This window comes from Uloborus diversus, unplaced genomic scaffold (assembly GCF_026930045.1).
Source record: "Uloborus diversus isolate 005 unplaced genomic scaffold, Udiv.v.3.1 scaffold_12, whole genome shotgun sequence".
NCBI classification, from domain to species: domain Eukaryota; kingdom Metazoa; phylum Arthropoda; class Arachnida; order Araneae; family Uloboridae; genus Uloborus; species Uloborus diversus.
The window spans coordinates 10,978,413-11,122,591 of NW_026557876.1; the positions used below are offsets into that span (position 1 = coordinate 10,978,413).

Here is a 144,179-nt window from a genome sequence, read left to right on the forward strand (position 1 = left end):
GTCCACTTTACCTTCAATCTCGATTTTGTCACCTGTCACAGTCTGGAGACTTACGCGTGGCGATGTCCGCAACAGTTTCAACCCAAATTCACGAACCATAACTGTCCTAATGATTGTCACATTGGCTCCAGTGTCGACAATTAGTTTGCAGGGATTCCTATTTACATGTGCGTAAATGAAAAGTCCATTGCTGCCACTACTAGTACAGGAAATCTGCAGAGCTCTGGTGGTGGTGATTTCCTTCCCTCGCGTAGTTTGTCGAGCCGGACAACTCCTTCGCAGGTGCCCGTCACTACCGCATTTCCAGCACTTCTGCTCGTTTCTTTTGGACTTTTATGCTGTTCAGATGTCTTGCCAAGTCACCGAGTTGTCTCTCAAGTTCAGCGAGGTGGGACGACCTGGAATCAGACTCATCAGCTTCCAGAGTCCTGATTAGATGGCGATCCACACGGGTTGCTTTTTGGGCGACCTCGTATGTCATCGCATACCCCAAAGCAGATTTCAGGTCGTTTACATTCGCCATCCGGAGGGCCTTCTGTATTTCCGGATCCCGAACTCCGTCGATGAAGTAGTTAAGTGGCAGGTTGTCTCGAACATCTGCAGGACAGTCGCAAAAAGCCAGATGAGACAATCTCTCGACGTCCGCCGCCAGCTCTTGCAGGGATTCTCCTGTTTTCTGGAAATGGTATTTCAACTGGAGTCGACTGAATCTTTCTGGCACTTAAATGAAGTAAATTTCTTGTCTTCTTCTTCCAACTTATTTTCCACATTGGCGATGCGCTCTTCCACAGTATCAAATTTTTCTTCCACTTTATCTCCCATGGCGGTTAGTTAATTCTCCATCATGCTTTTCGTGGACGTTAGGTCACTTTTCATTTCATCTTGACTTGTAGTAATTTTAGCAGTTAAATCACTATTTAACTGTTCTTGGTTAGTCGCTAATTCATTTTTTAATTGTTCTTTATTTGCAGTAAAACTTGTAGTCAAATCACTTTTTAATTGGTCTTGATTAGCCGCCATATCACTCTTCACAGAGTTGATTGCGTCAAGAAGTTGTTTTAGTTGATTATCCATTGCGCGAGTAATCACCATAAAAATAAAGTCCAAATTCAAAGTCTTAATGAAAAAATGTCCAAGGTCACACTTACTCCAAGAAAGTCCTAAAGAAGCCCTACGTTGGGCACCAACTGTTAAGGGTTCGTGATACAACTTCAAATTTTCTTCAAATGACGACACAGTTCTTGAAAAAAAAAAACACTGGAGATTTAAGATAAATAAATACCTTTGTGCTGAATAGTAAAGTCAGATCAAACAACGTAAGTAGAAGCACAAATTTGTAAATTACAGCAGACACGTGTTTCGGCGTTACAGGGAACGCCTTTTTCAATGCAAAAATAATGAGCTATGGATGAAAAGACATCCGACAATTTGCATTGAAAAAGGCGTTCCCTGTAACGCCGAAACACGTGTCTGCTGTAATTTACAAATTTGTGCTTCTACTTACGTTGTTTGATCTGACTTTACTGGAGATTTATTTACAACTATTTATAAGAAATATCGTTAACAACTGCTAAATTAACCATAGCAATTAGGCAAACATCGATTAACACCGTAAACTCAACGGTAACACACGTCTTCCCATCAAAATGCACAAAAACACAGCCCAAACGGCTTCACAAAACAGAGCTGATCCAGTCGCAGCACAACTGCTCAATCGAGACCGACTTTTTATCATGCGGCACGGCTATTTATAAACATCGAAAGAGAGCTTCTCGAATATTCCAGAAAATCCTACACCGTTCTACACTTTCTCATTTCTTTCCATTCACAAATTTTATCATTCAGAAATGAGGGGACCGTATACTTCAGCCTAATGTTATGGGGTTGTATGTACATTACATGAAACTATTTACAGGTTACGTTACTAAGACAATTTTAGATCAACGATAACGCCAAATTTAGCTAGATTACAACAAATTAATCACAAAAATAATTACTATTTACAGAATTTGTAACATTAATTTTAGAGGTGGCAAATTACGTGATTTGAAAGACTTTTGAAAATATTAATGCCTTTTTCCGTGTCATAAGATGCACTACTTTAATGTTAAAAAAGATAATTTAAAGTGTACCAGTGCTTGGATATGCAAAGCCCCGTTTGGCATTTCACTAGAAACTCACTTAAATTTTAAGCACTTTACTTTTTTTTTATTTTATTAATATATTATTATTTTATATTATTTTTATTATTCAACGGGAGGGAGGGGCACTTGTCAATATCGCCTAGGGCAGCAGAGCTACTATAGAGCCGCATTACATGATATAAAAATAGTTGTGCACAGTTCTTTAATCTTTTTGCTATTTACATAAGATTGATTCGAAAGAAGCTGTAAAATGAATGGTCACTCACTAGCCAGTCACTGGTCACTAGCCTCAAATTCCATGTTGGGAATGATAATATGACTAAAAACCAAGTGTTCTAGAAGAGGGATGAGCTTTAATGCCCCTAGTTGTAACCATTAAAATATATCCGATTTTTGCCCCCCCCCCCCCCCGACATGCTGCAAAACTTTGAAATTTGATAGTGAGCAGAGTTATTATAGTGGCACATGTGAACAATTTATTTTTTTTTTTAAATACCTTAAAGAAATACTTTTTTTTTAATCTTAAAAAATTCCATGACATAAAGAAAATACTTAATGGGGACGTTTCTGCTCTGAGAAATTCATAATAATTCTTGAAATTTCAAGAAAAGGGAAAAAAAAATTTCACATGTGACGCCCTTTTCCCTACTTTCTCTTTTTTTTTTTTTTTTTTTTTGAAACTTATTTTACTTTTACTTTTTATGAGTCTGAAATGTTATACTTTATTTAATGATTTTTCTTTGAAATTTTAATGTAAAAAATTATCGCCCAGCAATATCAGATAGACATAAATATCGATCTTTCTAATTAAATCCTCATTAATAATTTTTCAATATATATTAGAAGCTCATCATAGTTCATAGACTAATGTACATCCTACCTTATTAAATGGATGTTTTAAGGAAATTCTTAATTCCAAATTCGATTATTTTGACTTAAATTACCTTTCATCTTCATTTCAAGTTTTAGCGTCTACCCATTTTTTCTTTCTTTTAAATTTTCTACAAAATACCTTCTGTTTCCACTAGTACAAGCGCTGTACCTATATAGACAAACCATGTCATTATGCTTCCCACCATAGTACAGTCTAGTGATGGGCATAATCGAGATCTTTTGATAATCGAGATCTCGGGAATCGAGTACTTCTGATAATCGAGTGATTGATAATCGAGATCTTTTCAAGTCGATCACTCGAGTGATTGATAATCGAGATCTTTTGAATTCGAGAACTCGAGCGATTGTCTTCTCGAGATCTTTGGAATCGAGTACCCGAGCGATTGACTCCTCGAGATCTTTGGAATCGAGTACTCGAGCGATTGACTTCTCGAGATCTTTGGAATCGAGTACTCGAGCGATTGACTTCTCGAGATCTTAGGAATCGAGTACTCGAGCGATTGACTTCTCGAGATCTTTGGAATCGAGTACTCGAGCGATTGACTTCTCGAGATCTTTTGAATCGAGTACTCGAGCAATGAACTTCTCGAGAACTTTTAAATCGAGATCTCGAGATGTTTTTAATCGAGATCTCGAGATGTTTCAAATCGAGATCTCGAGACGTTTGAATCGAGTACTCAAGTAGTTCATTTTCTGAGCTTTTCCAGAATTGAGTAGACTGCTACAGGGGCGCCCCACTATAAGGAGGAGGGGGCATGATGCGGCCTGCGCCATTGGCCGGTTTTTTTCAGAGTGTTTTTTATCTCATTTTCGGGTGGGGTGGGGGCATGGCGCAGCCTGTGCCATTAAAATTTTTAGGGCTGGGTTTTTGAGAGGGTTCTTTAAATCTCATTTTCGGGAGGGGGTGGGGGGTCCATGGCGCTGCCTGCGAAACCGAAATTTCTATAAAAGTGGTTTTTTAAGAGGGTTTTTTAAATCGCATTTTGGGAGGGGGGGGGAGCTCTTTCTAGACGGATGCTCCGTAACATTTGAGAGGGTGCACCATCGCCCTGCAAAGGGGAGGGGGTGGATACCTTTGACTTTTGGAACAGTTGAATTCCCGAGTTGTATTGGCAGGGGTGCGCTCGAAATAGGAATGTGCCATCAAGCCTATCATTTAGGGGTATAATAAGGGGCGAACCCTCCTGGCTTTTAGAAGTTATTGTACTCATATAAATGAAATTCTTACTCTTATTCGGCATAATATGCAACTCGTAGGATACTCTTTAATCCCTCCTCCTCTCTTGTAAAGTTCGAAATAACGGCCTGCCCCCCTCCCCCAATTCCTTGAAAAAATCTAGTTTTTACGTTTCAGTGGGTCTAGTTTTTTTGTTGTTTTCCGATAAAATGAGCAGATACACCCTTGCCCCCCTACCCTCCAGAAAAGTTCGAAACGCAAGACTGTTTCAGGGGGTCAATTTGATAGATTTTAGTCTTCATTTAGGGATCGCAATCTTTGGGGGATGCTGGTTCGACGAGATTCCCTGTTAGCTTGTCAGAAACTAGGAGTTCGGCATTTGGGCGACCCGGCTCGGACTAGTATAAACTTTTATAGGTTTATTGGTAGCGGCTAGAAAACTGGCAATGTGCCCTTGACTGTTGGTAGCCCTCAGGGGACGCCCCGTAGCGATTGAAATGGTATCACCCCCCTCCCCCTTTCATTTCAATTTCTGTAACGGATTGATTTCTCAATTTTTTTTTTTTTTTTTACATTCATTTTGAGTGATTTATTCGAACGGTCATGTATTTAAACTAATGATTCTCAGATATCACGTGGTTATTTCAAATGGTTTCGGGCACTCAAACACAAAGTTAATATTGTAAACAAGTAGGGGAATCGTTGCTCTCTCTGCGCAAAAGGACTCATTTATTCTTATTTATTGCTTTGCTTTTTTTTTATGTTCTTGTTATTAGTGGAATTATATTTATCTGACTGATACATGTGGAGGGCGGGTAAAATATTTCTGGCTGCGTTTTCCAGCAGATTGGGATTCCCGGCGCATTGAAAGTTATAAGTGTGGCTTGAATTGCATTGAAGTTCATGATTATTTTTTTTCTTTCTTGATTCGCTCTTTGTTATTTTTCTTTTTCATTCGCTGACTTGGGAAATATGTAATAACAGTATAAAAGTGTAGGGAGTAAAGTTGAAATATTTCTGAATGCATTAAAAAGAAATATGGAAGTTAGTCGTGTGGAATTAATATTAGCTTCCACTCTTTGGCCCATTTTTTAAAAAATAAAAATAACATTTTATACAGATTTTTTTTTCTTTCAAATTCCATACGTAAGATATTTATGACTTTTGTGCGTAGCATTTATTTTCGCGTGCGTAGTTGAATTTAAATGTTTTTTTTGTTTTACTCGCTTCTGTTTAAGTCATATTCCTTATATTTTCAATGTGATATTCCTTATATTTTCATAAATGTTGATTAGTATATTATTCACTCAACTTAACAATTTGGAGTCAATTGATGTGCTGATTTTATGAGATTTATTTATTTATTTATTTATTGTAAAGTTGATGCTGAAAATGCTTTGGCTCGCGACGGTCCATTTCGGAACTTAGTTTCATAGCTGCGCTTGATTTTCCGTGCGTTGGTCCTCAAAAAGGTTTAAATTGATTACAAACTTTCTCTAAAAAGCAGATTACGTATCCGGTTTTCAAATCATCTGAGACGCTCGATAACCGAACATTCGACAACAAGCAATATATTAAACAAGGATCCCCCACGATTGAGAGGGCAGAGGGGGGGGGGGGGTTCATGGCGCAGACCATGCCATTGAAGTTTTGAAGAGGAGAGGGTAACTTATAAGAGGGCATTTAGTCTTATTTTATGGGGCTCTCGTTCTGGGGGTTCTCCGTCGCGTTTGAGAGATGAATGTCATCGCCAGGGGGGGGGGGGATGGGCACCACTGCATTTTAAACACATTGCGTTTAAACGTTTCACAAACGTTTTAACATGACTGTCACAGCGTTAACAATCGTTTTAAAACCTTTATCTCAACAAAGTGTGCTCTCTGAGTAACCCCATTCGAAAAAAAGCACTTGAGAAGCTATTATTTGATTCTGAAACTTTAGAGAATGACAGGGGTGTCCGTCTGTCCCTGTGAGCAATGGCACGCATTTTATGAAAATTTCTCCCTCCCCCCTCCCCCTAAGAAACAATAATCCGAAAAAGACCTAAGACCACCTTAAATTTTCAATTACACGACTGGTTACTAACTGGTTCAATATATTTTTAAGTTTGACAATTCTCAAGTTTAAACCTGCTAGTGTCGCCCAAAGACCCGCCCATATTATCGTTATCCCTCACTTTTTAATAAAAATTGTACATATTTGATCTTAATAATTGTCAAGTTCAAAACAGTATGGAAAGCGTTTCTCTACCCTTTGTTTCAAGATTTCACTACCGGATCACTAAAGGGCCGGATACAGAAAACCATTTTTTGGGGGGAGAGGGGCTCATGTTGAAGAAAGCCCCCACCCCCACGCCCATGAACGAAATTCCCGTTTTTGGTACGAAAAATGCCTGAATCTGTTTGGGAGTCAATAAAAAGCACCAAATCGGTCAGTAATAAGGCACCTGATTGGGAATAAACGCTGCGAATTAATTTCATGAGCAATGAAACGAAGTAGTAGTTCAAATATTTACTTTGAAAAATAATTAATGAGATGAAAAGATACTGTCACCGTTGACATTTTATGCATGAAGTGTTTGAACACAATGTGTACGGATACTGTTGTCGACGGTTTAGGGTGGGGGGACATGACCCCCATGATTTTCCCGTTGTATCCGCCACTCACACAACACATACCTTTCCATAAATCCGCTCATATGATAATAAACAATTTTCGTTCGAAAAATATCGTTTGATTATTAAGGAATCTCTCAATTATCGAAAATTCGACGCCAAACATTCAACTATAACCCCATTCGAATAAAGCAAGCGAAAAGCAGTCATTGTATTTTAAAATCATTCCAAATCTATCCATCCCAAGAGCGAAGGCGCACCACCTATGAAGCTCTTCCCCAAGAGCAATACCCCCAAATGAGACAAAATCCCCTAAAAATTACAATCCCGCAGTTTGCGTCAAAACTCCCCCCCCCCTCCCCTCTTATTTGCACCCATAGGAAGGAAATACACAAGAAGTAAACCACTTGTTTTATTAAGGAATAAGTAAATACCTTAGTGCCGAGAAGTAACATGAAATAACAAACGTTTTGTATCCTAAATATACAGAGTACTGCTGAAACGTGCTTTGGAGTTTTTAAGGTACCCTTTTTTGAACAAAATAGTAAGCTTTTGCGTGCAAGGACCCATTCATTAGTTACGTAAGGATGATTTTGGCATTTTTTTGACCCCCCTCCCACCATGCAAAAGTATGTAAGATTTTTCAAACCGCTCCCCCTATTCTTAGGTAAGATTGATTCCATTCCGTTTTTCAAAACAATAAAATAACGAATCTAACATCACTGGGAATCGAAATTAAATTCACTATTATTAAATTAATCCTTTTTGTGTAATGAAATATTTACTAAAAAATTGGAATCTAGACTGAATGTTTTTTCGACATTTTTTTTTTTTTTTTTTTGTGTATGATGCGATAATTATTAAAAATAAAACATGCTATGCATAGTGCGATTCTTTGATCATGTTTTACACGATTCATTCTTCATAAAACAAATAAAAAACAGCTCATCCTAATAAGTTTTTTATTTTCCAAACGCAAATAAAATATATAATTCCCGTCAAACCACTTGACTGCACAATTTCAAATGTAAAACATCAACTTGGAAAATATTGCGTGAAAATGGGTTTGAAGTCCCCCTCCCTCTCGGGACCCTTACGTAATTAATGAATGGTCCCTAAAGACATCCAGTAATGTCCTTACATCCACAATCTCACTATTTTGTGTTGAAAAAAGGGTTCCTTGAAACCCCGAAACACGTGTCTGCAGTAATCTGTATAGTTGGGCTCTAAAACGTTTGTTGTTGCCTGTTACACCTGTATCAATACCTAATGGTATAGTCGAAGGTGGACGTAAGGGGAAAGACTTCCCTCAAGTTTTCAACTTAAGTATTCCACCTTTTTACCTGAAATATAATTTTAATTTTAATGCCTCTCAAGTTGGAACCTTATTAGCGCGCACACTTCCACCAAACATATCATTAGACTACCAAAGCATCCCAAATAATCATTTGATAATCAAGCATTCGACAGCATACATTCAATTATAACACTATTCGAATGAAACATCATTAACTTTTCAAAGCTAGCCCTCTGACCCCCCCTAAATGACGGATCCGCCCCTGCAACTGAAACTCTTCAGAAGCAGAGGTGCCCACCCGCCCTGAAGACAAGGGCACCCCCCCCCCTCAATATCGCATAGACAACCCCACCGCCAAAAAAAAAGCGAAAAATATCCCTCAAAACACTCCCCCCCCCCCTCAAAAAGGACATTCCCTAAAAAAGATTAACGTCCATTGAGAATTTCAATGGCGCAGTCTGCGCTATGACCCACCTCCCCAGTGGGCACCTCAGCTCAACCCGTCACTCCAAATTTTTCTGGGGGAAGGGTTAAAGAGTCTCAATGCATATCTTTTCGGAAGGCAACAAAAACCATGACCATTCATAAATAAAATCATTAACTTTTCAAAGCCAGCCCTCTGACCCACTAAATGACGGATCCACCCCTGCAATTGAATCACTTCAGAAGCAGGGGTGCCCCCTGACGTCAAGGGCGCACCCCCTCAATATCACAGAGCCCCCCGAAAAATAAGAAAAATACCCCTTAAAACACCCTTTCTCCCTAAAAATGTCAATGGCGCAGTCTGTGCCACGATCCCCACCTTCCAAGGTGGGCACCCCTGTCAGAAGTCAACTATATTGAGAGGTTCATTCGATTCTCAAATCGATCAAAAATTACACTGCTCGAGTGATTGAGATCTCGAGAACTCAACATCTCGAGAACTCAACATCTCGAGAAGTGGGAAGCACTCGGAAAGGACAAACGAGAACTCGAGCAGTTGATCGCTCGAGTACTCGGAAAGTGATAATCGAGAACTCGAGCAGTCCATCGCTCGAGAACTCGGAAAGTGATAATCGAGAACTCGAGAAGTTCATCGCTCGAGAACTCGAAAAGTGATAATCGAGAACTCGAGATACGATAATCGAGAACTCATGTTAATCGAGTTCTCGAATGATTTTGAATAATCGAGTGATTCGATTATGAGTACTCGATTATGCCCATCACTAGTACAGTCCAAGTGGTGTATACCAGCTAAAAAAATGTAAATCTGAAAAACATAGAGCGGATCAAATCCATCTGAAGTCAAACCCAGCGGTTGATTTACCATATGTCGCAACTGTAAAGGGGCCCCGAAGGACTCACAAAAATGCACATGATTAATGCTTTACATAGATCTGTTTTAAACAGGGCCTCCAACTTTGAATTGTGACGGGCCCTAAATCTAATTCCGCATTTGGTCAAACCATCTATTTTTCCCCAAAATCAGGCCCCGATTAAGCCATTGGGGAGCCCTGTGTAGTCAACTCAGCCCCACGGCCTAGTTGTCTTATTCAGTAATCAGGCCCTGCCTGATATTAAATGAAAAGTTAGTTATGAAAGCAATAATTACCACTTTTACACGCTATAAAATCAGCCAACCTCTAACTTGTGAAGTCTATGGAAAAATTTCGGATTTCACAAAGAACTTCTTTCGAATTCCGAACACAAGGTATTAAAAATGTTTAGATTTTCTAACATTTTCTCTATTATTCAACAATCGAATTAAAAAAAAAACCTTTGCTGAAAAATAAAACTATAAACAAGGTTCAAATACCCAAATTTGGGAGGGGAAAATGCAGTTCGTCTTTTGGAAGTTTTTTTTTTTTTTTCCATCATTCAATTTACTTATTTTTGAAAATTTCCTTTGTGTTTTTGGGTTGTTTTCACAATAGATAAAATCTTTATTCATTTCATTAATTTTCACAAAGAAAAATAAAACTTTTACGGGGAAGATAGGCTAAAAATAGTTTGAAATACATTACCATTTAAAACTTTTAACATCATTTTCACAAATTTAATATTTTATTCATTTCCAGTAGGCATGAAACAGTGAATGAATTAGTGAAAAAAAACTATCTTGCACTATAAAAGGAAAGAGAAAAAGAATAAAGAAATATCCATTCACTGTAAAGAATTCTACTTTGCTGCTATTTACTTTGTTACGAAAACGTGTCTGAAATACTAACTCTATTTATCAATGAGCGGAACATTTAGAGTCATTTTTAAATCGGCATAACTCAAAAACTGAGTGTAGAAATATAACAAAAAAAAACTTATCCATGAAGCGGTAAACTAGGCGCTTGCGGATGACAGAAAAAAAAATGTGCCAAAACATTTAAGGCAGAAAGTAAAAAATTAAAATTGACGACTATTCAAGTCCCTACGAGGATTAGTGAAGCTCTGGCGAAACGTCTCCCCTCACTTTTCCCCGCGAAGATTCCTGCCTCCACAACCACTCCCACTTGCTTTATCTATGTCTCAATGATCTAAGGTTCCAATGGGAAGTTACCGGAGGTCACTGACCTCCCCAAAAAAAAAATTTTGGGGAAACATTTGACTAATTGATTCGACAAATTATAGGAGACACTATTGTAATCTTTATATTGTTATTTACTACTAGCATTTCCGTACCCGGTATTGCTCGGGTAATGGAATTAGCAGGGGTTAACAGTGCTTGGTGCACAATCCCCTATAATAATTACTTATAACCTATAATTTTTTCTAATTTTGGGAGGATCCTGGGGCCCCTGAACTCATATATATGCTCTTGTCCTTAACCGATCTTTAACTGTTATTAACGATCCTTTTAAAGTATTGATTATCTTTGCAAACACAGGCCATCCACATTTTATTGTTATACCTATGTTTAAGCAAGAACTTCTTTGCATACAACATTTTTAGTTTCTTTCTGGTGCTAAAATTATTAAGCTGCTTGATGAACTGACTTTGGAGCAAGCTACATAAAATTGGCCGTGTGAAAATAAGTCTTCTCTTAAATCGATCCCTGCTACTTTTAATCTCTGCCTTTGTGACTTATTAACGGTTATTGCAAAGCAAACTTTTACAGGAAACTGACTCTTCTGAATTCAAAAGGATAGTGCGCCTGTGATGATGTTCTTAAAAACTTCGTTTCTAGTTTTGAAAAAATGAAAGCAAAAGACAGAAACATTATTATTTGACTTGAGAGAAGCCTCGAAGAATCACGTGAGAAACAAAAACAATATCAAATTTAAAATTCGAGATGAAGTACTGAATAATGATTTAAATGGAGGAAAGCCTCCTAAAATAAGGGATTTAAATTTCAACGACAGGTTTTAATTTCACAGAAATTCGCAACTCCAACGAACTATAGGGGGCACTGAAGTCAATGTCTAATGGCGAACTTAAAAACTAAAACAAACGCACACGGTAACGAAGAAAATGCTAAAAATGTTGTGATTTTTGTTCGTACGTATGATTTTTTCGCTTTATTCTTTTTAAATTAATTTTCAAAGTCTTGTGGATATTCTGGCCCACGTAGAAAGAAATGAGAATTCAAGAAGCATTACTAAACGTCAAAGATTAATGCAAACTACGTAGTTCGTAGTTCTAAGCAGCTATTTCCACGATGTTGAATTCGATATTTATCAATTCTTGATAAAACTAAATAATAATTGTGGCCTGACAAAAATAACAATTAATGCCAGAAAATTCAACATGACATTACAAATTGTTATCGAAAGAAGATGATACTTTTTTGCCTTGCTTGGCTAGCGCTTATTGTTTTCCATTTGTAGCTGAGGTATTTCTCTCGAATTCCCGAATCGGTTAATTTAAAAATTTTCTGTTTCGATTTTTCTAATTTCTGAGTTACGATTTAATTGTGTCATGTTATGCAAATCATCAACAAAATTCTCACGGATATTGGTGGTAGTTTTCTTTTCAGTTGATTGACCATTATTTCTTTTCACTTATCGAATTCTGTAATCTTACTACCATTTTATTCCACTCATGATAAAAATTAAAAATGGTTTAACTAAAAACACGAAATCTCGCCAAGGCTACTTTGCTCGCACTATACTAAAACTATAACCCTAAACAAATTTGGCGAAACCTTTCAGCTGAGAATAAAAGGAATAAAGTACATTCTTTCTCGGTTTTGTTCTACGATAATATATTCAAGAAAATATTTTGCATACTGTCCATTCCAACTAAATGCTGCTGTAAAATATGGTAAGTTTAATTAATTTAAGATTAAAAAAACCCCCATATTCTTACAAATTCATACAAAACAATAAAAAATTTTACCTTGTATAACGTTATCCAAGTTTGTTAATCCAGAATTTTCGCTTTCACCAATTATTAAGGAAATAATGCAAACTAACATTATTTTGAGAAGCTCGAGAATACTACTAAGGGACGAATTAATTTCTGTAGCTGAAAGCAAACTAAGACACATCGATTGCGTTAATTAATACTCAGAACAAACTGCCTGTGTTTACGTCAACAGACACACGTGGAACGCAACGTGGCAATGTTTTAGTTTCATTTGCAGTTTTGTAAATCACCGCATGGTAGCGTATTCGAGCGCTGGAGTTCCGAATTAAGGGGTGTTAATTAATTTCTCCTAAACTAATTGATATTTCGAAAAATCCTTTCTTAGTGAATACTTTCGTAATCATGTGGACATGCCTGCCAAATTTCAAGTCTGAGGTTTCAGCAGTATTGGCTCTGCATTGATATATATATATATATATATATATATATATATATATATATATATATATATATATATATATATATATATATATATATATATATATATATATATATATATATATATATTATCTCAGGACATTGATTTTTATATATTAAGATATTAGAAGTGTTTTCAATGATGCCCAATTTTAGTAGATGTTATGTATATTTTTGTGTGCATACTCGAATTTTATCATCCAGTTAAAACCGGGATTTAATACAGCATATTCAGAACTCTTCCCTTCCCAAAAGTTTTAGTTCTCCCCCCACCATTTCACATAAATTCAATAAAATCAATAATATTTGCAATACGTTAATAAATATAAATGTACGTTCTTGAACTAAATGAGAATAAACATTTTTCAGACCCGTTTACAGCAATGTATTTTCCCCTCTAGCTCCTTTCTTGCAAGACTTTTTAAAATTTTTATTTATAAAAGCATTTCTCTACTCATATGATCATTTTTTTAATTTTTAAAAATCGATCAAAATGCTCCCCCCCCCCCTTTGCTGCTGTGCCCTTCGCAAGAGTCACTCCTGCCAGCCCCTAGTAATGCTACTGCAGAGGCCGTAGGCGGGTTTCTGCCCTTGCGGCCGTTTCGACTCGCACTTGGGGGATCATTTTCGTGTCGAATAAAAATAATTTAGCCAAATTTTCAGCTCTTTATCTCAAACCACATTCGAGTTTTTCAAAAAAAAACCTGTTTTTTCGATTTTCTTTACTTTTTTCATAGTAAAATTCAAAATTGATGAATGGTAATTTTTTTTCCTTATTCTTAGGAATAAAACGCATAAAAAATTCTTATAGTCATAATTTTTAAAAGAAAAGCCGATTTTTGGCGCCGGAAATAAAACTTAAATATTTTTTTTCAATGCTTTTCTGAAAAGTGTCACTCACCAAATTTTATCAGAAAATGTCTTTCATACTCCTCTACACCCAGAAATATTTTCGAATTTTTTAAAGTGGCGGAATAATACGAAAAAAATTAAAAAGTGATTTTTTTTTTATAATGGGGTTGTTTCCTTCAGTCAAAAGTAGTACTTTTTGTCACTGAAACTGATAGAATAAGCAAAAAAAAAAATAATAATAATAATAACATGGACTCAGAAAATACTTCATTTTCCAACCAGTTATTTTTAATTATTTTTTTTTAAATGTCCGACTTTTGAAACAAGGCGTAGGCTTGATGACGTCACAAATGATGCACTTTGCGCATCTTTCTACCGCGATTCCACGTTATGATAATCAAGAAGCGAATTAAAATTGCGCTCTACGCTTGCTATCAATCCTATCGTTGCCAATACACGTGAGTAAAGATGCGAATTAAATATTTTGCTCTGTGAATGGCAACATAGAATGGCATTTCATCATTTGTGATGTCATCGGGCAGAAGCATAAACATTGAAAGCGCGTCGATTTAAGTAATTTTTTTAAAAAATTAAACTTAAATTATTTAAAAAATGGTCAAATCCTATGTTTTTATGCATGCTCTTTCAGAAAAAAAATACTTTTAAAATTTTGGAAACGACCCCATTTTCTGTTTAAACAAGTTTAAATGCTTTTTATTGCCAAAAAAAAAAAAAATCATTTGAACTAAGTCAATAAAAAATCGTCTGCTCAGTAAAAAAGAAATTAAAAGATTTTTTTTTTTTGGAAAATACTATCTTACCAAAGAAAAAACAAAGAAAACCATAAAAAAAACCAAGACATATCCTTCATGAAGTTATTAGAAAAAAAAAATGACTAAAGAGCTTTTAAATAAATATTATTCAATGCTAAATTGTACATAAGACGGTTATACAATTTGTCCTTACTATTGGGAATAATTCTTCAGTCTTGATTCAATAAGGACAAACATTTCGAGCATTAAAGTAACATTATGATTTAGACACAGTTTAACATAATTATCTCAAATAACTGACCGTTGATATAATAATTTATGATGATTTTTTAAGCAAGGTTAGTCTTCGTCAGTCTTCCTCCACAACGACATTGACTTTTTCATCAATGAACAGACGACTCAACATTTCGGCAGGTTCTCCATTTTTGCCAAATATCGGGCATGAGACAAAAATTATATGATCGCAACAATTGTGTGACCAATATGTGACAGTGCGCCTACTATTAGCTCAGTCACAACAATGTCGAGTAATCCCAGTGAGGTCATTCTTATCTGACTGATAATCAAAAAAGTAACGATATGTTTTTTGACTTAACATGTCGCGATCTCACTTCAAGTTTTATAATATTAGGCGTGATTTTGACATAATGGAGTTCAATCGTTCCATTATCATCTCATAATCTCTATGATACAGTTGAGACATTTGATTCCGAGATATATTTTCAGTCTCATGCCCTATATTTGGCAAAAAAAGTAAAGCCTGCCGAAATATTGAGTCATCTGTTCATTGATAAAAAATTCAACCTCCTTGTTAATGAGGACAGCGTCGAAGACTTAAAAAATGACCTTACTTAAAAAATCATCATAAATTATTATATCAACTTTGTTATTTTAACATAGTTATGTTAAACGGTATCTGAACTATAATCAAGTTACTTTAATGCTCGAAATTTTTGTTCTTATAAGATCAAGACTGAAGAATTATTCCCAATAGCATGAACAAATTATATAACCGTCTTATGTACAATTCGCAACTCCAGAGCTCGAATACGCTACCTAGCGGTTATTGACAATACTGCCGAGTGCCGAAAAAGGTAAAATATTCCATTCCACCTGTTTTCTTTGGGGTAAATTACAGGCTTCAGACAGTTTATGGTGTAATTTAATTTCAGAAGAATAGAGAAAAAAAAGCTTCCCACAAATACGTTGAAAAATTACTGTCATTCACTAAGCGTCAAAGCAAGTTATGAGTTACGGCATGCGTTTGTTTTACCTTTTTCATCCGCTATTTGACTGGCTGGAGCGGCCCCTATAGTTTTTTGGAGTTGCAAATTTAGTCTTAAAGAATATTTATTTAAAAACTCTCTAATCATTTTTTTCACATTCCTAATAACTTCATGCAGGATATGTCTTAGTTTTTTTTTTATGGTTTTCTTAATGTTTTTTCTCTGGTAAGATAATAGTTTTGAAATTAAAAAAAAAATCTTTTCATTTTTTTTTTTTTTTTACTGAGCAGACGATTTTTACTAAGTTCAAATGATTTTTTCTTCGGCAATAAAAAATATTTGAACTTATTTAAACGCAAAATTATGAAAAAAAAATCACTTTTTTTTTCGTATTGTTCCACCACTTCAAAAGTTTGAAAAAATTCCTGAGTGTAGAGGAGTATAAAAGACATTTTCGGACAAAATTTGGTGAGTGACTTTTAAGAAAAGCATCGAAAAAAAATTTAAGTTTTATTTTCGTCTTCAAAAATCGGCTTTTCATTTGAAAATTATGACTATAATGATTTATGTATTTTATTCTTAAGAATAAAGAAAAAAATTACCATTCATTAATTTTAAATTTTTACTTTGAAAAAAAATTGAAATAAACAGGTTTTTTGAAAAAAAAAAAACAAAAAAACTCATGTGGTTTGAGATAAAGAGCTGAAAATTTGGCTAAATAATTTTTATTCGACACCAAAATGATTCTCCAAGGGCGAGTCGAAACGGTCGCAAGGGCACAGATTTAACATAGAAATCTGGCTACGGCCTTTATTAGGTTGTCGATTTTAGACTTACTTTTTAGCACAAAGGTAGTACTTATTTCTTAAATAACGTAGATTTAAGAGTCCAAAATTAATAGAAATTCTGAAATGAGGTCGGAAGAGAAAATAAGTGATGAATAATTATTCCGAGGCAAAGTCTGCAATGTTGAAAAAAAACCTCTTTAGAGTTTATACGTAAACAATTTAGCATGATTAGCTTGTGAAAATTTAGACACACATTATACAAATGAATAAGATGAAATTTGCAAATGGAGGCCCTATGTGAAGCAGATTTGAGAGAAATAAATGCATAAAAAATTTTCTGTAAAGGCTATTCAAATTTTTTATGAAGTCACTGTATTTCTTAATATTAAAGTGTTATCTCGTTAAATGTTATTCCTTCACTTTCAGAGAAATATGACCTGTAATCATGTAATAAAATGTTTTGATAAAGGAATTCACATTGTTAAAAAATTTATTCTTTTTTTTACATGGACGCATCAAGAAGTTGTAATATATCAAAAACAAATTTCAATTTCAATGTTACTGAACACCAAAAATGGTTGCAACTATTCTACACGTTACACCAAAAGAAGAATATAGGAACATTCTTGGTGCTTGATTACAGCATTATACTTTGCAATTTCAAATCAAGATTTATCTTTGGTGTTTCAGCTTCACTAAACTAAACAAGTAGTGTGGTTTTTAGTGTATTACTTCTGGTGAAAAGTAGCTGTCACCACTTTTGGTGTTCATTTACATTTTTTTTTTTTTTTTTTCAAATTTAAATTGTAATTGCAAAAGTATACAACGGTAGATTGTCGTTCAGGCAGACAAGCTGCTTGTTCAAGATGGTTTATCTTTAAGTACATAATCTTTGCATGGATTTAGTTTTAAGACGAAACAGTTCAATTCTCTTGTAGAAAAAAAAGTCTCATGGTCAGTTGTGGTACCTAAAGCTTCGTGTCTTATCTAAGAAAGATTAAATATTCTGGAAAAACGTTTCTTGACGCAGTCAGGTAGATAGGACTTTTGCCACAAGTTAGTATTTTCTTGCTCTTAAAATTACTTCGGCCGCTTTTTTGGGGAATCGGATTTTTCTTCTACTGCTACAGATCTTTTCCCCTCTTTATCTTTCACAGAAACGTCTCCTTCGTTCGTCACAACCTGAACTTTTTTAATACCCTCAAGGAGTTGGCTCAATAGCTCATCCAAATGCTCTGCTTTCCACAAAAAGCCATAATATCTTTTGACTTCTTTTTTGAAATTGATCATCATTTCATCATCGGTTAAACACCAACGCAAAGGAGTTGATAATGAACCTTTACTACTGCGTAACTCGTCTTCTATAGCATTAAGAGCCGTAGATGTAAACAGCGTGTCCCATTTGAGCTGTTTAATTTCTTCGGAGGTTAAATCAAACCATTGATAAAAACGTTCCGTCTTCTCCCGGATTCTTATGTCAAATACAAGTGTGTAATGGGTTTCCACCCCAGCATGAGAAATTAAATCCTTTTTAAATTGTTTCATTTTTTCCTCCGCATCAACACTCCAAGCTATAACTGTATCCATCTGCTCCCACACATCATCTTCTAACCAAGAATCATTAGTATAATTGCCTAACAAAGTACCACAAGCTTTTAGAGCAAAGCGCACCTTGAATTGCTCCTTTTCTTCAACTGAAGAACAGAAATTGACCACACGTTCCACTTCAGCAAATTTTCCTTCCCGCAAAAGAGTTTCGCATGCATGCAAACAATCTCGTCCACTGATGAACTTGCGTTTGCACTTTGCTTTTTGCGCATCTGACTCCACGCACCAATCGAAGAGATCTTCCACTAGCTTTTCACGGTTCTTTTCGAATAAATCCATACATAGCCTGAAGCCGAAAAAGGATGGGATCACACGCTTCTTAAAGCTAACGATTTCTTCTTGCGACAAGCATTCTGTCAGTAACCAATTTAAAAAGGTCCACTTTTCCTCTTGTATCAACCGCGAACACATAAATTCTCCTTCTTCGTTATCAGTGAGCATCATCTCTCTCCTTTTCTCTTGTGGCTGATCACGAAAGATCTGCTTGAATAACATTTGGTCTTTCTCCTGGAAAGGAGATCTACTTAACAACACAGACAGCACTGTTCCAGTCTCACCTATCCTCAATAGATGCTCCGATTTTCGGTGAAACACGTATTTCTTATACTCTTCAGGGGTTTCTTCCCATAAAGTACCCAACAGACTTCCATAATCGTAATCACAATTTGCTTTTCCAGCACTTCTACCGTACTTCTTTGCTAATGCCATTAGACATTGTTTATAATCATCTTTGGATAGCATTCCCCACAACCGATTCAATGTGGGCAAAAAATAATCTTGGTACGGCCAATCTAAAAGAAATTTTATGATTTCAGCCTTTGAATGCCATTCAAATGCTCTTTTAAATAGGGCTACTATCTGTTCTTGATCCATCTGCAACAGAAGAAAAACTGTCAACCCGCTATAATAAGAGGATAAAGTACAATCTTCAACGAACCTGAGACCACCAGGCACCAGAGGTGATACTAGTTCCTCTTCCACACGGCCATAACTTTCCAATTTTTCCCATTGTTCTAGGGATCCCAATGCGCTGTCAATCACTATCTTTTGTTGTACAGGTTCACTCAATTTTCTCCAAGACGCCATCAGCGCTGAGCGATTTCCACAACGGATTGCTTCGTATACCGCCTCAGACCATAGTTCTTGCTCCTCTATGTCTCCATTCATGAAACGCGACCACACATGAACCGAACTATGGCTATCTCCAATATGTTTCTGTCCCCGACCTCGAACGAAGAACCGCTTGGCTTTCTGGGTCAATCTGTTCCACAATTGTTCAATGTGTACCTCCAGGCAATATACACACGCAATCAGATACTTTTGCAAAACCGTCAGCCGCTCATCTTCAAGTAAGCGTCTGGCTACCTTCTCCTCATCTACTCGACCGTCTAACTTCCAATCTCCTGTGGTTAAGACATTCATCAAAAAGTAGCGTGACACGTCAAACAACACTTCTTGCCTCCGGCAGTAAGTCAAATACTCCAAGGCGATGCGTTTGATCCAGGGACGGATCCGTTGCTTCAATGGATTGGGTAGGGGCATCCCTTCGGTCAGTTTTAGGCATTGCTCGTCGACAGCTGCATGCCATCGCGCTAGATGCTCCCCCTCTACGAAGCGGCGAGATTCTTGAAAAGCCTTGCGCAATCGCTTGTCGCCTTTCACTTTGGCCCAAGTGGCCAATGTCGCTGGATCACTGACGAAGAATGTAGGCTCAGGAAAAGGAACGTCATAAGTAAAACTGCCGTATGTTGGCTTTTCTAAATTTAAAGCGACTTCTTTAAAACTATCTAACTGACATAAGTTGATGGCCACTTGAGCCAAAGCTTTCTCCTCCAAAGAAAAGACTTTATTCATATAATTTGTCATGATGTGTTCTTTCAACAGTTCGCTTTTTACTACAATGGTATCAGCTGCAGTATCTATATATTGGATGCTGCAGTATCTATTATAGATGGAGACGTAAATGTGAAATTCCGGTAACTCTTGATTGGCAGTGTACGCTCCTTAAAATTTCAGTTTGGTGGAATGGACTAGAGCAAATGTCAGTTTTACATATCATTGTGTTAATCACATGTCACCGTTCTTGCACGCTAAAAGTGTGAAGACATGAAACACCAACAAAAAAAAAAAAAAAAACTTTGGTTACCATATCAACCTTTGTACGTAAAGCCAATAAATACAGGATTCAGTTTCAATATAGCTGAAAAGAAGTAAAGGTTACTGTAAGTTAAAAACTTAAACAATACAAATCATTAATCACAAAATTTAACATTACTTTTTACTACTTACATCCATAAACTCATTGTTGCATTTCGTATCTAATTTTCTTTTAAAAAATCAGAATTTATAGTTCCCCCCAGCCATTTTTGGGGAATGTGCTTGGCCCTGACCTTTCTAAGGAAACCTTTAAATCACCCTACCCTCTTCTTTGCAGGTCCGTCATTTCGGTTTTTCGGGGGGGGGGGGGAGCAAGCAATGCAAATTTTATTAGAAAACAGCAAAAGCCACGTCCCCTGACTAGTAAAAACATTATTTTCAAAGCCTATCTTAAAGCACATTTCTTGCCCTTCGGGAGAAGGTGCCCGTAAGCTTCACCCTTTTCCCTAAGGTTACAGTAAAAAATTGCGTCCTTATGTTTTGTATCCCCTCTTTTTAGCCTACTTTCCCAGTAAAAGTCACAGAAAGAAGAAAAGTTCATGAAAGAAGTCTTAATGCATCTTAAAAATAACGCGAAAAACAAGTCAAAAATAAATTAAGTAATAAATAAATATCGAAAAATTAAAAATTTAAATTGAAAGTAGGACATTTAAAAGGGGGGAAAATGTCTGTTGTTCTGTCTTTCTGCACCCCTCCCAATCCCCCCCCCCCCAACTCTTTAGTGCATAGTCAGATTTGAACAATTTTGTTTGAAAGACCTCAGGAAGGACACCTAATTTCCATATTCCATTTTTCGATTTGAACAAAATTTCGTTCAATTTTGAACAGCTCATTAGCGCTCCTGAACTTAGAGGCTAATTTGCTTCAAACAAACATTGTAGGAAATAGCTTTTGATGAAGAACACGTATAGAAAGTTTATTTTTGATTTGAACCGTTAAATTTTAAGCACTTCAAATACTTTTGCATGAGCGCCCAAGGGGAAACTAAAATTTAATATATGTAGATTCTGAACTTAAAGGCACATTTACTCCAAACAAATTCTGTTAGAAATACCACTAGATGACTAACTCCCGACTTCGACTCCTAGAACTTTACGGCTCCTGTATCTGAAAATTGGTCGGACTCCGAATTCCCAACTTCTGACAATGACTCTGCAGCTTTGACAAAGATTTAGACACGGAGGGAAAATGACTGACTCCGGTTCTTGGAGATTTAAAGTCATCAACTACGACCTCAACTCCGCAAAAGTTGACATATTCGTGGACTGTAAGGGAAAATGACTGATTACGACCCTGAGTCTTCGAATTAAAAATCGACTCTCGAATCCGACTCTTCCCCCCCAAAATGAGACCGACCCGCATGTTTTTTACTAGAAATCAAGTTAAAATGTTAAAAGTTATGTTTAAAATAATTCGCGATTTTAGCTAATTCGCAATACACTATAGGGGGAGCTGCAGCCAGTCTAATGGCGGATGAAAAAGGTAAAACAAACAAATGCCACAAATTATAACTTGCTTTGACGCTTAGTAAATGACAGTAATTTTTCATGGTGTTTGCGGGAAGTTTTCTTTTCTATTCTTCTGAACATACATTACACCACAAACTGTCTGAAGCCTGTAATTTACCCCAAAGAAAACACGTGAAATGGAATGCTTTACTTTTTTCTTTAGTATTAATCACCGCAAGGTAGCGTAAAAAGTCTATATTAGTATCGGGGCTCAATTTCTCAATAGGCAGAGTAGGCAGCTGCCTAGGGCGGCAAAATTTTCAGGGGCGGCAAGTTTTGCCTCAACTATTTTTAAATGATTTTTTTATTCTTGAAAGTAAAATGTTAGCGTTCTTTCATTTTTCAGAGACATTTTCTTGTAATTTAATAATGATTATTTTCACATATCTTTTGAAAATCAGATGTTTTTCAATCATGGTAATTGATCAGCGTAAAATAGAAGTGAAGACGAAAGGGGGGTCTCGATTTCAGAAAGTGTTGTTGCGTTTAGTCAGAAGTCGCAACAAGATTGGAATTTGACTAAGATGTTTAAAGTGCTATACTAAGTTTACTCAGTACTGATTTCTTGAGCGATTGACATTTCTTTTAGTTTTTACATTATTTTATTTAGAATTTGTTTTCTGTTAGTATGAAGTCTCGGAGGCAAACGAAAATGAGTGACGAGCAAAAAAGAATGAATGATTTTAAATAAAAGAAACAAGCTAAATTAAAAACCGAAGAACCAAAAGTCTTCAAAAAAATTTTTTAACGTGATGTATTTTTTTTTCAAATGTAGTTTTCAAGAGCGGAAACTTTGGACTCTTATCATACGTATGGAATGAAAAAAATTAAACAATAATAATCTGCATATAATGTAATTTTAGTTAAAAAATTGGGCCAAAGAATGTTAGCTAAAATTAATTCTACATGGCAAGCATCAAAACTTCTGAAAGACTGAGAAACATCTTAATTTCACTCCCTGCACCCACTGTTATTAGATTTTCCCCCAAGTCAATAAGTGAAAAATAAAAATTAAAAAGAGCGAATCATGGAAGAAGCAAAATAACCGATTCAACTTGAAGTTGCACTATTAATGCACCGGGAATCCCAATCCTCTAATAACAAGAAATATTTTACCCTCCCTTCCTTCTCATATATTAGTCAGACACTAACACTCTCAACAGCAACAGCAAAAAAAAAAAAAAAAACAAGAACAAACGAGTAATTTTGTGCAGAGCTGCGATTCCTCGACTTGTTTACAATATCAACTTCTTGATTAATAAGCGTCCAGAATCATTCGAAACAATTACGTGGCAGCTGAGAATCATACATTCCCTGAAGGCCGCCGAAATCAAGTTCTCGTTGAATCTGCATCCCACAAGAATTGAGACCCACAATGAAGACTATTAAATTTATCTATTAAATTTACCCTCTCAAATGTTTCGTAGCATCTGTCTAGGAAAAGAGCCCGCGAATCCTCCCCCCCCCCCCCGCCAAAAATTGAGATAACGAAAGTCTCGAAAACCACCCCTAAAACTTTCAGTGGCGCAGGCAGCGCAAAAATTCAGCCATACATCCCTCCCCTCTAAGGATTGAAACCCTTCCCTTGAAAAAGAAACTAAAACCTACCAAACTGACCCCCCATAAACAGGTCCATCCAGGGTGAAGCTTGGGGGAAGGAGGTGAAGGGTATGATACTAGGCCACCAAAATTTCATTCTAGGCAAAATTTCATGTTCGAATTCATGTCTAGGCTACCATGGCTTGCTACCAAAATTTCGAAGGTGAAAATTTTTTGAGTCCTACCCTCCCATTTTGTTCCAATGTATTAAAAAATAAATCAGACAAAATTTGAAAACATTTCGACAATATTTAGAGGTTGCTCAATGCAGATAAAGTTTTCATCATTGCTGAATAGAACGCCTACGACACACGACCATTGACCTCACTAAGATAAAATATAATTGCTATTTTTATTAACAAGAAAACAATTGCTTTATAAAATTGCTATTTTATAAAGAGAACAATAGCCATTATGAAAATACTTTTATAAATACAAGTAAATACATAAAATCTATTCCATTAACAGTCATGATCGAATAAATTTTCAACTTGTGTTTGCTTATGTATGTATTCTTAATTGTTTTGGTTTTGATTTCACCATTGTTGGAATAGCAGTTTGCACTTATTTTTGAAATGCATATGTCTCTTTACTTTAAAATAACTGAGCATGGCAAATACATCAATATTGAATTAAAGAAAACTGTAAAAGAATCTTCAAGAAATACAATAGAAGAAATAACAAAATTCTGGCAGAAAGCCAGAATACCCGTACAAAGACCCCAAAACTGTCAGCCCAAGTTAGAAAAACTTTACTAACAATGCAAGTTATTGGGAGAAAAAAAAACAGAAGTACAATGACAAAAAAATTAAGAAGGTGAGCTTTGCAGGACTGGGGCCTAACTGACAAAGTTTCTGCAATGTGCTTTGACAAAACGAGTGTCAATGCCGGGGAAAGTAAGGGTACCCATGTTTTACTAGAGCAAAAACTAAAGAAAAGGTTACTATTTTTCTATGTTGACATCACATTATGGAATAAATTATTGGTGCAGTGTTAAATAAATGTTTGGGTTTTTCTTCCGCACCAGACGTACCTCTTTTTAAACGATTCCAGGCCTACTGGGAATTCATAGAGAAAGACAAATATATCATAGGCATCAACAATAAGGACATTTTAGCACAAGTGACAGATGTAAAGCATGATACAATAGTATTTGCTGAAAGATTACTACATGACACGCAAGCGAGAGATGATTATCGAGAATGTCTTGAACTATGCTTAATATTTCTCGGTAAAGCTCCTCCACATAGTATCAAATTTGTAGCACCTGGGGCTATGCATCATGCTAGATGGATATCCGAAATTTTGTATTGTTTCAAAAAAAAGATTTAGCTGTCAATTTACCATCACGTCAATAGAAGAAAAGGGATTGCAAAAAATATGCATATTTGTTGTACGTGTATATTTAAAGGCTTGGATGACTGCTTCTATGCCTCAAAATGCACTGTATAACGATTTTAATGAAATCTTTATTGAAGTATAAAAAGATTGATGAAGACATAAGCAAAACTGCAATGCAGAAATTTGCCAATACCTGTGGTATTTGCCAGAAGAGCTCGTGGCATTAGCCCTTTTTGCCAATAAAGTGCCACACTGCATTAAAAGACAGATGGTGAAGGTGATGAATGAAGTAAATGGGGGAAAAAAATGTGGTGAAGCGCCCTAAGATTTTACTAAAACATTTTATGGATATGAAATTTGAAAAACTTGTGACAAAGGGGTCCATTTCATTTTTTCAAAGCATGGGTTTACATGGTACCTTCATTTCCAGAAATCTGGGAGCTTCAGGAGGATTTTAAGAAAGCAAAAAGGATTATTCAAAGAATTTCAGTGGTTAATGATAATGCTGAAATGGGTATAGCCCTAATAAAAGTTTAATGGATAAATGACATGCAATGAAAAACAATTCCAATTCTTGTTGCAAGTTGTCACAGAACATTGATGAGCTTATCCCGGATGTAAAAAGCAGAGTTTGTAATGTGTACTAAGGAAAGCCAAATACATAACTGTTGAAATATTATTATTATGTAACTATTTTTAACTTACAAAATGCTGGCAATTTTAATTAAATAAACTATATATACTTTTCCTAACGTCAATTTTATTTCTATCTGCATTTATGGCATAAAATGGAAGAACACGGAACTTTGAGGCTGTTGAGCTACCTCTAAATGCTAAAATTATGAGCTTAAACTTCACAATAATTATTTTTTACTTAGATGAAACCAAATGAGAGGGTAGGACCAATAAAAGTCAGGATTTTTATAAAAAGGGCCTTTTTTGGATCACCCTGGTATGTACCCCAGTGCAAAATTAAACAAAAAACTACAAAAAGCACGTTCCTTTACATTAAAAATCATCAATTTTCAAAGCCGGGGAGGCGATTGACCCCTCTGGTTAATCGTCTCCCCAGCGGGCCTGCCCTCAAAGTTGCAGTGACAGAAGTATGTGTCATGACACTCAGGCCCGTTATTTTAAATTTTCCAGGAGAGGGGGGGGGGGCGGGGTAGATAAAAGAAAGTATGTACTCAGTGCCTATTATACAAATTAATTGCCTCTTCTTGACCTCCTAAATTATGAGCTTGATGCTACCCCTTCCCCTCGTGCGCAACCCTACAGAAACAATTATTCGAGAAGTCGACTGTTCTAGAAGTCAAAGTTGCCCACTCCCCAGACCCATGAAGAGCCATGGCGCACCCTCTCAAATATTATGGAGGAACTCCTAGGACAAGAGCTCCCCCCTCCCAATGAGATGTAAAAGACGCTCTCAGCCCCCTCCCCCCTTAAAAGTTTAGTGGCGTTGTGAGCACCATGGACACCCTTAGGGGGCACCCCTGTAAAAGTAAATCTCCTGGAACTCAGGAAGTCTAGATACTGGTCAAGAATTCAATTCAAACATCTCGAGATCTCGATTCCAAAGATCTCGAGAAGTCAATCGCTCGAGTACTCGATTTGAAAGATCTCGATTATCAATCACTCGATTATCAGAAGTACTCGATTCCCGAGATCTCGATAATCAAAAGATCTCGATTATGCCCATTACTCCAAATACATGATTTTCCATCGTAAATAGAGTTAATTCTCTGTAAAGATGCTCTATTTAATGATCGTCCCTATTGAAAGACCACTTTTCACGGTAACGGATGCTCCACTGCAGTTTTAGAAGCATTCTATTTAAAGGACACATTCTACTTAAAGACGATTTTTTTGTGGTCCCTTGAAAGTCGTTCAACAGAGAATTAACTGTTTCTAGTTTTGCATTACCATTAACTATAGGGAGAGTTTAAAATGGCCTGTGTCAAAAAATATTGGCTTCCAGTTGCATATAATTTCGGAGTTAGATGTTTTCATTGGATTTAAGTGTGGACTAAGCAATGGCCATTAGGGTGGAGCTTATTTTTCAACTATGAAAATATTAACCTCTTACCCTCTCATTTTGTTCCTTTGTATGAAAAAAAAAATTCAGGCCATATATTAGCACATTTAAAGATTATTTAGAGGTAGCTCAACAACTGTGAAAATTTTAACATTGCGGGATCTTTTTTTTTTTTTCGAAAAGCAAAGATTGCTTACTTTTCCATTATGTGTATTTGTTTTCAGTATTTTATTTTTGCTTCAGTTTTGAAAGCAAAATGACTGTAAAAGCCACAAGATCTAAAAATGACTTGTATCTTCTTGGTGGGTCAGTTCCAGAATTAAAAGATGGAAAATTGCCATCCTTGCGTATGGCTCTGGGACATTTTTTGCATCATCATCTTGAATTGAAGAAAACCGTAAGACAAGCTTCAACTCTGACCATCACAGAAATTGCCAAGTTTTGGCAAAAAGCTAGAATTCCTATGTGAGACAACCAAAATTGTCAAATGAAGCTTGAAAAGCTGTATAAAGAATGGCAGCTTTTGAGGAAAAATAAAGCTTGATGTTCATCAACACAGCAAGGTAAGGAATCAACTATTCTCTCTAAACTAGAAGATCTTTTTGATGTTGCCTCATGCTGATGTTTTACGGTAAAGCAGTCTTACAAGAAGACAAAGACTTTTTAATAGCCCAAAGGAAGAAAGGTAGGTGTGGATCAATGTTAGGAGTTGATAAAAAGCTTGATATAAAAGAGAAAAAAGCTCTTGAACGAGAAACAAAAGCAAATGTCCGAATACAGCAACAGAAAATTAAAGAATTAAAAGATTCTATAGTGGAACTTAAATCATCTACTGATACTGAAACTGATAGCAAATTAAGCTCAACGGAAGAAGGTAAGAAAATGGATATCACAGAACAAGCATCAAAAAGACAGAAAAGGAAGAGAGGGAGAAAAACTATAGTTACTCCCCAACTTGCTGCAGCTTTGGACAGAACAAAAGTGTCAGACCGAAAGGCTTTCTATATCATAGCAGAAACTGCAAAAAACTTAGGATTCAATATCAATGAATTTTCTTTAAATAAGGACTCAATTCTCTGTCAAAGAAGGAAGGAAAAAGCTCAGAAATATGCAGACATAAAGGCTAAGTTTCAACCTAACGCCCCTCTAGTTATCCATTGGGACAGCAAATTCCTGATTCGTTGCAAAAGATAAAGTGGATCGCCTGCCTGTACTAGTAACTGGGAAAAGAATTCACCAGCTACTTGCAGTTCCCAAGCTTCCATCTGGGACAGGTGAGGCAAAGGCTACAGCAGTATTTAAAGCTATTGAAAGCTGGGGAATATCAAACAACATACATGCTATGTGTTTTGACACAACCAGTTCAAACACTGGCAGTAACTCGGGTGCATGTGTTCCTTTTGCGTGCAGGCATCATGTGTTGGGACTGATTATAGGTTCAGTGTTTCAAGTGTGCAAGGGAGCCACATCTTCTCCTGAAATTCCATTATTCAAACGTTTCAAGGAATTTTGGAGCTTCATTGACACCGACCAGTACGAAACTGGAATTTCAATTGACGTAGTTGATGAACTGATAAAGGATATAAAAGATACAATTGCTTATGCAAAAAAATGCATGGAAGAGTCTTATAACCAACTAAGAGGTGATTATAAAGAATTAGTTGAACTTGTGCTTATTTTCCTCGGAACTGCCCCTGTTAGAGGTGTTAAATTTATGCCACTTGGAGCCATGCATCACGACCGTTGGATGTCGAAATGTATTTATAAAAGTCTCAAAATCTGGATGTTTAGATCCCAATTCAAGCTTACATCTAAAGAAGAGAAGGGATTAACAGCTGTATGCATTTTCATTGCATGTGTATACATGAAAGCATGGATATCAGCACCAGAAGCTGCAAGTGCTCCATATAATGACCTGTTACTAATGAAGTCTTTGATTGAATATTCGGCTATTCATACAAATATCTCGAAAGCAGCTGCAAATAAGTTTTCCAACCATTTATGGTATTTAACAGAGGAACTAGTTTCGTTGGCTTTTCTTGATAGTCATGTCAGTGCATATACCAAGATAAAAATGGTCAGTGCTGTGATATAACCAAAGAAAATTCTAAACAGAGGAAGATTGATCTTCAAACATTTGAGAACAAAAATTTGGATGATTTTGTAACAGCAAAGTCTATGTCACTGTTCCAGGCATTAAACCTGCCCGTAGATTATTTTTCTGTTGATCCAGCATCGTGGGAAACAAGAGATGACTACAAAGAAGCCAAAAAAATTATTCAAGCTTTAAATGTAGTGAATGATCATGCTGAACGTGTAGTGGCACTCATTCAGGAGTTCAGTGGACTGATAACATATGATGAAACGCAGTTGCTGTTTCTGCTGCAAGTCATCGAGAAACACTGCAGAATATACCCTGACAGCAGGAAAGTGACTTTATCTGGGACTGTTTCAAAACAATAACTTGTTTCCAGAACAATGCCAGGTGCATTTTATAACCCAGAAACCACCTTCTTTCATGTCTCAATTGATTTACAAGTGCTACGTAAATAAATGTGTAACTATCACTTTTTGTCGAAATTTTCTCTATGTAACAAACTTCAAGTTCATTGAGCTACCTCTAAATATCAAAATTTTTCATTCAAACTTCATATTTAGCGGTTTTTCATCAAAAGGAACAAATTAAGAGGGTAAGACCTACAAAAATTAAAACTTTATTTTTTCAGTGCAAATAAGCTCCACCCTAATGGCCATTCCATGACATTCATGTTGAACTCTGAGATTAGTTGAGTAAGACGCATAGTAGGTGATTTGCCTTGCTGAAATCAGGATTGTAGTTTTGGCCGGACGAATCCCATTTTGGCCATGCTACTGGCAAAAACTGGTAAAAACTGGCCAACACTGGACCACCATAGAGCTTTCCAAAACTGTATTGTATAAAAGCACACTAATATGTGTATACATACAGTTTGTATGCATAGTATTGCACATTTTAATGCATAATTAAAAGAAATTGGATGTACAGTTATCATAATTGAAATAATTTTTAAAACTGATTTATTGATTAAATGAAACTTTTTTTTAACATTAAAAATTATTCACAGTGAAGATAAAACTTGTAATATGTATTCAACGTATTAAAAAATAAGTACTTTACTTTGATTACATCTGAAATTCATTTTGTGCACATAAAACTTTGAAACAAGTATGCATTGTGTTATTTACACTGCTTGAAACATTATGATATGACTAACCGTTAGTATATAACAGTCATTTATTATTTGCATAGGATGCAAAATGAACTGTTTACTTAAATAATGAATAGTGACTGATTATAGGATTGATGTTTTATATCTCTTTTAATTATGTATGCATTTATTTTGATTTTAAATTTTATTGTTTCCATTATCTACATCAAAGGCCAAAACTGATTTTATCCAAGCCGGTTTTATCCATAGTTAAAACCACCATTGGCCGAAACTAACAACCCTGGCTGAAATACAGTTTGTACATGAAATACACCGCCAGCCCAGTCAAGGACTGCAGTTTCGTGCTTATTAGCACTCATCAGCCCTGCATAGGAGTGACTGAGCTGGAGGTGGAAAACCTCTTAAGGAAGTCAAGAGTGCCAAACAAACTGGTAGCTAATGCAGAATTAGCACATAACCAGACGAGTGACCGAAACAATGGTTCGGTTCAACTCGAATATTGAAGGCAAGGCAGGTATATTCAGTAAGGTACAGCCCTATAGCCAGGGCTAAGGCAGAAATACATGAAATACATGACTGGGCTGGCGGTGTATTTCATGTATTTCTGCCTTAGCCCTGGCTGTAGGGCGGTACCTTACTGAAATAGTTTGATCCTCCCTGCATTAGAATAAATGGTACTCCAGGGGGAGTGAAGAAACATAAAAGTGGTCAACAATGAATGCTAGCCACTGGAGTTTAGGGTTCAACCACTGCTGTTAAGGAGTTACAATTTCAAGTATCAAAAAAATTTTGAAAACAAAAATAGAACCAACTTCAAAATTGCTCTAAAAAGTGAAAAATAATTTTATTCTTTAAACACCATCGATAACCATCTATTCTTTAAACACCATCGTTTTAAACATAATTTTTGAAGTTAGCGCAAAAACAAAACGTAAAATCCAGTGTAACTATGCTTCGTTCATATATTTTCAGAAACGCAACCAAAGTTACAAACGAAACATTTATATCGGTATTCAAAAATAATGTCATCAATGCATAAGTTATGTGATAGTGAAGAAACTGGGACTGGTTAAATTTATAGTTGTAGTTGAGTTATGGCTGGGAATGATTTTATCTATCATTTTTGCGCCAACTTCAAAAATTATGTTTAAAAGCATTACCGATGTAGTTTAAAGAATAAAATTATTTTTCACTTTTTAGAGCAATTTTGAAGTCGGTTCTGTTTTTTTTCAAAATTTTTTTATTTCATTCCTTTTAGTGTAAATGTAGGTATTTCAGAAATAGTAAGAAGTTACCATCGCAAAACTTCACCTTATTTTTTTCATAAAAATGCTCCATACTAAAAAAAACTATAAACAAGCGTTAAACTTTAAGCGATTGGCACTAAAAACTTATCTTTCTTCCTCTTTGGAATTCATGTGCAGTTAATTTAATTATAACTATTTAAGTATTACGTTTTTTCTAACTAATTTTCATTTCACAGCATTTAAGTTGCTCATGATGCAATCCTGTATTTTCTTACTTAGCCCCGATCATCTGTTATCGGCATAGATGATAACGAAAAAAATACTACTGTAGTTGAGGCAAACCTAATGGTAGCATTGTGAAGGCTAAGCAGATCCTAATCACTGCATCACCTCGCTTCCAGGTTAGGTTTACCCCCACTATGGAGCAATAGCACTGAAGAAGGGAAGATTTCGATAATTCACATAGGGTTAGTATAAATCAGCAAGGTTACCAAAATAAAATCATTTACGCCCAAAAATGAGACGACAGCGCCAGATTTCGGATTATTATCGAAATATCCACCTGAAGAAACTTGATGCTCGCTTCAGAGAAGCCTTCATTCAAAATTATCATTACAGTTACTATTAATGTTACTGTCGTACGGCACCAAACTTTCATAACAATGGGTTTTAAATTTAATCATTTAATAGGGAAATTGCATGAAATTTATTGTTTTTTGCCCATAACTTTTTTCTAAAAGACAAATATGGTCAAACAAAGTAATGGGACCTAAGTTGAGCCATCCCCTATCCATTAAAAAAATAATCATCAAAATCGGTTCACTAGGTGACAGTGGCGTACTGGGCCGCCGGGATACCGGGAAAATTCCCGGTGCGCCGGTGCCTTAGTGCGCCGGCGCCTCAGTCTTTTTTTTTAATGAATTTTGTACCGGATAATTGCGGCGCCTGGTACTATAAGAGTTATCGTACGAGATGAACAAATAAGACATCATAAAACTACGTATCATCCCTTTTTAAAATCAAAGTTACCTCCATCCATCGGTTTAATCAGAATCGTTAATGTAAAATGCTTTTTTCATTCCCATCCAAATCTACCCCCCTTCACCCAAGGAATAAAATGGAATTAAAAAAAAAGTAACATCAAAGGATTTTTTTTCTTTTTTTGTAAATTTGAAGTATCAATTCGCGAATCTAACAATAAGCAACCATTCAGCGCCGACTTGAACTCAGTTGAAACTATAAAACTTTCACCTAAAAGTTGTGAACAATGCCGTTGTTTCCAGATTTTTTTTGAACCAAGGCGCCTATTTCGGACATCTAACTTTCGTACGGCGTCCATCTCTCTATAACTCAGTAACAAAGCCAGGGTTTTTCGTCCTGGGGGGAGGGGGGCTAAGGTCAAAAATTACGTTGTCTTGACGACGCTTCCAACGAAGCAAAAGAAAGGCAAAAACTTGAGTTTCACTAAGTGCGGACGGGGAGTGAGGCTGCAGCCTCATACACATATAGCTCCTTTCCTAGATTCGTCACTGATAAAACTAATCATAACTAACAGAGAAAAATTAATAAAACTGGTATGCCTTCATTGCACAGCCCTTTATTTTTATTTATGATTCAGAAGCGCTGCGAAATTTTTCAACAATTCATAATTCTCTAATGGTGAAGATGAAAATTTCGTGGCACCGGCGCCCCCATGAAGACTTTAAGGCACTCTAATTTACTCCCCCCCCCCAGCAGATTGGGAAACAAAATTAGAGGTAGGAGCCATTCATTTTCAATAAGAGATTTTTTTCGTTAAAAATATTTTCTTTTAAATCATTATTAAATGTAGCGCATGATTACACAAAATTGTTGTACGCGTGTATTCTACTTCTCATTTTCAACTTATCACATTTAATAGAGTTAAATTTGAGCTTTTTCATAGGATGAGATTGTCCTTTTAGTCATTTCATTTGATACTTTTCACACTTCCACATACCTTTTCCCTTCCAGGTGCTACTTTTTTTTAAAGGCGGCAAATATCACTACTACTCGATAAACTTTATTTTAAATTCAAAACATGATCAGGGGCGTAACTAGGAGAAGCAGAGGGACACCTACCCCCCTCCCTCCGAGCGCGAAATTGAAGATATGACTAAAAATATTTTTCCCAACTTTAAATGAAAAAGAAAACAAAATCAATTGAAAATTAATTTTGTCGACTAAAATCAGCGGCAACCACCGTTGGGGTACGAGAGATAACTCGCCACCTTACCCCATCATTAATAAAGATCGCCAAAATTTCCATTTAAAGTACTTCAATTTCGAAAACTTTCAGTGGATAGCACCTAGACGACCCACATCATAAAAGATCGTTTAAAATTTAGCATGTTGGACTTCAATTTCGAAAACTTACTAGAGGAGTCACCCTAACTTCAGCGAAATTATGATTCACGAAATTATAATAAATTGTCTATACAATTTCGTTTTAGCTCTTCAATTTCGAAAACTTTCCAGAAGAGAGTCCCCAAACACCACCCCGTCCTCTAAAGTTATCAAAGACAGAATACAGTTATGCCATTTAAGACTTCAAATGCGAAAAATTTCCACAGAAAAGTTTTGAAACTCATGCCTTTCTCTAAGAGTCAGCAAAAATGGCCTACAAATATGATATTTGAACTTCAAATTTCGAAAGCTTAAAGGGACGAACCATCGTATTCACTTTATTAAAGTTTATCTAATGTTTTGTAAAGACCTCAATTTCAAAACTTTTTCGAAGAAGCGCTCAGGGCCGTCGCCAACATCCACCAGTTTTTCAGAAATGGAGCCGCCAATTTCTAAAAGTGATTAAAAACAGAAAAAGAAAAAAGAAGGAAACCTTCGCAATCTTTAAGAATTGAAACAGTAATAATCAATGAACTAAAGGAATAAAAGTGACAAAAAGTATTTTTTCTGCCAAATTTAAAAAGAAAAGGAAATCTTCGCATATTATTGAGAAACATCCAAGATCCTGCATTATAATTTACCTAACTGAACACTGCCGAAATGTACGTTTCAAACATTTTTGATCGAAAAAAAAATAGCGTATTGTTACAAACCTATTACGAGATTTAGTTCAATAAAAAATGAATAGATTAATAACATAATAGCATTATGTAGGCCGCTGTAATATGTTTTAAAAAGAAAACAAGTTAAAATAAAATAAAAAAGTAGGGAACGAGATTTAAATAATGTAATGAATAAATAATAAGTTCTCAGTGTTTGAATGTTTTAAAGTGAAGGTAAACCAAAACTTTATCCCGAGATTTAGGAGGCATGATGTTTAAATTAAAATAAAGTGGGGGGGGGGGAGACTCTAGGGACATCAATCCAATATGTGAAAAGTTTTCTCTTTGGAGCCGCAAGCTCTTGTATTTCAAATAAATAAAAATATCAGGCAGAAAATTTAAAATTTCATTTTTGAAAAACTAAAGCACTCAAATAGGTTTAGAAATGAAAACTGGCGGAGCGTTTTCCACTACATTTTTACCAATAATAAAAACAAATACGTAAAAGGAGAAAAGAAAGCGGAAGTGTGGGAAGTCCCTGAACCTTATATCTCTTTGTTTTTGATCGCCAAAGGTAGTTGAGAAGCGTGTTTTCTAAATTTTGATTTTAAAAGAATTCCGAGGAAGAGTTCCCTAACCACATCGCCTACAGTCTCCAAAGATGGCCTTCAACTTCAAAAAGCTTCCAGGAGAGCATTCCACTCAAATATTCGAGAACCGCAACCACCCCATCATCAAAAATCGTTTAAAATTTCGGTTTTAGGACAAAATTCTAAAAATTCCAGAAGTCCCTGCACCTCCCTTCCCCCTATTATCACCAAAAATAGTCGTTTTTAGGGCTTAAATTTCTAAAAATTCCAGAGGTTTGCGAACCTCCCTTCCCTTCTAACATCATCAAAGATGGTCTAAAAATATGGTCGTTTTTTGGGCTTCAATTCTGAAATGGTTTCCGAGAGGAGCTCCCGAACTGCCTAATAAATCGTCGAAGATAGACTGCAATTTTTTTTCTGGAATTTCAATTTTTGAAAATTTCAGACGTAAAGCCTCCGAACCTCTCTGCCCACTAATATTACCAATGATCGTCCAAAAACTGTTTTAGGAGATAATCTTGAAACCTTTCTTGGGGAACGATCCTATCACTCGCTCTAAATTGTCTTAAATTTTGTTTAAGGGTTTGAATTTCCAAAGGGTTTGGAGGAGAGCTTCCGGGAACTCCTCTCCCTTACATCATCATTGAAAGTCACCTGAAATAAAGTTTTTAGAACTTTAAATTCGGAAAAAAATTCCCGTCCTCTTAACATTACCAAAGATGGCCTACAATCGTGCTTTTAAGATTTACCTTGTGGAAAATTGCCGGTCCTTTTAACGTTACTAAAGCGAAAAACGCGTTACGTTCGAAAAATTCAGGAGAGTGGGCCCTCGAAACTATCCTCCCCTAATATCACCGCAAATAGTCTAATTGCCTTTTTACTGCTTCAATTTCGGGGAAGAGCCAACCACCCTTTCTAGAATAATTGGATATAATCCACAATTGCGTTTTTAAAGTTTCAATATCGAAAAAGGTCTGGGAGCATCATCGAACCTCTTTAGCCCCTAACATTACCAAAGATAATTTAGAGATAATCCTTAGATATCGAAGTTTTAGAATAATCTTTAGAGATCATCTAAAACTGCGTTTTAGGGGCTACAATCTCGAAAAATTTAGCGGGGAAGGCCCCCTCTTTATTAAGATGGTTGTAGATAATAATTGAACTTTAACTTTTCGATCCCAAAAAAATGGACGAGGGAGCACTCTCTATCCTCTTCTCCTTCAAACTCCTCTTTTTACTCGTTTCTTATTCATAAAAAACTTGTCCAAAATTTTAATTTTTAGAAGTTCTAACTTCGAAACCTCTCCTCCCCCTAAAACCCCCCTCCTTCTAACATTACCGAAGGAAGTAAAAAACTTTCTCTCATTTCCACAAAAGGGGGGGGCGCAAAAGTTTTAATTGTCTTGAGGCGCTAAAGATTATCTACTCCTCGGATAGGAAGTTCATCAAGTTTAATTTTTTAGTTCAACTTGGTGAATGGGAGGGGGGCGGGCGTGCGAAAATAGAACAAGGCGCCGGTCAAGTGTTTTTCCCGGTACACATTTTTGACCCAGTACGCCACTGCTAGGTGAGACGCTGTGAGTGGACAAACAAAAAAAAAACATACATACGGTAAGAACTGATAAGCGCATCCTTTTTGAAGTCGGTTAAAAATAGCATCAAACAGGCAATGGCTTCGTTCAAATCAAGAAGCAATTTTCACCCGTCATGAATTGACAGGAAACTTTCTAGCCAGCTAGAAAGGTATTAGATGGCTAAGCTAGAGATTCAAGTTCAAAACACAACCTTGATATAAAAAGGACTAATACTCGTAGCAAGATAATATAGAATGCACGCGTACATTTCATGCTGAGCACTCTGTAGATATGAACATTGGCTGAAAATTGTTCACAATATCCATATTAAACTGATTATCTACAAAACTTGAAAATACATTTATGAAAAATGTTTATTATTGCTTTCCCAAACACATGACTGAAAGCAAAAGACATTTTCTTACTAAAAATTTCACCCATCCACAGCATGTTGATTTTCATTCCTGCAGATAGTTTTGAGCCACGTGCACAGATACTATATTACATTTTTATCTTACTGTGCTAATAATACATTTTTTACTTCCTTTTACAAAAAAGGAAGTATTGTATTCGCGAAAAAATTTCACTCAAAATTCGGCCTTAATTTCCATTTTGCTCACCCCTGAATGAATGTTGAGTTTTTTTTTTTTTTTTTCCGACTCGACCACAAGCGGATAAGTGCCTAAGAACGTATAGACATGCGAAATATCCATTTTGATGATTTCCAAGTTAATTATGAGTTTTCTCATGACGTATGAATGTCGCATAGCTCAAGAAGTCGATAGCTCGGTGTGTCCCAGAAAGTCGAAATTTGGTATGTAGACTCCTAGTGGGATCTAGTTGTGCATCTCCCTTTTTGGTTGCATTCGAATGTTATGAAGGAGGTTTTTTTTACACCTTTTTGGGGGGAAATCATAGTTAATTTTAATGCAAACTCAAGTGATGTCATAATTTGGCAAACACTTGGCAATATATCGCCAAGCTTTTGGTCGCCAACTTGGCGTATTCTCTTTTTAATCTGGTTTTAATTATTCCACTATTGGCGATGTTTAGAGAGTGAACCATTAAATCAAATTAAAATTGCTAAAGATTGGGAAAATTAATCTGAATGAAAAGTTTTTAATTTTGAGGTTTGCAACAAACTTGGGGTGAAAAAATGTCAAGTGTTTCTTTGCTTACTCCAAGTCCAAGGCATTACAGTAGAATACCTGTATAACGCAATTCTCTATAAACCGCACAACTTTTCAGAAGTAAACAATAAGTTTTGAAGTTTAAATAATTCCTCTGTCTTGCCTTGCAAACATAAAAGTTCATAGGAAAATTAAATTTTTAATCATCTTTTCATCTTAATTCAAAGCTTTTAAATGAAAATTAGCAGTCACAGTAAAATGAAAATACCAGATGGTTCTTAAAAATGCAGCTGTTATGCAAACCATGAAGCTAGCAGAAGTGCAGGACATTTCACTTTCTTGTAATAAAGAAACAAAATTATTTGTGAATGACTCATTGTATAATTAGTGCTTTAATACTCACTACAGATAAAACTCTAGACATATTTTGAATATTAGTTTAAAAATTTGTGAAATGACCTATATAATGCCAAAACCTGTATAACGCAAAAACTCTGGTCCCAAGGTGTGCGTTAGAATTAGAGACGTACCGAGTAATCGGTAACTACTCGGTACTCGACCAATTTGCCGAGTACTCGGTACTCGGCCAAATTCTGATCAGATACTCGGCCAATACCGAGTAGTTGCAAAAAATTGAATATTGTCCAAGGCAGATACTAAAATTTATAGAAAAAAGAGCAAGCATTATATTCTGCAAACATTTACAATTAAAATTTATAAGTCAAATTTTAAATTTTGAGAATAATTAAGTTTGTAATGCTTCAATGGAATAAATCTTTATTTTAATGTCCCCAAAGTTGATAAAAATTATTTATGTAAAATTATGCAAAAAAAGTATAGAAAATATGGAATTTTTATGTTAAAAATGGATTTTTGTTACAAACAAAAATTAATTATAAAAAATTATGAAAATACCTTTGCTTAAAAAATAAAAGGAAATAAAACAACGTTAAAAGCACAGTGCAGGAACACTGCAGACATGTGTTTTGGCATTGCAAGGAATTCCTTTTTCAATGCACAACATGGGAGCTCGTGGATTTAAAGGCATCCGACAAAAGTCAGATTTTTTTGTCGAATGTCTTAACATTCTTTAGCTCACATGTTATGCACTGAAAAAGACGTTCCTTGTAACAGGGGGGGGGGGCAGAAACACATGTCTGCAGTGTTCCTGCACATTTGTTGTATTAAAATTATTTATGTTTTGCGGACTAAAACTATAATTGATTGGTATAAATTTGTTTTAATTCCAACTGGATTAATCATACCTTTTATTTATTTATTTTTAATTTTAAAAATAATTTTTTTGTAAAATTTTTGACACAAACAAATTTGTTTATATAATGCGTAAATTGAATTTCAGCAGGAATTTAGTTTTAAAAACTATTATATGGACAAGGAGGCCTATACTACTATTCCAATAAGTTCAAAATTCATCACATGTGTGTCAGTGGTTCTTCATAAAACATAATTGGTACTTGGTAACTCGGTACTCGGCGAAAGTGCTTACTCGGTACGTCTCTAGTTATAATGGTCTTCTTCTGTATTATCATTATATTTTAAAATTTTTATTATTTTACAACAATTCATTTGCATTGCCTTAGAAGGAAATGATTTTAAACTTCAAAGAATGAAAGAGAACAAGTTTTATAAATCTATTGGGCTATGAGAAAATGATAAACACAATCTATTAAATATGTAAATTAGTGTACAGAGAAGGTAAATCTAATTTTAATTGATCGCATGTGAATTGTTTAATAACCTACCCTAGAACAGTGACTGAGCCACGAACAATCTACAAGATCAAATGAACAGGAGCGCCCTGAACTAATTTTTATTATTAGGGGGTGGGATGCTCATCTTGGGGGGGGGGGGATCATGACGCAGACTGTGCCATTGAAATTTTTAGGGGGTCTTGTTTTGGGGGTGTTTTTTTCATTTGAGGGGAAGGGCTCTTGCTTTTGGGGGAAGGAGATTCTCAAGCTGCCTATCGAAGTTCCCATTTTACCTAATGATAAAATATGAGCATGCATACATGTCATTCATAAATAACATCTGTTGAGAAGGAGCATTTAGGCATCTGAAAAAAAAATTAAGAAATTAAAAAAAGAAAATGTTGAGAATTCCCAGAGACCTCCAATTGAGTGCCCCTGAATATAAAACCTCATCATGTTAAGATTGTTACTTCAAGGGGTGTTTTTTTTTTTTTTTTTGAGTTAATGAAATTTTGCTTGTAGATTAAGGGGGGGCGGGGGGAAGGTTTCAAATCTGCCTAGGGGCGGGTGTGGAGCTTAAACCCTGCTCTTAACAGGTTTTTCTTGTACAATGGGAATTTATGTCAATATTTGGCCCAAAATGTGATCATAGCAATTTTTTTTTTAATTTTTCGTAAAAATTCGCAGTTTTTGAAGCATACGATATCGGGGATATTTCAATAATTGGGAATCGGGCGATTTTTCTTCCTTGGCATCAATTTTTGGCTCCAGTACCTGCGCGAGAGGTACTTTTTGTTGCAAATCTAAACAAAGAGAACCGAAACATCTATTCACATAGGGTTACTATAAATCCGCAGGGTTACCAAAATAAAATTATTTACGCCAAAAAATGAGACGTCCGCACCAGATTCCCAATTATTGAAACACCCCACGATATCTCCGAATTCATTCAAAATTTAATGTACTTTAAAACGTGTATTCACATTCAGTGTCAACGGTGCATAATTTAGGAGATAGAAAAGGAAACATTTTTAAAAAAAATCCGAATTACACAGCGAGCACAGCTTTTTGAAAACTGAAAACTTTGATTTATAATATTCCAACCGACCGAAACAACATATAACATATTGAAAAATCAGAACTACATCACACTTTTAGCCTTTTTTATGCAGATTATGACAGAACATGCTATTTCTGCTTTTGAGATGACACAAGAAATATTATATTTTACTTCGCAAAATTTGGAAACCAGATCATTTTTCCATGCATATTGCTGCAAGGAAATATATCAAATTTTCAAGCAAAAATCTTCAGTAATATAACTTACCAAGAATGAAACGCAACTCGTTTCCAATCTCGCGCCGAACATGCGTAAAAAAGAATAATGATATGTCGGAATGGAATCCTAAGAACAACTGATGATTACGGTTTACAGTTTATATATAATGCGGAGGAAAAAGAAAACTTTGCTTGCATTCGACGAGCTCAACCGGTAGCTACCGGTTAACCAATCACGTGACAGCTATTGATCACCTACTTCAATCAACCAATCAACAGCTTAAAATGGTAACCGGTTGATGATAGAACGCAACGGTTATTAACCGGTTAGGAGATCGGCGAGGGGGACCCAATCCATCACTTTGAAGACCTATTTGCTTTTGAAGCTGGGGACAGTCGGGTGGTTTTTATAAATCTATTTAAATACTGATTATTCATCAAATTCCGAAAACCCATAAAAATAACTTTTTCATTATTTTGGAAAATTTTGGGGCCCATGCGCGACCGAAAGATTTTAGCTGATCGAAACCAAATTTAAACGCAATGGTTTGAGGATCTGTTTAAAGACGTTACAAATTATTACATTAAGAAAACATCTTAACATTTTTTTAAAAAAATCTCAAAAATACTTAATTTTTTTCATATTTTGTCAAACTTTAGGCCCCATGCGCGAACGGAAGATGTCAATCGAGTTCCATAATTCTTTTTTTCCTTTGTTTTTCTTTAAAATTCGCAACTTTTCCACGCTATTACAACGTCTTCTGATGTTCTAATGCTAAAGAAGAGGAGAGCTACGCTGCATAAATCTCTAATCTTTCTTTCAACCGAATATCCGAATGTAAAGATAATGTAATGGATGGAACTCTGCGCGGCATGCTTTTCTTCAAAAAGTTCCAAATTTCTGGATAATAGCGCAAGAGTAGCAAAAGCCTCAGCAGATTATAAAGAAAAGTATCCAGAGGTGCGATTTTCTTGAATTTTTTGTCTTATTTATTTATTTTTTTTATTTCATTTGTTTCTATACTCTCCAAACTCTGAGTCTAGGCAAGGCGAAAGAACTAAAATTTAAGAGAGGGCAGAAGACTTCATTTTCGAAATCGAACTCCAAATTTCGCCGAATAATCTTAACTTTTGCGAATAGAACTGCAAATTTCGCCGAATGATGATAATTTTGCCAAATAGAACACATTCTGCAGATTGGAATAATGTGCTTGTCGAATCGTCTGATAAAATTTGCCGAATGAAGACATTTTTTAGAGGTCGCAGTGACCTTCAGTAGAGGGTTGAACCCTGAGTTTAGGGTCACTCTAGACCAGTGTTTCTTAATTTGTTTGATAAGTGGAATCCTTTTGAATGTCCATTCTTGGTGGAACCCCAATGTTTTCCTTAATAGTATAGTTTGCATGCAACATTCTAGGAATGGTTCATTTTTAATAAAAGCTTTTTAAATTAAAAAAAAAAAATTTTGACTTAAAACACTAATTTAAAAATTAACTCAATTTCTCTGATTTGTCTTGCATAATATAGACAAACGCGCAGAAAAATGTTTGGCTCTGCAGTATTTTTTTTTTTCAAACTGCTAACGTTAAGAAAAAATATATATACATATTTTTTTTAAAGGGAATTTTCTAAAAAATACCAGTTTATTTCTGTTAAAGCCTTTTTCTAAAAGCCTTTTAAAGTATACATGTGTGAAGAAAATATTAGTTTTGGCAGTTTTGATCAGTTGGTGAAAAATAAGCACAAACTATGTTATTGGTAAAAAAAGAAAAAAATTATTTCTCTTTCATATTTGAATATAAATTTAATTCTTTATTCAAGGGTGAGTTAGGCAAAACACTTAACTGCAGAAAATTTTCCAGTTAGGATTTGAGTTCACAGAAAGCTTTCCATTTTATCCAAGTCTGCTGATTACTATCTACAACTCGTTTCAAAGAAAATTTTAAAGTTTTTTATTTGAATGATCGAGTAACTCCTATTTTTACTATGACAGATACTTCCTAAATGTCAGGTTTTCTGGAAAAAAGTTGCATTCTCATGTCAGGTTCAACACGTTATTATTTTAAATTTCTGGTACAAGGAATATAAAATGGCTTTTAAATCCCTGATTAAAATTTTCTCACCGGAAAGTGCTCATTAGACACTGAACACAAACCTAATTTTTAGGTGACTAATTTGACTTTTTGTAAAAAGAAATAGAGACGTACCGAGTAGCACTTAGGCCGAGTACCGAGTACTCGGCCTAGTACCGAGTTACCGAGTTCCAATTATGTTTTAACAAAAAACCCCGACACACACGTGACAAATTTTGAACTCATTAGAATAGTAGCATAGACCTCCATGTCCAACGAATAGTTTTTTATAAAAAATTCCAGCTGAAATTTATTTATGCATTTTTTAAAAGCTTTTGTTTGTGTCAATAATCTTATAAATAAGTTATTTTTTAAATTAAAAATGAACAAATACATAAAAGGTAGGATTGATCAAGTTGGTCAAATTATATCAATCTATACTTCTAGTGCACCAAACCTAAATAATTTTTAAAAGCTAATGAAACGTTAATAGCACAAATGTGCAGGAGCGCTGCAGGCACAAGTTTCTGCATTACAAGGAACATCTTTTTCGGTGCATAAAATGTGAGCTAATGAATGTAAAAAAATCCGACTTTTGTGAGATGTCTGTAAATCCATAAGCTCACATTTTGTGCATTGAAAAAAGCATTCCTTCTAATGCCAAAACATGTGTCTGCAGTGTTCCTGCACATTTGTGCTTTTAACGTTGTTTTATTTTTTAAGAAAAGATATTTTTATGCTTTTTATGCATAATTTTGTTTGTGGCAAAAGTCCATTTAATAATATAAAAATTTCATATTTTCAGTAATTACCTTTTTCGCCCCATTTTTAATAAATCAGTTTCATTAATTTTGGGGGCATTAAAATATGAGATTTACTCCATTGAAGCATAACAAACTTCATTAATCTCAAAATTTGAATTTGACTTATAAATTTAAATTGTAAATGATTGCAGTATATTATATGCTTGCAATATTTTATTAATTGTAAAATCTGCTTTGAACAATATTCAATTTTTTACAACAACTCGGTATTTGCCGAGTATCTGATCAAAATTTGGCCGAGTACTGAGTAGTTACCGAGTCCTCGGTACGTCTCAAGAAAAAAAAAAGTTTCAAGGAACCCTTGAGTGATCTCCATAGAACCCTGGGGTTCAGCAGAACACAATTTAAAAGACGCTGCCCTAGACTAAAGCCTGTAGGCTGTCTAAGTCAGGGTTGGCAAGTTTTTGCCGGGGGCGGAAAAAACCACCGTTTTTACCGTCCGGCAAAAATAGGTTTTTGCCAAAGTGGCAAAAATAGATTTTGTGTTAACAACTTACGGACAGTTTTTTTCCTTTTTATATAAAAGTAAAAGCATGAAAAGATTTTGATAAAATTTTAATTCAATTATTTTATAGTTTAAAAAAAAAAGGTTTAACTTACTTTTAAAGTTATGGAGCATTTTTACTTTTAAATTTTTAAACATTAATATAAAATTTCAGTTAGTAACATCTAAGACAAATAATTAACTTACAATGAAAATGTAATTAGCTTGTTTATTATAGGGCAGTTCTCAAAAGGTGGGAACAAAAAAGTTAACTTTGAGCAATTTCAAAAATTTTCGAATTTGACATCAATTTTGATTTTATTCTATAGTATGCATACCTAGAACACAATATATGAACATGAAAAGACAGCAGGTATTTGTAAAAATTGTTAATTAGCAAATTAAATCAGCAATCTGTAGGTAACAGATTTTGGACATTGTTTCCCTGTAGGTAGCGGATTTTGGACATCATCATAACGTAAGTTTCACCATTTTTGACATTTGTTAATCTGATTTTTAACTTTTCCAATGAAAATTTTATTTACTACTTTTTAAATTTTGCAATTTAATAATAAAGAGGATATTAATGAAATACTTGAATGGCTATACATGCTGCTCCTTACATTTAATAAAGTTTTGGAATGATTTTGAAGAAATTGATGCAAGGTTAAAAAAAAGCTTCTAATTAAAAATAATACAATTGTAAAAAGTGACATCAGTTTTAATAATGAATATTTTTTCTAATGTCATAAGAATTAAAATGATGTCTAAAAAAATTATTGAAGAAAGAAATTCGTATTTCTATTTGGAGATCGTTAAATTATGTTTCCAAAAGAAAGAAGAGAAAAAGAATTCTAAAATAATAAAAGCGGAAAAAAAAAAAAAATGCTAGCGCAGGTGATAAAGTCGCCAAAACTGGTACAGCTGACGATAAACTACATTTGTCAAATTGGAATTCCCCTCTGGTAATCTTTAGCTTATCGTATACTGTGTTGTCGCCAACGGAGGTTTGCTTGGCGATTTTAGCGCAAAATGGCTTTCGGTTCGATCATAAGCAGCCATGTTTCTACTGTAATTTATGTATTGTTCAATGTGTAACATATTAATTATGCAGAATACCAATGGATTAAAGAAGATAACATTATAATAACGTTTTTTATTGAGGTTAGAAGACAGTAGATCATCAAAAATTATGAATAAATGGACAGAATTATCGGCGTCAATGATCGTAACGCCATTTGGACATCTCACATGTACGTTTAAAAAAAATTATTTTTCTTCTAAGATACTGCATAAAAGCTTATGAAACCACTTTTAAACAATTAAAAATTGATTCCGAGGCTCGATAAACACCTTTAAAATGAAAACATCATATACTTAGTTCTCAAAAAATAGCATTGTAAAGATCGTAAATTTTGGACATGCATCAAATTTCAAACTTACTATTTTCTAAAATCGTTTACAAAGTGAATAATCTGTCTTTACTTTTGTTATTTGTGTAAAATATTAACAAAAAATTATTCAGTGTAAGATTCATACCTTTAAATTTTTTTTGAAACGTATGGAAATAATTTAAAAAAATTTTTCTTTAATGGTACATTTGCTCAGTTAACGTTTTGGTATGTCCAAAATTGCGCCTTTTAGCAAAGAAAATATTTTTTAAGGGCATTTAAAGAGCATTTTTTCCATAATTTATGTCAATTCTTGTCTCTATACAGTATTATAATTTAACTCAAAAATTTTTGAGTTAATTAAAATGAAAGTTATTTGGTGTTGAAGCTTCAAAGTTGAGGTCTGTGTTTGCTCCCACCTTTTGAGAACTGCCCTATAGCATTTTTTACAGAATACTAAATATCTATATAAAGTATACACTTAATCAAGATGCAACTATAAAATAAAAGAAATAAAAGTTGGTTCATTCTGAAAAAATTGTTTTAGCAAACATTTAAAATCTTAAGTTTTGCAATAGCAACATTTGTTTTTAATTTATTTTTCACCTTATAAATTAGAAGTAACATGGAGAGACATAACTAAAATATTAAAGTGCATTATTTATATTATATTGTCACTATTTCTTGATTAACAATACAATGCTACTTTATTTGCAATTAGGTTTTTGCCGTTTTTTCCATTTTCGCCGTTTTTTTTCCATTTTTGCCATGGTTTTTTCCACTGTCCCGGCAAAAATACGTTTTTGCCGGCAAAAAACCCAACCCTGGTCTAAGTAGGCCTATTTGGAGTCTTTTGTATTGAGGTAAGAATGAAATAGAGACAACATCAATCATGGAATGCTTTTATGGATATTAGTCTTAAAAATTTGTCAATCTTTATGTATGTCTTGTAATCAGTAATGTGGATCGGGTAAATACCCAGTGGGTAGGTAAATATTTGTTGGGTATTTATCCAAGGCCTGTGTAAATACCCAAAAACTGGGTATTTTACAAAAAAATGCAAAAAGTGAGTCAGATTTTTTTTTTTTTTAATCTAAATATGAAATAATTGGTAAAACTGATTACACAGTTTATAATATTTTTTATTGGAAGACTTGATGAAATTATGAAAGAAACATATCGTGAACCGAAGAATCTTTCTTTTCAATGTCATAAATGAACAAGTATAAGCAGTTCAATGATGAACTTCAGGATTTCAAAATCACAATCTAGGTTAGTCATATCCAAAATGAAAAAAAAGGAAACCTGAGGGATGCTTGGAAGAATTTACTGAGAAGTTATTAAGACTATGATGTTATTTATTTATTTATTTTATTGCTGTTTAAGTCATAACGTGGCAAATATAGAAACAGTTTTCACATTAATAAGCAAAACGAAAAAAATCCATTGTTTTCTGTTGCCTTGCTCATTTGCACCCAGGTACTTCATGATGAAAATTTATTCGAACTATTTTTAATACACGCAATTAGTGATGTTGGGTGGGAAGGTAAATAATTTTTTGGGTATTTATGTGAAGGAAGGGTAAATCCCGTAGTAATTGCATATTGCCAAAAAAAACTTTAGGTGGTATCAAAAGGTGATGATTTTCTTTTTAAATCATAAACTGTAAAATGAAGGATTAAAAATATAAAAATTTATATATTCCTATAATTTCTTTACTTAAAATTGTAATGAAATCATATCAAAAAAACTGTCAGAATTTAGAATGAACTAGTCTAAAACTTAAACAGGATGGCTGGATAATTTAATTTTTTATCGGGTAAAGCAAAGGGATTTAAGTTTAATTTCGTCACATAGATGGCGCTAGCACAACTTTTGATCTTTGATTTTTCATAATATCATACTACTAGTTAGTTTTGGTTTTGAGTTGCAATCAGTTTGTCCAAAGCCTCCTATAAATACTAAATGCCTATCACATTTGCTTTAAAAGTGATCCTCCGCCGGTACACAAACAAATGCTACTACCTGACGGCAATACATGGATGGTGTTGCTATGACGATAGATCCAAACAATTCAAATCAAATCGTTAATTTTAAAATTTAAATTTAGAACTTAACCAATTCCTTTCTCCGCTCTTAATTTCTAATGCTTTCGACCTTCGATAGTTGGCAGTAGCCAAAAGACCAAAATTATGCTTACTGGGATCATTTTGCTCTATGTTAAAAGGGAGAACGCGATAGGCATTTAGTATTTAGGAGGCGTTAGTTCATCACTCACTTTGTATTTGTACTGGTAGAACTTTAAATTTTGCTTTGAAAAGTGAAAAACAAAAAAGAAAGATGGGGAACATTGATTAGGCATATCGAACACATTTAATGTGAATATCATATTAGATTGTTAAGTTATTTCACACAATAATTCTTTAAATATGTGATCAAAATACAATTTTTGAGCAAAAATTCATTGTTTTGTATATGGTTGGTTATATATATGCATAGTGGAATACAGACAGAAAAGTATTTTAGCTGAATATAAATTTTTGAAATAAATACCCGTGTAAATACCCATTTTGGGTATTTACCTGGGTACATACCCTGGGTATTTACCCCTAAAAATAAATACCCAGGTATTTTAAATCTTTACTTGTAATGTCTGCATTTTTTTTTTTTTTTTTGGAACGAATCCTACTTAATTGCAGGGCCGGCTCTAGTAGTTCTGTTGCCCTGGGCAATATCGACAAGTGTCGCCCCCTCCTTTGAATAATAACAATCCTCATATAAATAGGGTCAGGTGGGGTAAAATGGGTATAAAATAGTCTACTTTTGGATTTTGACGCAAATATTTTTGTCAAAATATTTTTTTTTTTTTTTTTTTTTTTTTTTTGTGTGTGTGTGTGTGTATACATTACATATGTTGACAGTAGAACTAAATGATTTTCACCCATAATTTGATACAAATTTATTTTCAAGAGGAGTGTTTATGACTGTATGAAAGCATTACTATTTGTTCAATGCAGTGTGATAACGTAGACTTAAGAGTCAGTTAACAAAATTTAACTATTTAATTTTAAAAAAAAAATAGTGCAAACAGTAAATTTGACAAAATATTTATGTCACTCTTAAAAAAAAAAGTAATGGCCTCTATTGTTAAATTGTGACTCATTAAATGTTTTTATTATTTGATGTTTTTCAATGAAATCCATGTCATCTATATCAGGAAAAATTAAAAAAATCCCCCATCTCGGATTTTTAAAAAAATATTTTATCTCATGATATTTCCCTCAACAGCCATATATTTACCAATAAATTCTTTCTTGCTTGTTTCCTCTGAGCATAACATTTATACCCAGGAACCTGTATTTAAACTTTGCTTCATAAGCATTTTTTTAGCAGTTTCTATTCCAGATACTCCATCTAAATGGAAACTTTCTTTTTCCACTATTTTTTATTTTCTAGTTTTTTAATTCATTATTTTTTTCATTTTCAACTCTTACCCTTTCCAAAACATCTTTGTCAATACTTCCTGTATTTGCCAGCATACATTTAAGTTGTTTTATATAACTCATACAGATAGTTGTCAAATCTGAAGCTCTTGTTGAAATTGCAGACAATATTGCACTTTTTAAATCTTTTTAAGGTGACGAAATTGTGCTTTGTGACGTATATTTTTCAGATTGAAACGAGGATGTGTTTAAAGAATTTAAAGGTACATCAGAGATATTAATAGCATCTGATTGCAATCATATACAAATGTGACGACCAGCAACAGGCTGGGCCCAGCATATTCTGAAGAAATTGTTATTTTGTGCGCAAGTGCACACAAACTCTAGAATAAGTATATCGCTGACTTCTTATTATTTACTAGCCGCCTGCGGCGACCAGCTGGTCCGCCTTTTTACGCCATTCGCCTTTTTGCGCCAGAGTTGCCGCCTTCGGTGGCTGCTTAGACAATTTAGCAATCAATGTTTTTCTCTTTTTTCTCAATATTATCATTCGCCTTTTTACACCGATGTTGCCCCCTTCGGCGGCTGCTTAAACAAATTTCGTGGCGGTATCAATCAATCTATATCTATCTATATCATTAGTAGTTTGAATAAAATACTTTCTAGATCTATCTCCAGTTCCGTCGTTTGGAATATTTTTAAAGGAGGGGGAGACACAAACGACGTACTCTTCATGCAAATTTTGTCGAAAAATGACAAAAAGCACTTCCACTTTTATGTGAAAGCATTGTTTTTTCAAAGTCATGGTGTGTGTGTGGGGGGTGGGGGCACTGACACCCCATTGAAATTCCTTAAATGACGGGCATGCCTCTTTCTTGCTGTCCATCTACTATATCGAACTCTATATTTGTCTATCTATCAATCTATACGATCTGCGGATATCTACCTCCTGACAGTACAATCTTTTTTTATTTATATAAGTATTAATTCGAGAACAGAAACATTTTTTGTCCACTCAACCTCTATCTATCTCTGTATCTACCTAACCTAACCGCCAATTCGTAACAAAAACGAAGATCATGCAAAAAATCGCGGGCTTTATTTAATCAAAATAGCCCGGAAAAATAAAGGCTCTATGTTCCCCGTAGTGTTCAAAAAGTTGCAAAAAAAAAAAAAGGTGAAGAGAAGGCAAACGATTTCAGTTGGATCACGTGATGAGGTAAGCTCGGAACTCAGCCGGCAAGCGAACAGCTCGCGTTGTGTTCTGCCATTAAAAAAATTGTAAAAAAAAAAAAACTACTGCGTATTTTTCAAAACTTTTTTCTTCTGAAGGGGGCAGAATGTTTTTACTATTACCAACTAAAATTTTAGAATTGAGGGTTCAATACTTTTTGCAGGATGGGTTTCGAAAAAAATTAAACCCAGAAAAAAATGCAAAATAAAGGTTTTTTCAAAAATTTATAAAAAAAATACAAAAATTGCTCTATTTTCAAAATTTTTTCATTCATCATATTTAAAATTAAATTTCCTACACTATAGTACAAAAAATATTAGTGTGGTGCGATTGGTTCGGGGTCTGTGAGGTAAAAAGTACTAAAAAGTGCAAAAAAAACCACATAAAACATTAAATAACTTTTTCTAATTAAAATATCAAAAACCGAAGCCCGAGGTGCACATTTTTCGGCAAAAACTGCACCTGTGTACCAAATTTCATCTTTCTAGGCCTTTCCGTTTTCCCAGGATGCGCCCCACAAACACACACACACAAACATCTTGTTTTATTATCTGTATAGATTATGATGGAGCGAAGTTTATTTTATAAAATCATGGAATTGCATATTTTTATGTTTCAATCATTTTAAATGAACCATAAATGAATTAATATTCATTTAAAAGAAAATATGCTATATCTTTTAAAACAATTTGTTGGAATGATAAGCCTTACCATATATATACCCATTTTATCCCATTTTCAAAATATGAGATTAAAAATAAAAATAAAAAATTTTTTCTTCCCTGTAAGTTGAAGCAGCACAAAAATGTCCAACTAAACATGTAATGACACAGTAATAAAAATTCTTCAAAATATCAGGAGCTGGAGATAGAAATTTAAGCAGACAAAATGCGGTTTGAATTTATCTACTTCAATTTAAAGTCTTACCACTCATTAAAAAATAATCTATTAAAAAAATATATTTTGTAAAATAGAATTCAGAACAGCCAAATATGATGTCCAACTCAAAAAAAAAAAAAAAATAATAATTTAAAATAACTTGTTATTCAAACCATTTTGACTACCCATTTTACCCCACCTGACCCTACTAAATGAATTTCCTGTTTGCTTCAGAAGTCTGTATGCAAAATTTGCGATATGACTGCTACTGTCTAATACAGGGTAATATTTGGGGGGGGGGGGGTATTCCTCCAAAGGGCAAGAGCCCCCTAAATAGGAAAAATACCCCTCAAACCTCCCTCCCATGCCCTTATCAGGCTCCCCCATTAGTATTAATGTTTTATGGTACTTTCTTTAACATTGAGTGAAGAAAGTACCTTTGTCTTATGGCACTTTCTTTAATAATGGATTTTGTAATTAATCGTTTAGTTTTGAAATTAAATGAAGTTTATTGTCTTTTGCCCATAACTTTTTTCTAAAGAACAAATATGGTGAACCAAAGGTTTGGGACCTAAGTTAGATCACTCCTCTCCATCAAACAAAAAACCCATAAAAATCGGTTCACTAAGTGAGACGCTTTGAATTTACAAACAACAAAGTCGGAGTATGAAAATTGAAGAGTTCCCACGATTTCTCCAGGATCCCTCATACCCGGGCTTGAAGACCATTAAACGACCGGGAGAAGTATACCATTTGAAACAGAAAAAGAATTTTTCTAATTGGTCGAGGCGTCTTCTAGTAATCGGGGAGCATAGTACATAAAAAAAAGTTCCAACGAAGTCTGTTAATTAGTACTGCCATAAATGTAAATTAAACTGACGGCGTCATGAAGTATTGAATCTAGACTACTTGTCAAACTTCAGAAATTAGACATCAGTTACGATATACTATTTAATAAGGAATATAAGTTTAATCGGAGGGGGGGAGGGAAATTTTTGTCTTCAATTCCCCTTGAATTGGACACTAAATATATTTCAAAACTGAAATATTTGAAAAAAAAACAACTTTAATGGTAAATGAAGTTAGTTTTTACCAAAATTTTTTTATATTAAATTAATTAATTCAACTATTTTTGTAGCAAAATTCATTTAATTTGCTCATTTGCTAAATGAGTCATAAATACATTAGTAAGACTATAATTAAAATTAACAGGCGGCTCCGTGAAAATCAAACATTACGATGCGTGAGAATTAAATATTGTTCAAGACAAGATTCCTCCGTCGAAAATTCACCATTCACGCCAAAACCACGTGACCTGTTAGTGACGTATCGCGCAGTGATGAAAGTTGGTCTACGTAGCCACGACGTATAAAATGCAAAGTTTCTTAGATTTCTCCGGGACCCCTCATCAGATCCAGACAAAATTAGCATGGGACCATCTGGGAAGTATACCCTTCCAAACATAAAAAGAATTTTTCAAGTCAGTCCAGTATTCTTCAAGTAATACAAAAACATACTTAAAAAGCCACATGACGAAATCATAACCTCCTTTTTTGAAGTTGGTTAAAAATGTTCAGCATTTTAAGCAGATACGTCTTTTTTTGTCTTATAAAGTTACTAGATTTTTGAATATAAGTGATCACGACATTTGGTACACAATTAGAGAACTCCAGGTTCTGAAAGATACTACCTGGACAGTCGGGATAGGATAGAGAATTTTATTCCCACCAATTTAAAGACCATTGGAGGCAGCGAGAAGCAAAGGGATGTTTTCGGCAAAATAATTTTAATGTTTAGAATAATGTTTTAATTTTAAAAAAATAACTAATGAGAACTACCGTTGAAGACCATTATAACGCCGACCTATATAACGCAATTCTCTATAAACCGCACAACTTTTCAGAAGTAAACAATAGGTTTTGGAAGCTTAAAAAATCCCTCTGTTTTGCTTTGTAAATGGTTAACCAAATTAAATTTTTCAAGTTTTTCATCTTTCCATCTTAATTCAAAGCTTTTAAATTTAAAATTTGTACTCATAGTAAACAGAAAATACCAGATGGCTCTTGAAAATGCAGCTGTTATGCGAGTCATGAAGCTAGCAGAAGTGCAGGATAATGCACTTTCTTTTGGTTGTAAAACATATTTATTTCTGAATAACTAATTGTGATATTGGTGCTTTAGTACTCATTGAAGATAAAACTTATTCTGAAGTGCTAATATATAGACATATTCTGAATGTTAGTTTCAAAATTTGTGAAAAAAATCTATATAATGCCAAAACCTGTATAACGCAAAAGCTCTGGTCCCAAGGTGTGCGTTATAATGGTCTTCTGCTGTAATTTTTAAACTGTTGATAACATACATTTTACATTTAACTATTAATGAAACAAAATGACGCTTTAAATGTGACCTGTGCTTTGTTTTTATTTAGCCGTTGCATCACCAGTATGAGTAATTAAGGCAGAATTGGGGGGGAGGGGTGTCATGTAAATAAATGATTTAAATCAAATCCCATGTTTTAAAATCTTTTATATTTTTTAATACTTTGGTATTAAAATGTTTGATTTGCGAGGAATTCATTTTCTTGAGTTGTTGAAAATGTGTTTGAATTAATGAAGTTTCTTTTGTTTTTAGATTCAGGATACTCTCAAAAAGAGAAAAAAAGGAAATCGAGTACTTCCACGAAAGTGAAAAATCAAATTAAAGTTGAAATGAACTCGGTGAGTGAGACTATTTGTGCTTCGCTATTTCTCTCCGAAAATGAAACTATGTTTAAGGCTTTGCAATAGAAGAATAATGGGATGAATTTTAAAATGAACCTTTGTTTCCATTGATAAGTTTTCTGCTTGTAAAAACTCGAACGCAAACTCTTCGGTATTTCTTTCCCACTTCACGTTTCAAATTTGTGTTTGTATTTGATTCGTTCCCCAAAGCAGAATACTTTGAGGGTCCGTGAGGTAAAATCTTTCGACCGAAATGTTTTTCCGAGATAAATTCATACCTCATAAATAGGTGGTTCCCGACCCACTGATCTGCATGGCCCAGTGTTTCGTCCAATGTCACGAATTGGTTTCTGAAAAGCACGCATTTTATAAAACAAGCATTGAGCAACGATAACAACTATTGTTGGTCCGTTGATCACCCTGGATTGTAAAAACGGAATGTAACTATGCATTTTTCATGTTTTTTTTTTCTCCGAAGAGGATTGCCCAAAGTCGAGAGGGTCGGGTGTAAATAAAGTCCATTCCTGGGTTTGAGAGCCATTTGTGGGAATGAGAAACTCGACGAGTGGGGTGCAGAGTTGTAGATTTGGTGGCACGAAACAATTTTGGTCATACCGCTGGCCGAAACTGGATTTTGCCGGCGAAGAACTGACTGAAGCTGTACTGCACGAAAGCACACAGACGTGTCGTACATAATTTGCATTTATAACATTGCACATTCAAATGCATAAGTAAAGGAAATAGAATGTTTATTTTGTAATAATTGAAATAATTTTCGGATCTGATTTAGTGATTTCGATCCAACTTTCCTTATACAGTTGGCTCTCTGTTTAACGACGCTCTATTTAAGAACGGTTTTTCACGGTCCCAGATGGTCCACTGTAGCTTTAGAAACATTCTTTTTAAGGACGTTTTCTACTTAAGGACCATTTTTTGTGGTCCCTTGAAAGTCATTAAACAGAGAGCCAACTGTATTAACACTAAACATGGTTCAAAACCAAGATAAAGGATACTGCAGTGAAATACCGGTACAGCGATTTGTAAGGGACCGCAAATTTTGCTCGCCGTACCGGGAATTTAGTTGTAAGGGAATGCAAGCAACATTACAGCGATTACATTTTGGGACTAAACATTCATATCGTTGAAAAAGGACTTCTAACGAGTATTCAAGTAATATAGGTAGTTTAAACGAGTTTAAAATTCATTCTGCATATATGGGACTATGAGACGAGTATGTATTGTATGATCAACCTTTGGGAACGTGCTGTATTTTATTGTTTGCATGGGGGGTGTAAAATGAACCATTTATTTAAACACAGTGGACTTGTGGTGATTGTATTTCGGGGCAGCCAAACATATTGTACCTTAGCAGGGGTCTGGCCAGAGAAATTTGGGTCCGTTAACGGACCTTTCACAAAATCCCGACCAACCAAAACGGACCCTTCACAAAATTCTGATAAACAAAAACGGATCTTTCACAAATTGTTTTTTGGAAGAGCAAATCTCAAATCAAAATAACGAGATAATGTTTGGAACCTTTTTTAAAGTTAAATTAGAGGGATCAACTTATACAAAATCTGCTAATTTTTCAAAAGAAAAAAAAATCGGCACTCTTGTGATGCTCCTGCAAGCGATAAATAACAACTAAGACCAAATAAATATAGTGCTTGTTGTTGGTTTCTTTGAAAGAAATTAACAGCTAAAAGTTTTATGCAGCGGTGTTGTAAACTTCTCTGAAAAAGCGTCAACCTTCAGTCAGTCCAGTCGTGTAAGCACTTTTCTCCCCGCTCATGATTTAATAAACAATATTACACAGCAAAATGAACTTAGAACTGCAAAGGATAGTAGGGATGGGGGGAAAATGTGATCGCTTCAGATAGGGTTACCATTTTTAAACTTAACGCCACTTAGCGTCTGGTGGGAGCGATGTTTAACTGTTTATCGCCACAATGTTTAACTGTTTATCGCCACTTAGCGTCTGGCGGCGATGTTTAATTGTTATTTTGGTAGAAAGTTATATGGCTTTGATTTTTCGATGCTAAAAAGGATAATTAATTTTAAATAAACTCTTTTTTTTCTCGTTTTTATCTTTATATGTCTACATTTTGAAAAGCGCAATCTTTTTACACTCGATATGAGAATCATATTTTATTCTTTTTTCAAGCTTACTTTGTTTTATTAGAATGCAAATAAATGAAGTTTCTTTATTTTTATAACAACGCTTGTTTTAAGTTTTTAAAGCAGAATTCCATTTTCTTTTATAAGTCAAAAATTTAAATGCTGAATCAAAGGTTCATTTTTTATTTATTTATTTATTTATTTATTTTTCTTTCTTTTTTTTTTTTTTTTTTTTTTTTTTTGATTCAACTGTGTCCAGACATTAATGATATGTTTATCATAGGACTCTAAAATAATTTTGTCAAAAATATTTATTTTACGAGCTGTTTTTATACTTTTGATGTTTTCACTTGAGGATTGAGGTTTTCACTTGAGTGATCCGCTATGGGAATTTGATTTTTCGAATTTTCGATGTTTAGTACACTTTGTTAAGAGGTAAACAAATAAAATATTTTTTTATTTTTGTAAAAATCACAGAGTTTATAAGTTTTAAACTAAATTATGTGCTCTTTAACAATGTCTTGGTTCAAAAAATTAAATGCTAAACCTCTGCCTGAATTTCTTTGTTACAATTATTTTAAATACTATACATATAACATTTCTAGAAAAATGTAACATAATGTAGAATAGTAAGAAAATATTGATACTTGAGGGGTGCCCATCTCCCAGAGAGCGATGCCGCCCTCCCGTACCCCAATACTCGAAAAACACGCAAGAATGATATTCTCAACAGAAAAGAGGGAAAACACTCAACTTTAAGTGTCAAAATGATGCAGTTTGCGCCATCTCAGAATTCAAAAATTTCGTTTTTTTTTTTTTTTTTTTGCAAAATTTGATTTTTCACAAAAATAATTGATTTTTCACAAAAAACGGATCCTGGGAAAAATCCTGGACAGACCCCTGCAAGAACATGTTACAAGGTACAACATATGCATCGTTCTTAACGAAGATATGTTTAGGAACACAGAACAATATTCTGATCTTATGTAGTCACTTAAACACATTTAATGTCAGATAATAATTCATTATTCATAGTTTATCATTCATTACTATGAAAAAATATATATATTTTTTGTTTTTGGTGCAAAATTGGTGTATAGCTGTTTCCTGAATCATGAAGGCTTGCCCATAGTGCAACAGAATGTGTCCCGAGGTACAATAGGATGTTGTACTTTGGGACATCTTGGAACTCTTACTTTAAATAGCTGGCATTATTTTATTTCCAAACTGACTTAAATTTTAAAAATATATTGTAGAGAAATATGTTGGAGTATTTTAATGTGACTTTTAGATTTTAAATTTGATTCAAAAAATTGGCATTAAAGATTAAAATATGATAAGTGTCCCAAGGTACAACAGTCTCCCCTATATATGTATTAAATTGAATATTTAAGAAGTATTAGGGTTCTTAGTTTAAAATAGCCCCCTCCCCTCATTCCTGTTTTCTCTTTAAAACTTAAATTATTTTTTAGGGGAACAAAATCATCCTCTGTTAGTGTCTAAAAGTGCTAATTTTGTTTTTCAAATCTAACAATTGCGACCTACATCAAAATCTGTATTGTTTGTATATTCCTTCATAATATTCTATTAACCATTCTTTTTTTTAACCCAAAATAGATTTTTTTTTCCATTGCATACTTAGAGATTGAAAAAAATATACATGACAACTCCCAAGAGTGATGTTTCCCTACCCAAAAATAGAGACAAATAATCTTAAAAAAGCTTGCCTTAAAAATTTCACTATTGCAATTTGCACTATCTAATCCCCTCCCCAAATACATAACTATATGTATAAATTTTGAAATTTTAAATTATTTCATTTTTCACTAAATTGTTCAATTTTTCAAAGTTATTTCATTTTTTACAGCAAAAAAAAAAGGACGTTGTGAAAAATCCTGGACAGGTTCCTGCTTCTGCCGAAATTTTTAGATGACCTTTAAGGAGGTTTGGGGGATCAAGGACTCTGGTCTGGTGTTTGTGAGGGGGGGGGGGTGCTGCATCCTTCCTTTTTTGTCACAGCAGTTCTTATACAATGAAGTTGTGTGTTATATCATTTAAAGCTGGGGGAAAAACCTAGCAATTTATCACTGATCAGATTAGGGTAACAGCACCACCTGATCAGATTCAGGTAACGACAGGTGGGCTCCATTTTCTGAGCCTTTTCATGTATTCAGATTTCATAAACTATTTTTCTCTCACGCAACTACATCTCATCTAACGTTTGGCTGCCCCTGGATCCTCCGAATGACTTGGTTCTATCTCTATCTTCCCCATTTCGAGAAAAGGTCCGATCCCCAGTAACAGACATCGAAAGATCTGATGGAGATCCAGACACTGCGTATCATCAGACACCGATCTGATGAAATGCAGTAACAGACAGGATGAGGAAAGGATGGGCCATAGACAAAACTCCCTTTTACTCTTCAAGACGGGCAAAAGTTCTTTATTTTTAGAATTGAAGTCTAAATAAATTCAAATGAACATGAAACACTGGCAGACCTCTTGGTGGCTCCTCACATAACCTTCCACCACTGCCTTGTAAATTCCAACTGGCACATAAAATTCAGTCTGATAGCACTAGATGGTTCATGAGCCACAGCAACATCCGTTTTTACCCGCCTAAAATTCGCATCATTTAAATCCAAACCTACGACTGTCTGTTGAGTTGGCCAGTTAAAAAAAACAAACCGACTGTGGTCGGAGGCTCGTGGCAACTCCCGGAGATAGAGCTCGAACCAGAGAGAATAATCAGTTTAAAGCTTCCTTCCATCGAGTATTAGTGGAAACAATCTGCAGTTCTGATGTCTTAGTCTCTAGCATCCTTTGATTTGTGAATAAAATATGACAACGTATATAAAGTACAAATTCAAAATGAAAAAAGGTTAAAAAACCAGCAAACAGCTGTTTCGGCACTCTAAAATACAAGTGCCATCATCAGTGCAATTAAAAACGAAGAGAGGTTCAACCCGACTAAAACACAGTCGAGGCGAACATTGGAATGAGAGACGAGTTGTAAAAGATATGAGAGCAGTACCGGAAACGATGACGTCAAGGTTACGTCAGAACTACAGAGGACAGTTGCACTCAGGAGAAAACGTCACGGACAAAAAATAATTCAAATAACAGACTTCCAAACATTAGGAAAAGGGGGAGTGCTAGACAAATCATTGACGATTAAATTAGAATTTTTCCATATGTAATATGACTCCCAAAAATCTAAATCATGAATGGACGAACACTCGTGAATAACTTTGGCGGAAGAAAAAATAAAATTATGGCCACAAGACCAACAATGTTGAGCAATAGAGGAGCGTTTGAGATCCTGTTTTTTGACGTAATTTTCATGTTCTTTTATCCGGAATTTGAGGGATCGTCGAGTCTGCCCAATGTAGGCCAATTTGCACTGGCAGGAAACACTATAAATGTCCCATTTGTCAAGGTTCTGAACAGGGTGTTTAAGCTGTGAAAATTTTAATTTATTAACAGGAGAAAAAGTGACGGAAAAATGAAACTTTTTTAAGATTTTGGCAATTTGTAGACTGATTTTAGGAAAAAAGGGTAAGACAACGGAACTCGAATAGTTCACAGGAGCAAGTGTTTGATTTTTGTTAGCTGAGCTACATAGCTTCTTCTAAATGGTATCAATAATATCTGATGTGAATCCCCGATCAATCGCAATACTTCGTAGGTAATTCAGTTCTGATGAAAGTAGATTGGAATTTGAACAAATGGCTAAAGCACGGTAAATAAAAGATCTGAAAGCAGCCAATTTTTGTTTAGGAGGGTGAACGGATAACTTTGTTCGCAAACTTCGAATTTTTCAGCCAAATAACCATAGAATGGCCTCTTTTGATGTGAAATCACTCTTCACTAACGTGCCTGTTGAAGGTGCGTTAGACTGCCTTAAAATGAGATTAACTGAACATCACTTTTCCGATTTTGAGATCAATGAATTATGCAATTTAACACGTTCTTGCTTAAAACTAAACACGTTTGTTTTCGACGGTAATTTTTTCCGTATGACTGAAGGTCTTGCTATGGGCAACCCTTTGAGTCCAATTCTAAGTGATTTGTACATGCACTATTTCGAACTTAAATTATTTAAATTTATACAATTTGATTTTTACGTCGGGTACGTTGACAACATTTTTGTGCTTTTGGACTCGTCGGTCAGTGACCTTGATAACCTTTTATCCATCCTAAATACTATTGACCCACATATTCAATTTACTGTTGAATTGGAATCTGGAAATCATATTTCTTTTCTTGATGTGTCCATCACTCGTCATAACAATATATTTACAACTACTGTTTTCCGTAAACCCTTTGCTGTTTCTCTTCCCCCCCACAAGTTATCCATACTAAAGTCCACTAAAATCCATATAAGTCCACTAAATTCATAATACCTTTTGGAAAAGCTTTAATACATGATTTTTGGAATTCGGAAGAGCAGGGAATCGTGTTACTAATCTATCAGTGCCCAGTGTCGTGCCGTTTTGCCAGTACAGCTAAATAGAAAAGATGGTCTGACCTTTATCGTGTATGACTTCGTTTGATTTTTTTGCCATTGTGCTTCGAAAATTATTCTCTAGCCTACTGAAACATAAAAAATTATTTCTCTACTAGCTGAGCTGATTAGAATAGTTAAAAAATAATTGAAGTAACAAAGTTATGTATGAAAACATTTTTTATATCTTGCTCTTCAAAATCGCCCAGGCAACTTCAAAAATTGTGAGGGGCTTAATTTTTCACTGAATAACCATAGGCGGATTTAGGACTGAGTTCCTGGGGGGGGCAGGATTTTTTTTTTTTTTTTTGAGCAACATTTTAAATCCCCCCCCCCCCCCACCCCATGTTTTGGTCTGTTTTCCTCTGATGCATAAGGCCATGCTTTACTTTGTCTTTGTTTCGTTTTCATTAATGTATTTTCATGCTGTCCCATTTGCAGGGGTGATTGTGTTCCGATATTTTACCGAATTTCCGGTATTTTCGGACGTCTTTCCGGTATTTTTATGTCCGAAAATACCGGAATTATGCTTTTTTTTTGTTATGCTTTTATCTCCCTACCTCCGCAATTTTTTAAAATTATATAATACTCATCAAATATACCTGCAAGAGCCTTAAGATGGACACCTATCCCTTGAGATGGACAAATAAATGTCAAGATAATTTGTATAACACCAGCTCAAAAGTAACTTTGTAACCCATTAAAAATTTAATCACATGTACACACAATATTTTGACTCAGAACTATTTAATACTATGGCAAAGATGCACTTTAGTAATAAGGGTCAAAGATTCCCCCCCCCCCCGGTCTCGCTTTGAAACTTTCAGGTATTTTTTGATGAACTCACAATCACCCCTGTATTTGAATTGACCTGAAGAGAGGTGACTGGTATCAAGAGAGTGACGCAGGGCTCCCTTTTAAGTAGGACATAGAATATTGCCTAATGTAGGGGGTCCGGGGGTTTGTCCCCCGGAGGAAATTTTGTAAAATGGATATAAAATTCTGCATTTCGAAGCCTTATAAGGGTTAATTGGATAGACAAAAATCTCTGGAAAAAAAAAGACAAATATATATATTTAAGTTTTATGATTTAAATTTGCGTAAGTTAATACTTTAAAAGAAATGCTATACAGAATTAGAAAATATGTAACATGAGAGTAGCATACTACTTATTAGAACAATTCATAATTTATACACTTGATAAGAAATAAAATTGAAGCACACTTTGCTTAGGAGTTTCAATGACTTGTCTAATTATTTTCAAGGTTTGGTTGGTTAGATTGGGTGTTTTGGCACAAGTGCCCTAGTAGGTTATAATGCGCCAATTCTTTTCAAGGATTTTAGAACATTTAATAATTAAAGACACCTCATTTACACTTTCCAGTCTCTGAAATTGAGTTCTAGATTATACAATTGTACAGTATTATTCAAACTTTGTATAAAAAAAAAAAACAGCTACTTTAAGTTTAAAAGAAAAAAATAAACTATAGAATTCTCTCATTACTATAACCTTGTGTTTAATTATAAGCAGTGCAGAAAACGAAAAGGAATAGAGGTAGTGTATCATTTTTTCCGGGCTAAACAGATTAACAATATGCAGTAGAAGCAAGATAAAAGCAATCAGTGCAAAAGAATTTTGCAAAATACTGCATTTGGGATTAAATAAATAGCAAGATATGAAGCATCTGAGTCACAAAAATTTATTTCAAGTAATATGTTAAAAACGTAAGCACCATGATTTTTACACTTTTGATGCAGGATGTAGCAAGGAGCTGAATTTGACATATTTTGGCATTCCTCCCCCTACCATTTGTTAGAAATTTTAAAATTTCAGGTTTGAAGCCACACGTTTTCCAAATATTCAAGGTTTTCAAGCACTTGAAAATAAAATTAGTTTTTTCAAGCACTTTTCATTTTTTAAGGAACAAATCATGCGAGTTACGGACCCACTTCAAAGCAGTAGCCCGAAGCTATGGCTTATTTATCTTATAGGCAAATCCGGCCCTATATGTAATTCACTCTTACCTGCAGATTTTTGTAATTTTTACGAAAAATCGTCAGTTTTTACGGTTAAAGGATTTTTACAATTTTACCAATCTGAACGTGTGAATTCCAGAAGGTTCTTCAAAATGTTTTGTCTGTAAGAACACAAAATATCTCGTTTTTGAAGCCACGCAAATTGAAAATAAACATTCTGAGAAAGAAAACAAATCATAACGAGTAGATCGTTCTGTTAGCGCACATGGGGGAGGGGGGTTCTCTTTGTTTCAGGTTCTAATTTAATACTTGTCAATTATTATAACAGTTGCAGCTGAATGCATAGCTTGTTTGGCCTATATTTTCATTTATATACTTGCCCAAATGGTTTTCAGTCCAAAATAGTGAATATAGGCATATATTTAGCACCCCAGTGACAGCTGTACTATTTGTATTTAATGTTCATTTTTTTTTCTTTTCTCCCATCAGAAAAGGACATTCGCTATTCTCTTCATTTTCATTGAACTATCCAAAAAAGAAAAAAAATAATGATTTTTTTTTGTTTTAAGATTTTGGAAGATGTGTTCTTACTATTTTAAGTCCTCCCAAAACTGGGGTGCATTGCCCTTCTGTGCCCCCCCCCCCCTCAATAAATCCAAATAATAATCCAAATATAAAAATTCTCCCTTCTAAACAAGTCAAAAAAGAAAAAAAAAAGATTTTTAAAATTTTTTTTGGAAGATGTGTTGTTACTATATAAAGTCCGCCCAAAACTGGGGGGGCATTGCCCCCCTCTGACCCCCCATAAATCCGCCCATGTGAATAACCTAGTCTCATCGGCGCTCTCAGCTTCAATGAGAAGTCATTTGATTTCAACTCTGTTATTCACTATTCCAGAAACTGGGCCGTACACAAGGGGGGTGTCTTAGGGTTCACCTCCCCCCTCGAAAAGTTCGGCTTGACATTTAAATGTTCGTCTATATTTAAAAATTTCCAAAAAAAATAGTGTTCCAAAACTCAAATGTCTTTCATATGTATATTAATTGCATAAAACGCTTTCATAATAGATAACCCGACGACTTGAACATTAGCACAAATAGCGCAAAGCGCTCCGTGTGAAAGTTTTTAAACCCTCCCCGAAATTATTTTCTAGTTAGGGAGTGGTCATTTATTATAGCTAGGGGGGGGCGGAAGCTATCTTGAGGGGTCACGAAAAATCAGGTATGATTTAAGGGTGGGTCATGGAGAAAATATGTTGCTTGAGGGGGGGCCATGAAAATTTAGTTTGAGGGGAGGGGTCATGAAAAATTTTATCCAATTCAAAAGAAAAAAAATTAAGTCCGGGGCATCTTGTCAAGTAGTCAGAACAGTTTGACTCGAATGTGGAGTCAAAACGGAAGCTATTCTGCCTTGAATACGGTAGATTTGTTTACCTGTGTTATAGTACCAGAGTGGTTTTAGTACCACCACCACTAAAAATTTAACAATAGAAATGTTCCACGCAATGTTTTCCAGTATCTTCAACGTCAAAAACTTCATACAGCCTAAGTTTTTTAAGCAGCTTCACTTGTCATTTACAATTACGTCTGCAGATCGCAAACCTTTCTATGCTATGTCACTTATTAACCGCAAGTGGTTGTTGTGAGCTTCACGAGAGCTGCTTTGGGACAGCAAAAGCTAATAGAGAGAAAGATAACGAAAATGTTGGATAGCAAATATCTCAGCAGGAAAAAGGTAATTAACATTAAAGATTGAAATTTTCTGTAAACCTAGAAAGTTGGAAGTAAGGCCCCTAACTGACTTTCGAAATTCTTAATAAATTTCTTCCTAATTGAGTCTAAATACCACAAATGTCCACTACTGACTACTTAATATCAGAATCCGTAATAATTTCTGTGTTGTTATCTGTACATGCTAAAATTAAAACGTAGTTCCATTTCAAAAAGCGATCTCTACAGTCTGACTGATGGCTATCTGCAGTTTTTCCTATTTTGAATTCCATCCGACCAAAAGAGTGGAAGATAAAGTTGAAATTGTGAGTGACTAGCCATTTTTCGTGCTGCAGTTATTTTGAGAGAAGAACAATTTCCCTATTTTTGCTCTGAAATAACTTGGGGGCCACTAGGGTCCCTCCCTTCTTTCTAGACATAAGGTTCAATATTAGCAATTCTATCAGGCCAATTACTAACCAATTAAATATAATCATATTATAAAAATATCCAAAAGTTTCATTACGTTCAGTTGGCTATTTTTTGGTTCATTGAACAACAAACAATGCGAGGGGTCACCACAGGCACCTCTGTCTTTCTAGTGTTAATCACAGCATTTTTTCAGAATTCAACCTTTAAGCGGAGGTTTAAGCCACCCATTTGAGGGCTTATAAACTTTCAAAGCAGTCCAAAAACTTCATTTAACACAAATATTTATTTTCTCCCAAGAACATAAGTAATGTTAAAAACATACCTATTTGCATCCTAATAGTAGACTGAAAAAGAGCATCTACCTTGAAAACAAGTTTGATCCAAGTAACTGTTCGGCTGGTTGAAAGAAAGTCAATGAAACCTAGTAATTCTATTAATTCCCAAGATATGAGTAGCAATTAATTATCCAAACATCCAATTACTACACAGTGCTAAAAAAGCTGAATATATTTAAGTGAGCAACATAGAAAAATGTTTTCATTCTCGTTTTCTTTTTTCCAGGTATGAAGTTCCATGACTCAAAACTTCTTAATATTCTATTATATTGACAACAAAGGGGCCCCCAAAATTAATTTTTACAAAATATCCTAACGTGTGCTGATCAAAAATATTGGATATATACATAAAAACCAAAATATTCGGATATATATCCAAGTATCGGATATTTTCGAAAATATAATGATCTTTTTGGACCCTGATTAGGGGCCCTGATTTCACACATGTGTGCTATTTGTTACGGCATAATGGTGATTTGAGTCTCAATTTATTTTTTATTTCAAGCTTAAACTACATAAAACAGATTAAATAAGATCCCTTCAGCACATTTAGAAAGGCTAGTCTTGTAAGAAACTTCTTTTTCATTTAATTTTATTAATGTGCGTGTTTAACAATGGTTTAAATTGATAAGTGTTAAAACCCAGCCAACCCAGTATTATAGCATCACCTGTAAAAGTAATATTCCCCTAGGGTCATAAGATTCTGGTAGCGCAAGTGTTTAAACACCACTTTTACTCAATTTTTGCAAGCAAGCTGTTTCTTATTACCAATTAAATTTAAACTTCATGTAGTAAATAAGGACATATTGCAATTGATTTATCCAGGGCTTTAAATATTTATTAAAATAGTCAATTTTGTCATTTTATAAATTTAATTTGATAGTTTTGTTTTTAATTACATTAATTATGTGAAATTAATGCATATAGAAGAAACTGTATGCATAAAAGATTTTCTATTCAAAAACTGCTTCTCATGTAGTAAATTGTTAATAATATGTTTTTCGCTAGCCTTTTTGTTTCGGAGAAAATTAATTAATCTATTTAATTTAGATCTTAATAAGAAAGAAAAAGATTTTCATACTGTAAACTATTTTTGTAACAGAGAAAAACAGATAGAAGTAAGAAAAGTTTACTTTGAAACTAAAATACACAAGAAAATAATAATTGAGACATGACAAAAAAAAGCATCTTCTTCCACTCAGCTGCTTTTCTTGGGGAAAAAAAAATCCATTGTGCCCTTTGAGTCCATTTTCTGTCTTTTAGGCTCAGAGGAATTTCGGACGTTTTTCTGCACGTTTGGTTGCTCTAATTTTTTTGGAGTATCTTCGATCACTCCTACGGCGTCTTCTGCAAATATATTTTTTTTTGATTAAGTGCTTTAAAGCATTTAAATGGAATCTTGGGGTTAAGTTTGTTAACTCCTGGATGTCTTTATTTTTAATTTTAATTCCATCCTCGTTCCCCGCATCTCGTAAAGCAATGCTACCTATTGGCCCAGCAATCATCTCGGCCAAGGTCGCAGCGGCTTTTTGGAGCCGAAGTTGGGATTTCTTTTCAGACTTCCTTAGATTTTCTTTTTGTCGCCGCTGTCTCCTTTTTTTTTCTTCAACTTCAGCAGAAAACGATTGAAATTTTTTCTCATTGCGCCGAAATTAGCGTGCACATTTGACTCTCGTTCTTCAGCCCGTTGAAGAATCGACTTTACCGCAGACAACTGCTCATCAAGGAAAGCTAATTCTTTAATTCTCCAAGGCTTTATTACTGTGTGATTGTTGTCAAACAGCTGCGATCTAAACTCTTGACAATTATTCAGTTGCTTTTTCACCTTACTAACAAAGTTAGCAAGGTATGACAAGGTGTTTTCACACCTTTTGACATCCTTCGTGGTAAAGGCAGTCCCATTGCCTTCTTCAGAGCTGTACTTTTTTGCATTGATGGCGAAGCCAGACTTCGGAGCATTCGATTCAAAATCATCTAAAATTGCAGAAAGGTTGTTTGTCTCACTTTTCAATTTCCATCGCAGCTCTCGCTGCGTTAGCACATATTTCTTCAGCTGCTCTGGATGCATTGTCTTTGCTAAATCTGATAATTCATACACTACTTGGTTGTAGAACTGTAGCCTCTCACTCAATTTATGATTCGGGACCTCCAAATATTTCAGGCAGTTTGGCACTGAAAAATTAAGAAAGAAAAAATATTTAGTACCGGGTATTTATGATTCTGCAGTGGACATTTCAATTACAGGTATATTAGTGGAAGGTGTGATATGAAAGTTTAGTGATTATCTGGTTACACTTGCAAAGTAAATTTAAGTTCCATTTTTTAGACTTTTTATTTTGACTTTAATTTTAGAGTTTTATTTTTCACACTTGTACAGATTTTAGATTGTTTTCTGCAGCGTAATTAACATTACTGGGGGGGAGCAAGAGTTATCATAACATGGAATACACCAAATTGGTGAGCACAGTACGGCTTATTAAGGCTCTTGCGCGAAAAAATCCAACACAATCAAACTAGTGAAAACTAATTCTAGTAGCTGAAACACCTGCAGCTATTTCAGCGATTAAACAACTCAATAGTTAATCTTTCTTTAATCCAACACTTTAATGGTTTTTCATAATGATGCCTTGTTTAATTTATTTATTCAGTAGACAATTTTATATTTCAATGGCATGCATTTTAATCTTTTGGTGGAAATGAATTTTTACTTTCAGTGCAATGTATGTAACTTTCAGTGTTATGCTCCTTCAAAGTTTTTATTAAATTAACAATCAGGTCTGTTATTTAGGTGGCTCAGGTAAATTTCATTTCTTGTTTAATTGTTCTTTTTATAAAGAAAAATATCCTGATATTGATCTTTGAAACAAGCGTTTCAGCTGGTTTAGGAGAAAATTCTGAAAACACGCCAAGTGAAACGAGCTATGACAATTTCTTACCATAAAAAACAGTGTCCAAGCTTATATAATCATTTGAAAAATTTCCAATTATCCCAATCTTTTCACTGTTTTACAGTACAAGAAAAACTAACATAACTTCGATTAAATCCTCGGGTTGGTGTCTTTTTTTTTTTGCTGTGACAATATGCTCAGTATGTCATCATGAGGTTTAGTTATACAGTGGGTGCCAGTTCATTGAATAAGACGCTTTAATAAATCAAATCGTCAAAGCAGAACACCATCCAGCTTTATTGAAGTAGCCGCTTTATTGAATCAAAGCCCGTTAGAGCAAACGTGATTCATATAAAAGCAGTCACTGTACAAGACAAGAACGCACTTGGTTGCAGTAGTTTGTTATCGCACTATACCTGTGTTTTGGTTGCTTGTTTGTTTGTTTTTTTTTTTTTTTTTTTTTTGGTTTCATTTCAATTTTGCATGCAACTTACCGTTACTTTTAAAGGCTTATTAATTGTTACACTTAATTTATACATTTATCAAATGGCATATTGCAGAAACATGCATAGTAGTAAGGCCAGGGTTGAAAAAAAAATTTTTGGTCTCGCCAAAATGACACCAACCCAGGGATTATATACTGACAAATAATACAACTATGATGACCAGCAACAGGTTCTGTGCCCAGCTGGGCTGATCGTAGACAATTTCTGGCCCCGAAAATCAAAAGACCTCTTTTAAAGCTATCAACTTCCTTACTCATTACAGGTGAGCTGTTCGAGGTACACAAAACCCTAGTAAAGTAGTAATATTCCTTCAGGTTAGCCAGAGATTTGAATAGCTTAAAACCATGACCCTTTGTCCTGCTTTCCATGCAAAAATTCAACCCATTAACATCATTCATTTTGATAAATGAATAACTGGATCATGTCTCTTCCAACTCTCCCTTTGCTCAAAAGTAATTGTATGAAGTATTTTAAGCCGTTAATCATAACTAATAATAAGCTTTATTTGAAAGCCCAATTACTAAACTTGCAGCTTTTTCGAACTTTCTCCAATTAATAAATATTTTTCTAAAGATAAGGAAACCAAGAGACTGAACAGTATATACTTTATATCATTTATTTCTTTCGAAGTCTTACCAAACTTCTACTGATAAACCACAGCACCCTGTTGGCTTTATTACTACTTCACTGTTGACTAAGTCTTAATTTATTAAAATATCCAGATCAACATTTTCTGCCTAACTAATGACTGAACCCTGTAAATAATAACTTGTACGTTACTTGACATTTACTGTCATACCCCACTTAGTAATATGATCCAAATCCTCAAGCAGCTGATTTATTTGTTCTTCTTTATCTGGGATCCCCGTGAATTTGCTGTCATCAGCAAAACAATTCTAAGTTTCTCGAAATATACTCATGAATCTCTTTCATAAAAATGATAAAAAGGAGAGACCCTAAAACTGATCCATGAGGAACCTAACGAAAAATCTCACCCTAATTAGATTAGATGTAGTAGAATAAGGTTATATTTATATTGCTTTTTATTCACCGTTGCACCTGATGCATCTTGCACAACAGGGAGAGGATTTTTTTGACAGACTTCTCAATGCATGGATGCTGCTAATAAATCTTTTCTCATGGCCGCGTTTATTATTTAATCCAACATCAATTATAATATCATTGATGTCAGTGTCTGTCACCTTTTGCAGCTGATTGAAGTCGTCATACCCACTGTCAATAAATTTTTCATAATAATCTACTAAATTTATCGAAGTCAGCCAGTCAAATATTTGTGTTTTTGACTCATCAGCCATTTTTTTTAATCAAAAATAAAATAAATATAAGAATAAGATAGTAGTAGCAAAATATAAAGCTACCGTTTTGAGATCTGCACTTCAAACAGTGACACTGAGTGACCCACGGTTGCAGTTACATACATATCAATGAACTGTGAGGCTTTGTTAAACGGTTTTAGAGGTATTGCATTAGTAAATATATCGGCTTTGAAAAAATTTAGCTTTAAATGTTTATTTTAAAATTAAACTTTTCCTATAAATTTGGTTTTCTCTTGGGAATCAAATTGCTTTCAAAGCTTGCGTTCGGATATAGCTACCGGTTAACCTATTCGAACGCAGGCAAATTAATCAGTCACATTTGCTTGCGTTCGACGTGCTCAGCCGGTCAACCAATCAACAGCTTAAAATGCTAACCGGTTAGGTAATCAAAAGATAATAGAACGCTGCGGTTTGTAACCAGTTACTCACCGGTCGACCGGTTAGGTTTGTCGAATGCAAGCTTTGTGAATTCGGCAACAGAAACTGAGGTAAATAAACGTGGGCCAGCGACAGATCGCAAAATCCTGTGAGAGATAGACATATACCTCTAAAATTTCTTTAAAAAGCAAATCAAGACCGAAAAAGCGAGAAATGAATTCATTCAAGTAAATGCAGAAATATGCAAAGCCTTAAAATGTCATCTAAGAACGAAGTACGTGCTGAAATTCGAAAACAATGCAGAGTTCAGTTTGCTCCAAACATTATAAGGTCGTTGCAAACTTGCAAATTAAAAGAGAACCTCGATCAGTTACAAAACATCATCAATCGTTCCGAAAAAGAAAAATGGTCGAATAAACAAAGAATTTACCATATTCTCGGATTAAAAGCTATTCTTCAAGTTTTGATGACGGATATGCCCAGTATTGATGGTCTGGCACGGACAAAAACATATTTAAAGTTTGATGATGCATTTAGCATTTTTTAGGATATAATCCTGAAGCAGTTAATGAGAGTTTAAATTGTGAACATGAAAAACAAAGATTTAAAGAACTTTTATGCCACCCAACGTATGGATTATGCATTTATATTGCCACTAACTTTAATCAAGAACAATTCATTGTATTGAGATCAGACGATACTGACTTAGAAGAATTTTTAGAACGATTTTGTACAAAAGAGGTGTCAAAAGCTTCAACGTCAAGGTTAACGAACAGCAATGTAATTTCAATTATGCAATCTTTTGATACAGAGTGGGATAAGAAACTGGCTACTCTTTTAGTTGCAGATAAAAGAACATTAAAAGAGGTAAAAGATTTACAAATTGATGAAAACACCATAGCAATAAAAACAAAAGAAATACTTCATGCTATTTCAAAACGAAGAGAAATAATTGGTGAAGCAGAAGAAAATGTTGAAAATAATTTAAATCGGCGAATCCAAGATCTAGATAAAAACATTGCTGCACAAAAATCTCTGCTTGAAGTCAAAAATAGATTTTGGACACCTGAACAGCTACAAGATATGGAAGAAGATATACTTGTTCTAGAAAAGAGTCAAGCAGAAATGAAAGAAATCCAATGCTGTAAAACGCAGTCTGCGAAAATGAAAAAAAATAGAATGATTAAAAGAATGCATAAGCAATTAATAAAGAAATATCGCATTGGTCTGAGGAAAAAAGGTGCTGGGAGGAAAAGAATGTTAGATGAAGTTGATGAAAATTTTATCTTGCAATGTATAGAAAGCAAATCCACCCCTCATGGAAGGAGACATGATCCTGTGATGTATTTAAATCACAGGGTGAAAAAAAGAGACCTTTTAAAAGTGGCAAATTTTAGTAGAATTAAGAGAGGTTTACCAACAATTAAATCTTCAACTACAGTTTTTAATCGTGCTCGAGCTCAGAACCTGAGAAGTGTACAGGCTAAGGCATCTTGGGCTTGGACTTTTTTGTACTAAAAAACCACCCAAAACCCTAAATAATGATAATGAGTTAACGCATTATCAAAGAGCTTATAAAAGAAATATTATAATTAGTTTATTCAATGACCCAGAGACTGCTAAACTCAACATTCTTGTTAGCGCTGATGATAAAGCCTACTTATGTCCTGGAACGAGTACAGGTTTTTACAGCATACTTAGTCAAAGGACATTTCAACCTGTTGATGAAGAAAAACAAAAAAAGTTGACGAAGTATGACTTTCCTGTCTCTATGGTCAATGTTACTCCAGGAACACACCGTTTTATGAGTAAAAAGATTACTTGCATAAATAATGTCGAAGAATTGAAAACCATTGATGAACAGACAGTTGTTTACGTACGACCAAAATTCTTTGTTGGAAGTACAGGCAGCGTGTGGGCTAGTGAATACATGGATATGCGAAAAGAGTTGCCCCATCTTTTTGAAGTTTTCGATATATTGATGTGTTACTTTCTGCACCCTTTCGAGGTTTTTGTTATCTTGTAAAAGATAAAATTCGCCATTTTCAGTTTATGTTACAGCATTTCAACCTTACTCTAAGTCAGAAAGAAAAAGAATTTACCACAGAAATTATTGAGAATTTTATTCATTACATAAGGATGGCTAATGAACACATCACTTCTAGTGACATTTTATCGAAAGAGAACGAGAAACAAATGATTTTCAATTTACATAAAAGCATTGATCTTCTGATAGAATACATAGAACGACCTGGATTTGAGATAAAAAATGCCTCTGAAATGTGCGATAGTGTTTTACAGAAAATCTGTGAACTTAAGCTCCCCCAAAATAAGTCCCGGCTTATTGAGCTTACAGATGGAGGACCTGGTGTTGGTGTGGGAAGCCATGAAGTTCAGTACCGTATAGCCGAGCGAATTCAAATTTTAAATTTAGATTATTACATTCGTTTACATTTAGCCCCAGGTGATTGTAGTAATGAAGTTGAAAGGGCACAGAGTTATGTTGGAGATGCTATTGCGGATGGTGCAAAACTCGAGTGGGAAAAAACAGAAATTTGATGAAGAAAGTTTAAGCGATCAGACATTGGCTGAAATAGAAGCTAGTGAGTTGAAACGATTAGAATACAATGCCAGAAGTGTTTGCAAAGAAGTTGCTAATCGCATAGAAGGTGCTCCTGGCCCTGGAGGATACTTAAAAGGTTTTGTTTCCAAACAAGCATGTGATCAGTTCTTTCACACTGATAATTTTAAGGAAAAAATAAAGATCTCTCATATTTTAAGGCATTGAAATCTTTTATGGATTTGCATTTCAGGAAAGGAGAGAAATTTTTAGAATTTGTTAAAGAGTCCAGCCTAACAAAATTGGGTTATACTTGTGACTATAGTTTAAAATATCCTTTTGTTGGGCCAAAACTAAGCAGTATACCTGCTCCTGTGCCAGACACATCAAAATTGCCCAGTTTTAAGTATATGGATGTCAGAGTCACACCAACATCTATTAGTGATAGAGTCCGAAGTGTGGATGATTTCCAACCAAGAATACAGTTGAAGAAAGCTTTTGCTTTAGGTCAAGTTGAAGACCAAAATTTTGTGGAAGCTTTTTCAACAAAATTTATTGTTGAAAAACAATTTGTTACCGCCTACCTTGAAAGACTCAAGCATTCTGATTTCCTCCAAAAAAAGAGACATGCTTCAAATGTGCAGCAAAAGGAGGAAGAGAGTAAAAAAGATTATGGAGAGTTTTGTTGGGTGGAACTGTATGAAAATCGCTAGTTAAGACAGCTCCGTGTCGATATTTTAAATAAGTACCTGCATCATCATGGTTTAATTAACTCAATGAAACTTTCAAAAGCCCAAAAAATAAAAATTATAGAGAATCATATAGCTTCCAGTTTGTTTCCCAACGTGCCATTTAAAAATAAAAAAGATACAGAATTCTCAGACTCTGATAATGATGAGTATTCTGCAGAAAGTGACAATGATGAGGTGTTAAAAGTCATTAATGACTCTTCTACTGATGATGATAACAGTGATGGAAGTTTACAAGATTACGGGAAAGAGATCCAAACCCATACTAGAAGTGGGCGATTAGCAGGGACTTGGAAAACATTTAAATTTATATAGTTTAGCATAAGTTAACATATATTTCAGTTATTTTGTATATATGGTTTTTAGTAACCATTGGCACAGAGATTCCTCTTCCCTTTCTTTAAAGTATGTCATGCTTTTTAAAAATCAGAAGTTATGATTCATCTGTTCATTGCATCTAAAAAAATTGCATTACTTTATTTCTTAGTCTTTTTTTTATTCTGCATAACTTTCTGCAAATGTTTAACTCATAATTGTTAATGTTTCTCATATTATTTCGGACTAAAAATTGTATTTAATAAAATTATCATTCATGTCGATTTTAAAATAATCCAAATCTTATTTCAGGATTATTAAAATTGTTTGATGGTGACAATTTGAAATGTTTAATGGTAGACAGCTGAATAGTTTGCAAAAAGCATAGATTTTAGATGTTTATTAAGAAATTTAACTATATTTTATGTACTATTTCATCTATATATAATTTGAAATATAGATGAAAAGTTCAAGTGTTGAAGGTTTTGTTAAAACTAATGTCATATTGAAATGAAAAAAAAAAAAAAAAAAACAAACTAATAACTATAATAGCACCTTAACTTCTGATAATTGAGTTAGTCTTCCCAAAGAAAGTTGCGGGACACTATATAGTGTATTTAGCACCTATGCATTTTATCTTAGTTTGTTGCTTTAAATTTTTGTTTTGTATCCGTTGGATGAAATAGCTCTTAGCTATTTCTTTATATGTACACAGATTTTTTTTTTTTTTTTGTACTGATTTGTATAATGGGAAATAAAATTGATTAATAGTTTTCCGAACGCTGATTTATAAGCTGAAAAAATACATATGCTGCTGTATGCTGATTAAAAAATAAATCTTATAATATAAATGTTGGTGGAGGGGGGGTCATGAAAATATTTAAAATTTCATAGAGGGGCCATAAAAATAAAACAGAATCTTGAAGAGGGGTCACGTAATTTATTCAGTAAATAAATGCTCAGCTTCCGGCACCCCCCTGGCCGTAATAAATGACCACTCCCTTACGGCCCTGTCCAGAATGATGAGTTCATAGCAAGTACGAAACTGCAGTCTCTGGATGTGATAACCGGTCTTGTCGGTATATTGCTTGTAATTTTTCTTGCCTCATGCTAAAAGTTTTACTCATAATTGAAACATTTTATTTTTCGTTTCCAAAATCTAGATAATATAGAGCAAACAATACAGAAAAATATATATCATCAAATTTTGTGTTGCACTCGAAACTAAATCTATTATTTCATAAAAAATATTAAAAAATCAATGTTTGATTTTGATCATCATCATGTGGGTTTATGTAACTTTTTTTTTTTTTTTAAATTCGCTCAGAGGAAGAATTTTTTTGAAAAGTTTCACGCTTGATTAAAATATACAACTATGTAAAATCTATTTTCAGTTTCAATTGTAGATTGAACTATGGTAGTATGGTGCACAGATCAATTGTAGATTGAACTGTGGCTTGAATAGTCCGAAAATTAAGGGTAGCGAATTGAAGATGTTTTGATAGAGTAAAGCATTTTTCAAAAACTTTCCTCAATATAAATTGAATAAAAATTCAAATGAAGTCATACATGCTAAAAGGGCATGAACTTTTTCACCATTAAAAGAATCGTTTTGCAATAATTCTTCCAGTCGTCAAATCACTGTTTTGAAGTTATCGAGAAATGTTTTTATGGTTTTAACTCTTGAAGACCACCTTGTGTCACTCCGAGATTGCACAATTATAGAGTCCCATAAAAGGTATTTGTTGATACGTTTTTTTTTTTTTTTTCCCATTCAGTAATCACATGCATTTTTAAGAAATATTCATGAAAGCATATAATGCATTGAGCAGCTGAAACGTGTTTCTAGCAGAAGAAAGTGATGAACACTTATTAAATAAATATACACTTAAAAAAGGAGGGTAAAAGTAAATGTAAAATATCAAAGAATTTTCTTGTGAAAATCTTGCAGCCACACGACTTTGCACGAGCCTCTCATATTGGACAGACCATCGTTACACTGGGCACACAAGTATGAAATATTTAGCCTATATGAGGAAATGTCTTCTTTAGTTAAAATTAACCATGGTTCTTTCTATCTTCTATGTCTGAAAAGGCCGGAAAATACTTCATGAATTTCTAAGTCGTCATCCAAATAACGAAAAACACTTTCTAGTCTGGGAATCTGTCGAGTTTCATCAAATAGTTACTGAGAACCAGCGAGATTTTTTTTAATGAACATTGATTTCTGACTTACATAAATTGAATTCACCCATTTTCTATCATTCTATTTAAAAAATTTGGGGGTGCGACCGCCCCCTCTTGAACCCTCTATTTGCCGCCCCTGGAGTTATGGGTTAATCCACTGGAGTTTTGGTTTAAACTTAAAACTACCAAAATGTCCCCAAACAGGCAGTCGCTGCTTTCAAATGAACATGGAAGCAAATTTTCACCCCTCATAAAATGACAGGCGACTTTTTAGTGAGGTTAAGTTGGGGGATTATTTTATGCTTCGGAGCAACTGTTGACATAGTTTAATGTTATGGAGCATTAGTTTAAGCTTTAAATTCTTTGCACGGGTATCGCCATGAAGGTGCAGATAGTATGCATATGAAGTGAAAAATTAAGTGCCCGCCGAATCCCCCCCCCCCAATTCAAAAAAAAAACATCGGCTAGCCACGCAACTGGTCAGTTGTGTAACTTCACATTTTCTGTCCCCGGGCTAATCTGATTTTGGGCCCCCTACTAAAAATCGTATTACTGTATATATGAAGTACAATTTTTTTTTATTTTGTTTTCTTTCTTTGTAAATTTTGCGAAATTGAAGTTTTAAGTATGCGATTGTAAGCCATTCTTAAATTGCCTTTTTGCAACTTCGATTTCTGAGGAAAATTTCCAAACCCCCTCATCCCTTCCCCTAACTTCAACCAAAGTGGTCCACAAATGCGTTTATAGGCTGTTATGTAAGATGTAAGGGGAAGTTCGAAGATGAGACTTCCGCAAAACTGTTTTGATATTGAAGTTCCCAAAATGCAATTTTAGATGATCTTTGTTAATTCAATAAGGATTAAGGGTTTGGGGGCTCTCCCCCGGAAATTTTCCGAATTTAAACTCCTGAAACACAATTGTAGGCCACCTTTGATGGCCTGACAATAAGAGATGAGGTTCTTGGCACAGTCCCAGCTTTTCTTTTAAATTAAAGTTTAAAAATATCATTTTTGGGAATTTTTTCGATCTGTTGCCCCGGAATTTTTCAAAATCAAAGTTCCAAAAAAGTAATTTTAAGTAATTTTTGAACATATTAGGAAGAAAGTTTTTCGGACTCTCTTCAGGAATGTTTCCGAAATTGAATTTTAAAAACACAACAGGCTGTCTTTGGTGAATTAAAGGAAATTATTTTAGAGGATCTCTTCCTTCCCACTTTTCTGGCAAAGTCCCTATCTTTTATTTGTTTTGAAGAAAAAAAAAGAGAAAACTTATTAGGTAATATATTAACAATTGCCCGCAAAAGAGTTGAATTTTAAAACAAAGTAGCTATTCCAGTCTTTTCTTTAAATTGTGAGGTCAAAAATTGGTTCGATTTCCCCACCTAATGTCAGGGACACTCTTTACTGAATAGGACAGCCAGGCCATGACCTAGAGTCCCGGCCCTCGGGGGGGACCCCAAATGGCGAAAACTAATTTAGCGAGTGGCAAAAATTGCAACGTATGGCTATAAGAGGGCCCTGAGAAAGTATTTGGCCAACGACCTCTGATATCTTACTCGGGGGCCCCTTGACCAATAGGTTCAGAATCAATATATGCATTTAAAACTAAGTTTGATTTTCGGAAAAAATTAATAAAATTGAATGAAAACAAAGCTCAAACATTTTTAGGCCCCTTGTGACTCCGGGGCCCCCGTTTTGCTGGGTCTTGCGGTATGTGGTCACGACACTGCCACTGGTAGACGGGACGTATTTTCCAGCCCCAGTAACGATCCCCCACCTTTTAGCTCTCATAAGTCGTGAAGGACGAATGTAAACCTAAAGGGGGTATGAGTAGAAAGAGGTGAAGATCTAATGCGTTGAAGTGTTCTTAAAATATTTGGAAAACAGTTCATCAATGCAATTTTCTTAGCATGCGTACTAGGGATGCGCCGGATAGCGATGATACCGGATATCCTGCGCTTTGTCTGCCGGATTCGGATATCCGGCTCTACAGTTGTTTTTAGTAACATTGCATCTTTATTCATTTTTATGAAATGCTGTTTCAGAATAATGAATCAAGCTTTTTCACAAAACATTTCCTCAAAAACAAATTAAATGCATTTTAAAATGATTTTTAAAACCTTTCTACTTTTATGTAGGGTGTATACGAGTAGTTCTGCACATTCAATGAAACACTAAAAGAGAGCCCCAGATTGTATCGTAGGGGACAAACTTTAAACGGAAAATATTTCTGTGTATAAACCCTAGTTTTCACTTATAAATCATTGTTATTGTTGAAACTGAAAATAGGTAATTTAAATCGAATGTTCTCCATGTTTTGTGTTCATGTTTAATTACTAACGTCGTTAAATCATTAATGTTTATGCAAATGTACCTTGTTTCCATTTTTTACTACCTTTGCTTTTGGTGTGGCAACAGAGTGTTGTCCAATGTGTAAAGCTGCCGGTGTTGTGGCGGTCAGGGACTTTTGCTTCATTTTTCTACACAAGCACGTGTGAACCGTAACGATGTTTTTAATCTGCTCTTAATAAATATAGTTTGGTTGAAATCGTGTGCTGTCTCTCATCCTTCAATCCAGTAAAATTTATGATGAAGTAAGAGACCTGCATCAAGTTAAATTGTATGTTTAGATTTGCCAGTTATCTTTCATTTTGGAGGTTTTCTAGTGCAGAGATCACAGATAAGATTCCACGTAAACAGTCTCTCTCTCTCTTCCAGGAGACGCCGGCCGGAGAACGGAGGTGCGCCGGAGACGGACGAGGACGGGCGGACCGCGTTGCATCGTGCAGCAAAGAGCGGAGACGCAGGAAGGATTAGGGCGCTGCTGGACGCAGGATGGAACACGAGGGCGAGGGATGTGAATGGACAGACACCCCTCCACCTGGCTCTGTCGTGTCGAAAGGAGGCCGCGGCAGAGCTGCTTGTGAATGCGGACAGCATCACGGATGTCGTGGATAACAACCAAAGGCGCACCCCTCTGCATTGCGCTGCCGAGAGTGGGTTTGTGAATGTTATGCGTATCTTGCTCGCGGCCGGAGCGGATGCAAGTGTGAAAGACAGACAAGAACGGACGCCCCTCCATCGGGCATTGTACTGGGGAGAGGAGGCCGTGGCGGAGGTGCTGCTGGTGCACGCCCCCGAATGCGGCGGGCCGAACATTTGGGGCAAAACCCCTCTGCACCTAGCTGCGGAAAAAGGTCTCGTGCGAATAGTTCAATTTTTGGTGTCGAGGGGTGCGCGTCTGCAAGCTAAAGATAGAGATGGACACTGTCCCCTGTACTATGCATTGAAGCGGGGACACGAAGGTGTGGCGAGAGTGCTCCTGGCGACGTTAGCCTGGAGGGACATCGAAATACATTGGGAGGAGATGAGGCTCTCGAAGAAGCGTAAGTCGCGTTCGCGTGGCGTCCGGCTGCTCTCCGAGTGCGAGGCCGAGATGAGGGATGCCCGGGTGGAGGGGTCCCGCCTCTCCCTCCGCGACCTCGCCCGCCGACCCCCCTCCCGCCTGGCCCGACGCCTCTCGGAACGGGACCTCCTGACGCGGGACTTCCCGCTCTTCGGCGACCTCCTCCTCGTCCGGCTGGGGGAGGTCCGGGAGAGGAGGGCCCTGGAGGACCGCTTCCTGCGCTGCTTCCCCCTCCTCTGCCGGCCCCTGCCCACCACCTGCACCGACGTCCTCCTCGCGTGCCTGACGAACGACGACCTAAGGCACTTCGCCCGAGCCGCGGAGCTCTAGTTTTGAAGATTCCGTTCGAGTGCCTCCTGATGGGAAAGGGGAAATAAAGGTCACAGGAATTGAAGTTTGCTCGAACTCTATGAACCTCTTGTTTTTGAATGGAGAAAGTGCCCGATATAGTTGACTGAACTTTATCTGCTGTTTTCTGTGAACAAACCCGTTTGTCTTGTCAAGACAATTATTCCGAGACACCTTTCAAATAGCTTTGTACATCATGTGCGAAATGCTCTGTGTGTATCAGTCACGTAATAAAAGGAATATTCAAGCCATTAATAAAATCTCTTTTATTGTACCATATTGGCACGAAAGAAATAGAATGAGCCGAAAATATTAACCCTGCTAAAAAAAACTGGGAATGACGCTCACATGACTCGATGCGTAATCAGGGGATATTTCGATAATTGGGAATCTGGCGCGGCCGTCTCGTTTTTGGGGTAAATATTTTTATTTCAATAAAATACCTCGCGTGCTGGCACTGGAGCTAAAAATGGGCGCCAATGCAGAAAGATCGCCAGATTCCCAAGTATTGAAATCTTCCACGGAATATGCGTACAATTCAACAAAAAAATTGAAAATCGCTTTTTTTGAACTTACGTCGGTCTTGCTCTGAGGTACAGATTTAAAAATACTATTTTTATATTTTGGGGGGGGGGGGGGTATACTTGCAGCTTTTGCAATCGAAGTCTGTTTATTATTGGGCGATGCCTGAAATGACAAAAAAATGAGCTTATAATTTGATGCATAATGTATGTAAACAATGATGTTAAAAAGTATGCATCCATTTAGCCAAAAAGAAAACCGTTTCGGAGCTGCGAAGAATCCATCTCAATGCAAAAAATGTGGGTAAATGGCTATGAAGACTTGACGGCACGGAAGAGAGCGTTTGTCGGGTGTCTTTTCGTCCATAGGCTCGCATTTTTATGCATTGGAAAGCAGTTTCCTTTCACCTCCATACAATGGAACAATGTACGTACATTCACATCTGTGCAATCATTTACATTTTCCAACATTGTTTATGTTTATACTTAGCTCAAATGTTTTTTATTCCTTAATCTATGTCAATTTGAAGATTTACTGTAACAAAAAACATGACATTTCATGTAAAACCTGTGTACGTTTTTTTAAGCTGTAGAAAAAAGAAAAATGCTTCTGTGAGTCATATACTTTTCTCCGTTTAGTTTTGTACTAAAAATCGGAGGGTGCATATAAAAAAGAGCTCTTTTAACATTACTGTGAAACACAAAAACGCTAAATAGAAGAGGTGATTTTTTTTAATGAAACTGAATACACTTTTTTAACTTCGTAGCTTTTGGTTTTGTTTTACAATCAGAAGTAAAAATAAAATAGAAAAAGTAAGGTCTTAAATTTATTTTGAAGAGTGCTATATCCTATGAATTAGGATAAATCTTTGAGGGATCGGCAATTCGTTTTATCTGTGGTCCGGACGCTTGTGAAAACTGTGGGATCCTGTAAAAAAATCATACCTTACAATGTTTTCAAAAATTTGCTCACAAATTGATATTTAATAGCAGTGGTGTTCCCATAGGGGTTCTCCACATACGCTGCATACTCAAACATTTTTTAGACATAGCGTATACCCTCAAGGTTCATAAATTTTCATATTATGACATACACAAATTGTGCGTAATGGATTACTGGAAGTATAGACTCAGAAAAATTGATGGGAACATCACTGATTCCCGTCCTTTCCGCGGAAAGAAACGGTACATTCAGAATAGTTTTGTCAGCAGGTTTTATTCCATAAATACAAATAAAATAAAAATAAGCAATGTTCGTTTCGGTATCAAAAGTAAAGATTTATCGTAGTTATAACACAGAAAATTGAAAATTAATATTATGTGCAAAAAACTGACTATTTGATCTTAATAGGGAAGTTTTCGATTTTTCAATTTTATTTTTATATGATAGAGTAACATGTATGAACATCATAGGTGAAAAATTTTTGTGATACGATAAGTGGTTTTTTTAAATTAATTTTTAAAGTTCAAGCCCTTGTGACGTCAAATGGCATAGGAAGTGACGCCATGCGCTCTTCCGATAGGAGAGAAACGCTAGCGAACCGGTTCCCATGTCACGGGAGAAACCAAAGAACGTGCATTCGACTTCGAAGACGAAACATAAAAGGCTTATCTCCTTGCATTAAACTACTCGCGTTTCTGGAATATGAAACCTCTCATCCTCTCGGAAATATTCGAATATCATCATTCATATTATTTGAGGAAGATTATTTAGATTGTGCTTTAACGAATCCGGCCTCCATAGTGTGTTCAGAAGGATTTTATTGAATTTCTAAAAAATAAAAATATCAGCGCGCTCAAAATGTCCCTAGCGAAAACTAGGGATCTTCAGCGGATAGCTGCCCATTCGCGCCCTGTGACGTAGGTTCGTGACGTTTCAGAAGCGCGCACTTTTGCGAGTGGATTTTTAAAAATTCATTAAAAATCAACAACGGTGTTTTAAAATTCGGCGATGGTGAATTTTTTAGTTTTGAGGGTCAATTAGCAATATCCAATAGCCAAAATATGAACATTTAATAGGTTGCGACTTCAAATTCAAAAATCTGTACTTATTATCTTAAATTTTTCACTTAGTCCCCATATTTGGTCGCTTGCGCGATGGAAGTAGCAAGTAGATGTAAATTTCGAAAAACATCATTGGATGTTTATCTCAATATAAACTATTGAAAGTACCGTTAAATGTGCAATAAATTATGAACTTTTTAAAAGTATTATTTTCAAGAAAAGACAATTTTTTTTTAAATTTTTTGAAAGCATCCTTTAATATGCCAAAGAAAGAAAATATCTGATGATTATCGGCATTGGCCTATGATCAGCGGATGTTGATTTTGTTATTATACATTATGTGGTATGCCGATGGATAGAACAAGTTAATCATACAAGTTAATCAATGAAAAATAGCTTTGTATTTTGCTAAATCAGTTTTGTGTTACATACTAATAAGAAAATAAAAAGAAGTATTGTAAACCAAAAGCGGATGCTAAAAGATAGGCGTGACACGTGACTTCAAAGAAACGCTAAAATAACTTGAAAGTGCTTTGTTTTCAACTAGTAGTTAACGAATTCAAATGGTTTTGAACAAAATGTTTAAAAATCATTTAAATTTTGGGCTTCCTTGCGACAGTAATATTAATATTAATCACTATAAAAACTTTGAATCAAGGCTTCTCTATAGTCCATTTAGCGAGAACTGATAGTGGACGTAAACAAAGCAACGTGACAATTTGCGTTACCGCTGTCTGCTTGGCGCTGGGATGATTGAAAACAGCGCCAATCAGATAAGAGAATGTCCGCGCTTTCAACGCGAACAGCATTGCCAAGCAGGCGAGTAAGTCATGGAAGTAGTAACCTTCTTTGTTTACTTCCTCTATCAGCTCTCGCTGAATTGAGTATAGTGAAGCATGAAATTTACCCACTATGATTGCTGTCTTAGGATTTTTATCTTCATCTACCAATAACTTGTATATTGTGATTGTGAAATATGAATTAGTTTCGCAAACCTTTAATGTTTAAATGGTTCTAATTAAATTAGCACACAAACAAATCCTAGAGGGGAACAAGGATTCATTTTCTCTGCCAAATGCTTTAAGTTTTAGACACGTATATATATTGTATATACACACACACACTGCTCGACATTGAAAATGCAACATCAAGAAGGAGTGGTCAGAAAGTGATGAAATTTGCAAAAAAGACAGAGACAGCAAGGAATAATAATAAATGATCTTAATTTCAAAATGGTAGACAGAATACAGAGCGAGAACGGCGTCGGCTCAGTAGGATGTAGGACCACCGCGGACAGCGATACACGAAGAAACACGTCTAGGCATAGAGTCAATAAGGGTGCGGATGGTGTCCATTCCCTTTCAACCATTTGCTACTGAACAGTTCGTCTTCTGAACGAGGCAGCGACAGAGCCTACAAACGACGTCCAATCACATCCCACACATGTTCAATTGATGGCAGGTCAGGAGAGTATGATGGCCAGGGAAGCATCTGTGTGCCTTGGAGAGCATGTTGGCAGGTGCGAGCACTGTGTGGTCGGGTGTTATCCTGCTGAAAAATTGCATTAGGTAGCCCTTGAAGGTAAGGGATTGCCACCGGCCGCTGCACATTATCCAAGTATCGGTGGGCCGTCATAGTGCCCTGAATACGAACTGGAGGTGATATGGAATTGTACGCAATTGCGCCTCAAACCATTATGCCACGTTGTCGTGAGATGCGACGTTCCACAGTTACTGCCGGATTAAATCTGTCTCCACGTCGACGCCACACACGTATGCGGCGACTATCACTGGATAAACAGAAGCGGGATTTCGCCATTCTGTCATCCACGTCGCTCTAGTCCGGCACCATACTAAACGTTGCTGTCTATGTTGTGGGGTCAATGGCAGTCTTCTTAGCGGATGCCGTGATAGGGAAGTTTCCGATTTTTCAATTTTATTTTCATATGATAAGAGTAACATGTATGAACATCATAGGTGAAAAAAAATTTGCAATACGATAAGTAGTTTTTTTTTAATTAATTTTTAAAGTTCAAGCGCTTGTGACGTCAAATGGCATAGGAAGTGACGTCATGTGCTCTTCCGATAGGGGAGAAACCGAAGGACATGCATTTGACTTCGAAGACGAAACGTAAAAGGCCTATCTCCTCGCATTTAACTCCTCGCGTTTGTGGAACATTAAACCTCTCATCCTCTCGGAAATATTCGAATATCAGCATTGATGTTACTTGAGGAAGATTATTTAGATTGTGCTTTAACGAATCAGTGTGTTCAAAAGGATTATTGAATTTCTAAAAATAAAAATTTCAGCGGGCTCAAAATGTCCCTAGCGAAAACAAGGGATCTTCGGCGGAAGGCTGCCCATTAGTGCCATGTGACGTAAGCTCGTGACGTTTCAGAAGAGCGCACTTTTGCGCGTGGATTTTTAAAAATTCATTAAAAATCAATCACGGTGTTTTAAAATTCGGCGATGGTTAATTTTTTAGTTTTGAGGGTCAATTAACAATATCCAATAGCCAAAATATGAACATTTAATAGGTTGCAACTTCTCCTATTGCAAACCACGTGCGACCAAACGACGGGAAATGGTTCTGGTTGACACGGGAACATTCAGGGTATCTTGCACCTGCTGCAGAATCGAGGAACAAGTGACTTGTGGATCTGCTACAGCTTGTCGGTGGATGCGTCGATCCACGCGTTCTGACGTCACTGTGGCTGCCCTTGCATGCCTCTATCTTGCCACATTTCGTTGTTCCAACCATCTTCGGCACAGCCGATGCACCGTGCTCGCATCCATGTGGATATCAGCTGCGATTTGACGTACGGACCAACCTCCTCTTCTCAGTCCGATCACCATACCCCTCGTAAAATCGTCTATCAGCTGGAAGTGCCTTCGTTGACGGCGGCCTGGCATTCTCTCGTGTTACACGCATCCTCCAAGATAAAAACAACATTTCTTCGATACTTCTCCACTCAGAAAGGACACGAATATTGCTAATTCTGCAGGTTCCTTCCCTTATATCTTACTTCACGTGCGTCGGACAGCTGCGCATTTCACATCATTTACATAACTCAGAGATGTACGTCTACTCTAAAATTTGCATGAATTTCTGAACACCCCCTTCTTGGTGTTGCATTTTCAATCTTGAGCAGTGCATGAATCACGTTTGTTCTTAACAGTTTTCTTTATCTTTCTTTACTAATAATAAAGCTGAAAGTCTCTCTGTCCGGAGGATGTCTATAGGATGTCTGTGACGCGCATAGCGCCTAGACCGTTCGGCCGATTTTCATGAAATTTGGCACAAAGTTAGTTTGTAGCATGGGGTGTGCATTTTTCAAAAAATCGATGTGGTTCTTTTTCCATTCCAATTTAGGAACAAAAATATCATAAGATGGACGAATAAATTACGAAATTATCATAACGTGGAACCGTAACATGGGCACAAGCCAATTGGCGAGATACGAAATTATCATAACGTGGAACTGTAACATGGGTTCAAGTCAACTGGCGAGAAAATTCACCGTACATCATTTATCTATAAATACAGGCGCACCAAAAAATCTTTTAATTTTTCTATTACGGGCAAAGCCGTGCGGGTACCACTAGTGATTCCATAAAGCGGCTGATTCGATAAAGCTGCATTTTGTTCCGTTTTTGACGATTTGAAACATTAAAGCGTTTGATTCAACTAACCACTGATTCAATTGTAGAGTCACACTGAAAAAGTCTATTTTGCGTAAAATGGGGTTGTTTCTATTCGTCAAATGTACTACGTTTAGTCATTGAAGTTGATAGAATGAGCAAAAAAAAGAAGACATGGAGTGTGGAAAATCTTTTATTTTCAAAATGCTGAATTTTCAATTATTTTTTTAATGTTGGATTTTTCAAATAAATCACGATCTTTATGACGTCACAAGTGATGAACTTTGGCGCGCACTACCCTGGCACGCTGAATGTTTACGCTTGATCTTTACCGCGTTTCCAGTTTATGACAATTCAGAAGCGAATTACTGTAAGTATTGCGCTCTACGCTTGCTATCAGCCATATCGTTGCCAGTACATGTGGGTAAAGAAGCGAATGAAATATTGTGCTCTGCGATAATGGCATCAGTGAATGAGATTTCATCTCTTATACTGTCGTGTGCAGAAGCGTAAGAAAGAAAATTGAATCTGCACACTAGTTTTTTTTTTTTTTTTTTTTTTTTTTTCAACTTTGCCAAATCATTTGAAAAATGGTCAAATCCTATGTTTTTAGGCACGCTCTTTCAGGAAAAAAAAAATACTTTTAAAATTTCGGAAACGACCCCATTGGTTGCTTTCAGATCTAGGGATGTGTCGTTCACTGGTCTAAAAGACAGACTCTTAAAATAAACGACGCAATACGATCTCTTAAAGAATGAACGGCCGTTCTTTTGAACGATGGTATTTATTTTACAGTCCTCCCTATCATTTAACGCATCTTAATTTGATTTTTACGTCTCTTGATATTATTTTCGTTATTACACATTAAAAAAATATTTTCGGTTTTACTTTTACAGTCAAAGTGTTTTTATTTGGAGGGGGGAAGTTAGGGGGTTCAAAAATACATGTAAAAAAGTTTCTCCTAGACAACAGGACAAACCTCAATATTTTTAGACTTGTGGATAGTAATATACTGGAAGCATTTTAACCTCCTATTTGAACTGAAAGATGGTGCTCAACCCCCTCCCCCAAACTTCATAAGTATGGGGAGGTAGGTTAAAAAAATACACCGAACTGAAAAAGCAATGCTGCAGATTATCATATACACTACTAACATGCATATACATTGGAATAAAATAATTATTTACAAAAAAAACTAGTATGTTGTGGCCATCACGAAACTTTCTTCTATATTTTTCTTTCTTTTTTTTTCTGATCCCTCCCCATGCTTGACGAGGAAGCAATATTCCCAACAAAAACAAAATGACACATGCAAAAAAAAAAGTTTTTTTAAAAGCCTTGCTTGAATTAATTACAAATATTTTATTTGTTAACAAACATAAGATGGCAACAGTTAAAAATTTTAAATCATTGAGATAATATTTCCTATCATTTCCATACAATTAAAATCACGAGAAATACGCAGACGACAATCTATTACGATTTATCTTTCTTATTGTTGCATTAATAAAAATATTTTTATGCGCAAAAAAAAAAAAAAAAAAAAAAAAAAATCAACACCTTTTGGAGCGATTGGAGTCAAAATTGAACCAAAGCCTGTTTACATATGGATTCACATATATTCCAAATTTCAACCAGAACGTAGCATTACTTCTTGAGATAGGGCACTCAAAATGGAAAAAAAGAACGGGTGATTGCGCTACCCCCTTTTTAGCTGTTGACACAAAAATAAAATCAGTTCTTATACCCACTAAGGGCTACTTGCCGATAAATTTTTCTTTCATTCCGTTCATTATTTCTTGAGATACAGCAGTCACAATTGACGACGAAAAACGTTCTATAGCTCAACCCCCGTTTGAGTTATTGACACCAAAATTGAATCAGCACCTGTTCCTGTTAATACAAACTTATGGACCAAATTTTGTTTGATTCCGCCAGTTACTTCCTGAGGAATAGCAAGCACGCGTAACTCGAAAAACGTCCCATTGCTCCACCCCCCTTGGAGGAATTCGCGCCAAAAACTAATGGGCACAAGTTCACATAGGGGCACATATGTGTACTAAATTTCGTTCGATTTCATGCGGTAGTTTTTGTTGTAGAGCGGCCACAAAAAACTGGTCACACACAGACGTGACACACATACATACACACACACATACATACATACACACACACATACATACACACACACACACAGACAGACAGACATTTTCCAAAAATGGTCGAAATGGACTCAGCACACCTCAAAACGTTCGAATCCGTCAAAATTCGAAATTCGAAAATTTGCACGAATCCAATACTTTCTTCTATATATTAGATATAGAAGAAAGTAAAAAAGAAAAGAAAGAAAGAAAAATTAATTTGAATTTTGACATCTTGAATTCAAATTATGTTTTTCGCAATCACGAGTGTGTGTTTGTAGGCGTGTGTGTTTGTGTGTGGGGGGGTATGTGTGTTTGTGTGTAGGTATGTGTATGTGTGTGTAGGCATGTGTGTTTGTGTCTGTGTGCTGGTATAAGTGTGTGGGTAGTTGTGTGTATGAATGTGTGTGTAGGTGTATGTTTGTGTATGTGTTTGTGTGTACGCGCGTGTGTGTAGTTGTGTATGTATGCGCTTGTGTGTAGGACATGGCTGCAACCTGGAGACGGCTTTCGCCATAGGAGCAGCATCGTAAGGTGCCGGTAGACGGTGATGGTGCGGAGGGTGGCCGTGGGAAAATAAAAAGATAGCACGCCAAAAACAGTCAAATGAAAGCGATAAGCAATCGTGATTGCTCAAAAAAAACAGCTGGGGACTTAGCTTTTTGGGCTTTCTGCTTTAAGATTCCGTGTAGCTTGTTTATTCTGAGCTAGAGTTTCAAAAAATTAATGGAAGCGATTAAAACATTTTTACAGAAATTTTGGCTCTGAAAAAGGCTTTTTTTTCTTAATAGAAAAGCATAGACTAATAATAAAAGGTAATAATAAGATCTTATTATTAATCTACCAGAAAAATCCATTAATAATTAAGACGCAAAACTCAATCTTTTCCGAGGCCTAAAAACTAAATCAGAGAAAGCTTTGTGATTTCTAAACTTCATCTGTTGCTATCTCATATTTGTTAAAGAATTTAAATTGTTTGTAATTAATTTAAGCAAGAGTTTTGAAATAAGCGACGTCTGAGCGCACGCACAGTTGAAATGGCAAATTTGTGATATCCGCGATTAAACATCGATCATATCATATGACGACGTCATATTAAGTATTGTTGGATTCCAACAATGATAAATATCGTTCACATGTTTTGTCCACAACAAAGCAAAATATTGCAACTGGAAATCATTCACTGCAACAATGTTCTTATTCTTCAACAATGAATACGCTTTCTCAGTCTTCATTTCTGAGTCGATGAGGATAGTAGTCGAGCAGAACTTGAACTCAAGCAATAAAAAAACGTCACATCTGGGTAAAAAGCATGGATAATTGTAAGTAAATCAGTTTTTTTTTTTTTTCATTCCTTGTACTAAACACAGCGTGCAATAGCAACCTATTTTTGTACAGGGTGTTTCAAAATGAATAGCGGGGTTTTAACATGTTATAATATTCATTACACCAAACTTACAGCCACAAGTGATATATCAAATGAAAGAGAAACTCAAACAGTTTTACATAATAGCCTACAAGTGTTCAATGTGAGCACCATTCGTCACTCGGCACACGTCAAGACGATACACGAGTTCTTCCCAAACTTTGATGAGTCCCTCATTAGTAATTGCTGCAACAGCTGTTTCAATCCTGTTCCTTAATTCGGGAAGGTCGGCTGGCAGTGGAGGCACATACACACGGTCCTGAATAAATCCCCAAAGATAGAAATTATACGGCGTTAGGTCGGGTGACCGTGGAGGTCATGGGAAACAAGCTCTGTCACATTAGGCCCCTTACGGCCAATCCAGCGGTCGGGTACAGTTAGGTTAAGCCAATCGCGTACCTCATTAGGCCAGTGAGGCGGCGCACCATCTTGCTGAAAGATAAAACACAAAACGCTTTCTGTTCTTTAGTCGCCATCTTTGCTACAAGCGCGTTCTAGCGGATAGCAGCAGAAACATTCCACGCGCATGCGCACTGATGCCAACAAACAAAACTGAGTTTCTCTTTCATTTGATACATCACTTGTGGCTGTAAGTTTGGTGTAATGAATATTACAAATAAATATTATAACATGTTAAAACCCCGCTATTCATTTGGAAACACCCTGTATTTCATAGCGTTATCTCCCAAATAACGAAACATTTTTGGATATAGTTTATATCACTTCCATCTTTGCTCCTCTTGGTTTTACATTTTAATTCGTGCTATTTAAGGGTTAAGTATATTTATTTGGGGGAATTCGTTACGTTTTGGCAAAACTTTTAATGTTGTGTGATTGAGTTATCAATTTATTGCATCTCTTAATGGAACATTTGATGCTTCTCAGTAGCATGTCTGTTCTCTTGGAAGACAATTTTACATTTCGATGGAGCTTTAGATGGTTTTTTTCTAGTGCTCTTGCTGATTTCATTGTCAGGCTTTTTACATTACAATGGATCCTTGAAACTCGTTAAATGGTTTTTCAAACATTTAATTTGTGCATTAGCATGCCAGGGGGGGCCCACAGGGGGGGATTATGGATCAAGTTACGCAATCAAAATTGGGGTGGGAAGGGCATTTTTTATTTTTTTTTTAATTTATTTATTGACTTTTTTTATTTTTTTATTTTATTCTGTTTATATTTTATTTCATATATTTATTTAGTTTGAGTGTGTGCGTGCACATGTGTCATTAAAAATCGGAACTTTTCTAATGAAATAATAATAATAGTAAGTAATAATTAAAAATAAATAAAAAAAACAAAGAAGGGAAAGAGGGTTGAGAATTTTTTTTTTTTTTTGGGGGGAGGGGGATTTGCGCCGTATGGGCCCCCCCTTGTGGCACATGATGCTTTGCTTCATTTCTTTGCACTGTACGTTTTCCGAATGACTTCATTAAAATGCTAACATGAAGAATGACAACCAAACAAATATGCATTATAACCTAGTGTAAGAACAAGAAGTTCAAACTCGCACAGAGCCAGCATTTCGTCAGCACTAAGTGAACATACTGACCAAATCAAACCCTGTAGCCAAGGACGGATACAGATTTTTTTTTCAAGGGAGGGGCGATTGATTTTTATTACTTACTTTATACTATGTATACTGATTTTAAAATATTAATCACAAAGGTACTACTTTAACTCCGAAGCAGGTGCGAAGTAGGGTCATAAACCAAAACTTCCCTTCTCCCGCTAACAATGAAACTCGTCTATATTTGCGTTTTTTTAAACTTCATTTTCGAAAAATTACCAGATTAGAGTCCCTCAAGGGAGATTGCCCGCCATCGCCCCTCCGTTGTATCCGTCCCTGTCTGTGGGGCCCGACAGCTCGTGAGGGCCAAGGCCTACTGTGCCCAACTCAGTTTTTCCTGACCAGGGGCTCTGGGGTGCTAGGCGGTTAGTTCCGGTTAGGTGGTCAGCCTAACGCGGAACCCCAAGTGTTTTTGTTCCCAAGCACACTTGGCACTCATTTCATCGACCCACTGAAGGGATGAACGGATGAGTCAGCCATGCTCGACCAGGAAATGAACATATTGATCACCGGTGGCAATATTGGCGTCTCACGAAAACAGTATCGGAGAAATTAAAAGTTTTATGTAATATTACTTTATACTGAATTGCTCTCAAGTGCGATAAAGCATTTCTACAAAAATTTTGATTTTAAATCAGTAATTAATGCGGTTTTTTTTTTTAACTTCCTTTTACAAAAAAGGAAAGTATTGTATTCGCGAAAAAAATTTCACTCAAAAATCGACCTTAATTTTTCATTTTACTCACCCCCGAATGAATATTGAGTTTTTTTTTTCGACTCGACCACACTTGGATAAGTAAGTGCCTAAGAATGTATAGACAAGCGAAATATCCATAATGACGATTCCCGAATTAATTACAACGAATTTTCTCGTGACGTCTGTATGTACGTATATGTGTATGTGCGGATTTGCGTATGTGTGGATGTGCGTATAAGCGGATGTATGTCGCATAACTCAAGAACGGTAAGTCCTAGAAAGTTGAAATTTAGTACGTAGACTCCTAGTGGGATCTAGTTGTGCACCTCCCCTTTTGATTGCATTCGAGTGTTTCTAAAGGGATCTTTTGCCCCTTTTTGGGGGATAAATCATTGTTAGTTTCGATGTAAACGCAACTGGTGTTATAATTTGGTGGACACTTGGCAATATCGCCAGTTTTTTGGTCGCCAAGTTTTTTTTGCCAGATTGGCGGCAAATTTGGCGATTCTTTTTTTTTTTTTAATCCTTTTCAATTTGGCCACTGTTGGTGATATTTAGAGAGTAAACTATTGAATCACATTAAAATTACCAGTAATGGGGGATATGCCATTAAATTGGAGTAGAAGGAAGTCATGTGATGCACACATCAGCTCGTTTCTTTTTGAATTTATGAGATGCACCACGACTTTCCCTAAAAGGCGAAATTATTTCCTAAACATGTTATGCCTTTTCTCTCTCATTCTGATTGCTGTTTTAACAAAATATTTCCATTTGAAAGCCATTCTGAGTACTTTTTAGGCTGCGATGCTAATTCCTTTACTTTAAATCAATTTTTCCGCTACATGTTGTCTGAGCTTAAAGAGAAATCACGAGCAGTACAACGCAGAAGAGTAGAGGGCACAGCAGAGAGCAATGTTAAAACACTTAGAGATCTATTGAAATAGCTCATTTTTGCAGAATGAAAAATTTACAGTTGAACTAGAAACTACAGTAAACTCTCAATAACTCGAAATCCCAAGGGACCAGCCAATACCTTCGAGCAATCGGTAGTTCGAGTTATCAAAAGCTCCTTTCCCAGCTGTCTTAAGAAAATTTCTACTTTCTTTTTAGAAATATTGTATAATGAGTAGACTATAACACATAGTTTGGATAAAATATTAGTATTATACTATTTTTAAATAGAAAAAGTTTTACTAAGCTACTTCGAAAATAGAAATTACTGGGGGGGGGGGGGGACTTACTGCTTATTTTTTACCACATGTTGTAATCCCAATTCATTTTCTCTTGATATCAGTTGGCATTGCTTTTAAACGTCTTTGTCCTAAAAGCAGATTATTTTGAGTCATCCAGAAAATGAAGACTACTTTTTTTCAGTTTTTGTCATAACTTTAAGTCTCAAAGATTAGCCGGCAATAAAATTTTAGGTCGTCAGCCACTGCAAAAAGTAGCCCAATCGGGCTACTTCTCACTTTCTTGCAACACCGTGAACCTTTTTAAGTCTCAAAGATTAGCCAGTAGTAAAAATCTTAGGTCGTTAGCCACTGCAAAAAGTAGCCCAATCGGCTACTCCTCTCTTTCTTGCAACACTGTGAACTTTTTTAAGTCTCAAAGATTAGCCCAGCAATAAAATTTTAGGTCGTCAGCCCCTGCAAAAAGTAGCCCAATCGGCTACTCCTCACTTTCTTGCAGCACTGAACCTTTTTAAGTTTCAAAGATTAGCCAGCAATAAAATTTTTAGGTCGTCAGCCACTGCAAAAAGTAGCCCAATCGGCTACTCCTCACTTTCTTGCAACACTGTGAACCTTTTTAAGTCTCAAAGATTAGCCAGCAATAAAATTTTAGGTCGTCAGCCACTGCAAAAAAGTAGCCCAATCGGCTACTTCTCACTTTCTTGCAACACTGTGATCCTTTTTCAGTCTCAAAGATTAGCCAGCAATAAAATTTTCGGTCGTCAGCCGCTGGAAAAAGTAGCCCAATCGGCTACTTCTCACTTTCTTGCAACATTGTGAACCTTTAGGAGCACTGTAAGTATTTTATACCCCATACACAAGATCAAAAGCAAAGCAATGTGTAATAGAGGAAAAAAACCCTATTTTTTTCCTGTTTTGGCTGCATTTTTTATGCATAAAATGGACACGAAACTCTCGTAAAAACTGCGACTTAAAAGGAGTTCATTCGAGATACAGGCGTCTTTCGTATAACACGGTACTTGTACAACGCGGTTTCGATATTACACGGTACGAAACATTTATAAAAGATGGAATTTCATTTCTTTTCCATACATTCTGTTAATTTTTGCTATTAACTCTAATACTTTACTTTGTTTTTATGAAACTTGGTTTCGATACAACACGATACACATCCCTTGATTTACACCATTTCTAAGTCTCGTATGACACGATTTCGATATCACACGGAACACGGTTTCAATATAACACGGAACACGGTTTTTGATGTAACACGGAACACGGTTTCGATATAACACGGAACACGGTTTCAATGTAACACGGAACACGGTTTTGATGTAACACGATACAGCTTAATCTGATTTTTCTCATGCACATTCATAATTAGCGTTAAAAATAAGTAAAAATGTTATTTTTAAAAACGTCTCGTGTAACACGGTTTCGATACTAAACGGAACGAATTAACCGTGTTATACAATAGACACCTGTATAGAGACAACATTTTTTATTAAAAACACTAAATTATTTGAAGACCTAATGAGCACTTCGAGATAGAGGAATATTCGAGTTATCGAAACGCGACTGCATCGCAGTAAATTATTCTAGAAAATTAAAAGGATTGCTTCATTAAAGGATGGAACTAATATATTTAAGTATCAAAACACAATGATGCCGCTCGAAAATTTGACGAGAGAATTAGCACACAATTATTTATGAAACTTTTAGTTTTCTCGTATTTACTGGTTTACCACCGGTTAGTTGGAAAGACAACATCTAGTTATTTTTCGGAAACGGACGCATCAGTTTGTAAATTTGACAGTTTGACGTTTACGCACTTGATTCCATTTATAACCTGAACTACAAATTGATTGAAGCAGATGGCAATGTAAAAATGAAGGGAAGGGAGAGACCTAATGTGCAAATGGTCTGCTTGAAGCTATGAACAATGAAATTAAGGGGGTTCGGGGCACAAAAATTGTCAAATTTTGCAATTTTTTTTTATTTATTTAAAAAACTTTTCCGTTTTGTTATGCTTAAAAGGACGTTTGAATCTTGTTTCTATCTTAATTAGAACGAAAGATATAATTATTTTTGTTACTTGCATTTAACTAATATTATATTTAACTTTAAAACTTTAAACGCGTTTTTCTCCATGATGCAATTTTTCCCGATTTTGTTTGCATTCAAACTCTTATACGTCAAGAACCGATAAAGTAATGAAATTTTGAGCATACCTTTTACAAACAGTTTACTTTAATCTTTATTCGGCAAATTAAAAAAAAAAAAAACGTTTATTGCAAAAATATGATTAAAAAAAAGTATATTTTTGTTACTTGCATTTAATTAATATTATATTTAACTTTTAAACTTTACATGCGTTTTTCTCCATGATGCAATTTTTCGTGATTTTGTTTGCATTCAAACTCTTATACGTCCAGAACCGATAAAGATAAAGTAATGCAATTTGGAGCATACCTTTTACAAACTGTTTACTTTAATCCTTACTTGGCAAATTCGAAAAAAAAAAAAAAAAAGTTTATTGCAAAAATATGATTTTTTAAAAAAGTATCTTTTTATAACTTGCATTTAATTAATATTATATTTAACTTTAAAACTTTAAACGCGTTTTTCTCCATGATGCAATTTTTCGTGATTTTGTTTGCATTCAAACTCTTATACGTCCAGAACCGATAAAGATAAAGTAATGAAATTTGGAGCATACCTTTTACAAACAGTTTACTTTAATCTTTGTTCGGCAAATTCGGAAAAAAAAACTTTTATTGCAAAGATATGATTTTAAAAAAAAGTGTCTTCGAATTTTTCGAAATTTTTCTTCAAGTATTTTTTATTTTTTATTGAATTTATGTTTTTTAAATCGTCGAATAAAAATTAAAGCTTGGATATTTATGCAAAATTTTTGAAATAAAAAATGAAAATTGAATAAGAATATTTTGAGTTTTTGCTATTTAAAGCAACCCCGTTTTTTTTAAATAAATTAAATTTGAAAAAAAATTTTTAATATATTTATGTTATGATTTTAAATAGATGGTGAATCAGTGCAAAAAATTTCAATACTCTAAACTGTTTAATAATTTTTTTTTTTTCAAAATGTGTCCCACACCCCCTTGACACGTGGGCTGCCTTCTACGAGATAACTCGGAGATTGCGTTCTTTTCTAGGACGCCAACTACGAGTTATCTCGTACTTGATTACTTGCCATTTTTGTGCAACTACGACTAAAACGACTAAACTCGCAATATATCAGCGCTAATATCGATAGATGGCTTCTGGGAAACGAACAAAAAGTCAATGCTGGCTTGCACAAACAGAAAATTTACTACAAAACGCACAAAAATATAATTTATAAACATTTATTCAAATTCAAGAAATAAATTAATATTTTATTGTGTTTGTGGAACTTCTTAAAACAATCTTCCACACAAAGGGTTGGCTTCTCTTTACAGGTTGGACAAAAATAACGCGTTTCGCGCCGTTTTTTACTTTCTTTTACAAAAAAGGAAGTATTGTATTCGCGAAAAAAATTTCACTCAAAAATCGGCCTTCATTTTCATTTTGTTCACCCCCAAATGAACGTTGAGTCTTTTTTTCGACCCGACCACACGTGGATATATGTCTAGGAACGTACAGATACCCGAAATACTTATGTACTTATGTATGTGCGTATGTGTGTATGTATGTCGCATAACTCAAGAACGGTATGCCCTAGAAAGTTGAAATTTGGTACATAGACTCCTAGTAGGGTCTAGTTGTGCACCCCTTTTTTTTGGTTGCATTCGGGTGCTTCTAAAGGGGTCTTTTGCACCTTTTTGGGGGGAATTCATTGTTAATTTCGATGCAAACTCAAGTGGTGTTATGATTTGGCGGACACTTGGTGATATATCGCCAGTCTTATGGTCGCCAAGTTTTGTCGCCAAATTTGGCAATTTTTTAATTTTTTTTTTAATCTGTGTTCAATTTGACCATTGTTGGTGATATTTAGAGAGTTAGAGAGAGAATCACATTAAAATTGCAATAATAGGGAAATAACATTAAATTGGTGTAAAAGGAAGTCATGTGATGCACACATCCGCTCGTTTGAGTGCATTGTATACGCAGGGCCAAATTTAGTTTCATGCCGCCCCTAGGCAAATTTGAATTCTGCCGCCCCCTCCCGCTTTAAAGAAGCAAAAACTCAAAAACACGCAAAAACGAGCTGATGTGTGCATCACATGACTTCCTTTTACACGAATTTAATGTTTTCCCCCATTTTGGCAATTTTAATGTGATTCAATAGTTAACTCTCTAAATATCACCAACAGTGGCGAAATTAAAACCAGGTTTAAGAAAAAAAATCGCCAAGTTGGCGACAAAACTTGGTGGCCAAAAGACTGGCGATATATGACCAAGTGTCCTCCAAATTATAACACCACTGGAGTTTGCATCGAAATTAACAATGATTTCCCCCAAAAAATGGTGCAAAAGACCCCCTTAGAAACATTCGAATGTAATCAAAAGGGAAGGTGGACAACTAGACCCCACTAGGAATCTGTGTACCAAATTTCAACTTTCTGGGATATACCATTTTTGAGTAATGCGAGATATATATGCACATACGTACATACGCATATACGCACATAAATACGTACATACAGACGTCACGAGAAAACTACATCCAGGGAGGTAACTTGTGGTGTAATGTAACGTTTCGGTCATCATGTAATGACCGAAAAGCGTGAGTGAAATACAAAACGTGCATCTTCTTTTTCAGCTTTCGAAATGAACGAAATGTGTGCCTGTTACGCCCGCCGTTCTGAATGTGCGCAGGAGTCCATCGGCAAGTGAGTATAACGAACATATTGTTATTCATTTTTTTACGCCTCCTTATATTTGATTCATAGATTTCACTTTTTCAGAACTTTAAAGAAAGATTTCCCATGCGCAAATGACAGCAAAGCATTGTACAGTTGTTCCCCGCAACAACTCGATTCAACCCAAGCGAAATGGCTATAAAGCGATTTTTCCCCAGCAAATAATTTTAGACCTAACGCAAATTCCTCGCCCGCAACGCGAACATTTTCAGAAGGGAATCGCGGTGTGAAAGTGCCGACTTTGTTATTGGCTATTAAAAAAATTTTTTTTTCGTGAACAGCCTTTATACTATTTTGTAGTAAGTTACCGCCCTAAGCCAAAGCTAAGGCAGAAGTACTTAAAATACACCACCAGCTCAGTTATTCCAACCGAGGACTGCAGTTTCGTGCTTTTTAGCCCTCATCAGCCCGGAATAGGAACCACATGAGCTGGTGGCGAAAATCCTCTTGAGGGAGCCAAGAGAGCCAAACAAACTGGTAGCTAATGTAGAATTAGCACACCAGATGAGTGACCGCAGCAACGGTGCGGTTCAACTCAAAGATTGATGGCAAGGCATGGTATTTTGTAGTAAGCTACCGCCCTAAGCGAGGGCTAAGGCAGAAGTACTTAAAATACACCACCAGCTCAGTTATTCCATTTTAAGACCTTTATACTTTTAGCATCACTGGCAGCTGAAGTTCTCACACCGTAGCTTCATATTGTCAACACAGCTTCAATTGTACATAATACAAATAACTACTTTCTAAATGTGAAAGTTTCTCTGACAATTAAGGACATGCTAGAGGTTCTCGATATGCTCGAACAACTAAAAAATGCGTCGAAGGTATCGCGACAATTAGGCGTGAATAAATCTTCCGCATGTACAATTAAAAGTCAAGAAAATGAAATTCGTAAAAGTTTGCCGAGTAGTGTCTAAGCAAAATGCAAAAATTATGAAAATGGAAGCTGCTCTTTTATTGAGAATTAAAAAAACCAGGAAGAGGGGTATTGCCAGAAATGAAAACGTTATACAAGAACTAGCGAAGCAACTGTATTAAAAAATATTTTAGAATAAAGATTTGATGACGCAGTATGAATCATCAACATCTTCATTTTTTGAAACAAATATCATTCCTGGATCTACTATACAGTATTATCATAGTACATCATTTTATTATTGCTACATACTGTACGCACCGTACTGGTTTTTTTATGTCTCTCTTTCCTGTTGATCACTGATTTTGTGCATCGTGACAATATTTTATGTTGATTAAAACAGCTTTTTTATAAATATAAATAAAAATTCAGTTCTTTATGTAAGAAACGGTAAAGTATAATTAAGGAAATGTTTAAAACAGTTTGAGGTGGTGTTAACAAATGTCTAAAATAATTAGGTTTGTTTATAAAAAAAATCTACACGTACCCTTTTCCACAACGCGAAATTTCGACTTACACTAGGGGTCTTAGAACCCCATCCCTCACGTAAGTCGGGATTCGAGTGTATAATGGTAAAATGTGTTATAAAGAACCAGTTTATGACAATAACTCAATTTTGAGCAAAGTTCAGATACGACTTTTGAGCCCAGCACGGCAGTATAGAGAATGTACAGTTGAATGCTCACGGTTAACCCCCCCCCCCCCCCGATTCAGCACTGACTTCGTTCTAGATTCTTTTAAATGATTTCTTGTACCCCAGAAAAAAATGGACTCTTCCAAACGCTTTGTGTTGGTTACTTATATCCAGTGATGTTTCCATCAATTTGTCGGAGGGTATACTCCCAGTAATCCATTACGCACAATATGTGTATGTGATCATATACATAGTATGTCATAATATGCAAATTTATGAAGCTTGAGGGTATGCGCTATACGTCTAAAAAATGTTTGAGAGTATACGGCGCATATGGAGTATTACACAGTAGCGTAACTAGGGGTTGGCAGGAGTGCCTCTCACCAGGGGCGCAGCAGCCAGGGGGCGGCATTTCAACTGATTAAAAAAAAGAAGAGGTTTTTTTTTTATCATAGAGTTTGAAAAATGCTTCCGGCGATTTCCCATGTGGGCGACTCGGGGTCGGGGGTCCAAATTCTTTAGTTCGCCAGGGGTGCTAGATCACATAGTTACGCTACTGGGAGTGTACCCAAAGTACCAAAGGGAACACCACTGCTTATATCTATACCTCAGAACCAGACTGATTTAAGTCCTAAATTTGCAATTTTTCGTTTACACACTTTTTTTGCACTGAATGTAGAATCCTGCTACGCATCTAACCATGTTCACCTAACTTAAAAAAAATCCTGTGCAGTTATTTACCAGTGTTGAAAGAGCACACGCGTCTCAGCCATTGAGAAGTGGAGGGAGGGAAGACGTTCTTACGTAAACAAAAGATCAAAAACCACGTGATAGATTTCAAAGCAAAACATTGCACGAAATCTGACTTCTTACGCTAGTTTCACGCAAAACGTGTCAACCATTCGTCGTTGTTGAGTCACGTGACTTGGAGTCGTAGCCTCAGCTTTTATTGAGCCAATGATTGGACTTACTCCGTTTCTTTTCTCCCCTGTAAAGTGCGATTGTTTGATTTTTGTTACTCTGACTCTGAGTAAAGATACAGTGACTCCAAAAAGTGTTCGTATACCTACGACTTCCAATGAAATAGGATCCTATTCATTGGTTCGAATTAGTATTTCTGAATAGGTATTTAATTATAAGATCTTTGATCAATTTTCAACAAAACTACATGAACTTTTTAAAAAAAATATTAAAACCCTTTTTTTTAAGAATCAAAAACCAAAAAGTGCCGGAAATTTTATCTTACAAAAGTCTTCGTACACTTTAAAAAATGTCTATATATTATTGCATAATCTAACTTTTTATTAAGTTATTATTTAGTAGAATATCGTGCAGTATCAACAACACCTTTTAAACGTCTGGGAATAGATTTCATTCTTTTTTCTTTCATTTTTTTGCGTAATTTCTGAGTAAGTGTTCAACTACACTTCAAGTCTTACTGTTTCTAGCTCTATTTTCGTTTCAAAGCCGTATTTTCGTAATCTAGCCTCCAGATATCTATAAATACGTTACATTTAGTTCAAATCTGGAGATTGAAGGGGTATTTTCTAAACTTTAGGACAATTTTTGAGGCACTAAACGCAAGCGTTGAAAATCGTGTGCTTCTTATCGTTATCTTGATAAAAAACAAAGTTGTTTCCGATAACCAAATTTTTGGCTAAAAGTTTAAAATTGGTTTTTAAAATATATAAATGAACAGCATAATTCAGTATTTCATCAAAAAATTCCAAACTACCAAGTCCTGATGATGATATGCACCCTCCCACAAGAACACCTTCACCATCCTGATTAACTGGTCCAACTAAGTTCTTAAGATTAAGTTCCTAATTTTTACTTATATTTCAAATTATACAACAATTTAACCAAATATGTTAAATTCATTTTTGTCTGCAAGTAAGACGTAATTCCAAAACGTGTAGAGCTTATTTATCATTGATTTTGCGACAAAAAGCGTAAGCTTTCTGTTTTTCACATGGCCAAGAAAATTTCTGCGGGAAGAGCTCCCATTTAATCCAGCTATTCAAAGAACTTGGCGAACAATTTTAGGTGAAAATTGAATGTAAAAATTTTCATTTAACTCTGTAGAAACTTTTACAGCACTCAAATGTGTATTTTTCATAAATTTTTTTAACTGTGAACCTCCGATCACGCTTTATCAACTTTGCCGGTTGACCATTTCTTACCTTGTTTTTGGTCCGATTCTTTTCTTTAAAGCATTTTATCAAGTATTTTACTATAAAATGGATTAAATTAACTAATTTAGAGACATTTAAAAACAATTTACCACTACTGTGAGGAAAAAATTTCAATTTTGAATGGTGTTTGTGGTTTTTTTTTTTTTCAAATACCAGCCATTTTATAAGTAATAAGCACAATATTAAGGAATAAATAAACCAAAAATTAAAGCCAAATGACTTTTAAGGGTCAACACAATGCATAAATAATAAAAAAAACGACATATGATAATTTTGATCATAAACTTACTCGAAAATATTTGAGTGCACGATGACTTTTGTGGCATATTTATTTCTCCGTCTCTTCGTTTTTTGACCCATTTCAAAAAGAAGATCCGTCAATATTTTGAAAAAACTACAGGGATTCAGAATGACATAGGAATGACGTGAAAAAATATTGGACTTCATATTCGAATTCAGTTTTGCAGTATTGGTTTTACTAAAAAATTTCAAAGTGTACGAATACTTTTGGGAGCCACTGTATATGCCTTATTAAGTATGTCACTTAAGGTAGCTTTCGTTGTACTGATTTAAATAAATAGTACAGAAATCATAAGAAAATTTCAATGGTTGAAGATAATGACACGCCACAAGAAATAGGGTTATAGATAGGCATGCATTAAAAGACTGCATTCCATGTTGATATTTATACACAGTGAAAGGTTAAAAATTACAGAAATAGCAAAATAAGTACTTGAGTAAAAGTTTAAAAGGCCAGAGAAACTATTAAAGTAAAATAACTCGCATGCATGCAACTATTACGTTAAAACCTGTGAAGTTGACCACCTGTCTAAGTTGACCGCTTTTTTCAGGCACGGAATCAGCCCTTATCATATAAATCAACCTCTGTAAGTTGACCACCCTTGTAAGTTGACCACCTGTCTAAGTTGACCGCTTTTTTCAGGCAAGGAATCAGCCCTTATCATATAAATCAACCTCTGTAAGTTGACCATGTTTAAGTTGGCGACTAAAGTAGCGCACCGCAAGTGGTCAACTTACACAGGTTTCACTGTATGCAGTTTACGAATATCTTTATTTTTTATTATTTTCACAGGAGATACCAGAACGAATTCGTAAATCATCCAATTTATAATGCGAGTTTTTGGAGATTAAAAGATAGGGAAGTTCTCAGTGAAGACATGAACGAAATCAAGATGGAAGACGAAAATGAAATTAAGAGGCATGATGAAGAAGATAGCAAAGGTAAAACTGAAATTCTGGAGGAAAGAAATTTCGATTTGCGAACTGACAATGAAAACAGATTAGATCATCAAGAGGTCAGAATGATATTGCCTGCAGAAAATACTGAACAGGTTATGCATATTGACTGTAGTCCTAAATATGATGGCGGTGTTAGTGACGAAAACTTAATGATCAATGAAAGAAGATTGGATGATCGAGAGGTCAAAACGATACTCCCTGCTGAAGAGAATGAACAGGTTATGCATACCGATAGCAATGCTAAGCATGTTGGAGACGTAAGTGACAAAAGTTTGATGTTCAAGGAAAGAAGATTAGATGATCAAGAGGTCAAAATGATACTCCCTGCTGAAGAGAATGAAAAGGTCATGCATACCGATTGCATTGCTAAGCAGGTTGGAGACGTTAATGACAAAATCTTGATGTTCAAAGAAAGAAGTTTAGATGATGAAGGCGTCAAAATGATATTGCCTGCTAAACAAAATGAACGGGTTATGCATTATGACTGTATTCCTAAACATGATGGTGATGTTTGTGACAAAAGCTTGATGCTCAATGAAGTAAGATTAGATGATCAAGATGACGAAATGTTATTGCCTGCAGAAAAGAAAAAAGAGGCTATGCATACTAATTGTATTGCTAAGTATAATGGAGACGCTAGTCACGACAGCTTGATGCTCAATGAAAAAAGATTAGATGATCATGACGTTAAAATGATAAAGCCTGCAGAAAAGAAAGAAGAGGCTATGCATACTAATTGTATTGCTAAGTATAATGGAGACGCTAGTCACGACAGCTTGATGCTCAATGAAAAAAGATTAGATGATCAAGACGTTAAAATAATAAAGCCTGCAGAAAAGAAAGAAGAGGCTATGCATACTAATTGTATTGCTAAGTATAATGGAGACGCTAGTCACGACAGCTTGATGCTCAATGAAAAAAGATTAGATGATCAAGACGTCAAAATGATAATGTCTACAGAAAAGATAGAAGAGGATATGCATACTAATTGTATTGCTAAGTATAATGGAGACGCTGGTCACGACAGCTTGATGCTCAATAAAAAAAGATTAGATGATCAAGACGTTAAAATGATAAAGCCTGCAGAAAAGAAAGAAGAGGCTATGCATACTAATTGTATTGCTAAGTATAATGGAGACGCAAGTCACGACAGCTTGATGCTCAATGAAAAAAGATTAGATGATCAAGACGTTAAAATGATAAAGCCTGCAGAAAAGAAAGAAGAGGCTATGCATACTAATTGTATTGCTAAGTATAATGGAGACGCTAGTCACGACATCTTGATGCTCAATGAAAAAAGATTAGATGATCAAGACGTCAAAATGATAATGTCTACAGAAAAGATAGAAGAGGTTATGCATACTAATTGTATTGCTAAGTATAATGGAGACGCTGGTCACGACAGCTTGATGCTCAATGAAAAAAGATTAGATGATCAAGACGTTAAAATGATAAAGCGTGCAGAAAAGAAAGAAGAGGCTATGCATACTAATTGTATTGCTAAGTATAATGGAGACGCTAGTCACGACAGCTTGATGCTCAATGAAAAAAGATTAGATGATCAAGACGTTAAAATGATAAAGCCTGCAGAAAAGAAAGAAGAGGCTATGCATACTAATTGTATTGCTAAGTATAATGGAGACGCTAGTCACGACAGCTTGATGCTCAATGAAAAAAGATTAGATGATCAAGACGTTAAAATGATAAAGCCTGCAGAAAAGAAAGAAGAGGCTATGCATACTAATTGTATTGCTAAGTATAATGGAGACGCTAGTCACGACGGCTTGATGCTCAATGAAAAAAGATTAGATGATCAAGACGTTAAAATGATAAAGCCTGCAGAAAAGAAAGAAGAGGCTATGCATACTAATTGTATTGCGAAGTATAATGGAGACGCTAGTCACGACAGCTTGATGCTCAATGAAAAAAGATTAGATGATCAAGACGTCAAAATGATAAAGCCTGCAGAAAAGATAGAAGAGGCTATCCATACTAATTGTATTGCTAAGTATAATGGAGACGCTAGTCACGACAGCTTGATACTCAATGAAAAAAGATTAGATGATCAAGACGTTGAAATGATAAAGCCTGCAGAAAAGAAAGAAGAGGCTTTGCATACTAATTGTATTGCTAAGTATAATGGAGACGTTAGTCACGACAGCTTGATGCTCAATGAAAAAAGATTAGATGATCAAAACGTCAAAATGATAATGTCTACAGAAAAGATAGAAGAGTTTATGCATACTAATTGTATTGCTAAGTATAATGGAGACGCTGGTCACGACAGCTTGATGCTCAATGAAAAAAGATTAGATGATCAAGACGTTAAAATGATAATGTCTACAGAAAAGATAGAAGAGGTTATGCATACTAATTGTATTGCTAAGCATGATGGAGATGTTAATGACGAAAGATTGATGCTCGAAGAAAAAAGATTTGATGATCAAGACGTCAAAATGATAATGTCTACAGAAAAGATAGAAGAGGTTATGCATACTAATTGTATTGCTACTCATGATGGAGACGTTAATGACGAAAGCTTGATGCTCAATGAAAAAAGATTAGATGATCAAGACGTCAAAATCATAATGCCTACAGAAAAGAAAGAAGAGGTTATGCATACTAATTGTATTGCTAAGCATGATGGAGACGTTAGTGACGAAAGCTTGATGCTCGATGAAAAAAGATTTCATGATCAAGACGTCAAAATGATGTCTACAGAAAAGATAGAAGAGGTTATGCATACTAATTGTATTGCTACTCATGATGGAGACGTTAGTGACGAAAGCTTGATGCTCAATGAAAAAAGATTAGATGATCAAAACGTCAAAATCATAATGCCTACAGAAAAGAAAGAAGAGGTTATGCATACTAATTGTATTGCTACTCATGATGGAGACGTTAATGACGAAAGATTGAGGCTCGATGAAAAAAGATTTGATGATCAAGACGTCAAAATCATAATGCCTACAGAAAAGAAAGAAGAGGTTATGCATACTAATTGTAATGCTAAGAATGATGGAGACGTTAGTGACGAAAGCTTGATGCTCAATGAAAAAAGATCAGATGATCAAGACGTCAAAACAGTATTGCCTGAACAAAAGAAAAAAATGAAAAGTTACCCAAAGATATCTAAGTGGTTTTGCAGGTAAACTTTTTAAATGTGTAATATATATATATATATATATATATATATATATATATATATATATATATATATATATATATATATATATATATATATATATATATATATACACACACTGGTGTGCAAAAATTAATGACGAGACGGTTTTTTCAATATAACTTTGTACAAAAGCTTTCCAAATCAACACATTTAATACCGTAAGATCCACAATACGTAAGGACATGTGTAATGTAAGCAACACTTACTAAAAGAGAAATCAGAGGGATAAAAAGAAGCTTTATTGAAAAAGTAGCATGGAGCGCAATGCGACTGAAGGCCGAAACATCCCTGTGATGGGTGTCCAGCAAGAAACATCCGGTCTTTAGTAGGGGATATGATCTCCCCCGACTGCTAGGCAGGTTTCACAGCGTCTACCCATGCTGAGAATGAGGGTGTCAATGCGTTGTTGAGGCATTGCTGCCCATTCGTCTTACAGCACCAATCGAAGCTCCCGAATCGTTACTGGTGGTAAGGTACGAGCTGCCAAGCGTCTGCCTAGAAAATCCCATACATGCTCGATGGGATTGAGATCCGGAGATCGTGCCGGCCAATCCATACGTTCAATATCCTCATTCTCTAAGAGCTGTTCGGCAGCTACTGTGCGATGACATGGTGCATTGCCGTCCATGAAAAGGAACTGCGAACCCATAGCGCCTCTAAAACGACGCACATATGGAAGAAGAATCTCGTTACAATAACGGGTCCCGTTGACTGAACATGCGTCGAAGATGTGAAGGTCTGTACGACTACCAAGCTTGATGCCTCCCCAAACGAGAACACCGCGACCTCCATATCTGTCCCTTTCAATGATGTTCGAGGGATGATTGTGGCTTCCCCGCTCTCTCCAGATGAGTATGCGATGGGAATCGCTACTCAGACTGAATCTGCTCTCATCTGTAAACAGTACTCGTCCCCATTCATTGTCTCTCCAATTCCGGTGTTCCCGGCACCCTAGAGAACGCTTTCTCCGATTGGCAGGCGTTAGAGGTACACACCGTATAGGGCGTAGTGCAAACAGACCACCACCGTGCAGTCTTCTAGCCACGGTAAAACGAGATATCGGTCGTCCAGTCACCTGTGTCGTGTGTAGCGATTTCTCCTGCTTTCTGCCGCCTGTCTCTTCTGGTCTGTAAGACAATATACCGGTCATCTGCGGGTGTGGTTCCTCGTGGACGACCACTACTGAACCCCCGGATAGCTGTTCCTGTAGTTTGAAATTGTCTCCAAAGTCGTGAAACGATGCTGTGAGCAATTCCGAACTCTGCAGCCACACTTGTCACACTGCGGCCTTCCTCCAACTTCCCAATGATTCGACCTCGGGTAAAAGCAACCAGATGTCGTCTAACAGATTGATTATTCGCCACTTCTCGCTGAGGCAGCAACTCGGTGTGATTTTAACTGCTATACGGCGTGCAATCTCTTTGCCAGAAATGCTGATCTTACACCGACAACATGCTTTATACTACTCAGACACTCCCCCCATTACGTCTGCTTGCATATCTGCGGATGTGCTACCGTACATCACCTTACTTAATCTACTGATTGGTCTTTCTGTCCGCTCTGCCTCTTCGTTAAGCTGATATGCTAATTTTTCGACTTCGTCCTTAATTTTTGCACACCAGTATATATATATATATATATATATATATATATATATATGTCTTAGGTGTATACAGTGACCCTCACTTATACGGGACCAAAGGGGACAACGAAATTTTCGCGCACAAGTGAGATTCGCGCATAAGTGAAAAACATAATTTGAATTCAAAATTTCAGAATTCAAATTAATTTTCTTTTTTTTATTTTATTTATTTATTGATCAATCACGATTGCTAATTGTTTTCATTTGACCGTCCTTGATGTCCGGTTCCTTTTTCAACCCCACCGCTCTCTGCAGCCGCGACTCCTCCTGGTAGCCGCTGCTCCTGGTCGGTGGCGTCCATGTCCTAGACACACGCACGCTCATACACACTCACACACATACGCACACGCCAACGTACATACACACAGGTCTACGCACACACACGTAACCGCCCAAGAAGAGGGGCAGGAACCGTTTCTAGAAACAAGCGAGTGGGATAGTGACCAATGAGTAGGGTCCTGTAGCAATTCGTGATTGCGTAAAACATAATTTAAATTCAAAATTTCAGAATTCAAATTCAGAATGAAAATTTATTTTATTTATTTATTTGAGCAATTACGATTGCTTATTGTCTTCACTTGACGTCTTTGATTTTCGGTTCTTTGATTGACGGTTGATTTTCAGCTTCGACCAGGGGCTCTGCAGCACCACCACCCACCGGCCTCTGCAGGCGCGGCTCCTCCGGTCCTGAGCTATCCGCTTCTCCTGGTCGGCGGCGTCCATGTCCTACATACACGACTTCACACACATACACTCACACACGCCTACGCGCATACACACAGGCCTACGCACACACACAAGCCTGCACACACACACACACAACTATGCGCACGTAACCGCCCAGGAGGAGGGACAGGCTTGGAGAACAATAACTCCAATGAGTAGGGTCCTGTCGCAGTTCGTGATTGCGAAAAACATAATTTGAATTCAAAATTTCAGAACTCAAATTAATTCTCTCTCTCTCTCTCTATTTTTTTTTTTCGCAGGCGTTACGAAAAATTTGTAAACCACCCAATTTTCGACCGTGGAAAATTGCCACGCGCTGCTGATGACCAAGTTAAAGATGACAACGACCATGAAAACAAACCACAATTACGAAACTGTGCCAAAGGAGACATCAATACACCTACTGCTCAATCTCACAAAACTTCACATACTACTAAACCTAGCCGAGAACAGTCCACTAAAGCTATAAAGGGAATACTTATTAAAGACAAGGCAGCTTACAAAATGAACAGGACAACTGCAAGAAATGTCCGATTTAATGGCTTTGTTGAACTATACCCTGGCAAATCTTTTCTCTATTTCTTGAAAATGACAAAAACGGCGCCAAAACCAAGCAGAAAGCCTATCAACGCCGAACCCATGTATTTAACATCCCCAGAAAAATATGCTGAACTTACATTCTATAGAAAAAGGCAAGAAATCCAACAAAACATAAATAAACGTTGCAAACAACTAAGAAAACAAAGACAAAAAGAAAGTTTCAACCAATTTTTTCAAAAACTTTGCTGTTGCTTTTTCAATTCATCACCTTCGCGAAACATATCTTTCCCCATTTAAACAAACACTCTCTTATACAATGTACTGATCAGATAAAGAAGACAATATGAAAAAAAAAAGAAAAAAGTAAGAAAGAAAGAAAAGAAAAGGAAAAGCAAAATCCTCAAACCAACTCAGAGCCAATAACATCTCAGCTCGGGGGTTATAAAAATAGATCACACGATCTGAGGGAGGAGCTACCCTTACTGGAAGTGTTGGAAGTCTAGCTCCTGTACCATAAGAGAAATGACGAAGTTGTCTACAGGGTTGGGCGTTGATCTCTTACGTGCAAGGTCGCGGGTTCAAACCCGGCTCCAGGCCCCGGATTTTTAAGATGCAGAAAATCGTCTGCTTCCACGCCGACGAAGATGCTGCTATCTGTGGGATAAAGTTACTGGTGCAATGTCGCATCGAGAGAGCTCAGGTGCCGCCACCTGGTGGGAAACTTGGCATCGAAATTCTCTCGGTTCGGACACAATGATGCTGCACAAATGAGCTGGATTCCAACTCGTGGGGAACGCGTAGTTTCTGAAAATGAAGAGGAAACAAAAAGCCGCCCCAACAGAAACAACAACAGCAAAAGAAATCCACTCCAAGGAATGCCTAGCCTGCAAACAAGTTTAAATGTTTTATGTTCAGTGGTGAATCAGTGTTGCCATCATAAAAGAAACGTCACGAGTGTCTGAAGTAATCTGCCGTAACTAAACGAACCAATTTCCTTGTACGAGATCAGTTAGAAAAATATTCGACCTTGTCTTTTTTAAACAAGGAGCCAAAGGTGCTTTTGTGTATGGAAAAAAAGTGAATCGTTTAAGCTGAAATTTTTGATATTTCCAACCAAATAAAATGTGTTTTATACCGTTAGTTTTGTCCAGCGATTGAAATCAAAAGCCCATCCGTGTTGGTGCAGTAGTTGTTTTAATATTATTCGCAAAATATCAGAACAGGATTATCTGTTCGAGGCGATTCTGTTTTCAACTGAACTCTAAAGATGGTAAAACTACTTAAAATACACCGCCAGCTCAGTTATTCCATCCGAGGACTGCAGTTTCGTGCTTTTTAGCACTCATCAGCGCGGAATATTAATCACATGAGCTGGAGGCGAAAAATCTCTTACTCGGATGGAATAACTGAGCTGGCGGTGTATTTTAAGTACTTCTGCCTTAGCCCTGGCTTTAGGGCGGTAACTTACTACAAAATACCTTAGCTTTGCCATCAATCTTTGAGTTGAACCGCACCATTGTTGCGGTCGCTCATCTGGTTTGCTAATTCTGCATTAGCTACCAGTTTGTTTGGCTCTCTTGGCTTCCTTAAGAGATTTTTCGCCTCCAGCTCATGTGATTCCTATTCCGGGCTGATGAGTGCTAAAAAGCACGAAACTGCAGTCCTCTGATGGAATAACTGAGCTGGCGGTGTATTTTAAGTATTTCTGCCTTAGCCCTGGCTTTAGGGCGGTAACTTACTACAAAATACCTTAGCTTTGCCATCAATCTTTGAGTTGAACCGCACCATTGTTGCGGTCGCTCATCTGGTTTGCTAATTCTGCATTAGCTACCAGTTTGTTTGGCTCTCTTGGCTTCCTTAAGAGATTTTTCGCCTCCAGCTCATGTGATTCCTATTCCGGGCTGATGAGTGCTAAAAAGCACGAAACTGCAGTCCTCTGATGGAATAACTGAGCTGGCGGTGTATTTTAAGTATTTCTGCCTTAGCCCTGGCTTTAGGGCGGTAACTTACAACGAAATGGTAAATCTAGTTGCACGAATTTTCGAATTAAGTTTGGCTCAGCATTGTTGGCACTGAAAACACGATAAGCTGATCAAGCATTTCCCAATGTGCACCTTATATGGAAGTTGGGCGCTAGTTTTTAACTTAATTTATTTCTTACTGTAGCCAAGCAACGCCGCTTCATGAAAAAAACTTATTTCGCCAGCGCTTGATATAGTGCAGCTCTGGATAGTTGAGCTGTGACCTTGACAATGTTTACCTGTTTTAGGGGAGTTAAGTGAAAAATAGACGCGTTATTGGCTCGGATTTTAGTTGGAATATTTTTGAAGAACTACTAAGAAAGTTTCTCAACTCAATTTAGCGCCAATTACCCCTCCCTATTTTCCGAAACAGAGGTAAACATTGTCAGAGTCGGAGCTCAACTTCTCACAGCCTCAGAATAACAGCGACCCATTCTTGTCTTCATTTCAATTGCGTTTTATTTATTCCAAGGCCAAGTGGCAACAATTTTGAGCTGCACTACGCAAAGTTAGGTTCTGATTACAAGACCATCAAAACTATGTTACAATTTATAAGATGTTGTTCGTATCAACACGAAAATATTCTTACAGTAAAATGCTATTAATGATTATTTATGTGCCCTAGTATTTGCCTAATGGTCGAAGTTCAACCATAATCTTAACTGAAAATTTGAAGAAAACTTACAATATTTTTATTTCTACACGTATACATTCGTCCGTTGCACATTTGGGAACATGCAATTTTATGTGTATTTACAAGCTTTTTCGAACGTCATAAACAAAAGAAAGGGGGTTATTTTCAACTCCACCTCCTTTAGATGACATATGTAAAATTATAGCATTAAAACTAATAGAAACAAAACTTAGTCGAAATTTAGAAAAAGGGTTCCGTGGTGCAAACTCAAGGGGCGAGTTTGAGTTTTGCACCAAGTTCCAAGACTGTAGGTGTTACGGGGCATTGCGTGCAAAGAAATATCATCTCCCATGTATACTCAAATCTGTTCTTCTACGGTCGATAATGACCGAATAAAAAAATCGTTCGAAGCTTCACGAACAGCTATAAAAAAAAATTTCGTAACGTAGTTAAAAAATATTGTAACGGATCCGGCGAGACTTCCAACTTTCTTGAAAGGACGACACAGTTCTTGATTAAAAGCACAGGAAATTTATTTACACTATGTACAGGAAAGATCGTCAACAACTGCTAAATTAATCATCAGCAATTAAGCAAATATCACACAACACCGTAAACTCAACGGTTACACACGTATTTACTTCCAAATACGAAAACAACACAGCGAAATGCCTCGCAATAAACAGAGCTAATACACTCTCAGTACAAATTCTCAATCGAAACTGAACTCTTTATCATGCATAACGCTTTTCATACACACCGAAAGAGAACTCTCAAATATTCCACAAGATTCCAAATGCTTCTCGAAAATAGTAGACCGTTATTTTATTTTTTTCTTTTTATTCATTCACGAATCTTATCAATGAAAAATAGGGGGACCATATACTTCAACCGAATGTATAGGGGCTGTGTATTCATTACGGGAAACTATTTACAGGTTACGTTACTACAATAATTACTATTTACAGAATTTGTAACAATATGTTTTATGCGATGGATAGGGACCGCATAAGAAAAGTCTCACGTAAAAAATAACCGAAGCATTTATGAAATAACTTAGAATTGCTTCTTAAAACGAAATCAAAACAAACCAAACGATGATAAATAACGAATAAATACCTTCGTGCTGAAAATTTAAATAATCAATTATCCAACGTTTTGAAGCGAAAAGAAATGCAAATTGTATTTTTTTTTTTTTTTTTTTATGCTTCAAAACGTTGGATAATTGATTATTTCAAACGATGATAACTTTGTCGAAGAGTCAGACAAAATATTCCGAATTCGTCAAATTTTTGGAGGTCACAGTGACTTCCCATCGGGGTGCCTCGTCACTTGAAGATATTGCCTCGCCCCACTCGTTTTATAAATAATTTTGTCTATTGAGTCCCAATGTAATTAAAATTTTCATTTTCCACACAAAAAAAGCGCACAAAAGAAAAGACCAGTGGTGTTTTCATAGGGTATACTCCATATACGCCCTATACTCTCAAACATTTTTTTAGATATACAGCGTATACCTTCAAGCTTCAAAAATTTTCATGTTATGGCATATTATGTATATGATCGCATACACATATTGTGCGTAATGGATTACTGGGAGTATATCCTCAGAACAATTGATGGGAACATCACTGGAAAAGACCACACAAAAACAGCTTTGAGTGTACAGTGCCCGCCGCTTATTAAAATCACATTTGTTCGGGGGACATTTGATTTTATAAAGCGGCTGATTTTATTATCCGGCATTCAAAAAATGAAAGGTTTTGAAGTTTAAATAGTGTAAAAATGAATTGAATTACTTCATGTATTTCTGTTTTAAGTAATATATATATATATATATATATATAATTATTTGCACAAGGATCGTAAAATGTAAGTGTCTTGTTTGCTTAGCAGAATTGGGAGAGCCAAGATTCAATATCGTTCGAGAGTTTACAAAGTGTTTTGTAACGTTCAACATATTTTCCTCTTTGTTCAAAAGTGCATCGTACATTATCAAGCGCTTTTCTGGCATCTATTGAAAATGAAGAGGCAAATTTGACTCTGAGATTTCCTCATTTTCTGAAACCGATTTCTTCACTTCTTGGTGCTTCTTTAAAAAAAAATACGGATGATGTCCAAAAGTTTGATTTTATAAAACGGCGATAGTGATTTTATTAAAAGATAGTTTTAACATGTTTTTTATTGCAATGATTCTGTTCTTCCAGATTTGATTTTAAAAAGCGGCTGATTTTATAATCCAGTGATTTTATTACTGGCGGGTACTGAATATACCAGGGTTGGCTTTCTGCAGGCAGAAACTAGTTTTTGCCGCGCCGGTGGCAGAATTTCGTGCTCAGTGTCTTCAAAAACCTTAGTCGGGCTCTGAGCATGTATAAAATCCGTCCGAAGAACTGACGGCGCCTGGGGCGAAAGTTTCTTGCCCCCCCCCCCCCCAGAACCTTTTGAAAAATGGAAATGTTAAAAATCCAAATATTTATCTAGTAAAATGTTATCCCACTAGATTAAAAACAAACACTTAAAACTGAATTGATTATTCATATTGATCAAATTAAGAACACGAATAAATAATTTTCTGACTATAAATAGAAAATGTATTTATCGAAGTAAATTACATCAAAATTAAATTTCGATCTAGACTCATTTAATACTTGTACCAATTTAATATCAACGTTCTTATATGTTATAAACAAAGATGTTATTCTTTTGCATCAAATATTTGTCCGTTTTAGGGAGAAGCACATAAATACTCAACAACGCCGAAAATCTCTCAGAATTGCGTTTTTGGAGCTCTAATTTCGAAAAATCACTGCATCTAATATTAAAAAATATGGCCTTACAAATTGCTTTTAAGACTGCAGTTAAAATATTCATGCAAGGGTCCCCATTCCGCCTTTCTTTAATATCACAAGCAATACGTTATTCAAAAGACACTTATAAAAAATTTAAGTGGGAAAGCCCCTAAATTGAAACACTGCTTAAATTTTTTGGACCATAATTTTGAGCAATTTTCCAGGGAAATGCTCCAGATCCTCCTATCCATAAAATCTTGTTTAGAAATTAAAGAAAATAGTATAATAATAAGTTAATTAGAAAATATAAAAATAAGTTTATCTAAAGTTGCGTTTTTGAAACTTCAATTTCGAAAACATGCAGGGGGAGAAGGAATTTATTTCAATCTATTTAAAAAAAAAATCGATCGGAAACAGTCCCTGAGCTCCCTCCCTTACCCTAACGTCAATAAACATGGTCTATAATAGAGTTTTTAAAGCTAAAAGTTTCAAAATTTTGACCGGACACCTTTTGATCTTTTTTTCTTATCCGATCAACAAATATATATATATATATATATATATATATATATATATATATATATATATATATATATATATATATATATATATATATATATATATATATGTATATATATATATATATATATATATATATATATATATATATATATATATAGATAGATAGATAGATAGATAGATAGATAGATAGATATATTTCAATGTACCCCCTTAAGAAAATTTTCTAGTTACGTCACTGCATGCAGGAGCAGAACCCAAGTAAATTTGGTGAGAACTAGGCAAATGAGAAGTGCCTTTTGTCTGATTCTAAACAGTTATATTCTCAAAAATTGTATCTGTTTCAATGATACAAAAGAAACGAATGTTTTGGAGACTGAGAGACAGGAATATTTTCGTGCCATAGGACAAAATAGAGAATCATTGCAATGATTCTCTATTTTGTGTGTCTATGGCTACGTATCTATGATACATGAAGTGAGGGGGAGCCACAAGGCGCCCCTAATTTTATACAATCGGAGCATTTTATACGAAGGGCGCCCCTCATTTCGTGTGAATGTCGTCGTCGTTTCCCGATCGCCCCCCCCCCCTTTTATGTATCAATCCCCCTGTATAAAATCAAATTCCTACCTGCTATTTCCATGACATTCGCCTTCAGCGCTGTCCATCTGCTGTGAAAACGTTTAAGTTCAATGAATATCTTCATGATCTAACTATCCAAATTCAACACGGGACAGCGAATAATATTCCCAGAATATATTCACGCGTATACGAAACAAAAAAAAAAAAAAAAAAAACTCCATACACACCACTTTCTAGAAGCGACAAGGCTGTAAATTAAAGTCAACAAATCAGTCGGTTGCCAGAACGAAAAGTTGTGTTCCTCTTCTTCTCTTCGCTTTGCTCAAATAGATAGGTGATATGGAATGAATATTCCTTCCACCCCGAGAAGATGTACAGTAGAACCCCGCAAATTCGGACCCCGTTCGTCCAGATCTTCAGCTAATCCGGATTGAACTTTTTTTTTTAGCTTGAGGAGCGATTGTCAAATTTCCGAAACATTAGCTTATTTTACACCTTCACGGGCAAGACCGCGTTAGGTCGTTGATAGAGTTCCCTTTTCTTGGCAATGCAACTTTTGAATCCATTTTTTTTCCTCGATAAGGCAAAAAAAAAAAAAACTGTCACAGCATCAGATTACAGACTTTAAAACAAAGTAAACATGTTTACTGTTTATGTGTTATTCTATATGTTTAATTTTAAGGTGATTTTCATTAAGTTTGCTTTATTTCTTTTCTTTTTTTTCATTCATTGGATAATCAGGACTTTCGATGTTCCGTATCGGGTCGGGGATCCCAAGTAATCCAAATTATCGAGTTTCTACTGTATTTCCAATGCATTTATTCTAAGAAAATTGAAAATGCCTTCCAGGAACAACTTAGCAAGAGTGAATCGCTTCTTGCAATTTTAGCTGAAAAAATAAAAAATGGGAGTAATCCTCAATTTGTTAAATTTAGGGAAATTCTATCCTCTGAGGTGTTACACATTTGAAAATCTGATAGGTTGTTGTTGTCGTGTCTATTGACGTGCAGAGTGCGAAAGGTTTAGATGCCTCCAAAAGTCTTGATAACAAGATCTGTTAATTCTGGAGCCCGATGGCTGTACAGGATTTCAATTGATGGTGCTCCAAGTTGGAGGAGGGAGCGAATAATGGCCTGACAATTAAAAACATGATCAGGGGTTATTGCACTATTCATTAGAATGGGGGAACGATTGCCTGTTTGTACCGCGGGAGGTATTTTATTTCCCTCCTACCACCCACGGGGTAATCCTGTGGAGGCAGTCCCCTATCCGCCACCTGGGGATAAGCTCAGTGTGGGTTACAGGCTCCCGTACTTCGAGTGCTGATAGGTAAACACTTTTATTGAATCAAACTTTGTACAGAGTTAATACTATCACTAGTCGACCCGTGCGGAACTCCGCACTGTACTTCGAATCGTTTCATAAGGCATTTCGCTCTTTAAAAATTGCAAAGAAAGAATATTATGAAGAAAAACCGAAAAAGTAAACGGAAAAAAGTAAGCGCACAAGAGAAGGCATGTAATTTGAAGACATCAGTAACAAAACCTCGTTAAATACAACGTTGTGATAATTTGATCATCGCTCCCTTTTTGGTTGTACGTATTTTCAATGGAAATATAAATATCATTAAAAGTGTGACTGAGTGACACGTGAAAAATCAGTAATTTTGCATGTGCAAAAACAGATTGTGGCAAATACAGTCCTGCCCATGTGAGCATCTGACGGAAAAAAAAGAAACATTAAAGAGATATTAAGTGGCACGGATTCGAACTGGCGCCATTCTGATTAACAGTACGACGCTCCAACAACCCTAGCAACTGTGCCTTCCTTTTCGAATGCTATTCATTGAAGGAATGCGTAATAAAACACAGTAAAAAAAGATTTTCGCCGAAAAAAAAATAAAAAGATCATGCGTCTATGTTTTGTCATTAGCCAGCATGATACGATTTAATATTATTCGTAAAACATGGAATTTGATTAAAGAATGAGGAAGATCTCACGTAGCGATTGAAACAAACATTCTAGAGAAGTAATAAGTTCGGTTGAAAAAAAAAGTGTTTTTATTTTTAAATATTCAACAATTTCCCATAGCATGCTTCTTTAACCTGTACGGCTTAAAAGCCCGCACTTGTTTTTCTTTTAATCGAACACTTAAAACTCAAAACCAAAACCAATTGAACTGAGTCCGTTTTTTAAGTGTAATTTTTCGAACGTAGACAGAATGTTTTTTTTTTTTTTTTTCAGCCGAAAGCAGAGGAGTAGAAAAGGATTTCTTACTAATGAAGTTTATAATAATTTTAATGTTTTATATAGTATTCGAATAAATAATTAAAAATTTACTGGTTGAAACTCGTAGTTTTAATTTGGCGTAGTATTTTTTCATTTGTACAAAAGTTCGAACACTGCTGTTAGAAAAATCTACATTTCAGCATACAATGAAAATATTTTTCTGCACAAAAAGGATTCCCTTGAGGTATATCTAATACTTTTTTTTATGCTTACATTATGCTCAGTGGTCTGGACGGAGTCAAAGCTTTAAAAAAAAGGGAAGAACACCCTTCGATTAGCAGTCAACTTATCTGACATCATCATTTTCTCCCAAGCAGATACTTCAGAGAATGCTAAACTTAAAGTTGAAAAAACCCTCTCCCATATTACCCAGTGGACCCAAAATTGGAGACTTACAATTGCTCCGGAGAAAAGCGTAGCCATGAATTTTTCTAGAAAAAGATATTCTCCCAACTTCCAATTTCATTACAATGGGAAAGCCATTCCCTGGGAAACCAACATGAAATTCCTTGGAGTTATTTTCACTAACAATTTTTTATTCAACAGCCACATAATTAATCTTCAGAAAAAAGCTTTCCAACGCCTTAACTACCTCAAAATCATAGCTAATAATAACAGCGGCACCAATGCTAAGAACCTTGTTATCATCGCAAATAGCCTCATTAGAGGATTAATTGACTACAGTTCTATCGTCTACGACGCTGCTAGCCTTTCCAGCCTCAATAAGATTGAAGTGATCTACAATAGCGCTCTTCGATGGGCTCTCGGCCTCCCTCGTTGGACTCCTCTCCCTATCCTCTACCAGGAAGCTAATGAAAACCGTATCAGCGACAGACGTGCTTCAATGATTATTAAGTATACCCTCCATCATTTCTCCCTTGATTGGATGTCTCCTATTTCAAACAAAACTAAAGAACATAGTATCGATAACCGCTTCAAAAGAGACAATCACCACATCTTTCCCCGCCTCTTCGACTATCTCAGAGACAACAATATTCACTATAACAAAATAATAAAGAAAAGATTTAAAGAAGACCTGATCAACATTAATAATTTTTACATTATCTCAGATGGCCTCCCTTTCCAAGACAAGAATATCAACTCGACTATAGCACGCTCATACTTTTCTGAATATCAAACCAATTTTCTTCAAGGTAAAATCATCCTCAGCACAGATGGATCAAAGAATAATAATTTCACCAGTATCGCTGCCATCAACGTTTCTCATAATATCAATGCTGCGGCCATCATTGATAATAATGCCTCTATATTTACAGCTGAAGCCCTAGCTATATCCCTTGCTATCATTGAATTCGCCAATAGCTATGAAGATTACGTTCTTTTTTCTGACAGCAAATCCAATCTAAGTGCCCTCTCTTCGTTCAATCTGAAATCCCATTCAGCTATTTTTTATGCCATCGAAGCAATTGTTGAAGCCCTGCACAAAGTCAAATCTATTACCATTATTTGGGTCCCAAGCCACCTTGGAATTCCGGTAAACGAAAAAGCAGATCTCCTCGCCAGAAATGGGCCCTTTTTAAGCCGCTCCACGTACGATATTGCCTCTGAAGACATCATTACCATGAACAAAAAAGAACTAAAGTCAAAAATCAACAGCGACTGGATTAACAGCAAGTATTTCAACCATAAACCCTACCTTGGATCCATCAAAGATTACATCAACTGGACCCCTAACAGAAAACTTGGAGTTCTCCTAACTAGACTTCGAACTGGGACTCTCCCTGTTAACAAGACTCTCCATCGTTTCAAGTGCAGCGTCTCCCCACTTTGTCCCCTGTGCAATCAAATCGAGACAATTGACCATTTCCTGCTTCAATGTCCCTGTCTCTCTAGCCTGCGTCGTTCCCTTTTTACTCGCCTCAATATTTCGGATCCCAAAGTTCCTCTCACCCATGTGATCTCTCGTATTTGTGCCAATTGCTCTTCCATCCGTGCTTTCTGCACTTTCCTCGCTTGTTCCAATCGCTTTTGAGTCTCTTTAAATTTTTTTTTTTTTTTTTCTCTCTCTCCCCTGCCCGTGCATCTCCCGAGCTCTTCCTCCCCTTTTTTCCTGCCGTGGTACAAGCCTCCTCTCGTAGGACAGGCAAAAACCACTCAACTCGTTCAATCAATCAATCAATCAACGTGTGTTATCTGTTGTATGTTATGAGTACATGTAATGCGTAATATTACTGTAAATTTGCTATTATGTCGGACAGCTCGAACTGGCCCGAAGTTCAGACAGTTTATAGCCCAACGCTCTATCGAAAAAAAAAACACAGGTAATTTTAAATTTTTTTCCTTGCCGAGAAGTGTTTTTATTTTTTAAATTTTTTACAATTTGTTATCGCAGGCTCTTTGAACCGTTATGACTTAGATGGCAGCACGTGTTCATCATTTAGCAGCACGGTTAAAATACAAAATAATTTGAACTAAGTTCTTTTTTAAGCGTAGCTTTTCAAATGTAGTAAAAATGTGATACGCTATTTGTTCTTTTGTAAAAAGAAGAAAATTATACATATTACCCTTTAAATTGAGGTAGTATTCTTTTATTTGTACAAAGAGTCAAAAACTCATTAGAAGAATCTATATTTCAACATACGATTTATTATATTTTACTGAACAAAAAACAATTCCAATGTAATCTGAAATCTTAAACCTGATACTTATATTTTAGCTTACATGATGCTTTAATTTTCTTCCCGGAGCCAAAGCTTAAAAAAAAAAAATAAACCCGCACAATTGAGTATCAATTTAGCTCCGTGTTGCATCAAGTTTACATAACAGCTAGGAGCGTTTTTTCCTCATGTATTAACTCCTATTTGTTTTTCATGTAAAGCGCGGTATTTTTCTAATTTTTTGATGCAGACTGTCCAGACGTGGGCCCGAACACGCATTCTCCTGGTTACCAGACGAATGCTCTGCCGATCAAGCTAGTCAGCTCTGTCGGTAGCAGTGCAAGTTAAAGTTATAAATTTAACCGAAAACCTCATTCTGGTTCTTTAAAACAGGTTTTTTTGCCCGAAGAAACAATTTTTAGACCGTGGGTCTATTTTTCGTCAGTAGTCTGCACGATAAGGTTTAAAATAAGGTGTAAATCAAAGAAATCGATCAAGAATTGAGGAAAATCTCGCGTAGAAACCAAAAAAAGGCTACAGAAATAATATATAAGGATTGTACAGCAACTTCTTATACATCAGATTTCGGCAAACAGAGCGCCTTGCCCTTGGAAGGACACACAGGAAAGAGTTACAACACAAAAGGCAGGAAATAACACCCGGGGCACCGGTGAGAGTTGAACCCGTAACTTCCATTACTGCGCTCAGGCAGCTGCCGCAGCAAGCGCGTTCCGCCGCTCGATAGTGGAGGTTCCAAGGATTTTGGTCAAAATTGGAAATTCTTTTTGAAGTTAAAATATTAATTTTGTATGCAGAGTGGGGTTTTTTTTCTCAATATTGTCGTTAGGAATGTATTTAAAGAACAAAAATAACTCTAGCTGTTTTCCCTATTTTTCTAGAATGAAGTTGAAAAAATTGACCAGAAAACAAGAACAGTAGCTAAATGTATATAAAAGTTATAGTTTAGACCAGAGCATAACCAAGAATCAATCAACAGAATTGAATCAAAATTTAACGTTGACATCTGAAAGTCCTTCTATTCTGCTTTTGAATTTATGAATTGTCTTACCTGTGTACGGTCATAAAACTATTTCAACGGTGTAGTTATTCAGTAGTACTTGTATTAACATTTTAAATTATTGGAGCTTATACATTTTTCTTTTCAGTTTTTTCGGTTTTTACGCAGTCGGGTTTTTTATTTTTATTTAATAATTTATTATTTATTTTGTTTAGATAATCTCAATAAAAGAGAATCATGGATGTTCCTAAATTGCATTTTAAGATAAGATTTTCATTTAAATTTTAGAGAAAAAAAATACTTTTTGTCACTATATTATGTTTACTATTTTCTTTTTTTAAACAACGAAGAGTTTCTCTTTTTCTTCGTTTGTTGCATCGCTAAAAGGAAATTGGCGGCCCCACTTCTAAAAACTGTGTGGGGGGGGGGGGGGTAGCACCCCGCACATTCCCCCTTGGCGTCGGCCCTGCAGAGGGAGAGCTTAGGTTCTTGTCTCAAAGAGACTATTACACTATTTGTCGTTAAATTGATAATTAAATAAATAACTGAGTACATGTGAATGTACGTACATTGTTGTATGTATGGAGGCGAAAGGAAACTTTTCAATGCACAAAAGTGCGAGCCTATGGACGAAAGGACATCCGACAAACGCAGTCTTCTGTTCCATTTTCTCACATCTTTTGCATTCAAAAACGATTCCTCACAGCTCCGAAACAGGTGTTTTTTTTCCTTTGCTAAATGGCTGCATGCTTTTTAACAACGTTGATATACATTAGTAAAATAATAAATGCATTAATTTATAAGGTAATTTTTTGTCATTTTAGGCATTGCCCCCAATAATAAAATAAACAGATGTCGGTTACAAAATCTGCGAGTACACACCAAAACTTTAAAAAAAAATGCATTTATAAATCTGTACCTCCGAGCCAAACCGACGTGAGCAGAAAACAATGCGATTTTAAATTTTTTTTTTGGTGAATTGTACGCAGAGGCCTATTCCGCATCGAGCCATGTTAACGTCATCCTGCATTTTTTACCAGGGTAATAAAGAGTGCGTGAAAATTGTTTCTGCAGTAAAAGTGTCCCTTTCGTTCGTGCCAATATGGTATAAGAAAACAGATTTTATTAAAGGCTAAAATATTCCTTTTATTACATGATTGATACATTTTTGCAAATGATGTACAAAGCTATTAAATTGTTTTCTCAAGGAAAACAAATCTTCCTGAGTTACATATCCAGCAGACAAGGTTCAGTAAACCACCTCGGGCACTTTCTGTATTCTAACAGAAGAGATTCATACATTTCAAGCAAAGTTCAAGTCCTGTGATCTTTATTTTTCCCTAATCGTGAGGCACTCGAACGGAATATCTTCGGGACTAGAGCTCCACGGCTCGGGCGAAGTGCCTCAGGTCGTCGTCCGCCAGGCACGCGAGGAGGACGTCGGTGCAGGTGGGGGCAGGGGCGGGCAGAGGAGGGGGAAGCAGCGCAGGAAACGATCCTCCAGGGCCCTCCTCTCCCGGACCTCCCCCAGCCGGATGAGAAGGAGGTCGCCGAAAAGCGGGAAGTCCTGCGTCAGGAGGTCCCGGTCCGAGAGCCGCCGGATCGCCTCGTCGGAGAGGCGGCGGGACAGCCGGGAGGGGTGTCGGCGGGCGAGGAGGGAGAACCTCGATTTCTCCGCCCGGACCTCCCGCATCTCGGCCTCGCACTCGGAGAGCAGCCGGACGCCGCGCTCCTCTTCCTCCTGCGAGAGCTCCATCCCCTCCCAATCTATCGCGATGCCCCTCCAGGCGTACGTCGCCAGCAGCACTCTGGCTACACCGCAGTGTCCATTCGCCAGGGCGTAGTGCAGGGGACAGAATCCAAGTACATCTTTGGCATGCAAACGCGCACCCCTCGACACCAACGCTCTGGCTGTCGGCACGAGACCTGCTCTCGCGGCTAGATGCAGGGGGCGGCGGCCATGAAAGTCAGGACCGTCGCATTCGGGGTCGGCCCCCAGCAGCACTTCTGCCGCGGCCTTCCTCCCCGAGCCCACGGCGTGATGGAGGGGCGTCCGTCCCGATCGATCCCTCGCTCTCGCGTCCCATCCAGCCTCCAGCAGTGTCCTTATCTTCTCCGCGTCTCCGATCCTTGCCGCATGATGCAACGCTGTCATTCCGTCCCCTTCCGTCTCCAACGCACGTCGCCGCCGGCGTCTCCTGGAAGGGAGAGAAAGAGAGTGAACGCACATTCGGTTGTTGTAAAAAAATGAAAATGACTTATCTATGAGCAGCAAACGGAAGAACTTTCAGTAAAAACCTTCCAGGGTTTAAGTTGGGTTCAAAAGTTTCTTAGCATAAAAGCTAAAATTGAGGGGAAAATGTTAGCAAAATGGTAAAATGCTACACATTCTCATATATTTATATATTTATATATTTATATTTTCTCATATATTTATGTGTTTCATCTACAGTTGAAGATACAATTCATATTTCATCTGTGACATCTTTGAAAAAATAAGTACAACAGCTATTTTTTAAAAACATAAAAGAAAAAAAGAAAACACGATTGGTGTTTAGAACGTTGCAGTCCCATCCTCCTAATAAAGCAGTTATTGGGGGGACATAATGCTGGATAAGACTAATAGTTATTGAACATAATTGTAGTTTAAACATCTTAGCTAAGATTTAAAAAAAATTATGTTGATTATCGCCATGCATGCTTCCTCTCTAGGATCATACATTTCTTCTTTTTTTTAAATTTATTTTTTATTTGAGCAAAAAAGCGAAAATGCATTGCTTTATTTTCGCAATTCAGATAGTGTTTTCGCATTATGCGAAAAATGCGACCGTTGTGGAAACTCTGCCATAGACTAATAATAAGAGTAGACCGAGCTTTCCCAGACTTGCTGATGAAAAAATTGGTTCATGGATACATCATGTGACTGGTGGGAGGCTTGGCGAAAACTTTGGCAGCACGGTCGCCAGATGGCAACATTATCTATAGTTTGGCACACGACATGTATTTTAAGACGTAATGTGTTTTCATTATAATTTTTTTTCCAGGTGCAGAGACTGAACTGTTTTCTTTTAGTTATGCATTATTTTGACATTAGTAATTAGTTTTTGATCACAGTTTTCAGTAACTTTTATTTCATTCAGAACTGCTACGTCAGCGTTGGCGTGAACGTAATGGCGTAAACGTTTTGCGTTTACGCAAAAATGTGCTAATCGGTATCTTAAATTGAAATTGTAGATAAAAATCTTACAGTTTGCCGATTCTTATTGGGCGCTTGCATCTTTAATTGCTTAGAGAGTTATTGAAATTGACTAAAGATACAATAGTATCTAAACGAAATCTCACTATATACGAAGCACAATACTATCTAAACGAAATCTCACTATATTAATAAAATAATTACAACTTAGAATAAAAAATTTACAAATCGGACTCCATAAAAGATCATTCTTCCGTGTTCCATCAATTCTATTTATTTTATTTCTCGCGTTGATCGTAACAAACGATCAACGCCCGCTGTTGCTAGAATATCCACTAGTCACATGGTTTGGTTTATGAGCAGCAAAAGGGTTGCCATAGCTCGGTCTATTCTTATTATTAGTCTATGGTAAAAACCTTTTTATTCAACACTAGCGGTACCCGCACGGCATTGCCCGTAGAAGAAAATGAAAAGGTCATTTGGTACGCCTGTATATTTACAAATAATGGATGATGAATTTCTCGCCCATTTGCTGTGTTCATTTGCTCGTCCACGTTATGATCGGGGCCGGATCGAGGATTTGGGGCCCAGAGGCATTATAAAAGATGGACTCCGTCACACATGTGATTAATACAACATCTCATATGTTATTTTGTAGTAAGTTACCGCCCTAAAGCCAGGGCTAAGGCAGAGATACTTAAAATACACCGCCAGCTCAGTTATTCTATCAGAGGACTGCAGTTTCGTGCTTTTTAGCACTCATCAGCCCGGAATAGGAACCACATGAGCTGGAGGCGAAAAATCTCTTAAGGGAGCCAAGAGAGGCAAACAAACTGGTAGCTAATGCAGAATTAGCAAACCAGATGATCGACCGCAACAATGGTGCGGTTGAACTCAAAGATTGATGGCAAAGTTAAGGTATTTTGTAGTAAGTTACCGCCCTAAAGCCAGGGCTAAGGCAGATATACTTAAAATACACCGCCAGCTCAGTTATTCTATCAGAGAACTGCAGTTTCGTGCTTTTTAGCACTCATCAGCCCGGAATAGGAACCACATGAGCTGGAGGCGAAAAATCTCTTAAGGGAGCCAAGAGAGCCAAACAAACTGGTAGCTAATGCAGAATTAGCAAACCAGATGAGCGACCGCAACAATGGTGCGGTTGAACTCAAAGATTGATGGCAAAGTTAAGGTATTTTGTAGTAAGTTACCGCCCTAAAGCCAGGGCTAAGGCAGATATACTTAAAATACACCGCCAGCTCAGTTATTCTATCAGAGAACTGCAGTTTCGTGCTTTTTAGCACTCATCAGCCCGGAATAGGAACCACATGAGCTGGAGGCGAAAAATCTCTTAAGGGAGCCAAGAGAGCCAAACAAACTGGTAGCTAATGCAGAATTAGCAAACCAGATGAGCGACCGCAACAATGGTGCGGTTGAACTCAAAGATTGATGGCAAAGCTAAGGTATTTTGTAGTAAGTTACCGCCCTAAAGCCAGTGCTAAGGCAGAGATACTTAAAATACACCGCCAGCTCAGTTATTCTATCAGAGGACTGCAGTTTCGTGCTTTTTAGCACTCATCAGCCCGGAATAGGAATCACATGAGCTGGAGGCGAAAAATCTCTTAAGGGAGCCAAGAGAGCCAAACAAACAGTAGCTCATGCAGAATTAGCAAACCAGATGAGCGACCGCAGCAATGGTGCGGTTGAACTCAAAGATTGATGGCAAAGTTAAGGTATTTTGTAGTAAGTTACCGCCCTAAAGCCAGGGCTAAGGCAGAAATACTTAAAATATATCGCCAGAAAATAACCACTTAAAATACACCTCGCTCATCTGGTTTGCTAATTCTACATTAGCTACCAGTTTGTTTGGCTCTCTTGGCTCCCTTAAGAGGTTTTTCGCCTCCAGCTCATGTGATTCCCATTCCGGGTTGATGAGTGCTAAAAAGCACGAAACTGCAGTCCTCGGATGGAATAACTGAGGTAGTGGTGTATTTTAAGTATCTCATATGCTTTTTCTCCAGCCTGTATTTCAGTCACCAAGCAAAATCTTCCTTATTTCTTTATCAAATTATATAATTTACCTCTCATTTTAAAGCTTACAATTTTACGCTCTGACTATAACTTTAAATATTACCAATAATGTTTATTAACAACTAGAAAATCGCTCGTCAAAGTGTGACGGGTGAAAGATGTTTCTAAATTTGAACGAAGCCATTGCCTGTTTGGTGATATTTTGTTTGATGAAATGTTAACCCTTAACACCAGTGGATGAATCCTAAACTCCAGTAGGTAGCGTTCATTGTTTTGGTTTCTTCGTTTTATAAAAATGAAAGTCTTACCGTAAAACGGGGTGAAGTGAATCGGGTGGGGTGAAAAGGATCACAGGTTTTATTTTCAAGATAACACGTGCTCGCGTCTATGCGGGAGTAGTTGAAGAATTCAAAATGGCGTTACAGGTTCCGATAATTGTATTGTTGTGTTATAACCCCAAAATTCGTTGTATTACAAGATTTGTGACAGCAGTGAACAAATCACGGTTTTTTGGACGATTTCAACCACATCTGAATCGAATTATTGTCAACAAAAAGGTAAGTGACTTATATACATGAAAGAGTTATTGTGATATCTGAAAAGCCATCCTTATTAACTAGTGTTTTTCTAAATCTGACTTTTAAATCGAAATCTTTTGTTGTAGGCTAATTTGTGACAACAGGCACATCAGTGGGGTGGAATGGATCATGCCGCGCAAGTATGTTAAGAATGCTCGGATCAGCGGCAAAACGTAACTACAATCTTCAACATCTAGAAAATGCTGTTTTTGCAGTCAAATCTAAAAAAATGTCACTGAGACAGGCGTCGGAGATATATGCCATGCCATATACTTTCGTTTTCGTTGTGTTCATTTTATCTTTCGTTTTTGTATATTACTGAACACCCACCCATGCAAATGTACCTACAAAAATACAGTATGTTTTTTAAAAACGGAATTCACTCATCCGCTTAACCCCTGTATAAAGAAGAAGTTGTTGCATTATAGAAATCATATGGTGATCACTCTTTAACATTAAATAAAAAATGTTATTATTAATGTAGAATAATTTCCGTTGGATAGTATTATTTAGGAGGAATATAAGAATTTATCTATTTTTTCCCAGATTTTTTCATACTTTTGTTTGCGAGTAAATTTAAAAAAGACCTGAAAAAGTGATCCGCTTCATCCCGTTTTACGGTACCAGTAAAACTTTTAAGTCACCGGATCGAGTTCTGCCTTGTCACAATAAAGCTTTCCCTGCATGTGTTAAACACTACCGAAACATATTATCAAATGATCATGCCGTGGCGCGAGTTTCATCGTTGAAACACGCGGGTTACTCGATCATTGTTTATTATTTACATGAGGATTGATACAGTAACTAAAATGTGTTTATGTTTACTTTTCATTTTAGAGCTAGAAAAAACGTATAAAAGATCATTACTGAGTAAAATATTGCTGAAGCATTTATACCATAGTTGTTAACAGTTGCGGTTTTGAGGGGGGAGACTGTTTCCCTCCCGAATAGATGAAAGTAACTTAATTACATCAATAAAAGATTTTAAGTTACTTCTTTAGAACATAAGTAAAAACTAAAAACACGCACACATAGAACATATATTTCAATAAAATCCCTTTGATTTTGTTAGGAGGGCAATATTGCAGTCAGAGGTCAGTGCAGAAAAATACATAAGCTCACAAATTTCGAAGTCAAAGGTACAAAATGTCACGATTCCTTCATTAGTACTTCTTTGATAGAAAAAGTGATTTTTCTGTTTTAATACGCTCTTGTTTAAATCATTATAACAATCTTTCAAAGTAATACAGAGCATTATAATACCAATTTGGTGAGATTACATAAGATTTAGTAGTTAAGGAGCTTAAAATGCTAAAAAACATATTTTACTCATTGAGAAGGAATACTAATGGAGGGAGCCATAGCAAATGTCTCAGTGAAATAAGCTTGGGACCCAATGTTTGGCTGGGAAGTAGTCGCGTTTTGGCACACAATCGCTCTTTTGGCATTAAATATTTTTCAGACGGCGCTTATTATGAAGTCAGGGCTACAAATCAGAGCAACTCTGGCTCCAACTCCTTTACCGCATAATAATAAATAAATAAATAAATAACGGATACAAATACAGGCCTATCATTCAAACTCCCTCTCCACACTTCTTTCCGAGTTTTAAAGTAAATTGAAAAATGCAATTGCATTTTTCCGGTGTTTTGATGTTTATTCCCTGAAATGACAGGCATGTACAAATAGTTTAAAGTGTTCTGTTATTGACTGAAAATTTATGGATTCATAAGTATTGTAATCAATGTTTTGAAATGATTTCATACGCAGGCATATTAGTATTTAAATTGAAGCATAAAAATAGCAAATCTTTGTTCTTGCACATCTGCTGTTCACAGGATCTTGTCGAGAAGCTACTCGCCAACAAAGCAAATGTACGCAAAATGCTTAAGAGCCGTTAAAATAATTACTAGTCAAGTTAAAAGTGTTTTTATGGAACTAAAATGTTATTTGCACTCAAGATATACAATGTTTTATAACTTTTATAGGTAAAATATGTACAAAAATTTAAAAATTATAGGCAACTGTGGAATATGTACTCGTTTCTTTATTTAGAAGTGAAAAACATTCGTACATGCTAGGGAAAAGTTGCTGGACCTTCTGCGGTGGCTTTTTCCTCACAGTTTACAACGCTAGAATACTGCACTATTACTATAAATCTAATTTTTCCCTTCCACAGTTAAAGGTTGTTATCATGCATGGCTTCAGCTAATGGAAACTTCTTCAGCGGTTACGGTCAACTCGAAATTGCTCCCCAGGTCACATGGTACTGTTGCCGTATTGGGATAGTAGGGTTGCACTCTCTCCATGTATTCCTTCTCAATGATTTTACCATCACATTTGAAGTAAAATAGAACATAAGGTTTATTTACTTTAAAGTAGATTAATCGACTTTAGCTTCTTTCAAACATTTTAAAGGATCCTCACAAAAACTGCTTAACAAAACATTATGAAGGGGGGGGGGCACTTTTGACTTTTTCAATTCTGAAATTCAAGTTCACGGAGGTGAGAAGTCAGGATAACCACACTAAGTTTTTGAAGCAAAAAATCTATCTTCTTGTTTTTCGACAAAAATCTCACAACTTCAACTATACAGCTCAAAATAAACAAGGGGGCTCCCTTGTATCATGGAAAATAAAATGTGATGTCATTACTGTCACGTGTCAATGAGGAATGACATTTTGTGTTTAGGTAATGGAGGTGAGAGCTTTTCGTGTGACATCACTACTCATCCTATAAAAATGGACTAAAACACATTATTAAAAAGCAATTGTACTAAAACAACTAGCATTTGAGACACTTGTGAAAGGAAAAATAAAAAAATAAACATATACTTTTCATTAAACAGGTTTGTAAGCAAAATATACAGTCACTCAAGGTGTGTCACATGCCACGGAGGTGAGAATTCACATGTTGTGAACCAAATATATATTAAAAAATTGTTGGCAGGTTTACATAGATATATTTTTGATCAAATTAAAAATCATTTTCAAACGAATTGTTCCTTAAAGTTTTTACTGTAAAAGGCGTGTGACAGAAAAGTTACACCTTTTAAAGAATGACCCATATATATATTTTACAACAACTGGATGAAATTTTCAGAAATTTTGCTTCAGATTAATTATTTTTTATTTTTTATGTAAATTTTCACCTCGACTCTCAGATTTTCAACCGTGAAAACTTTTGAAACTATTTTTCACACCAGCATAAGGAACCTGTTACTCAACACTCACACTGTGACTTCATATGGCTTCCAAAGGTAAACACATGAGTCACAGTTGGTTCACAGAGGGGTAAACATTCAAGTAGCCTGTTCAGGAGAGTGGAATCATTTACCAAGTTAAGTACAAATACAAGTTCTATCATTTAAAAACACTTTAAACACTTTTTAGCTTTTTAGGAATTTCTCCATGAACTAAAATGGAGGCATTTTCCTAACACTTCATAATCCAAAGCGCAAGTGGATCCTTTAACTTGTGATACATTTACAGCTAAATATCTTTCAAATTTATAAAGTTACCAGTGGTACTCGCGCGGCTTTGCCCGTAACAGAAAAGTAAAAGGTCTTTTGGTTCGCCTGTTTATTTACAAATAATGTATGGTGAATTTTCTCGCCAATTGGCTTGTACCCATGTTATGATAATTTCGTATCTCGCCAATTGGCTTGTGTCCACGTTACGGTTCCACGTTATGATAACTCCGTAATTTACTCGTCCATCTTATGATATTTTTGTTCTTAAAATGGATTGGAAAAAGAACCACATCGAATTTTGCGAAAAATCGCATCGAGGTGCACGCTCCCATGGTACAAACTAACTTTGTGAAAAATTTCATGAAAATCGGCCGAACGGTCTAGGCGCTATGCGCGTCCCAGAGATCCTGACAGACAGAGGGACATTCAGCTTTATTATTAGCAAAGATTGAGTTGAATTTCAATAATTCTTGGACGCGGACTAATGATAGGGGGTCGTTCTCAAAACGGCAACACTTTCCTGTTATCCAGACTCAGTCCCGGTTTTCAGGCAAAATTCCGGTGTCCCGGCAGGTTTATATCAGGTCCCGAGAAAGACAAATTTGGTTAGATCACCCAAAAAGTCTAAAAATAATTAACTGTAAAGGATTATTTTGGATAATTACTTTGTCATTAGAAACATAGACTTGTAAAATCAATATCGAATCTGCTTGTGAAGATTTTTACAACAACATCAAAACCAAAAGATAAATAAAAAAAAGTCCTAGCAAGTGAAAAATACATGTAAATATCATTCAAGTTTTTATTTCTCATTCAAAGTATTTCTTTAAACTGAAGTAACTACAGTAGGTGCCGCCTTATGTGATCACGGTTAATGTTATCATTCGCTTAATGTTATCAGAATCACGAAGTCCCAGAACACTTGTATGTTAACACACAATTAAAAAAGTCGGAATTGTAATCAGCGTCTTCGTTTATTGTTATCATTTTTTCATAAACTTTCAATTTTTCCCCGTTTTTGTTCTTCAATTAACAAAAATACATAGGCAAACCCTGACGGGACTAACTTTCTGGGTAGCATTTTGTGGTTTTCAATAGCAGTTCAAAACTTTTCTAGGAATAAAGCTACAGAAAGTTCGCCCCCAGTGACCACAGACTCCCCCTAAGAAAACTTCTTTTGCACCTAAAAAAATCTGTCGTTGGACATGTTGCAGGCATTGATGTAGGACCTCCATTGTTGCCATTGCTTTGTAAACTATTAAAGAATTGTGTCGAGATTGAAAACAAAGCAAAGTTAAATTAAAATTTAAACAACAAGCAAAACCATTCTGTAAAAGATAGAAAAGCTGAATGTGCTTTGAAACTGGTTTACGAATGTCAGGGAAAACGGTCATATTTTACTTCACCTATTACTATGTGATTAAAAATTGCATAATTTAGCTTTAACTTTTTATAATTCAGATATTTCCATTCTGTTAATTTAATAATTTATAATTTAAAACTGCATTCAGTTGAGTAACTGTGATTTTAATTTGAAATTGCCAAAATAAATGCACCTTAATAGGAAAAAATCATTATTTTGTGTCTCCTGGATTCTTTTCGGTTATTGTTATCAAATTGCATTTGTCCCAAAGTGATCACATTAAGCGGCGCCTACTGTAATAAATATTAACGTGAAAGAAATAAGCAATTTAAATTTATCTGCTTGTGTCATTTATTATTACCCCTGGTTTAGGCTCATAATTTCTTTTTCTTCAAGGCATTGAGATTGAACTACCCTCAAAAACACAATTAAAACCAGCCAGGGGTGTGTTCCTTTCAAGGGTGTTTGAAGTCCAAAATTTTGAAAAAATGTCTTGAAAAAAAAAATTGAAATGTTTCTTTTCAATAACTTTTGTTTGCATATGTCTAATTTTTTTACGGGGGGATGGAAGTTGAGTTTCTCATAGTTTCTGAAAATTTCACTGTAATCAAAAAATTTACTTGAGTCCACTACCATCCGTGATTCCTTTTTGAATACTTGCGACGGGGGGGGGGGGTATTCCGGTGTCTCGGTTGAACATTTCAGAAATCTGGCAAGCCTACTGTTATCGTGCAGAGAGATTCTTGTTAAAAACGAATTATTTGCATACGATCCCATACGATGCATCGCCTATCCAAGAATTATTGAAACTTGGCTCATTAGCTCGCTGATAACTTTTTAAATTTTAAAGATGGAATTTTATTATGAGTCTCAGGATCTATCTGGGCTTTGGATTATGAAGATTATAAGTTGATATCTTTCGCGCATGCGCAGTAAAAATTCAACTGCTTTAAACGTTCATATTTCAACCAATTTTCAATATTTTAATTTCAAATTTTGTTATTATGTTTCTCTTGCATGCTGTCAAATACTCTGAAAGTTTAGTGACGGTTGGCGGAAAACTCTGCGTGTTATGAGTAGAAATCCTTCAAAAAAAAATTCCTTTTTTGAAAGAAATGGCTATATCTCCGTGGGCATAAGAGATACTATCACGAAAGTAATAAATTAAATTCTACATAGTTCGTTAACATATTTCTGAAATTTATAGCTTATTCTCAGCTATTTACAATGAAGAATGGTCAAAAACCTTTTTTTGTCTTTTCAATTTGTTGCTGGTCCCCTAAATGAATAGTACAGTCGTCCCTCGCTACTTCGCGCTTCGACTTTCGCGGCTTCACTACATCGCGGTTTTTTTTCTTTTCAAATATATTAATTAGCTTTTTTTATGCACTCGTGTAAACTGTTTCCTACATAAGAATAACAAAGTATGTCTTTCAAGTAAGGTAAGCACTTCTGAGGGCTGTAGCTATACTAGTTGAGGGAGTGGAGGTATAAAATCGTTGAAGAAAGAGTTGGGAATCGCTATCTCATTTTAATCATTAAACACTAACTGAAAAGTATAAATCACTGTATTATTACATCGGTAATTGTAAATGGTGTTCAAGAATGTACTAGCTTTTTAAGTTGTATACATAATACCTTAAAAGAGGATAATTGTAGAGGAAGAACGGGGGCACATACAGTCACTAACTGGCAATTAATTCATCATCGAACAAGTTGACCTATTTTCATAGATTAGTAGTAGTGTGTACGAACTGCATGTGTGTGTGTAGTTTATTTCTCAATAATTAACAATGGGATACCCATTACGTCTAACATAACTCATTTTCTCATATTTTGGGCAATTTTTTAAATAATGCAAATGTAATGGTGGCTACGTTTCATGTCTAGGGGCTCTACCTATGTTAAAACCTATTTAAATTGTCTTAAGTATGTTTTATGCACACCAATTAGGAAAATATTAGGAAAATATGCGGTTTATAAATACAGAATCCTACTTTGCGGAAATTCAGTTATCGCGGTAGAGTCTGGAACAAATTGACCGCGATAAATGAGGATTGACTGTACATTCAATTTTTATTGGAAAACGACAGCTGGAATATACCTTTTATGTGGAAAAATTACAGAGCAATTGGTCTCTTAACAATTTTTTTTTCCCACGAACTATTCGTGGATGAATTGAATGTTTTAAAGGAAAAGTTAGGACTGTCTGGAAGCGTGAACTTTTCTAAATGAGTGCTGATAAAGACTGAAATAGGTTAATCTGAGGTAGCATGTGTCAAAATAATTTCCGGTATCCAAAAACATCAAAATACAGTAAACTCCCGATTATCGGCGGTCAGGTTATCCGCGGCTCGGATTATCCGCGGGTCCTTTCATATATATTTTTTAAATTTGTGATTGTGTTGTCGCTCTCGCTTTTAGATTTTACATGCATTTTTTTTTATATTAAATGTTGGTAGATGCAATGTAGCAATGTTTTTAGTTATAACTTGAATGAATGTGTGAGTGTCATTAATATTTTTATCTATTGCATACACTAAGTATCGTTTTTTACCTATTATTCGGATTATCCGCGGTTTCGCTTATCCGCGGTTACTGTGCCACCCTATTCTGCGGATAATCGGGAGTTTACTGTACTTAAAAGATGCAAAAGAATTAAAATCTAAAACGCAGGAAGTATTTTTATCGCCCCACGTGTAGAGCACATCGTACCCATTGTTGGTGCACCGGATATCCGGTCGATCCTTTACTATCGGGTATCCCGGCCCAGCCCACATCGGACGGGATATCCAACGGATTTTTGCAGGATATCCGGCATCGATTGGGGGGTTATCGTGTGATCATGTCAGATTATCCGGCATAAAGTGGGGATTCAACAGAAAATTGCCAAAAAATGTTGGATGAAGGTCATGTTTTCTTCATTAATTTCTACTTCTAGAAGTTCAGATGTTAATTTCCATCTTTTAAGACTGTAGGGGAAAGGGCACATGAGCATGGTATGTTTTACTAAGACAACTTCAAGCAAAAAATCTTGAAACATCTTCAAGTAATGGCAGTACTACCTAACTCAGAGGCAGGGGTAGAAGTGATCGACTTGTCACATATAGGACATTTTCCACAAAAAATATAGGACAAATATAGGACACATTATATGAATAGTTTCGCTATGAAAAATAAAATAATACATACATATTATTTATTTATTCTTATCAATGATTTTGTTTAAAAAAAAACCTTCAAAAAAATTATAACTTACACCTGAAATGACTTTCCTGTAGTTGAAAGAATAATTTTTGAAAAAAGTGTACTTTGTAGACAAAAAAAAAAAAAAAAAGAACAAAGTGAAATTTATTGATAATTAACACAGCAACTCACAATTTTTGCAGGGATAGAAATGTCTCAAACATAACTTATATAAATAAATAAAAACCGTCTTTGTATTGACAACTAACAGGAAATAACCAATGCTTTGTAGCACAAACATAGATATTTTGTTCTATAAAATTCCACGAAAAGAAAAGATTGCAAAAAGACTATTATAACATTCCGATCAGAAAATGCACTGAACACGAAAATATACCCGCAAAAACAAAAACAAAACAAAAAAAAAACACGAAAACAAAACCAAAAAAACCACGCTGGAAAACAAAACAAACTGCTGTTGCCAAACGCAAAATTCTAAAACCAACTTCAGAATTCGTTCTCGAAACTCCACCCACTACAGTGACGTCATATTGCTGTGGCCAATGAGAGAAGATGCCTGTTGCAGGATTTAGTGAGTTGTGTTTTTTAATTTGAAATTCGTTTGCACACGTACTTTCGACGAAAAATCCGAAGTCAGATAGTTTGTTTACTGTTGTTTTAAAGAAATAAATTGGATAAAAAACAGGAATATAGGAAATATAGGACATTTTCCAAAAATATAGGAAATATAGGACGATTTTCATACTTTTTTTGAAAATATAGGAAATATAGGATATATAGGACCACTTCGACCCCTGCAGAGGTTCTCAAACTAAGAGCTGCGAAGTGTCCACTGTATGTTAGATGGGTTCACTAAATGTTGACTAACAATACCATCTCCCCATTTTTTGATGTAGCATGGTGAGATTTCGGAAGATTGTGACTCCCTCGCCATCGGTAAACATCACTGGTGATAAAGCGTAATATACGAGCAGTTCTTAATCACCACCCAAAAGTTATTATTACAGAAGACTGATGTAAAAACTACCTCTGAGTTCCTGTGCACCAAACTTGAGGCAACCTGCGAATTTTCAAGGGGATCAGCAAGATTTCAACTTTTCTTGTGGTCAGTATAAGTGATGTTCATAAATTACGATCTTTTATATCTCCTGGGCTTAAAACTCTCATATAAAAGATAATAACACTCTTTGTCAAGACAACCAATGAATAAAAGTTCAATGTTCAACATTTTTCTCTTCTCCCCACCCAACGATCATCATAAAATGATCATGAGGTGGAAAAAACTCGAGTTTAAGATTTGACTTAAGAACACCCTTAAGTATTCAAATGAAAAGCAAAAACGAATTTTATGCAAGACTGGCTTTCGACAGGGAGTGGGGTTGAAACACTAAATAACAATTTGAGTGTGGATTAAGGAAAGTCTTCAAAATATCAAAACCATCTAATGATTAAACTAATTAATCCATTAGAATGTGGCACTAAACCATGATCGGATCAATTTTGTCACACACAAAATTTCATCAAAACGAATCACTCAATCGGGGGTTACACTGTATTTCTGTTAAAAAGAAATAAATAATATTGATTCTATTAATCTAACGTTTACTATTTTTAACATTTTCTAAGAAAATGCGGCTGTTAAATACATTTTACTTGACAAAAAATTCAATTTTTCTATTTTTTCCCAAATTTCCCAAGGATTTTTTTTTTTTTTCTGCTTTACCCACCACCTTTAAATATCCATAACTTTTACATCTCCAAATGTGAAACAACAGGGAAGGAGCTCAAGGCTTCCCTTCTCGTTTTAAATGAATGACAGCACAATGTCCTTTCAACAACAGACAACTTACTTGTGTGTGGGACGTTGTCCTTCGCCATATTCGAATTGACGCTTGGACGTCGATGGCAGCTCACCATTCGCTCCATAGCCACTTCCCTGGGACAGAGGAAACACAGATTTCTTAGAACGGACAGGGCCGACCCTAGCAGGTGTGCAGCGCATCATGTAGTTATTTTAATCAAGCAAAATTCCTCAAGAATTTCTCACAAGATAACTTATAATAAGTCAAATAAATATGCTGAATTTTAAATATTCAATTATCAAAGTAAGTGCCGATTTCCCGACAGCATAACATAGTTTAAGAAAAATATAATGTTAAGGAACATTGTGTTGGTTCATTGTCCATTATTATCTACTCTTTACACACATGCTTCATTTGGTTGTAAAATTTGTGACAGAACCGGCAATCAGGCATGGATACAGGGGAAGGGAGATGAGAGAAATGGCCCCCTCCTGAAGCATGAAAGGGTGCCTTCTAAAAGGAGTACTCAGGGCCCAGGGCTTCCACTAATGTCAACCCTTTAAGCTTTTATAGACCTAAACAATGAAGACATATTTTATATATTACATTTAAAAAAAGCTATACTGATTAAATACTCCCGCAAGCATTTCAAACAACAAATTCTGTTTTCATCAATCACCAATGCGTGGAGGGACAGTGAAAAATTGCAACTCCCCTGAGAGTCAAAAATATATGAATGACGAACTAAAATTTTGTAATTTTCCCCCTTTACAGCATTTTTTTCGAATTAAAATCATGAATGAACTACCCGGTTTCAAATCAGGGCTCTTGCCCGGAGTAGTAAATTTAAACATGGCTCCAAAACGAAGATCCAAAAGAATGCCATGACCTCCTTGAAGAGACTAAAGAAGGATTAAAATTGCATTTTTAGGACTTTAATTTCGGAAAATTTTGCTGTTTGAACCACCAATTTTAAGGACCTAATCAAATCTCTGATTCACTCCCTTCCACTTTAACTTAATCAAACATAGCCTGAAAATGTAGGCTTTAAAATTCAAAATGTGTTTTCAGAGGACGGCCCTTTTTAATGTCATAAAAATTTGCTAAATGATATTTCTTATTTCTTTTTCGAAATTTTTGCCCAATGAATGGTCCCGAAATCCATTCCCAAACATTACTACCAAAGGTGTCTCAATTAGCGTCTTTAGAGAGGACCCTAATCTCACCCCTTCAGTTTGAAATTGACTTCAGTTTCAAAAAACAGTTCGTGAGGGCACACTGAGCCCCCGCCCGCTCTTTGTGCCATCGTTATCAAACAATGCGTAAAATACGATTTTCTAAAAAACTCTGGAGGAGAACTGTCTGGCTTATGTAACTTTTCACAGCGCTAGGGCCGTCGTCGCCGAAGTGAGATGGACAAAAGTCTATAGTTGGGTTTTCAGATATTAATATCAAAAAATATCCGAAAGATCCTCGGAAGCTTCCCAGTTTTGTTAACGTCACCGAAGATTGCATAAAATTGCGCTTTTAGAAATATCCACTTGGGAGCTCCAAAACCTTTCCTTCCCAAAAATAGCTTAAAATGGATTTTAGTTCCAAAAAATATTTCGGTTCGAAATATTTTCACGTTTTCCCTATCGTTTTCAAATATAGCCAAAAAAGGGTTTTTGAAACAATAGTGCCGAGAAATTACCGGAGGAAAGCCGCCAGATCCCCTACCATCACCAGAGACAGCCTACATTTGTGTTTTAAACTTCAATTTCGAAAACTTTCGATATGAGATGATTGAATCTCCCTCCCTCAAGCAACATCAACAAAGATAACCCAAAACTGCTAGTTTAAAACTTCAGTTTCGGAAAATTTTCGGAAAGAGCGCCTATCTTTCCTAAGCTACGGTCACAAAAAATAGCTTCGAATTGATTTCAATTTTGAAAGAATTTTAGGAGAGAACTCCAACATTACTTTTCCCCTGAAGTCTCAAAAAAGTTCCTGAAATTGCGATATTCAACGTCAATTTTGAAAATTTCTCCATGCACCTTGAATATACTCGACTCTTTTCTCCTTGCAACCAAACACAACCAAAGATTACTAAAACTATTTTTCGTACGCCAATTTCGATAATTATCTGGGAGTAATCCCCCTCCTCCGTCCTTTCTCTGATGTCACCGAAGACAAATCATAAAATGCGTTTTTACGACCAGTAAAAATTTTGGTATCTATTACATTCTTGAAAGATATAAATTGTACCTACGGAGTTTCTTACTATAAACTTTTCTTCCTTTTTATGAGTTCATCATTCTTGTTTTTTTTCTTTTTTAAATTAGAACTTGATATAGAATTTTGAAGAAATGTTTATATGGACGTCAAAGATTAGTCAAAATATGCAAATTACTCTAGAGGGGCGGCACATTAGATCTTTGCACACGGGCGGCCGACACCCTAGGATCAGCCCTGAGGATGGACAGCTGATTCCTAACTCGCTCACACATCAAACAACATTTTTTACACTGACTGACTCATGGCGCAATTGCAAAATGTTTCGCCGAATGAGTCGAAACAAACCTGTTTGTCAAACATTGCAAAAACAAGGTTGTTAATGTTAAAACTTAAAATGTGTAATTTTTAAACAGAACAGGACATGTAACAATACCTAAAGTTCCATTAAAGTGAAAAATAATCCCTCAAATAATTTAATTTGCAAATCTAGAGCTTAAATTCGCCACCTTCCGGTGATGTAAGTAATAAGACTAATAGTTAAAACATTGAATAACTTATTTTTCCAAATGTCCCTAAAATTGTGCACCGCAAAGATCAAGAGCTAATGTATTTCGGCCTTGCTGACAGCTGCAGAAAAAAACGATTATTGACCAAAATTGGCGATAGGGCCAAGCCCCCAGTTTTTGAAAGAAACCAGCGCACCAAAGAAGCACGTAAAAAAGGAAGCCATGTACACGCTTTTACGTTTAATTGTCAAAATAAAGACCATAACTTTTTAAAAACAAAAATGATCCTAACAAAACAGACATGTGAACAATTTTTTACTTTCTTTCATAATGGATTAAGGACTTGGCAAATTGCTTTATAGTTTGAGTACTCAATTGTTGTGAAAATAGTTTATTGACAACTAAAACTCACCGGAAGTTTACGATCCGGTATCACAGAAAGTTAAAAATTGTTTTCAAAATGACTCAACGAAAATAGAACAATCAGGCATTCTTGAAGAACTGCTGTGGAACTTGGTACCCGTTAACTCTTTTATCGGCGACACATTCTACCCAGAACCTCATTTTGACTGATCTTGACTCCTTTTTTCATTTTTATGTTCTGTCGGGATATTATTAATGTCTTGAATTTTATCACTTAACTTGTAACCTTTTTCACCCACACACAAAGAAAGGAAGTTATAAGTTTGACATGTCTGTGTATCTGTGTGTCTGTCTGTGGCACTCTAGCGCCTTAACAGATGGACTGAGTTTTAAAAAAAAAAATGTTCGAAAGGAGAGTTGTTCGAGTGTTCTTAGCTAGATTGCATCTTCGGATAACATTAATTGACGAAAATATTAATTAAAAACGTGTAGAAGGATTTTCGCCATTTTTTCAGTGAAAACACGCTTAAAAGTTTAGTACCAAAATAAAAAGAATTTTCTTTTCTATCTTTCGCGCCTGGTAGAATATGTTTGGAACTTCCAGTTTCGATAGAATTTGAATTACAACATTTTTGAAAGCAGATTTTAAATACGGCTAAGCCTTTATTTTGAGATTGGTAACCGAATTCATCATTAGCAGAAGAGAAAAGAAAACGACTCATTTGGGGGGTGTTCTAAATTTTTAAGTTTAGTGACTTGTTATTTTAAATTTTAATTAATAAATTGATTTTTAAAGGTTATTTGAAAATTTTAATTTTAAATAACCTTTTTATTGTGTCATAGTTACACCTGGGATGCTTCTGGAATAGGTGTCGAGGTAACTTGTGAGGAAACAATTGATTTATTAAAATTTGAATAATTCATTTAACAAATTATTCAAATTTTAATAAATTATTTTTTAATGGTTATTTGAACATTTTTAATTTTAAATAACCTTTTTATTGCGTCAGAGTTACACCTGGGATGCTTATGGAATAGGTGTCGAGGTAATTTGTGAGGAAACAATTATTGATTTATTAAAATTTGAATAATTCATTTAACAAACAATTCAAATTTTAATAAATCAATTTTTAAAGGTTATTTGAAGTTTTTCATTTTGAATAACCTTTTTATTGCGTCAGAGTTACACCTGGGATGCTTCTGGAATAGGTGTCGAGGTAATTTGTGAGAAAACAATTTATGATGAAGTTGTTAAATAAGCACTTACCAAAATACTCACTAAAAATTGTTTGTACTTGAACTCTCACTTCTTTTTACGATGGAAGCGAAACTTGGCATTTTTGTACATTTTATGATTTTGATAGGATTACTATTTACAAGTTGAAAAATGAAGTAAAAGCATCAACAGTGTGTTGGTCAATCAAGCTTCCATTTTAAATGAGTAGCAGTTCAAAGGACTAAATCGGGTGTATTGGCATAGAAACATGCAGGTATAGTACAATGACATAGAAGTCTGGGAATGACCTGAAATGCGAAACAGATTGAAAGAGTTGAAAATCGGCACCACACAATTCAGAGAAACAATGATTCCAGTGCAAGGAATGCAATAGGACAGAACTCCTTTATCGTCTGCTCATTCTTTGCGCTCAAGACCGAAAGATGCAGAAAATTCCTGACGTGGAAAGACAGTAGAGATGAGACGGGCTCGGGCTCTAAAACCGAAAATAGGTCTCGGGCTTGGGCTCAAACACACATATTCAATCGCCAATCTCCATACAAATTCAAAGCAAATAAACATTTTCCCACTGTGAGAAAATGAAAGGAGCATTTAAATCAGTTCAATCAATGTCAAATTTACCCCCCTCCCCCCCCAAAAAAAAATTAATTAAAAAAATAAACGCTTATTTGTAATGTTTTTTTTTTGCGATTACTATTGCAATATGTCATACACTAATGCATTTGAAGTGGAGCATTTTAAGAAAATTTAGAAACTTCTGTTAATGAAGAACATTTGACGTAACATTTTTCATTAACAAAGAGATCATGTCAGACTGTAGAAGGCTCAGTTTTTGATACAAGAAAATTTCCTTCGGATTTTGGTCTGAGATAACATCACTCGGGCGGGCTCGGTTACAAATTTTCGGGCTAGGGCTCTCAAATATGAGCCTGAACTCGTCTCTAAAAGACAGTCTCTGAAAATCAGAATGAATTAATTCAAAGTAATTTGCCAAAGGAGCAGGAGCAGGGAAAAAGAGAAGAAGATAATAGGATACAGTTTTTTTGAATAAGTTATAAGAAAAGCAGACACTACACAAGTTAACATAAAAAATGTTCACCAAAGAAGGGCAGGTGTTACAAAAATTCGAAAAACTTCCTCCAGAAATGAGTGTTCATCCTGCAAAGTAAGCTTTTGTAAACTGGACTTTGGTTATGAACAAGGACGGATACAAGGGAGGGGCGATGGGGGTGATCACCCCCTCCCTGAGCCGAGAGACACGAAATTTCTTCATGTATATTTTCAATACTGAAATTTCAAAACCGTAATTTTACATAATCTTCGATGGTGTTAGAAGAAAGGGAGTTCTTTTCAGGATTTTTTCCGGAACTTAAGTCTTTAAAACGCAATCGCAGCACATCTCTTATTACTCTGGGGATAGGGACAGGAGCTTTCTACAGGAATATTTTTGAAATTGAAGTTCCGAAATCTCAATTTTAGACGATAGATGATATTAGGGTTAGGTAAACGAGGGGTTCCATGCATTCCTTCCAAAATTTTTAGAAATTGAAGTTCCAAAGAGCAAAGAGTGAAAAACAATCGCCCCCTCCTTGAACATTTTCTGGATCTGTCCTTGGTTATGAATCACAAATTGCATCAGACTACAAAAAGGTTTTCAAAAATCGCAATCAGTACCTGGAAATCCTCTTTTTGGGAGCCAACATTCGATACCAGGGATCGTAATTTTTCTTTCAATTCCCTGCATTCACGCTGGGCCTGAAAGAGATTTGCTTACAATCAGAACAAAATATGGAACACAGAGCAGAATATATGGCTAAATGCCCATCACTGCTATTAATCACAGAAATTTAAACATTTGAGCTGCGTTCTACGAAAGTATATAAAATAGCTACGTTTAATCCTACTCGTGAACAGGGTTGAATTAAAATAATGACCAACCTTTGAAGATTTATAAACAGCATCAACACCATGGGTCGATACAGATGCAAATTGGGTTTGTTTTGCGGCCCCTTCACAAAATTTCATGCCTCAAAACCAGAGCCGAATTTAGTTCCATGCCACCCAAAAACGATATCAAATACCCTCCCCCCTCATCTAAAAGGAGAAAAATTTCCTTGACTCAAAATCTGGGAGTTTGCTCTTTTTATACAAATTAAAAACTATTTCAGTGTCCAGCTAAAGGTCTAAAATTTACAATTTTCTCCAAAAAGAAAAAAAAAGGTTTTTTACTACTGTCTTTAAAAAAAATTGCTTACAAATTTTACAATCTTTACAAAATTGTTGATTTCCCATCAACATTTGGAAATGAATAACACAAAAATGGTATATTTAAAATTGGTATATTTAAAAAATGTATAACTTAAACTAATATAAATCCATATCTTTGAGAACTATGTGCGACACTTAAGTATTGCAGGTGAGCAAAAATCCCTACTTAATGCTAATTACCTACTTGGCTGTTTGTATTTTTCAGCTTTAGAAATTCTTAAATTTTACGTTACATTTTTAAAACAATATATAGGAAAAAAAATCAATTCTTTGAAGAAAATTTATAAGTTTTAGGCTCAGTGTGAGATACCTAAACGTTTTTTAATTTAAATAAATGTTTTTGTGGTAAAAGTACATTTCCAGTTTCTAAAGAAAGTTTTGTTCTGATTCAGACAATTATACAAGTGCTGGTTCACACTTTCAGATGCAAGTCAGCACGGGCCGCTAATGTTCAAATTATATGAAATTATACTATATTTTTATAATTGTTTTGACGTAAAAGGGAAAATATAAGAAAGAGTGCAACTCGAATCAAAGTTGCCATCTAGTGGCAACTTTGCTATCTACGACATGTGCCTCTATTCCAAATAACACATCCATGTTTTTAAACAGTTATCAATTAAAAATCTTATTTTCTGTTTTTTTTAGTCACATCACCATTTTTCTCAAACAACGAAATATTTTTTTGTCTTTCAATCTAAAGAAAAGTTACTTGTAAGAAAAAACCAAATGTTTATTAAATTTAAAAAGTGTTTCCATATTTTGTGTTTTGGATTATTTTCATGAGTTGCAACATTTTGAACTAAAAATGTTACTCACTAAGCTTATATTTCTTTACACAATGGAAATTCATTTCTGTAATGGGATTATTAGTACTTGAAAAAATCGGGATAATAAAACAAACTGCTGGATAAACAAATACAAATGTGACGACCAGCAACAGGCTCGGGGCCCAGCTAGGCTGGTCCTAGTCAATT

General features: G+C 35.7%; 3 protein-coding genes across 3 annotated transcripts in view; 2 read left to right on the forward strand and 1 right to left on the reverse strand.

The window, feature by feature from the left end:
* Positions 1 to 27,468: 27,468 nt before the first annotated feature.
* Positions 27,469 to 79,318, forward strand: LOC129232469 (E3 ubiquitin-protein ligase mib1-like). The gene is made up of 5 exons (XM_054866614.1): positions 27,469 to 27,643; positions 53,497 to 53,582; positions 72,231 to 72,471; positions 73,242 to 73,352; positions 78,249 to 79,318. The coding sequence occupies exons 1-5, from the start codon at positions 27,469 to 27,471 to the stop codon at positions 79,316 to 79,318; spliced, it is 1,683 nt and encodes a 560-aa protein (XP_054722589.1).
* Positions 79,319 to 102,315: 22,997 nt separating this feature from the next.
* Positions 102,316 to 105,549, forward strand: LOC129232470 (uncharacterized). Its single transcript, XM_054866615.1, has one exon. The coding sequence runs from the start codon at positions 102,316 to 102,318 to the stop codon at positions 105,547 to 105,549; it is 3,234 nt and encodes a 1,077-aa protein (XP_054722590.1).
* A 16,604-nt stretch (positions 105,550 to 122,153) lies between these two features.
* The window catches only part of LOC129232471 (26S proteasome non-ATPase regulatory subunit 10-like), a 42,918-nt gene continuing 20,892 nt past the window's right edge, over positions 122,154 to 144,179 (reverse strand). The window contains exons 3-4 of the mRNA XM_054866616.1: positions 136,660 to 136,745; positions 122,154 to 123,163 (exon numbers count right to left, since the gene is read on the reverse strand). Coding sequence (XP_054722591.1) covers positions 122,371 to 123,163; positions 136,660 to 136,745 — 879 coding nt within the window. The 3' untranslated portion in view covers positions 122,154 to 122,370. The remainder of the gene's footprint in view (positions 123,164 to 136,659; positions 136,746 to 144,179) is intronic.

Excerpts from the sequence above, each read along its gene's own strand:
- LOC129232469 (XM_054866614.1), top strand. The coding sequence starts at position 27,469 with ATGTTAGGAGTTGATAAAAAGCTTGATATAAAAGAGAAAAAAGCTCTT. Across the intron at positions 53,583-72,230 it reads TTAAAGTTGAAATGAACTCG|CCCCAGGTGATTGTAGTAAT; the intron begins GTGAGTGAGACT and ends GTTTACATTTAG. Across the intron at positions 73,353-78,248 it reads GATCCAAACCCATACTAGAA|TGCAGAGATCACAGATAAGA; the intron begins GTGGGCGATTAG and ends GAGGTTTTCTAG.
- LOC129232470 (XM_054866615.1), top strand. The coding sequence starts at position 102,316 with ATGAACGAAATCAAGATGGAAGACGAAAATGAAATTAAGAGGCATGAT.